The 144,179-nt window shown below is 42.9% G+C and overlaps 2 protein-coding genes across 3 annotated transcripts; both read right to left on the bottom strand.

Annotated features, from left to right (window-relative positions):
- Window positions 1–66,917: 66,917 nt before the first annotated feature.
- Window positions 66,918–137,586, bottom strand: LOC147617399 (cytochrome c oxidase subunit 12, mitochondrial-like). 2 transcript variants are annotated; one of them, XM_086775653.1, is made up of 6 exons: window positions 137,451–137,586; window positions 137,088–137,231; window positions 136,896–137,006; window positions 136,666–136,757; window positions 67,508–67,589; window positions 66,918–67,369 (listed from the first exon to the last, which is right to left on the bottom strand). In XM_086775653.1, the coding sequence occupies exons 1-6, from the start codon at window positions 137,451–137,453 to the stop codon at window positions 67,316–67,318; spliced, it is 486 nt and encodes a 161-aa protein (XP_086631779.1). In that variant the 5' UTR covers window positions 137,454–137,586; the 3' UTR covers window positions 66,918–67,315. The 2 variants fall into 2 exon arrangements, with proteins under 2 accessions (XP_086631779.1, XP_086631780.1); XM_086775654.1 differs by lacking the exons at window positions 66,918–67,369; window positions 67,508–67,589 and adding an exon at window positions 67,694–67,760.
- On the bottom strand, window positions 84,788–87,218 carry LOC147617400 (uncharacterized). The gene is made up of 2 exons (XM_086775399.1): window positions 86,267–87,218; window positions 84,788–86,161 (listed from the first exon to the last, which is right to left on the bottom strand). Exons 1-2 carry the CDS (start codon window positions 86,646–86,648, stop codon window positions 85,626–85,628), a joined length of 918 nt encoding a protein of 305 aa, XP_086631525.1. The 5' UTR covers window positions 86,649–87,218; the 3' UTR covers window positions 84,788–85,625.
- Window positions 137,587–144,179: the final 6,593 nt, after the last annotated feature.

Here is a 144,179-nt window from a genome sequence, read left to right as displayed (position 1 = left end):
CTCGTGTCCAAGATCTTACCCAAGAAGAACCTCTCCAAACATCTCTCCCTTCCAAGGATGATCCTACCCCTATGAAACCCCAAAGTGATCAAGATAGGAGTGTCCCATTTTCCAACAAGCATGGAGAAACCAATAGATGTCGAGGAGTATGATCTCGTCAAAGATGTAGATACTTTCCAACATAAGATCTCTTTCAGGCAACTCTTGGTGTTATCTCTCGCATGTAGGAAGAGGACCAAATCCCTTCTCCCCAAATTGAGAGGCTTAAGATCATCCATGACCTCACTTTCATAGACACCTTCACAAGTGGTGGCCAAGGTACTTCATAAAGTTGATGCCTTCATTGACGAAGGCACTCCAAAGTGGGAGTATGGATTGCAGGATGTTATATTCTAGATGCCCTGGTAGATGGAGGGTTAGAGATGAAGATAATGTTAGATGAGACATTGATGTTTGAAAGGATTGCAACCAATCATTTGGCTTATTTAAATGGCTATCCAAAGCAGAGTAAAGTCCTTGGGTATCCTACCCAATGTAAAGATAACCATGCCAGAAAAGGATTATCGGCTGGCATACTTACTGGTTTCTCCAATATCATATGCGGTGGTTTCTACCCTCTCCTTTTGGGAATCCTTTTGTAAAGGCTATGGTTTTTCCAAGCGAGAGAAAGAACAAACTATTATACCCTTGGGAAAGGAGTAGAAAGAGTGGTCTTAAAACTCTATAGAGGATACAGAGGAAAAGGTTCCACATCCTTGTAAGATTCAATAGATGTTGACCAAGATGTCACCCCAAGTGACACTTCTAATAAAGATCAAAGAGTAAGAGACGACGGAATCTTATTTGATTCGGAGATCCAAATCAAGTCCCCCTTCTAGGGGAGTACCTTGCCCCTATGGAAGCAATGAAGCCTTTGAAGTAGCATTGGGCTAGGACATTCACGAGTGGATGAATTCTAAATCTTCTTATGTCACATTCTTGGAAGAAATCTCCACAAAAAGGTAACTCCTCTCTTATCATAAGTTCGAAATACATAATAATTCCTTCGGAAGGACCTAGAGGTCTTATGGAGACTTGAAACAAATATCTCCAGAAATGTGCTGACACCACATTGACTTGGAGCCAAATACCAAGACAATAGGGCTATCCACACTTTCATCATTCTAATGCATCCACTTGTCATCCATTATCTCCACATCCTCATGGAAGATATGCCCATCACATGATGTAAAGGTTCTAGCATGATCTTCACTTACATAATCTTCACATGATGTAGACACATGGCATTCCATCCTATCCTCGAGATTCTGAAATTTGTGCAACATAAAATCCCCAAGAGTCCAAACCTTTGGCTCTTTTGCATCAACACCACAATCAATGTCATCATATTCATCCTCCCAATGTCCATAAGCAAATAGGTCACCGACATTTAATGACCACCAATGGCAATGTGAAAATCTATGGTGTATAGACTTGATAGAAATCTTGGAATTTGGCCACCAAGGATTAGGAGGTGGGGGTTTTTTTAAATATTAAAATTAAGTTTTTTTCATTTTTAAAAACTCTACTCTCTCTCTCTCTCTCTCTCTCTCTCTCTCTCTCTCTCTCTCTCTCTCTCTCTCTCTCTCTCTCTCTCTCTCTCTCTCTCCCCCCTCAAAGTAAACTGGAAAAGAAAAGACAAAAAGTGAAAACAAAGACCCCATTCTCCCTCTAGTTTATCACTTGGGGCAGGGAGGCGAGGTTTTTTTTGTTCTTTTTATTTTATTTTATTTTCTCACATCTCTCTCTCTCTCTTCTCTCTCTCTCTCTCTCTCTCTCTCTCTCTCTCTCTCTCTCTCTCTCTCTCTCTCTCTCTCTCTCTCTCTTATTTATTTAAAAAATTAAAAGAGGGAAATTAAATAGAAAAAAACCCAGCTTCCCCATTCCAAGAAGCGAGCTTGCCACTTGGGGTGGGGGAGGTGGGTTTTTTTCCTTTAATTTATTTATTTTTAAATTCACCTCTCCCCCTCTCTCACAGTGATTTGGAAAAACAAAATTCAAAAGAAAAAAATTGGAAACAAAATCCCACCTAAGTGGCAAGCTCCTGCCATTTGGGGTGAGGCGGTGGGAGTTTACTTATTTAAATCTCTCTCTCTCTCTCTCTCTCTCTCTCTCTCTCTCTCTCTCTCTCTCTCTAAGTAATTTGGAAAAAAAATGAAAAAGAAAACCCCATCTCCCCCATCCCAAGTGGTGAGCTCGCCACTTCGGATTGGGGAGGTGGGGGTATTTTCAATTTCAAAAATAAGTTTTTTTTCCACAATTTTTAAAACTCATCTCCTTCTCTCTCTCTCTCTCTCTCTCTCTCTCTCTCTCTCTCTCTCTCTCTCTCTCTCTCTCTCTCTCTCTAAGTAATGTCAAAAATAAAAAATAATAAAGAACGGGAAAAAAATCCCCCCCACCCCCCACCTCCCACGTCACTTGGGGTGGGGGAGGTGGGGGTTTTTATTTTTTTATTTTATCTTTTTAAACTCTCTCTCTCTCTCTCTCTCTCTCTCTCTCTCTCCCCCCCACCCCCCGGGTCCAATTTGGATGTGGGAGAGGGCAAAAGGAAGAGGGTTGAGAGAGAGAGAGAGAGAGAGAGAGAGAGAGAGGGATCTTGAGAGAGAAAGTGATAGAGAGAGTGGGGGAGAGAAAAGAGAGAGGTAAGCTTTTTTTTCAGTAAAAAAAATTAAATAGACACTCCCACCACCCCCATACAGCTCGCCACATGGGATTGGGGAGGTGGGAATTAAAAAAAAACTCACCTCTCTCTCTCTCTCTCTCTCTCTCTCTCTCTCTCTCTCTCTAATATATATATATATATATATATATATATATATATATATATATATATATATATATATAAAACTCACCTATCTCTCTCTCTCTCTCTCTCTCCCCCTCTCTATTTGTCTCTCTCTCTCTCTCTCTCTCTCTCTCTCTCTCTCTCTCTCTCTTCCCCCCCTCTATCTCTCCCTCTAAGTAATGTAAAAAATAAAATAAAAAGGGAAAATTTTGGAGTCTCCATCTTTTGTCCTCTCTCCTGACCCTCTCCCTTTCACCCCTGTCTCGCTTTCGCTCTCTCACTTTCGCCCTCCCCCTTTTCTCTCCTATGTTCCCTCTCCCAACCCCGGTCTCTCGCGTTCTCATTGTCTCCCTTTCTCTCTTCAGGTTCTCTCTCCTAGCCTTCTCCCTTTCTCTCTTCAGGTTCTCTCTCCTAGCCTTCTCCCTTTCTCTCTCTCACGTTCTTAGAATGTAGAACATGCAATTAACACTAAATGATGGGCACTTGAAGTTTAAAAAGAAATTCCTAAGGTGCATTAGAAATAAATTATAATGTGCACAAAAGACCTTAGCCTAAGGGCCCCTGTTTTCAGAAAATTTTGGATTAAGGTCCAAACAAAGGTTTGACAGGCCAATGAGATTAATCCAAATGTAGGGAGGAGATAAATTGAAGAATAAAAGAAAACCCCCCCCAAAAATGAGTAAATGCTCACATAAGATGAAGAGTGGACTAACGACCAAAGAAAAAAATTAAAAAACTGAATTTTGACACCTCAGTGTGGGGATCTCCCCTCATGAAGTAGGTGCCTTTTTCTCATCACTACCCCCAATTTTTAATCAATAAAATGAGATATTTTCATCTCTCCTCTCTCCTGTTTCAAATCTAGATCCAAAAAGTAAGCTGAACTGGCCCAAAAATGGTCAAAAATTAACCAAACTGATCTTGAAAATTCTAGAATCAAATTGCTTGGTTAGAGGCTCACTTTTTCCTATAAATAGAAGCCTCCCCCTTTGTAAAAGCTTAATGGTGTTTATGCACTGTTACTCTACTCTTGTCCTAAGCCATCTACATTGAATTTTTTAATAATTCAATTGTTTTTGGCCTAATCCTCTCCAAAGTGAATTGGTGCCCATTATTGCTTCAAATAAGAGTAGAACCCTCAATCCCTCAAGCCAAAGGAGAGCTTACAAGCTCCATGTAAGCTAATTTTCTTACTTTGTTTATGAATTTTAAAGAAAACTCTATGGTCTTCTTGATTTTTATGTTTTGCAAATGATTGAATTAAATTCAAATGCTATTCCTTTGATGAAAAGGCCACCCCCTTCTCTTCTTTACATTTTCCAACCTTTCTTAATCCTAGAAAGATTAACTCAGTGATTGACTAAACTCTTCTTATTGTTTACTCTCTTGAATTTAGAAAATTGTGTAGATTAGAGTTCTATAATTCTAAATTGGGTTAATTAAGTTAAATAAAGAAAGATAAAAATGAGAAATGGTCAACCATACAAAGGAGGTTATGGCAAAATTTTCCAAAATTCTGTGAAAAAGAAAGTTTATTTTTATGTTATTCCAAAAGAGTAATTCCCACCATTTTTGCACCTAAAAGAAATATTCTAATTACTCCATGTACATATTCACCTATGAATATGCATGGATATCACTGATATTAACTATTAAATTTGATTTCTATGCATAGAAAGATGCATAAAGGAATTTTTTAATTATAAAAGTGTTATTCTTATTAAATTCGATTTCTATGCATAGAAAGATGCATAAAGGAATTTTTTTATTATAAAAGTGTTATTCTTATTAAATTTGATTTCTATGCATAGAAAGATGCATAAAGGAAATTTTCTTATTACAAAAGTGTTATTCTTATTAAATTTGATTTCTATGCATAGAAAGATGCATAAAGGAAATTTTTTTATTATAAAAGTGTTATTCTTATTAAATTTGATTTCTATGCATAGAAAGATGCATAAAGGAATTTTTTTTATTATAAAAGTGTTATTCTTATAAAAATGATTTTTATGCATAAATAGATGCATAAAGAAATTCTTTTTATTTTAAAAGTGTTATTCCTATTAAATTTATTTTTATGCATAAATAGATGCATAAAAGGATTTTTTTTAATATAAAAGTGTTATTCCCATTGAAGTTGATTTTTATGCATAAATGGATGCATAAAGAATTTTTATATCAAAATTAGAATTCTCTTAAATTCTATGTTTAAATTCTGAGTATTTGATAAATAAATAATTAAATACTCTAAGAGAGAAATTTCTATCATTTTATATTCACACAGATTGTTAAAAAAAAAATTCAAGAAATCTATCGAGATCGAAATATTCAGATAAATGATTAATTTATTCCTCATTGGAATTCGTAACTAATTTAGAAACCAGTTAAGTGAATATTCAAAGAAAGAAATTCAGTAAAATAGTAACTGAATTACCAAACCTTTTCGAGAAAGATAGTTTAAGAAAAATCTTATCCGACTGGAACCTTGAATCAAACTATGATGCTTTCGTCAATTTCGAGGAAAGAAGGTGCGACCAGTTTAGAAAAATACACTCAAAACTCTCGCCAAATTTGAAACTAAGTTTGAGACCTTTGAAATTGATCTGTGGATCAGGGTTATTGAATTCGAGGAATTCTAGTATGAAATTCAGAATTACGATCAAGAAGTTTTGGGGATACTGATTCAAGAAATACTCCTTGTATTCAAAAGAAAATCAAATTGAAAACTTGCTTAGAAACCATGTTTTCTTAAAGGATTGTCTTACGCCAGAATGCTCGAGGGAGTATTTGGTATATGTTTTTCTAAGGGAAGTTCGGTTGTGCAACAGTTGGCGGGGAGTGTTCAAAGGACAGCTCACGTGGCAAAGCCTTCCCACGTCTTGACCAGCCTCGGTATGGTTGAAAAATGGTACGCTTCTGGTACGATAGGCGAGGGACGATGAAGCGGTCCCTAAGTGAAGTGCCAAGACACCTAAGGAGGGTCTTGGAGGGTTCTGACCAGGAGATGCATGGGCTCACGGTGCCCTATGACACCCATGCGTATGTCGTGGAAGATATGTATGATGGACGAAATGATTATTGTAATCTGTTACTGGATCTCGTTTGCTGACCAGTTGGTCTCAAAACGGAGAGTCCAGAGTGGTACTGTTTTTTGAGAAACAAGGGACTGGATGCAATTTTTGAGTTATGACATCTGTAACCAATAACTGTTTGTCAATGGATTATTTTATATGTTAAAGTTTTAAAGAGGAGTGTGTGCATATCTGTATTCGAAAGCAAAAGTTAAGAAAGGCATTCGATTATGGGTGGGTGAGTAATTGTCTGGTTCTACCGATTCCAGTGGTTGGTGTGGTGGGCTAACCCATGGGCCGGATGGGGTTAGGCTAGAATCAGTGGAGTTTTAATAATTAAATTGAAATAATAGGAATACGCTTAGAATTCGAGTAGTTAAATAAAAACCTGAAGAATTTCTCAATTGAGTAGATCAATGGTTGTGCCTGACTTCAGTTAGGAAAAAAGCGTTGATTTCCTCAAATGATTAGATCAACGGCTGTGCCTGATTTCGGTTAGGAAAAAAGCATTGATTTCTTCAAACTAAGTCAGTGATAGTTTTCCTTCTATCTGGTTTATTCAGGTGAAGGATAGTTTAGTCTCTTGAACCCGTTAGAAAATTCGTTAAGAAAATAAAAAAGGTAGAATCGTCCCCATTTTTTGGGCAAGGAAAATTTTCTCGATTTCGGTTTCGGAATGACCACCAGATTAGTCTCGTGTCTGGATATTCGAGGGCGAGGCCCCGAGTGGGAAACCCTGCCCCTCACCCAAGAGGAAGCTACTTCCATTGTGCTAGCAACCGGGAATCCGATGCAAGGAGGAGGCGGAGGGGTCTCATAGGATGTGACAGTTGCTAGCGCAAATCCAGGATCGTCCAAGAAGCATCTCCTCTTCCATGGTTCCTACAGGCATAACAAACACCTTCCCGACCAAGGGATTATTTTTTATTGAGATGTTTATATTCAAAAGTCCTATTGTTTGTGTAACAAATGGATGTACACTCCGAATTTGTGAATTAGTTGCCTCTAGGGGGGGTTTGTTTAAGGCGACCCATGTCTCATAGGACATCAAGTTATGACTTGACCCGCGTATCAATTAATGTGATGCTTGTCGTGTGACCACCCTTTGTAGAGACTTTTACACTGAGTCATGCACGTTCAATATCCAAGTCATCCTTGTCAAGCGATGTGAGTGAAGCCATGTTTACGTGTAGCGTTCTCCATTGGTGTCTTTGTTTTGCTTTGGCTTCCCTTGCCTTGGATTCTTCTTGAGCTTGTTTAATCTTTTCCTTGACTAGCACTTTCTTTTATTTTAGGAGATGCTCTTGTATGAGTATTTCTTGGGTCAGGGCTCCATAAAATTTCTTGAGTTTTCTTCTATTGATATACCCTTCCATTTCCACCCCTTTGAGAGTTTCAATTCGGACTGACCCTTAAGGCGTGATTTTGGACACTCTAAAAGGCCCTAACCCTTTGTATTTTAGTTTCTTGTCTTGGTGCTTGCCACACCATACATGAGGATGAGATCCCTTGTTTCTAGTTCTTTGTGTTTAAGGTAATGGTCAAACTAGTGTTTTCTTCCTAGTTTTTCAACCATAAGCCCATGCAATGCAATCAACTGGGTTTCATCGAGTTTCTCCAAGTCATTCAACCTCTCGGCTAATGCATTTTCAGTGAGTCTTTCCTTTATACAGCAATTTGTAGGCTTGGAACTAAAAAATCCATAGGAATTACCGCATCAATGCCATAAGCTAGACAAAACGGAGTGTATCCCATTGCTACCTTATATGATTTATGATAGGCCCATAGTGTTGCAGTCAGTTTGTGCTCCCAATCCGTGAGACTGGCTTCTAAGGTTTTAGTCAGGATAGCACATAAAATCTTGTTTGTGCTCTCTACTTGGCTATTTTCTTGTGGGTAATGAGGTGGTGCTTTGTGATGGACTACAAGGAATCCTGTAAGTAATTGTTCAATCACCTCATTAATGAAATGTGAACCCCGGTCACTGACTAATTCTAGTCAACAGCCAAATCTAGAAATGATCTATTCATATAGGAACTTGAGCATCATCTCATTTAGAGGCTATCGCCTCTACCCACTTTTAGTGAAATAATCTGTAGCCATGATCACATAACAGGCTTGTGAGACGGATGCGCTGCTAGACTAATGGGTCCAACAAAATCAATACCCCATTTCTCAAAGGGTTGTATCACAATCACAGGGGTGATTTGGCATCCTATCCTTTTGTTGTGGAATAGCAAATCGTTGACATTCCTCGCATCTCTTTATAAATTCTATGGCATCCTTGAATAACATAGGCCACCACAGTCCCGCTTGAAGCACCATGCGAGCTATAACTTCTCCAACAAAATGTCCTCCAGCTATTCCTGAGTGTGCTTCTTCTAATATCGTGACAAACTCATCTTCTCGCACACATCTCCTGAAGATATCTTCCTTGCCTAACTTATATAATTCTCCAGCACAACCAATCAATTGATAAGGTGTGGCTAACTTAAAAAGTTGACGCATCTTATCTTTGTTTAAAGGTCAATCTTGTGGGCACCCATGAGCTAGATAGTCGGATATTTCCTCACTCCACTCACACACCATGCCAAGTTTGAACAAACAAGCATCTAGGAAGTCATCGTCAATGCCAGTACAGGTTCTCCATTTGGAATTCTAGACATATGGTCCGCCAAAACATGTGTTCCTTTTCTCACCCGACCATAAAGTTGAAGGCTTATTCACTAGATATAATAGGGCGGTCTGATGGTCCACAAAGAATACAAATTTATTGGCTACTAGTAAGTAATGTCGGTATTTCTTTATAACCCTTCACCCTTAGTGGTGGTGTAGTTTATATATGCATCATTCAGTTGACGACCGACTGGTGGCAAAGCAAATTGGGTAATCTAATTTGAATTCCCCAAGTTGCACCAATATGCATCCTATAGCGAAGAAGTTTGATGCATCGATGTGCACGTGGAATATAAGATCCCAGTTGGGTGGTCTCAAAATTGGTGCACTAGCCAATGCACATTCCTTCAGCTTATCATACGCCTCTTGGCATTCCTCCGTCCATTCAAATACAATGAGTAGTCTATACATTGGCCTGGCAATTTCAACATAGAATATAATGAAGCGTCGATAATACCCAACGTGTCCCATAAACCGATGTATGCCTTTGTAGTTTGTTGGTGGAGGTAGTTCCAAAATCAATTTTATTTTTCTCTCATTAGTGGAAATACCATTCTTAGACACAATGTGCCAAAAGATTACACCGTGCTTGACCCAAAATTGAAACTTTAAAGGGTTTAAAGATATACGATATAATCGGCATCTCTCAAACACCTTCCTCAAGCAAGCCTAGTTCTCGGTCTAGCATGAGTGTGCACACAAATCATCAGTGGTGGATACCTCTAGCCACTTTTGCAAGTAGTCCTTGAAGGCCATGCACATCAGTCTCATTGGAAATTTGTTAGGGTATTAGTGGGGCCAAAAGGCATAACCTTATAATAAGCATATGTACCCACGTTGTTGTATTGAAGGTCATCTTGTATTGTTCTTCTGATGGTATGGACATCTGATTATAGCCTAAAAACCCATCTAAGAAGTTGTAGGCTTCTTCACTTGCCACCCATTCTAATACATGTTCCGTATATGGCAATGGGTAGTGGTATCTCCTGGTGGCTACATTGACCATTTTGAGATCAGCACAAACTCTCAATTTTCCATTCTTCTTTGGCACAATCACGATTGCTGAAAGCCAATCCGTGTGCTCAATTTCATAGATGAAATCCAAAGCAATGCGATGAGCGCGCTGCATATTTTGGATTCATATGTGGTATGGTTATTTCCTAGATGGTTTTGATCCTTCCATGATCGGAATAGTGTGTTGAACCACCATGGGTGGTACACCCTTTATTTTCGTATATTTCAAGCAAAATAGTCTTCGAATTCTTTTAAAAGAGCAATGGGCTCTTCTTCTTTATTCGTAGTTAAATCTTTAGCAATGTAGATAGGCTTGGTATCCTCCCCTAGCTTTGAAATGTCTACCTCCTTAACTTCCGGTGGTCCATTGTAAGACGTGGATTGGCCATTTTCCTTCACTCCTTTGGCCGCCAATTGGACCACCTTTCGTTCATCAGTGGTGTAGGTTTTGAAATGGTCCGACATTGAGAGTAGGTTTGGCTTGTCGTCCTCCTCATCTTTTGTCTAAGCCATCACCTTCTTTGCCTCATGCTCAGCTTCATCCAGAGCCTTATTTTGTTTTCTACGTCTTGCCATAGTGAGTTTAGGCATATCCCGCTCTTGTGGCAGACTTCTCCTCTTATTTTCCTTGCAGGGTTATCCTCCTCAACTCTTTACCCCAATTCTTAGAAAACTCCTCGTGCACCTTAGTGACCTCAAGATATCTTAGCCACTGGGCATCCATGGGTTTACTTCGTAATAGGGCATTTTGTTGAGTGATATACCTCTTTTGTTTACGCCATCTCCTGAGGCATTGGATGCTGTTGCAGCCTTGCGATCGAGACCCTTTTGTACTGGAGGCTTCATCCTCTGTTTCCTCTTCATTAGGTTGCACATCTATCATGCGCCATTGAGGTGGTAAGAATGTTTCCTAATTCAATGTACTGGGCTCCTCTAGGGGAAAACACATCTATAGTGGCAAGCATGTGCATCCAGTTTTCACTAAAATTCAGAGGTGGAAGCAATGCGTACATTTTGGCCTCTTCTTCTTCCCGTGAATTTTCCTTAACTGGTTGGAAAACTTGTAAGGATGTTGTTCATTCTGTGGTGACCGAATAATTTCCAATCAATTACCCTTCCCTGGGATGTGCCTTCCACATATGTAGATTAATTTTTAGAATGTGTGAATCCTTTCGAATGTACACTTGATCTAACACCCAATCATGCACCAATTTGGCTTCCCTCATGAAGGGTCTTCCCAAGATAATGTCATATGAATCTGGTTGGCATAAAAAATCCATTACAACAAATGTATGATGGTAGCAAAATGAAAAGACCTTAAGCCTAACGTTTTTCAACAGTTCCATTTGTCTTGAGGATGTTCCATCGGCCATCTTGATGATTAGATCTGCCCTTTCCAGCTTTGGTTTTCCCCTGTTTTTCCAACATTGTTTGGTAATAATGCTCACACCCGCACCTCCATCTAGGATAGCCAGTGCTGCTTGGTACCCGTTATGGTAGATTAGAATTGTGGCATTCGTATCATCACTCTCATAATATTGGCCCAATTGGTTGACAGGTATTTTGACAAATTTGGGTGTTCCTTCTTCCTCATGCACTAGGTTTTTCTCTACTAGAGATGATTGGCTCTCCTCTATAGTGGATTTTGGGTTCAATCTTCCTTCTACCCAGTCCTTGACATCTGTGGCATTTTGACAATTGTGAATAGTATGGCTGCGAGACTGCTCATGTCTCTGGGTTCCCTAGCAACAAAGTGAGGGCTCCTTACACGTGTTTGTGCATATTTAATCCTAGGGAATGAATGGATTGACAAATATTGATTCGCTTCCTCAAACATTGTTTCCATGAGGTCACTATGAGTCCCTTCCTTGGACTCTTTTGGAATTGGAGTAGGCACGTCCAATTTCCTTTCCTTTAACAGCTCAGTTCTTGGATACACTGTATCCCTAGCCCAGTTAGCCCTCAATTTGGCTTTGTGATTGCGTTGAGACTCCTCAACTGGGGTCTTAGCGTCTTCAAGCTTCCTTATTTCTTCTTTAGCATTTGGATATTCTCCGATCCCCTTAGGGGTTGTTGGTCTCTCCCTTGCAGTTTCTTGGGCATGCCGATCCTGTTTCGGCACTTGGTCACCTTCTTCCTTTGATTGGGTGGATCCAGTGTCAATGGTATCTTCTTCGGATCCATCTTGAATTACGACCATGATATCGTCCTTGCCCACCTTTTTCACTCTTCTCCTTCTCCTAGTCTTAGAGGTTGTAACACCTCTTGGGTTTTTCCCTTTGTCCACTTGTCTCACTTGCGCTCGTGTCAAGACATTCCCAAGCTGCACACTTATAGTCCTAATCATGGCACGGCTAGAGGTAGAAGCAAAACCACTGGCGCGATATGGGAAGTCTTTGATCAAACGATCAACACCACACCTAACACGTGAAAGTGTAGACATGGTGCTAGTCTAGGTTGCCACTGGCTGGGTTGCCGCCTGGGTTTGTCTAGAATTAACTATATTATTTAGAGGACACTCCACCACTCGCGCTGAGGTCCATTAGAATGAAAACACTGTATGGGTCCCCTTCCCATAGTTGAGTTTATGTCTTTTTCTTTCCATTGTATCGTGATTTGAAACACTGGTACTAGCGTGCTATTTTGTAAGACATAATATTCCGGTGTGATCTCCGTGGGATCCTTGTAGTAGTCATTATTGACTTCTACCTCCTGCATGATTTCTCCTTCATCCAAGGGCTCCTCAATTAACACCTTGTTGATTTTGTCCTATGGTGGTTGTGGTAGTAGAATAGGTGGCAAAAAAAAGCAACATGTCCTACATTCAAAACATCCCTCTTGGTACGTAGGATGGATTTTGTCCTATGGTGGTTGTGGTAGTAGAATAGGTGGCAGAAAAAGCAACATGTCCTACATTCAAAACATCCCTCTTGGTACATTCAAAACATCCCTCTTGGTACGTAGGATGGATTTGGCTACCATGAAGTCACATTGGTTTTCACTAGTGGTGCTGGTAAGGCTAGAGCAACACTCTGGGTGTGCTGTAAGTTATGCTAAGTCCCTCAGATATCTGCACATGGTAGTGTCACGGTTTCCCAATCTCTGACAGTGAGCATAATAGAGTAATTTCCTTGGTCTTAAGTGAGGGAATTCGGTGCTCATGTGATTTTGTATGCAAATTGAGTACCAAATCAATTCTCTCTGGGGGCTGGGGGGTAGAGATGAGCATTCCTTGATGCTTCTCTCCCATCCCTTACTTTTAATTTCTCTAAGATGGCATTACTGAGTTCTTCCACTATCATATTTCCAACTTGCTTGCTCTTTGCTCCTATGTCCTAAAATGACTAGAGACTCGCGAGTTGCCACTACTGAAGCTGCCTTGGCATCTTTTGGTTGTGACAACTCAAGCATATTGTCCTCATGTTCAATTGCTAGCTTACAGCAAGTATATAGAGTAGCCAGTCGAGCTAACACTAGATAATCATGCATCTTAAGATCTCACACTCCTCTCTAGATGTAAGGAAATAACTAATTAGCCTTTCTCTCAACTTGCATCTTGAATTCAAGTGCTTGAGCCACCCGCATGGACTCATTTTCCTTTTGCTTGATATTGTGGAGCTGAGCCACAGGGCTCCATCTGTCACCACTTCGAGCAAAGCTCGATATGAACACATTTTTAAGCTGAGTGAAGTTGAATTTACCCTCTGGCTTTAAGGTTCTCTATACCACTAGTGATCCTTTCCGTCTAGGGTCATGGTTACATCGCTCACTAGCCCACAAGTTTCACAAGTGGACTCCAAGACCTCTACATGTTGGATCGGGTCCCCATCTCGCGAGAGAATTTTTGCACAAGATTTGAAATGATATGTGGCTTCATCTGGGATGGTCTGGATTCCGGGAAGTACCTAGTTCCCTAACCATACCTCGACCCATTTTCGCAACCATATTCAACAGATCCACCCTTGTGATTGCGTTAGATCTGTGTCGGGATCAACAATTGGCCTCTGAGGAGCTACCCCCTACCTAGACCACATCCTCTTCCTAGATAGGTTCTTCTATTCAATTCGGGTCTATGGCTGGGTCTGGGTAATTCCTCATTTTTTGGCTCATTATTAGCGGCCTCAGCCCCCCGCCTTTGTTGGATTAGGAGTTCCATGCTTTCTTGTATATCCTCTCTCTTGTATAGAGATGATCCTCACCCTCTACAGGTGCCCTAGATAGATTGTCCTTCTCTTCTTGTGTTTCAAGGCTTTCATCAGCCTTTGATTCCCTTTGATTCCTCATTGATGGGTTCTAGAGTTGGTATTCTTCCTCTATTATTTCCATCCACATGCTATCAGTGGCATTTCGAGATGTTTCTAGTTCTTTGCCATGTGGTCGAAACGGGTTCAAATTCTCCATTTTCCTTTGTTCCGCCCTCGTTCTTCACATATCAAGCTCTTCTTCTCTTAAGCTCAATAGCCATAATTTTTTCTCTGCCTTAGCTCTCTTCAAGCCCGTTTCCATTTCCTCTGATGTGGGGAAAAAGACTTGACATGTCCTAGCAGCGCTTTCCTTATCAGATCTAACCCTTGGGGTCATCCCACTAATGTCACTATATTAGCATTCCTAGGGCCAGATAGTTGGGTTAGTAAATCCGGTCTTAGATTGTGTCCCACACTTGTTGTTGATAGGCCCATGCCCGCAGATTGTGCTTCATCTTCCACGCTGTGCTAGAGACCAAAAAATCCCCTAGCCATATCAAAGATTCCGCTGTGGATCTCGCAGGAGAAGAGGATCTCGCAGGAGAAGAGGATTTTTCTTCCTCTCCAAAGCCAAAGAATCTTAGCCCTTCCTCCATGGATTCTATGTGTTAAGATGTTAAGCTTAATATGAGCTAACACTCACGAGGTGCTTGCATGACCGTTTGACATTTATATCACTAGCGGGTTTGGTAGCTGGCATCAACATATCTTCGCTCCAGAGATTCGACAGGTAGACTACACTGACTAGTCCACATCTACTCACTCCTCTTAGCGTGTTCACATTATGGACCGCTTGTATATACTATATTATGTGTGTTAGTCACTTTATCTTCTTTGTAGACCTCTTTTGTGTTAAATACAAGCAAAGTGATGAGCTATGGCGGATCAAATGCAAGAATCAACATCATTAACAAAGAGATTAGATGATGATTAAGATGAGATTAGTGAGCAATTAATTGATAGCTTAATGTAGGCATGGATACTCAAAAACCAGCAAATTCTCATTATGCCAATGCCTCAATTTATAGAGTTTACATTCACAAGATGCCAAGCATCTAATCCCACTGATCTCTCCTTGATTCACTCCACCTCTTTTGCGTGATTCTCTCCACCTCTTCACTTTTCCCAGAATATCTCCACACATCCTAAATCTTCTCATGCTTCCCTTTATTCTCCCCCAATAGATACCTCTTACCTTTTCACCTGCTTCTCACTCATTTACAGATTCTCTTTTATAGCCTCTTACCTACTAAGGGCTTGTTTCCACACACACCCATTCACTTGTATATTTCAACACCTCCCCCCTCAAGTGAATAATCCTAGCACACCTGAACCCTATACCAAGTTTCCCTCTGGTAGCCCGCAACCAATGCCTCAAGTCCCTAACTCATAGTCCTTGACACTCTCTCTCTCTCTATCTGTCCAAGGCTTACTACAAGTGCCCGTGATCCCTTGACTAAAGTGCTCACACATACATCTACCACATCGCCTACATCATTGGTGGCTTAGCAGAGGTGGTTTTACTCTGTTGGAGTAGGTTACATTGGGTTGTGGGGTTTCTCTCTCTCTCTCTCTCTCTCTCTCTCTCTCTCTCTCTCTCTCTCTCTCTCTCTCTCTCAGAAAAGATGATCTGACTCCACTTCCTTAGGAGTCTCCATGAAGTTTGCCAATGTCATTCCTTCTCCACTAGGTTTGCTGTAGCAATCTCTTGCCATGTGTCCTGGCTTCCCACAGTTGTGGCAAGTGAAGGTCCTTCCTCCTCCTCTGCCTCTTCCTTGTCCTCATCCTTGTGAGAATCCTCCTTAGGTGAAGAATGCTTTTTCCTCTCCAGCTGTTGAGTCCACCCATTTCTTCTCTTTAACCTTGGTCTCTTGCTCTAGTAGAGCTCCTTCTATCTCATGTAGTTTCAATTCAGGTACATTCTTTAAGGTTGCCACAATGTTTTCATATTCTCCTTTGTCCACACTCTTTAGAAGCATTGCTAGTGCCTCATCATCCTCTACCTTCTTACCAATGGCTGCCAGTTGTTGCTTAATGCTTTTGTATTTGTTCAAGTGTGTGATTAAAGGTTCACTTTTCTTCATATCAAGTTTGTAGAATTGCATTAGCAGATTTATCTTTGAATTTTTTGCTTGAGTGCCAAATAATTTATTGAGTTCATCCCATGCATCTTTTGCCCATTGTATCCCTGTGTGATGTGGTGAATGGTTTCATCATTTAAACTGAGTGTGATGAGTCCTAATGCTTTCTCATTCCTGCTCTTCCACTCATTTTCCCTAATCACCTCTAGGCATTCATCTCTTCCCTCAACTAGCCCCCACAAATTTTTTCTCAATCATGAGCAAATACATGGTTTTTGTTTGCCATGTATAAAACTGCTCCCCATTAAATTTAGCTATCTCTTGTGTCGTGCTCATGATGATGTGAAGGGGGTCTTACCTCTTGATCCAATTCAAGATTCAAGGGTAGTATCTACCCTTTACAACTCAATCTAGTGTTTAGGTGATGATTACAATAGATTTATCAATATAAATTCACCAAAAATTATATAAAGCCAAGGGTAACAAATCTGTACTGAATGGTTGGAGCATCAAACCATCTCTAAATTATAATCTGAAGTGATAGGGATGTGTATCAGATACCCAATGGTAAATTTGAACCCTCAATTGCACCAAAATATAGTGATTAGTATTGATTAATCACTGATTAGCAAAATAATCCCTTGTTTTGTGTGCAAAAAACAGAGTGTGTGTGGGGAGGCCAGTTCTAGGGCCTTAGAATTCAAATGAGCTCAACTCCTTTTCAAAGCCATCAATAGCAGTTAGTCTAGTAGAGTATCAAGCCAAGAAACAAAAGATTTGACCAAACATTGAATGCTTAATCTCTGTTTTACCAAAGTCACTTGCAAATTTGATGTAGAGCTTGATTCCACTTTTCCTTGAAGAATTTCTAGATTCTGAGGCGACTAGCATGCTTAGAGCATCCAAAAACCCCTTGGGCTAGCTCCTTTGCTTCCAATTCCAAGTAGTGAGGACAATTTTGTAGCTTTACTCTCATAAAAAAGCACTGGCAATTTCGCGGATTTCTGCAGGTCCCGATGGCAATTTGAAGATATGAGTAGATGAGCTGATGCGTGGGAGGGTTAAGAGTCTATTGCCTAATGTTAAGCCTGGAGGGATATCATGGAGGGAGATCAAGCCCTTCCACCAACTGGGGGTGCAGAGAACTTGTTGAAAATTGACTAAAAATTTGATTATCTCCTAATCTTAATTAAGAAGATGATTAGCAAGATAATAAGCTCATAAATTGGATGGATCCTAAGCTAGGCTCTGATACCATGTTAAAATACAAGCAAAGTGATGAGTTATGGTGGATCAAATGCAAGAATCAATATCATTAACAAAGAGATTAGATGATGATTAAGATGAGATTAGTGAGAAATTAATTGATAGCTTAATGTAGGCATGGATACTCAAAAACCAAGAAATTCTCATTAGGCCAATGCCTCAATTTATAGAGTTTACATCCACAAGATGCCAAGCATCTAATCCCACTGATCTCTCCTTAATTCACTCCACCTCTTTTGCTTGATTCACTCCACCTCTTTTGCTTGATTCTCTCCACCTCTTCACTTTTCCTAGAATATCTCCACACATCCTAAATCTTCTCATGCTACCCTTTATTCTCTCCCACTAGATACCTCTCACCTTTTCACTGCTTCTCACTCATTTATAGATTCTCTTTTACAGCCTCTTGCTAAGGGCTTGTTCCCGCACACACCCATTCACTTGTATATTTCAACATTTTGTTGTGTGAAGAAGAAGAAGAATTTTCAGCCCCTCACCTTGTGTGTTCTCTTTTAAGTTTTGTGTGAGTGTGTATGTCCCATTGCAAGAGCTCAAGCTCTCTTCTCCCCTGCATCTTTTCATGGTATCAGAGCCTGGTTCATGCTAAGGGCTGAGTAGACAAGAGAAGCATAAGAAGCGGTACGAGGGTAAGAGCTTCATCTACTCTTCTCCCTTTATATTGGCTACTACACCCTTGTCGCGAGCTCTTCGGGAGGCACCGGCAAACAAACTCCGATTGAGGAGCTATACTATTCGTTTTTAGATGGATTTTTTAGGCCAAAAATACGTTTTGGCGTTCTGGACCTTCGTTTTTTGGTTCACAGGCGTTCACCAGCACTACGGGTAAGTTTCGATGCTCTGCAGAACTCTATTTTTGAAACTATAGGAAGGGCGATTTGTTGTGCAGACACTGTGTGTATACTGCAAAGAGGTCTCAAAGTTGCCATTGGGTGTATGTATACAAATTGAGGTCACTGGTTGTGACAGTTTGGATGCAGTATAGTACTGCTGGAGAATACAATAGTTTGTGCAGGTTAAACAAGAGTACTGCTTTTGGTAAAATTGTGTTGTAGAGACAAGAAGTCAAATGATGGAATAAATCAAATTGTTGCAGAGAAGCTTGACAAGAACAACTTCCATGCTTGGAGGTTTAGATTGTTGCAGAGAAGCTTGACAAGAACAATTTCCATGCTTGGAGGTTTAAATTGACCAATTTCTTGATGGGAAAAGGTTACTGGGACTACATTGAAGGTGAACATGATGAGGAGGCACCAGAGATACCAAAGCTTAATCCAATGGTTACAGATATGAAAGAGTTCAAGGATTGGAATCAAGGAGCAAGGAAAGTAATGTATTGGCTTTCTAGGACTACCCCCTATATACTATACAATATGTCTTCGCAAAGCATGGTAAAGATGTATCGGTAGTAGAGATTCCTACATGGAGGCATCATACACATTGGCCTAGCGTTCGGCTAACTAGTAGGTATGATAGCTACCCAAAAAAAACTTGTACTATAAAATGCATATGAATCCTCCTATGAATTCTTGCAAGAGACGATTGGTGGCTTCGTGCCTAATTTCCTAATTTTTATCACTTTTCTAAGATTTTTCAAACAAAATTTGGGTTTACCCGCTTATTTGGGTCTATATTTTGCCACGTGATTCTCAGTGGTGTATCCAATTTCTACTTTTACCAGATCCATTAGGTATAACCTAGACCCCATCCAATCCTTGTATGAGGCATTGTTAATCCCGTTTTGGATTAAGATGCTCCTCCCATCAACAAGGACAGTAATAAGTGTTATGTAATAGCACTATAAAGGTTGTAGATTATGAGTTATTGGCTAGCCAAGGCTTTAGTTAGTAAGTTTTGGGCACCCAAGTCTGAATAAGAGCCAGTTGTATATAAGGCAATTTCTCATAATAATGAAAAGACACAATCCCCCTTTGTGCTATGAGAGCTCTTGTCTTGTCTTTGAGAGAGACAGAGAGTGTACTCTAGTGCATGTGTGGCTTCTATGCTTGGGTGTGGGAGAGTGAGAGGACGATTGCCTTCTTGCATTGTGGTGTAAGCAACTCCACGCTGTGACAGAGTGGAGGTGGATATTGGAGGATTGGAGCTTCTACAAGCAAGCTTAGAGAGCCTTCAAGGGACATGAGCTTGGAACTTGCTAAGTACCCTATGACGGTTGTTGTCTACTACTTGTTCCATTGGTGAATGTGTGGAGTTCTCTTGGAAGGTGTAGTAGGCCATAACATTTTTGGTGCTGCTGCCAAGGAAACCACCATTATTTCTTCCATCTTCTAAGAGCTCCAGCTCCCACTATGCAAGATTCATTGTTACCTTTGCATTCTGGAAGTGCATTGTGAAGTACTGTGTGGATAAGGTTTGTGTCAAAGAGAAGAAATTAGGTTAGTTGTGGAAATTTTTGTGTGTTGGAAGTGTGTGTGAGTACTTGGTAATGCTTGGAGGAAAGAAACACTTTGGTTTTCTTTTGATTTTGTTGTTTTTATCACCAATTTTGCTATCGTGAGTTAGAAGTTGGTGATTCTCCTTTTTCTGTTCTCTCAAAAAATCACAAAAATAAGGAGCCATTGGTTGTGTTTGTTACTTGCATTACATTCCTTTTGTTAGACACGGCCATTCTAGATTCATTGGTAAAGAAATCAAACTCCAAATTACTTTTTTATCATTATGTTGGCTCAACTGACAAACGCATGAAAGTGCAAGAAAGCATTTCACAGCGTGAGATGTAATTTCATTTCACAGCATGAGATCCTACCCGCCTTAGCACCAAAAATCTCAGGATTGCCTTACTAAAGTTAGTGCATCTTATCCTGACATGACTGACACACAAGGAAACTGAAAAAATCTTATCTCATGAAACGGGTACATTTCACGACGCGAAACACATTTCTATCTCACAACATGAGATAGAACTACCATTTCACGATGTGAGATAGGTCAAGTTCATGGATTGAAGGATTGTCAGATCATAGGCAAGAGAGAGTCATAAGTACACTATAGTAATCTCCCCGACTCAAATTAATGCAATTCTATCCTAAAATTTCAAGGCATGAAACACAAGCTATTCACAACATGAATACATCTCACAATGTGAGAATTAATTCATGATGTTAACCCATTTCACGACGTGAAACGTCAGTCTAATGACAGATAACCAATCATAAAAATTAGAGTAGTGAGTTGGCTACCTGAACTGTATTCTCATGAACTTGAGGTTAGGAAAACTTATTGGAGATGACCCTACCCCTGATGACAGTGCATCTAATTACCCTCTAGGATCCTTCTACTAGAAAAGTGTTGGTTCAGGTCGTTAGAGCAAGAGCACTCAATTGAGTATTGTAGCTTGGAGAAATCTGACCACTGTAGAAACCAGTAGAGCAAAGAATCCATGGAAGAAGGACTAAGGTTCTCCAGACTTGGAGAGAAAGGGAAACCCGCTTCTTCTCCTATGAAATCCAATGGAATATTTGATATAGTAGCTAGGGGATTCTTTGGTCTTCAATCAGGAACAGAAGATAAAGCTCAATCTACAAACAAGGGTCTGTCCAATGAGCACGAGACACGGTCCAAAATCAAGCTTAACAACACCAACTTTTGGCCGCAAAATCACTAACACCTTGAGACTTAGTGGAAAGACTCCTAGGGTTAAGCGAGATAAGGAAAATGCTATCAAGACGGGTCAAATCTTGTTCCCCACATCTGAGGAATTGGAGGTTGACATTAAGATGGTTGAAGCAAAGCATCAAATGCTGCTTCTGAGCTTAAAAAGGCAAGAGATCGATACGTGTAGAATGATGGTGGAACAGAGGAAAATTGATCATTTTCTTTTGTTATACGGCCATGTGGCAAGGAAACACAAACATCTAGAGATGCCATGGATAATATGGGGGTGGGAGTGATAGAAGGAGGGATACCCGCCCTAGAACCCATAAATGAGGAAGACCTCAAAATGCAAGAAGTAGTGGACAATCGACCTAGGCCATCTGCAGGAGAAGATGGATGGCTCTACATAAGGGAGGATAAGGGAGGAGATAAATGAAATGATCAATAATCCCACATTCTTGCAGATTATGGAACTCTTAATTCAACAAAGGCGGGCCAAGGCCGCTAAATGAAGAGCTAGGTGATGAGGAATTTCTTGAATCGAACTGTAGACCCGGATTGGATAGAAGGACCTACGGAGGTAGAGGACAAGGTCTAGGTGGGGGGGATAGCTTCTCGGAGGCCAATAGTGGATCTCCACACAGATCTAAATACGGCCACAAGGGCGGATTTGTTGAATATGGCCACGAAAATGGGCACAGGCATAGTTAGGAAACTAGGCACTGCCCTTAAATCTAAACCATCTCCGATGAAGCCGCACATCATTTTGAAACTCATGCAAAAAATCTTAGGAGATGGGGACCCAATCCAACACCTAGAGATCTTTGAGTCAACGTGTGAAACCTATGGGCTGGTGAACGATGTGACCATGATATATGCCTTTTCTCTAACTATAGAAGGGAAGGCCCACCAATGGTATCAAACCTTAAAGCCTGAGGACAAAGTCAATTTCACTCGGCTTAAGAATGTGTTCATACCAAGCTTCGCTCAAAGTGGTGATAGATGAAGTGGCCAGCTCCATAACATCAAGTAGAAAGAAAATGAATCCATGAGGGATTATGTTTCTCAACTCAAGCACCTAAACTCAAGATGCAAATTGAGGGAAAGGCTAACTGATGATCAATTATTGAACTATTTCCAAAGAGGAGTACGAGATCGTAAGATGCATGCTAGCCCAACTGACTACTCTGGATACTTTCTGTAAGTAGGCTACCGAGTATGAAGATAACATGCTTGAATTGCACAACTAGAAGATGCCAAGATAGCTTCGCTAGTAGCAACATCATGAGTCTCTAGTCATTAGGACGCGAGACCTAAAAACAAGCAAGTTGGAAAAATGATAGTTGAAGAATTCAGTACTGCCATCTTGGGATGGAAGGGAAGCATCAAAGAATGCCTATCTCTACCCCCGAAGAGATTTATTTTGTTGCTCAATCTGTAAACAAAATCATATGAGCACTGAATGTCCTCACCTAAGACCGAGGCAGTTACTATATTGTGCTCATTGTCAAAGACTAAGGAACCTCGATATTGCCATGTGCAAATACTCAAGGATCCAACACTTTAGCACAATTGCCAACACCACCCAGAGTGCCATTAGCTTTACCAGCACCACGAATGCAACCCAATATGGTCGTAGGGCAGCCAAATGCATCCTATTTACCAAGAGAAATGTTTAGGATGCATGATATGATGCCATTACCAGGTGTTGATAGAAGAACCCTTGGAAGAGGGAAAAGCTATGCATGAGTAGAAGTAAATAATGACTACTATGAGGAACTACCTGATATCACACCAGAGTATTATGTCCTACAAAATAGCATGCCAGTACCAGTGTTTCAGACCATGGTATAGTGGAAGGGAAAAGACATAAACAACTATGAGAAGGGGACCCATACAATGTTTACATTTTGATGGACCTCATCGAGTAGCAGAGTGTCCTTTGAAAAATGTAGCTAATGCTGGTCAACCTCATTCGATAACAGCATAGACCAACACCATGCCAACTCTTTCCTCCCTGTGTCAAGTGTGGTGTTGATCATCTGATCAAGGACTACCCTTATCGCACCAATGGTAAATATTCTACATGTAACCATGCCACCATTAGTACTATAAGTTTGCCGCCTGGAAATATCACGCCAGCAAATGTCTTGATGTGAAAAAACAGGTGAAAAACCCAGAAGGTATTACAACTTCTAAGGCTAGGAGAAGGAGGAGAGCAAAAAAGGTGGCCAAGGGTGACACCTTGGTTGTAATTCAGGATGGATCCAAGGAAGATACCATTGACATCGGCTCCACCCAATCAAAGGAAGGAGGAAATCTATTGCCAAGACTGGATGAGCACGAGCACAGGGAACCGCAAAAGAGATACCAACAAACCAAGGGTGTTCGAGAATATGCGAATGCGGAGGAGGAAATAAGACAGCTTGAAGAAGCTAAGACCCATGTAGAGAAGTGTCAACACAACCATGGGCTAACAAGGCTAGGGATACATTGTATCCACGGGATGAGTTGCTAAGAGAAAGGAAGTTAGTGTGCCAACTCCAATTCTAAAAGAGTCCAAGGAAGGCACAAATAGTGATCTGATGGTAAGGATGTTTGCAGAGGTAGATCAAGAACTGTCGACCCATTCATTCCCTAGGATTGAGTATGAGGCGAATACATGGAATGAGACTTCACTTGCCAGAGAACCCAAAGATATAGGCAGTCTCTCAGAACAGTATTGTCTGCAATTGTAAAAATGCTGCTTGGACCATTGCTACGCAACACGCCGGCATTTTTGGTAGATGTCAAGGATTGGGTAGAAGGAAGAATGAATCCAACGACCAGTACAAAGGAGAGCCAGACAAAAAACCTAGTGCTTGAGAAAAGGGAAGCACCTAGATTCATCCAAATACCCATCAACCAATTGGGAAGCTATTATGAGGGTGATGACAAGAATGCCACAATCCCAATCCACCATAACAGTGGGTACCAAACAAGCACTTTATATCCTAGATGGAGATGCGAGCAGCATGAGCATTATCATCAAGCAATGTTGGGAAAATTAAGGAAAATCGAAGTTAGAAAGAGCGGACCTAGTTGCTAAGATGGTAGATGGAACATCCTCATGGCCAATGGGGTTATTGAAAAACCTTAAGCTTAAGGTCTTTTTGTTTCGGTACCATCATGCATTTGTTGTAATGGACTTTCTACACCAACCAGATTCATATGATATTATCTTGGTGGGTAGACCCTTCATAAGGGAAGCCAAGGTAGACATTATTGAGCCAGGGGAGGATCCCAAACCTGTCTACATTTGCTAATGACTTGACTACTTGTTGTTGCTAAAGAAAAGGAGCTCATTTCTCTCTTGAAAGAGTTCATGGATTGTTTTGCTTGGAAGTATACTGAAATGAAGGGTGGTGTACAACCCAAGGTGGTTCAACACACTATTCCAATCTGAACCACACTATTCCAATCATAGAGGGATCGAGACCATCGAGGCAAAAACCTTACCAGATAAATCCTAAATATGTAGCTATTGTAAAGAAGGAAATTGATTAACTCATAGCTGTGGATTTCATCTACAAGATTGAGCACACACATTAGCTATTACCAATCATGATCGTTCCAAAAAATAATGGGAAGCTCGAAGTGTATGTTGATATCAAAAAGGTCAATGCAACTACCAAGAAAGACCACTACCCATTACCATATACAAAGCATGTATTAAAATGGGTAGGAGCAGGTGACAAAGCCTATAGCTTCTTAGACGGTTTTTTGGGATACAACCAAGTGTCCATTGACCAGAGGACCAACATAAGATGGCCTTTAACACAATGTGAGGGACCTATATGCTTATAAGGTTATGCCGTTTGGCCTCACTAATGCCCTTACAACTTTCCAACAATTGATGTGCACAGCTTTGAAGGACTACTTGCAAAAGTTGCTTGAGGAATTCATTGACGATCTCTGTGCACACTCACGATAGACTGAACATCTAGCTTGCTTAAAGGTGTTTGAGAGATGTCAATTGTATTGCATATCCTTAACCCTTTAAAATGCCAATTTTAAAGTCAAACACGGTGTTATATTAAGACACACTGTGTCTAAGAATGGTATTTCTACCAATGAGAGCAAAGTGAAGTTGATTCTAGAATTACCTCCACCAACAAACTACAAGGGTGTACAATGCTTTATGGGACATGTTGGGTACTATCAAAGATTCATCATATTCTATGTTGAAATTGCCAGACCATTGTATAGACTACTCATAGTCTTTAAATGGACTAAAGAGTGCCAACAAGCATGTGATCAGTTGAAGAAAGTACTAGCTAGTGCACCAATTTGGAGACCACCCTATTGGGACCTTGTATTCCATTTGCACATCAATGCATCAATTTTTTCTATAGGGTGTGTATTGGCACAACCTAGGGAATTCAAATTAGATTACCCGGTTTGCTTTTGCTGCCAGTCAATAATTAATTGATGTAGAAATCAACTATTCCACAACTGAATATGAAGGGTTGACCATAGTATATGCTGTTAAGAAATATAGACATTACTTGTTGGCCAATAAATTTGTATTTTTTGTGGATCATCAAGCCTTATTGTATCTAGTGAGCACGCTATGCAGGATCACATGATGGTTACTCTTACTCTTGGAATTCGACTTTACGGTCATAGTAAGGAAAGGATAACATGTTTTGGCAGACCATATGTCAAGGATTCCAAACGAAGAACCTCCAAAACTGGTGTGGACGCTGACCTTCTAGATGCATGTCTATTCAAGATTCATATGGTGCCTGAGTGGAGTGAGGAAATATCTGAGTACCTACTAGCTTATGGTTTTCCACAGGATCGGCCCTTGAACAAGAATAAGATGCATTGGCTTATTAAGCTGGCCACACCCTATCAATTAATTGTAGGAAAACTATATAAGCTGGGTAAAGATGATATCCTGAGAAGACGTGTGCGAGAAGATGAATTCGTTTCAGTATTAGAAGAAGCACACTCAAGAATAGCCGAAGGACATTTTGCTATAGAAGTTATAGCTTGCAAGGTTCTTCAAGCAGGACTATGGTGGCCTACATTGTTCAGTGATGCCATAGAATTTGTAAAGAGATGTGAAGAATGTCAACAATTTTCCATTTTGCAATAAAAAGATAGGATGCCACTTACCCCTATAATTGTGAGACAACCTTTTGAAAAATGGGGCATTGATTTTGTTAGACCCATTAGTCTAGCAGCACATCCATCACAAGCTCGATTGTGATCATGGCCACAGATTATTTCACCAAGTGGGTAGAGGCAAGAGCCTCTAAAAAGCCTGATGCTCTGACTACGGCTAAGTTCTTGTATGAACAAATCATTTTCAAATTTGGCTGCCCGCTAGAATTAGTCAGTGAGACCATGGTTTGCATTTCATCAATGAGGCGAGATTGAACATTTACTCAATGAGACGATTGAATATTTACTCACGGGATTCCTTGTAGTACATCGTAAATCATTACCTTACTATCCACAGCTAAGAGAATTAACAAGATTCTATGTACTATCTTGACCAAGACCTTGGAGGCCAGTCGAACAGATTGGGAGCACAAGTTGACTATAGAATTATGGGCCTATCATACGTCATATAAGGTACTCCCTTTCGTCTAATTTATGGCATCGATGTGATAATGTCTATGGAGTTCTTAGTTCCAAGCCTACGTATTGTGGTACAAGAAAGGCTTACAGAGAATGCGTTAGCCAAGAGGTTGATTGACTTCTTGGAGAAACTTGATGAAACACGGCTGATTGCATCACATGGACTTATGGTGGTCAAGAAACTACGAAGTATTGGTTTGACCATAACCTCAAATACAAAGAACTTGAAAAAGGGGACCTTGTCCTAGTGTATGGTGATGGAAGCACTAGGAAAAAGAAATTAAAATACTAAGGGTTAGGACCCTTTAGAGTGTCCGAGATCACCCTGCAAGGGTCAATCAAAATCGAGAGACTGTCAATGGCCCAGGGGTAGAAATGGAGAGTTATATCAACATAAGCAAGCTGAAATGGAGGGTTATATCAACATAAGCAAGCTAAAAAAGTTTTACGGACCCCTAACCCAAGAAATGCTAGCACAAGAGCATCTTTTGAAACAAAAGAAACAGCTAGAAAAAGAAAAAATTAGAAAAGCTCAAGTGGAAACCAAGGCTAGGGAAGCCAAAACAAAATAGAGACTTCAGGAAGAACTCTACATGTAAAAATGGCATCCCTCACATTGCTCGAAGATGATAACCTAGAAATTGAACATGCATGCCTAAGTGTACATGTCTCTACAAAAGGTAGTTAAGTAAAAAGTATCTCATTGATTGATACAGGGTCAAGTCACAACCTGATTTTGGACCTATGAAACTTGGGTAGCATTGGACAAACCATACCTAGATGCAACTAATGCCCATGTTCGTAGTGTGCATCTATCCGTTACGTAAACCATGGGTTTTTTAAATGTTAACATCTCCATCAAAAATAATCCCTTGGTTGGGAAGGTTTCTGTTATGCCTGAAGGTATAATGGAAGGGGAAATGATACTAGGAAGGTCCTGGATTTATGCCACCAACTGTAACATCCAATGGGAGGAAAGGAAAGTGCAACTCAACCATGGAAATGAACCCCTAACCATCCCATTATGGAGTCCCCTGAATAAATGAAAGCAAGCAATTGAATGTGACATGGATACGCCACCAGTAATAAGCAAATCAGGAGAATCCATGGAAAAGGCATCGACCTCTAACAAACCTCACCACTCTCAAGAGGACTGCCGCAAAAGCACTATATGTATCTAGTGAAAGAGTGCATTCCCAAAGCCCAGCTTAAATCCCAAGGTTATTATGATAATATCAATACCTCAAGGGTGTCAAGATAGCACAATAGGGATACAGGCAAGGGCCAAGGGAACCAAACCATCGAGAGAAAGCAGTAACCTAGACAAGCCCGAGTACCGTTCAAAAGAGGTGGGTAAGAAAGGACATACTAGCCACCCAAGGATACTATCAAGGAGCCTTGCAAGTATGGTTACCAAGGGACAATAAAAAATCCAATGCAAGGTCTACCTCAAAAAAAAAAAAAAAGAGAAACAAGGGCACAAGAAGAATCAAGACCTGGTTATATCATGTGTCAAGGTAGCACCAAAATTAGTATGGAGGAAGAAAACCATGAACCCAATCAGACAAGAGAGTGCAACACCACCGACATCACCCAACAAAGAGCTCAAGCAAGGCCAAGATCTACACAAAGAGCTCAAGCAAGGCCAAGATCTACACAAAGGTAACACGAAAGTGGACCCACATGCACAAGACAAACAACAAGATTCTGTTGATGTTCTCCTCCATTGGATGGAAGGAAAACTAAGGAGTTCTCATTCCAAACTAAGGCGTCTACACTTGATTCCCCTGGAAATAAGGTAAGGAGACGAGTATGTAGATACCAAGGAAATGACTTCAATTTTCAATGGGTACAAGGTAAAGGGTTAAGCATTTCACGCCGTGAAATGTTCCCACTGAAAGTCTCAAACTTTACTGCTTGACCTCCTTCTTTGTAATCCTTTTGCACCTTTTCTGCATCAGTCCTTACTGCTCTTTGTCCACTAGGTTGAGGAAATTCAGCCACACTGACAGGTGCTGCGGGCCCCAAAGCTGGACTAAAATAAGTTTGAAATCCGGGCTGCACACCTATATTGGCATAAAGAGGGTTCACAGCTTCCATAGGCATCATTCCTGGTGACCCTCTTGACATCAGTCCTGGTAAAACTGTGGGCGGCCTAGCCATGGCCTGGAAAACAGACCCACCACCAAAATAGCCAGGCTGGTCGGCATGACCCTTTGCACATTACTTTCCTGGCCATTAAATGCATGTACCTGTGCCTGTGTAACATGTTGCACTGGATCAGCTAGTATCACAGGTGCCTGCTCAACATGCTCTACCCTCATTTGCAACTGTTCTTGTGCCCTCTCTACTGCATGCTGGGATGCAGGACAAATTGAAAGCGCTGACTTTCATTCAGCAGTTTGATGCAGCATACACTGGGGGTAACTTTACAGAGTCTTCTAAGGTGCGGAAGGCTGCTACTTTCTTGAAAGGTAATGCATTGCAGTGGTGGACCTCACTGTTGATGCTGGCACCTGCTACATGGGTCCAATTTAAGCAGCAGTTCTCTTTTGCATGGCTGACAAACACCTTCGAAGTGGATGTGATGACAGCATGGCACAAACTGGATGTAGCTAATTGTGCAAATCTGGAAGAGTACAATAAGAAGTTTTGGGATGCACTCTTGCCAGTAACTTCTTACAGGACAGTGCCATTGTCAGAGCAAATAGAGAAGTATTGCTGTGGTTTGCCCAAAGAAATCAGGGATTATTGCATTAAGACCAATGTTTCTAATATGACTCAGCTCATTGAGAATGCAAACATGGCTAATGCATTGCTACAGGGAGGTTCACGTGGCTTTAAGAGCACAGTGAAGAAGGAACCTCAAGACAAAGGACAGAAGAGGCCACTGTATAGCAAGTCATTTGAAGAGAGAAAGGCATTGATGCAAGCTGGGAAATGTTTCATCTGTGAACAGAAAGGGCATATGGCTGCAAAATGTCCACAACAGCCAGCAAAAGATGCAGAGGATAAACAAGGGCCACCCAAGAAGAAGACAATGCCGAGTGCAGGATTGATACCTGACATGGTTGGTGACCAGCCATGTGATGATGCGACAAAATTGTGCAGAGCATGGGGTAAAATCAGAGATGCTACAGTGCTGATTTTCTTTGACCCTGGTGCTCGAGCCAACTTTATTTCACCGGCATTGGCAGCCAAGTTGGGAATTCGTGCTGAAGAGATGGGACCAGTTGGACAGGCTGATTTGGCATGCCCTGGGCATTCAGTTCCTGTCACTCCTATACTTGGCAAACTTGGCATGCATATACAGAGTTATGTCGACACAGAGGAGTTTCTTATCATGCCCTTGGAAGGATGTGATGTCCTATTGGGAATTCCATGGTGTCATAGGAAACATGCAGTGTTGGATGCTTTCAACAGGAAAATCACAATTATACATAAGGACAAGACTCATGTTCTGGATGTGAAGCTGAAAGGAGAGTCTGTCCCAGTTATTTCTACTTTTTGAACCTGAATTTTGAATGACCTGTACATTTGTATTATATGTTTGGCAATGTACAGTTTTGACGTTTGTTGTCAATGACTTAATCAATGAATGAACTTTCAGTGCTTTGAAGTTGTATCTGTTACGCTTCAAATGAATGATTTACATGTTGTGACACTAATAGTACAAGATATATGCTATCGCCCTGTGTTGCATCCGGAAACATGTATTTGAAAGGCTTGAACCTGCGATGGCACAAATGGTAGTGGGGAATCCCTATCATCGCCCCGTGTCATCCGTTGGAGCAGGAGATACATGCGATGACACTAATCACCTGCGGAGTCTTGTGATCGTCCTGTGTCATCCGTTTGCATGTGGACTTGCAATCGAGGTCGCTTGCTTCTTTCAAGAGGGGGGTATGTCACCAGGAGGTGAAACTTTTTGCAGTTGTTTTCTTTATTTACATTTCTTTATAAATATATATTTTTCTTTTCTTTCTCTTTGGTTGCTGTTGTTTTCCCCCGGGATCTCTTGGAAGGGCTTGGGCTATTGCAATGTCAGAATGGGTCAGCCAGTGGGACTTTGGACCAATGGTTGGCTAAGCCTGAGAACTGCACTGAAAGATGAATGACAGTGTCCAGGACATAGCCACTGAATGAGGGCATAGGCCGGTTTACACTAGTAAGTGGCCGCCACCGAAATGTGAATGTATCTTGAATTCTAAGCAAATTCTGAAGTGACCATAGTGGTCAAAGATGGTCAGGAGACCAAAAGGAATGCAGATGACATCATCCCTAAAATCTAGGGAATTGCTATTTTTGGCAATGTCGGAATTGAAAAGTGTTCACGTCAGTTTGTGCGGAATGTTAAGGGGACCAAAAGCTGACAAAGGACTGTTGTGAGAATGTGAACCAGTCAGGAGATTTTTAGCCTGGAAGATTGCATGTGGAAAAGGCTTAAAAATGTGCCAAGTGTCAAATTTTGGTGCATTTTCCTCATTGAGAAGAGGGAAGCGTGGGAATTTGGGAAAAGGAGGCTCATTTGCAGCCATCGTGTGGTTTTGTTGCAGGAAAAACAGCTATGGTGGTGCACTCCCTTGCCCTACAACTCATGAATTGAGGGTTGAGCTTGCTCCCCACAGCCTCTCTCTCTCTTTCTCTCTCTTGCAGACTATGGAAATGCTCTCATCAGATAAAATCAGGTACAGTTGTGTGAATTTCATGCTTATATGCAAAGGTTAGTTGCCTCCTTGAACAGGAACAGGTGTAGTTGGTTCCTACACCAAAGCAGGGACGGAAGAGGGTGATAAACTCGTCAATACAATGCTGTTTCAGCACTGTTTAGGTGCTGTTTTTGGGCTGTTATGTTGCCCGGTTGATGCCAAAATGCAGTAGGACTTTGCTAAAGTCCTCCAGGACAGTACAAGGGTTATTTTGGACTGAAAACAGAGCTGAAAACAGGTCTGTGCAGAAAATTACAGCAAGCTGAATTGTGATGTTTTGGACTCCATTGGGTAACCTGATGCCTATGGAAGTGAGCCTGTCAGTTGGGACTCATTCTGAGATGTTATGGAACAGTTTTAGTGCAGTTATGCTGGCAAATTTCTCCCAGAATTTGTAAAACTCAGCTGATGCAAGTAGAGTGCTTTGTTGCACTTGTGCTTTGTAATTTCCAACCTTTTAACAATAAAGAAATACCGCAAGGGGGCGCCGGACTTCGGGGCCAATGTGTTGTTGAGCGAGGGAGCGAGGATTCTGTGATTGTGTGTCTGAGTAAGTCCAGGTTATTTGTGAATGAATTACCGCTTTATGTGTCCATAGACCGGTTTCATAAATGGAGTATTTTATTACCCAAGGAGAATAATATCATGTACAAGCTTTGAGGGCCTTACTCTCCCCACGGGAGATGCCGGATTATCCATATACAAATGCCATAACACAGCCCAACACAAGGCAACCAAGCCGGAACATAGGCTGTAGAAATGCCGAGCCAACAATATAATCCATATACCTCCGTGAGGGTACTGATTCTTCCCCAAAAACCACGGCGGGTCTTCATGCAATAGAGCTAGTATAGTAAGTACAACTCTCCATTCAGCCGGTACAGCAGGTACAGTGGCTGGTACAGCAGGTACAGTGGCTGGTACAGTCGGTACGGTGGTTGGTACAGCCGGTACGGTGGCTGGTACAACAGGTACAGCAAGTACAGAAGCTGGTACAGCAAGTACAGTGGCTGGTACAGTCGGTACGATGGCTGGTACAGCAAGCATAGGCTTTCTTGGAAGCGGAGGCTTCCTTCTATCAATAAGGAAGAGAAAAGATCTCAAGTGGGGACCACACTTACCATCATTGCTGTAAAGCATGGCCAGCCGCTTCATAGCTTATGAAGCAAGAGCATGAGCAGTAGACAGCATGTTGATCTAAGGATTTATGAATTCACAGAATTTTATCGTGGAAGTGTGAAGTTGGCTTTATGTGCACACGTTTAGCACTCTTTCCATATGGATATTGTGGATTATATTATCAAGCTTACAGGCAAGCTATATGGAGATACTCAGGATATCTTAAGGATATGGCAGATATTTCTTTTGGCTTCATGACCAACCTGGCAAAGAAAAGCTAAGTATACTTTGAGTTTGCAAAGTTAGTGCTTTTGCTATGAAGTATTTTTGATGTTCACTAACCCTTGTATAGCTATGCAAGGAGAAAGGTGTTGTTGTTTGCCTTGAGATGGTTTCAGGGAAACATTGTTTATGGCTCCCTTTAATGGGATGAATTCTTTTCATGGCTCCCTTTATTGGGATGGAATATATCTATGGAGATTTCTTTCTTGGACGAGATTTATATAGATATTGGGCTTCACAAGCAATTTCTATGGACGAATCTGTCCAAGTTTATAGAGAAGAAATCTTTGGATATCTCATGGATATGATGCTTTTATGGATAAAGTCCACCTCTACTCCAAGGTGTGTGGTTAGCACAGAGTATGTGGTAAGAGTTATGGTATACAGGTCTATGGATTCCTGGACTTCTTTTCTAGGGATTTGGATCCATCCTCAGGTTTATGGATTATTCTTTTTGGCTCCCTTTATTTGGGATGCATTGGACTTATGAAACTCATGGTTCACATACCTTGTGTAGTGTTCTCTTGTCCTACGTGCTCTCTTGAAGATTGTTTCTACCATGTGTGGGTGGAACAATAGAGAGCAGATGGAAGGGAACATGGGCACTTGAGAGGGTAGTGTGAGTTGGTGGCCGAAATGCCTATAAACTATGTGTAGCAGAAATGCGTATGGAACACCAGGTTATCTATGCCTGCCGAGTGATTGTTTTCAGGACTCCTTGTTTAGCCGCCCTGTGTAGTATTTCTCTTGTCCTAAGTGCTCTTCAAGATGTTGCTACCTTGCTTAGTAGAACATAGAGCCAATGGTAGAGAATATGGGCACTGAAGTCGGGCCGGGCATCAAGGCAGCTCCTTGGTGATCTACATCGACATACCATTGTTTTCTAAATGCTGAATTTCATATGCATTGGCATGGAGGATTTGGCAATGGATGCCCGTGAAGCTATGCATTGAATTTCTCCAATAGTAATACAATTTACTCAAGGGAGGGGTCGGCCGTTCCGGCTCATTGTGTGTCTCTTGTAAGCCCACCTCTCATCCAAGGTGTGTGGTCAGAGTACCAACACGGAGTGCAAGTGGTAAAGTGGACATGATACTTGGTTGGCATGGGACTTATGTCTATGCCAAGGGTCATGTGGACCGATGCCTTATTGGCAGGATACTTATTTTGTCTCGCCCATTTACTTGGGACATGGATTATGATATCTGGACTTATGGGACTGATTTGTCTCACCCATTTACTTGGGACATGGATTATGCTATCTGGACTTATGGGACTGTTTTGTCTCACCCATTTATCTTGGGACATGGATTATGCTATCTGGACTTATGGGACTGTTTTGTCTCACCCATTTATCTTGGGACATGATTTTGATATTGGTATTATGGAGACTTATTTAGTCTCGCCCATTTCTTTGGGACATGGATTCTTCAGTTATATTGGATTTTTTGAGACTGTCTCGTCTCGCCCAATCGATGGGACATGATTATATCTTGAATATATGGCTTGAAGCTTAAAGTTGCGGACAACTTTTAAGAAGTTGGGGAGGATGTCACCAGCCTGGACATTTCCCAGTCTGAAAGGAGTCTGGTGGACTCCAGGATGTTTAAATATTTGGAAAGTACAAGCTTTGGGAATGGGGGATTATCCTAGAATACAAAGGACCACACTCCTAAAATTTAGGAGAGTTGTTATTTTTGGCATGACTCCGATGGAAATTCTGTTCGCGTCATTACATCTGGAATTGAGCAGATACCAAGAGTTGGCAAAGTGCCTATGACAGAATGTCTACCAGTTGGGATATTTTTAGAGGTAAAGATTATGGAAGGACCCATCTCTTAGATTGGGACATGTGGCAAGAAAGTGGACCAAAGTGAGACAAGTGGCCTGACACTTGTTATAAAGTGGATCAAAGTGCGACAAGTGGCCTCACACTTGTCACTTCAGCTATTGTGTGGCTCTCCACTTGTCATTGTAGCCTTCTCTTGCCATTTTAGCTCATGGGAGGCCTAAATCTATAAATTGGAGCCCTCTCTCTTCATTAATGGAGGCTCTCTCTTCATTAATGGAGGCTCTCTTGCTACACACTAGCCTCTACCACCGTTGAAGGCTTCTCTAATGATGGCTACTCTCTTTCTCTCTCACTTTAAGGCTGCCCATGAAGAATACCGGCTGTATGGGACTGTTTTGGAGGCTTCCATCGCGAAGAAATACTGAAGGCAAGGGTATTCAATCATTTATTATGATTTCTAGCCATTGTATGTGTTGTACTAGCATTTGTACTTGCTGTACCTGCTGTACCAGCCACCATACCGACTGTACCAGCCATTGTACTTACTGTACCAGCTTCTGTACTTGATGTACCTGTTGTACCAGCCACCGTACCGACTGTACCAGCCACTGTACCTGTTGTACCAGCCACTGTACCGGCTGTACCAGCCATTGTACCTACTGTACCGGCTGAATGGAGAGTTGTACTTGCTGTACCCTTTCTATTGCATGAAGACCCGTGGTTTTTGGGGAAGAATCAGTACCCACACGGAGGTATATGGATTATATTGTTGGCTCGGCATTTCTACAGCCTATGTTCCGGCTTGGTTGCCTCGTGTTGGGCTGTGTTATGGCATTTGTATATGGATAATCCGGCATCTCCCGTGGGGAGAGTAAGGCCCTCAAAGCTTGTACATGATATTGTTCTCCTTGGGTAATAAAATACTCCAAGGGGGGGGTCGGCCCATTCCGGCCTCTATGCGGTGTCACACGTGCAAGCTCCATTTTCAGCATTTGTGGATGTTTTGTCCAGCTTTATGTTTTATTCAAAGTGATGATGGATATGTGTTAAGGCTGTGGCCATGTTTAAGTGTTTTAATATGCATTGATGGTATCAACAAGTGTGTCAAAGGCCCTAGTCCCCCGGGCACCCGTCGCATTTCCCACCATGAAACAGGTTCATACGTTTCACGAGCTCAGATTCTATTCCTCTACATACATATTTTTTGGACTTGGGCTGTTGAATGAGCATATAGGACCATCTAGGGTATCACCAATTGCATGAATAAGGGAAAGTTACCATTTCAGGACGTGAAAACCTCTACTTGGTAGCATTTCCCGCCGTGAAAAGTTGTAGACTATTTCACGTCATGAAGAGCTAGGAGTTTTGACGTCATGAAACGGCCCCAGTAAGATCTAGGGAATCACATTTCACCATGTGGCATCCCCAATTAATATGGTCGCCATGCCGATGGACCATAAAAACGAATACCTTTCCCTTTTCTTGCACTTCGCTCTTATTGATCTTTGAAAATCTGCATCTTGCTCTGCCGATTGCGTCCACCATAACGTGCGCTTCATCAGCCTAGAATTTCGCCACTTCCATTCCTCAGGTAGGAGCTCATACGCTCTCACATGCTAATGCTTCAATCGATTCTCATCATGCTTCCGTGCATGTTAAAGATTCATCAATCATGCTTGTAACCCTGCTAAATGTTTAATCAATTCTCCTTATGCTTGCAATTGATTCTCCTTTTTTTTTAAAATCAATTCTCCTCTTATAATGTCTTGCACTCGATTGCCTGACCTATTTGCAATTGCTTAAGATCACAATCACTAATGACAAATAGATCTGAAGTTGTGAAATAGCAGACTAATGACAAATAGATCTGAAGTCGTGAAATAGCAGACTATTTCACGGCGTGAGATCTAAACCCTGCTATTTCACAGCCAAGCACCATTTCATGCCATGAAATGGTTATAAACATTTTATGACTCCATTTTATGTTAGAACTTGCTCTTATCTATGTTCTAGATCAAAGATAATAGTTAACAAAGATAACCACTGACTGCCTACCCATTTCACGTTGTGAAATCCTAACTCTTCTATTTCACAGAAGTGAAGCACCATTTCACGCAATGAAATCCTGACTCTGCTATTTCATGGTGGTGAAGCACCATTTCACACCATGAAATCCTAACTCTGCTATTTCATGGTCAAGCACCGATTCCCGACCTCACTGCACATCTGTTTGCTGCTCACCATACTAACCCACTTTCCATCATGCATACACCCTTAGAGCATTACATATTCTATTCAAAATTCACATCTTCAAACCCTGCCATTTTGCATAGTGAATCAGGCCACATTTCACATCGTGAAATGCCTTGAAAGGCCTGTAAAACACCTAGCCGAATGTGAAACTCTAACTTTTAGATGCCAGTTTCAAGATTTTGCCCTCCCCATGGCATAACACACATGTACCAAGCGATCTTGAACTCCTACCAGCAGCAGCCAGTAGAGGTTAACGCTCTCGTGATTTTATTTTAGATGGCTGCCAGATCCACAAAAGGAGACTCCGACCCTAAGTATGAAGAGACCCCTATGGCCACTCAAGAAAGCGCCACCGGATCTCCTACAGGCAAGGAAGAAAAGGAGGAAAAAACATGATCTTCCACTAGAGTCAGCGGCGGTAGGAAAGAAGAAAGGGCATCGAGACATAAAACTTACTTATCTTGGCCCCTATGCCAAGGACCTCAACGCGGCGATTATACACCAGACAAAGCAAGGGAACCTCCTCTTCCACTATCACAACCCAAAATGTCTCAAGATTTTGGAGTACATAGATGTGTAGTACAAGCTGGAGAAAGTGGGCTTGGGAAGGATGGCTAAGGTACTCCCCAGAACATTCAACCAAACCCTATATGCAAAGTATCTAAAGACATACGACCAACTAGGTGCAGTAGAGGCCACACACAAGGAAGCTATTGTTAGAAGTTTAAAGACTGCAGAGGACCAAGAAGCAAAGATAACAGCATTAGAAGAGCATAACACGCTATTGAGCAAGACAATTGTCAAGAGGCACAAGGAGAATGAGACACTCAACACGCAGATCAAACAAGCTAAAGAACAGCTCCAAAAAGAAGTGGAACATAGCAAAGAGAAGGAAGCTAAAGAAGTGGAACATAACAAGCTAAAGAACAACTCCAGAAAGAAGTGGAACATAGCAAAGAGAAGGAAGTGCAACACAAACACCAACTAAAGCAAGCTCATGCCACCTTCCAAGCTAAAGAAGAGGGGTTTACTAGATAGATAAGCAAGCTCATAGAAGAAAAGGCTATCGCTCAATAGAAAGTGACGAGCATGCAAACCGAGCGTAAACTGCTCAACAAAGCACATGCAGAGAAGATAAGGGAGCTATATGAGGCTGTTAGTGCAAATACCAAGGCAATGGAGCAGATGCTAGAAAGTCACCAGCAAGTTCTCGAATATGTCAACCAACAGCTCAATCATTGGCATAAGATCGCCACAAGCAAGTAGAGGAGACTCAGGCCCAAGTAACCACCCATAGAACTACAAGAGAAGAAACAAAGAGAAGGTACACAGAGCTCAAGCTACTCAAAATGCTAGAGAAGTTGTAGAGGATCACCACAAGCAGCTAAACAATAGTCACTGGCACAAGATCGCCACACAAGCAGCTAGAGGAGGCTCAAGCCCAAGTAACCACCCACCAGAACTGCACAAGAGAAGAAATAGAGAGAATGTACATAGAGCTCACAGCTACTCGGAATGCCAGAGAAGCTGCAATTTTCATGCTCCTCAATGCCAAAGGTAGAACGATCCAGGAATTGGAGCAGCAGCTAGTCCTCAAAGAACGCCCTCAAAGAAGTGAGAAAACGGACGAGTTACGACAACTTATCAATTTAACTCTAATACATCAGAACACGAAGAGGGATGCTGACCCCACCGTAGTATGGGAATACTTAGTTAGAGGCAATGTGACGCTTACTAACCCCGCTGACATTTTCTTTTTCCAACTACATCCCATAATGCTCAACCTTTAGAGTTGGTGTTGGGTGTTGCAACAATCTGCCATCCTACCAAAACCTTTCTGAATCTACCTTATATCACCCCTTGGGTATCATACAAGTATATAGAAAAATACATATAACATATGGAGGCTATGCTAAGTAATGTCCTTTATGATTTTGATCATAACCAAATAGAATATCCAAATGTAGCCCTAGAAGAAATCACAGAACTCCATAAGTTTATGAAGACTGTTAAACCTCCCCAACCTCCACCCAGTTCAGGAGAAGGGCGAGAAGAAACCCCTGGGTCCTCCACCTCTGTAACTTATCCCGTGTTTACTTCCCTATCTAGTAAGCTTCTAAATCCTCATCCTAGTGTATCTCCTACTAATAACAAAACTAAGGCAAAGTGTATATTTTCACGTTACTCTGTACCCCCCAAATAATTTCCCACTAACACTCTCGACCCCAAGGAGTTGTGGGAAACGAATGTATCTCCACACAAGCAGCTCGATGAGGTGCATACTCTACACCCTCGAGATGACATAACACCATTTATTGATCAAAATGTATTGGAATCCTTGTCAACTCAGAGTACAAAGGCCTAATACAACTAGAGAATCCACTTTTAAAGCCAAAATTGATGTTCCAAATACTCATTCAAATCACCTCTTTTCAGCCAACACGCACGATCCTGCCGGAAGCCTACTCTACAATAGGGTCGAGGTGGTAATTGTATGTTCTGTACCCTCTATGAGCCCCAATGGAATAATTGATGCTGATGGGCAAAGATGGAACTTTGTGGGAGAATGTGGCACGGCACACCAAGCTAGTGAATCCACACCTAGCCGATCTGCTGAAAATTAGAGTGGTAACATTTATCATAAGTTATTGTTTCACAGGTGGCAAAATCAAAATCTAGTGAATACAAGAGGTGGGTATTATGCAATAGAAATAGATGGTCACAACCCCTACCTGGAAGATCTTGGCATACAGCTTGACTAGCACAAGGAGTACCTCACCAAGCTATAATACGGTTGGGAATACCAAATCTCCCCACCAACCAAAAGAGTCAACCCACTATACATGCCAATCAAGCGGAGACTCGCACCTTAACAAAGCAAAACACAAGAACTCACATGCATGCTACAACTTTCCAAAGTTCTCACCCTCAGAGTTTTTGGATATATCCAGTCAAAGGAATCAGATGCTCACATGGATTCGATCATGGCGTAGAATCCTAGATCCGGGCATAGTGGCTACAGTTTGATTTCTGAAGCTGATTGTGGTTCTAATTGACCAGCCACCAAAAGAAAGATATCATGGACATGATGCAGAGCAACTTTACTTTGACATGAACAGAGGCCCAGAGGAATGAGGGATGATGCTCTACTACCATTGCCTCATGTGCCTACCGATACATGCACGTCACATTCGAAGGTATGATAGACATTGGGTTCTGGACTTCCCACTCGGCATTCAAAAAAAACCCTCAAAAATCTTCAGTCATTCACACCGAAACTTCTATAGACATGAGTTCGGCGAGACTAGGTCTTTCAACCTAGGTAAGAGGTTCTGAGAACAAAACCTACATTCGATAGGTGGGGATGTTAATCCCATTTTGGATTAGCAAAGATGTTCCTCCCATTAAGGAAATTGATAAGTGTTATATAACGGCACTAAAAAGGTTGTACATTATGAGATACTGGGGCCAACCACGGCTTTAGTTAGTAAGTTTTGGGCGCCCAAGTCTGAATAAGGCCCAATTGTATATAAGGCAATTTCTCATAATGGAAAGACACAATCCCCCTTTGTTCTATGAGAGCTCTTGTCTTGTCTTGTGTATGTGTGTGTGTGTGAGAGAGAGAGAGAGAGTACTCTAGTGCATGTGTCTCTTCTATGCTTGGGTGTGGGAGGGTGAGAGGATGATTGCCTTGCATTGTGGTGTGAGCAACTCCACAATGATAGAGTGGAGGTGGATATTGGAGGATTGGAGCTTCTACAAGCAAGCTTGGAGAGCCTCAAAGGATGTGAGCTCGAAACTTAGTAAGTACCCTACAATAGTTGTTGTCTACTACTACTTGTTCCATTGGTGAATGTGTGGACTTCTCTTGGGAGGTGCAGTAGGCCATAACATGCATCATATCTCCTAGCACCACGTCCGTGATCCTCATACTAAGAGGATATGAACTACGGAGCCCGAACACTATGGCGTTCATGAAGAGCCCATAAGTCTTAACCCAGATTGTGCAATCGTGTGTGCAATCGTGTAAAGATCTCTGGAGCTACTTTTGATAGCCATACCACACCCAAGGCAAGAATTTTCTAGCACATAGGAGAACATAAATGACCAACCACTAGGGTCCCAATCCACTAGATACTCATTGCTTAGTACAACAGGACCTTCCTCTTGTCCATTGCAAAAGGCGTAGCAGGAGCACACCCAGGGTCAAGGTATCAAATGACCGTCTTTGCATGACTGGATTCTCCACTCAAACGACATCCACCCGGCACAACAAAAATATGTGTGGTACCTCCATAGACTTCCGCATCAAATAGTATTCTATCAAAAAGTGTCCAAACAATATAACAACAGTCATGATCAAGAAATAATGCATTGTGAATAGGGTAAACTATTGCAAGCTCCGATGAGACAATCTCGGGTCCTCCACCGAATCTCTAAACGCATTTTTCTTAAACAGACAAGTTGGTGCTCAACCTTTCTTTGTTCTTTGGATAAACCTCTGGATTTTCAAGTCTATTTTTTCCTTGAGCCATACTAGTAGGTCTCTACTAAGGATCATATTTGCTTAGAATCCTTAGTAAATTTCAATCATTTTAATAAGTTCATATAAGTCATTTCAAGCTACAATAATGAGGTACATTAAACTCTCTTTTTTCTCAATGTTATAAATTTAAGGGATAAAGTCCACTAAAAGGCCTCACACCTTTGTACATACCAAATATTATTTTAGACTTTTGGTAGGCCCAAGACTTTTTAATTGTAGCTTGCTATATTTTTGTAGAGATTTTATGCTCAAAACTCAAAAGCACTTGTGCTTTGTTTTTGGAAGTTACCTTTTTGAAAAGCAAGATTTTTCTAATACATGTAAATATGGGTAAGTGGTACAAGGGCCACACTTATGCAAGGGAGATTCAACCCAATCTTGTGCCGATGGTTATATTTGTCTTATTCTCTAGCTCTTCTATTTATTTAATTTGGTTTATTAAGGTTTATTCTTTTAATTTGTGCAAGTATATGATATGCTTTAATTTTTGTGATTGAGAATTAGAGTTTCTTCTCCAAGTGTCAGAAAGGTCTTGACAGTGGTATCAAATCTTTGGGTGTGCCACTCAAGAAGACGGATTTTTGAAGAAAAATTCAAAAGCAAGGTTTATGCAATTATTTGAAGAAAAAGAAGGCCAAAGATGTGATTTTTTGTGATTGAGAATTAGAGTTTCTTCTCCAAGTGTCATAAAGGTCTTGACAATGGTATCAGAGCTTTAGGGACCACTTAAGGAGACGGATTTTTTTAGAAAAATTCAAAAGCAAGGTTTATGCAATTATTTGAAGAAAAAGAAGGCCAAAGATTTGATTTTGGTAAATATTAAAGCTTCATATAAATAAAGAATACTTGCACAAGAAGGCCAAAGAATTGAGACAGTGTAAAGAAATTTATTATGAAGGATAGAAGTACTTTGGAGAAAAGAAGAAGCTCACATAAAAATCCAAGGTATAAAGAAGGCAAGGGTATAAAAACTTTAGGCAAAGGATAGAAGTACTTTGGAGAAAAGAAGAAGCTCACATAAAAATCCAAGGTATAAAGAAGGCAAGGGTATAAAAACTTTAGGCAAAGGATTGAGTGGTTTGTTCGCTTTTTGTGAACCATTGGATGAAGATTTAGATCAAGGGCTACAGATCTTTGTCACCTTTTTACCAAAAAACCACCCTTTTTCCAAGAAAACCACCTTTTGGTTTCTTCACCCTCTCCAAAATCCAACAGTATGGATGGAGTAAGCAAGTTCTCATCTTCATCTCCTAATTTCAGAATCTCAAAAGCTTCTCAATATAATTAACCTTTTTTGGATGGGTAAGGGAATATTTCTTCAAGAAAATTTTTAAAAAACAAAGAAGAAGAGAAGTTTGTTTCATGTGTTGCTCTCGCTGGCCTCTCTCTTTGCCGCTTGAATTCTCCCTTCTCCTTGCGCCACTTTCTTTTTCTCTCTCCTCTTTTGTTGCTGAGTGGCATTCCCTTTTCTCTCTCCTTGCCCAAGAGCCACTTCACAAGCCACACTATTATTATGCAGCCCATGGTATTAAGCCTTGTAATTAGACCTTTATCCTGTAAAGGTGTATTAGTAAGCTCATATTATAAAAGCTTATAATTTAAATCTTTTTAACGTAAAGAGCCTCAAGTACTTTAAAGTCTAAAAGCCCTTTCTTTTTTCCCAAATGCCTTAAAGCTGTACTATTAAAAGCTTCAAAAAGCTTACAAAACACCCTTTATCACACATAACCCTTTCAAAAGCTTTCTATCCTAAAGCCCATTAAAGCCAAAGCCCACAAAGAAAAGTATAATAAAAAGGATAAATTTTTCAAATACAACAAAAGTGCATGAAGCAAAGGAGCATTTCAAAGGGTGTTCACAAAACACCCTTTATCACACATAACCCTTTCAAAAGCTTTCTATCCTAAAGCCCATTAAAGCCAAAGCCCACAAAGAAAAGTATAATAAAAAGGATAAATTTTTCAAATACAACAAAAGTGCATGAAGCAAAGGAGCATTTCAAAGGGTGTTCTCTTTTTCAAACATTTGGTTAAAGGGAATCATTTAAGGCTTTTCAAAGACAATTTTGGGAAATAAGCAATCCCATACATCAGGCTTCTTCGATGTCTACACCTCAAAGTTTTACACCACTTGTGAACCTTGTGACATTTGAAGTTGGGATTCTTGCTGCACAAAAATTGGGACGACATACACCTTTAACAAATTCAAAGCGAGGACCGTAAGAACTACTCCTCACATATTGTTTATTTGCTTATCTTAGTTACTATCAAATTTTTGCAATTTTACTTTTGTTTCTCAATTCCTCATCAAACCCATAATCTCCTTCTATTTTCAAGTAACTTCTATCTCTTCAAGCTCAATTAAATGAAGAACGAACTAAATGGATAGAATTGGAAGAACTAATCTCTAACAGAAAACGATCTAGAAGTGTTGAATTTGACTTTGATATTAGACGTACCATCAAAGAAACTTTCGTGGATCAAGAGCAATAAAAAAAGAAAATCAATCTCGTAAAGCTTTTACATTTCAAAATTTTGATGGTAAAAAGAACGCAAAAATGGTGTTGTCTCTAGCCATATTTAGTAGTAATGTGTGTGAACACAATAGGACCATTCATGGCACTTTTTTCCTCTTTAAGAGGTTTTTTCCCCAGTGGTGCTAGTATACACCCATCTTGGGGTATCCTTATCATCTTCGTACAACACATATTCATTATCTATCTATCATCTCATTGTGTGCTCCCTTGAGCTTCTCCACTCTGTGTGTGTGTGTGTGTGTGTGTGTGTGTGTGTGTGTGTGTGCGCGTGTGCGCGTGCATTCCTGTAACCCTATTTCCAACATTTGGTATCAAAGCATATGCTCCTTGCCCCTGTGCTTCTCGTTACCCTTCACCTCGAGTCATATGTCTTCTTAAATCGGATCAAGTATCCCTTGTAGGAGAAGAAAGAGGACCATGAAGTGTGTAGTGAGTACTTTGTATTAACATTTTTTCATCTGATTTTTGTTCTAGGCATGTTTTGGGAGCCGTTCACGTGGTTTTTGGTTTTCTACAGACATTTTCAGAGATCAAATTTAGAAGCAAAACCTTGATACGGTAATGCATTCAAGACAATAGGCACCAATGAACTATCATGATATACTTCATCAACACTATCTAAATACTCCTTAAAATCCTTTATTTTTGTAAGGAAACTATCCATGGAGTTTCTCTCATCCATATACTTTGACTCTAATTGCTTGCGTATATAAGCAACACGTGCTTCATTACATGCCTAGGATAATGATGCAAGTGCATCCCAAACATATTTAGCAGTCCTGCATGTGAGGAATGATACTCCTCTTGAATGACAAAGCAAGCAATTCATGTGCCTGCACATCTCTTCCATCCCACTTTGTTTGTTCCTACTTACGCTATGTTATGGTAATGCACCATGTGAAACTGAGTCTGTGTTTGCAAATGTGCCTTCTACATCATGTTCATCAGAGGAACTAGGATATTTCTTAGTACAACCACAACATTACATAGCCCTTTAGCTACCAATACATGTCGTATCATATAAGACCATAACAGGTAGTTAGTCCTGTCAAGCTTATTCTCAGTAGATAACATCCGAAATACATTACTATTTGCCATTTTTGATAATACCCAAGCAAGTAATCGCACAACCTGCATGGCTTTTAATAAAACCTATGTAGACCTACAAGGTGTATGAAAGAAATGCAGAGTAAAGTGAGTAGAAATTTTACTCGTAAGATGTAGAGATCAGTGTCACTGAAGTGTAGCTCTCAAAGAACAAGATTCGGCTGTTACATATGTACATCAATCTTGGCATGGCATCTAATGAAGTGACATTCCCTGTCATTAATAATGAGGTGGCATGCTAAGTCATCAATGATGAGGTGACATGCCATGTCATCACTCAATGTTGAGGTGGCATAGTGAAGTGGCACATTGAGGTGGAATGAATACCATGTGTAGGTGATATGTCAAACACATGGCCACATGCATAGCCATCTTAGCGGTGTCCACCTAGGTTTGGTACATTACCTAACCTACTTTACCAAGCTTAGTTAGACTTGGGTTTAGGCTTGGAAGTGAAGAAACTACTCAAGTAGAGCTATTTTCACATAAAATAGATGAAACTAAACCTTTTCTTACTCAAATTAATCCATGTGACATGGCATCTAATGAGGTGGCATTCCACATCACTAAAATAATAATGAGGTGGCATGCCAAGCCATCAATGATGAGGTGGCATGCCATGTCGTCAATGTTGAGGTGGAATGAATACCATGTGTAGGTGACAAGTCAAACACGTGGCCACATGCATGGCCATCTTAGGGGTCTCCACCTAGGTCTGATACATTATCTAACCTACTTTACCAAGCCTAGTTAGACTTGGGTTTAGGCTTGGAAGGGAAGAAACTACTCAAGTAGAGCTATTTTCACATAAAATAGATGAAAACAGACCTTTTCTCAAATTAAACCAAATTTCTTTCTATAAATTCACCTTGATTAGCACTACTTTCTCATATTAAATTATTACATAATCACATAAAAATGAATTTTTATAATTAATTTACTATTTATGTTCAAGTGCTCTAAGACTTTGAAGTAAATTTCCACTAGAGATCTCAGAAAATCTAACCCGTTAAGAATGAAATTTGACCATATGGGTACATTGTCCTCATAATTGTCTATCCTTGGATCATCAAGCAAGCATTCAAGCAAGTAAAAATAGATAACTTTTGGTATAAACATGTGCACAACTTTATACCAAAAGTTATGTATTTTTACTTGCTCAAATGATCCAAGGATAGACAATTATGAGGATAATGTGCCTAGATGGTCAAATTTCATTCTTAACGGCGGTTAGATTTTTCGAGATCTCCAGTGGAAATTTACTTCAAAGTCAGAGTACCTGAACATAATTAGTAAATTAATTATAAAAATTCATTTTTATGTGATTATGCAATAATTTAATATGAGCAAGTAGTGCCAATCAAGGTGAATCTATAAAAAGAAATTCAGCTTAATTTGAGTAAGAAAAGGTCTATTTTCATCTATTTTATGTGAAAATAGCTCTACTTGAAAAGTTTCTTCCCTTCTAAGCCTAAACCCAAGTCTAATTAGGCTTGGTAAAGTAGGTTAGGTAATGTATCAAACCTAGGTGGATACCCCTAAGGTGACCATGCATGTGGCCACGTGTCCGACATGTCACCTACACCTGGCATTCATTCCACCTCAACATTGATAACGTGGCATGCCACCTCACTATGGCACCTCATTATTAATCACACGGAATGCCACCTCATTGGATGCCATGTCACATGGATTAACACAAGTCTTTTGAGATATCGGATCTTGGACTGCTGCACCATTATTTGGGCATTGAGTTTTGGCAGCATAATGATGGCATTATTATGCTGTAGAGGAAATATATAGATGCATTTTTGAAGAGGTTAAATATATGTGGTTGCCTTAATGAAGAACACCATGTGGCGCTGCGCTTGATTGGCCCGTGAGAAGTTACTGTTTCATGACGTGAACGTTTTTTTTTTTGAAATTTTCACGACATGAACCTCTGTGATTTTGTTCACAGTGTGAACGTTTTTAAATTTGTTCACGGCGTGAATGTTTGTGAATTTGGTCCACGGTGTGAATGTGAATTTGTTCACGACGTGAATGTTTCTGAAGTTTGAATGCATAAGATCGATACCTTCTCATTTTTTTCTTTATGCTCAAGCAGTCAAACATGCACATGATGATGATTGAATGATACCTTGCTTACCGTACCCATTGTGCAACCATTGGACACCCTTGTGTTTTATTGCCACGCAAACCAAGGAGTCACCTGGGCACTTTTGGGCATTTGTTGATGCAGTTGTTTTAGCTCTATGTGGGAGCAAGCTTTGTGGGACGGATGCTGGTTCTGTTTTCTGAGGTGTTGCCACTGCACTCATTGTTTGTTCATAATTTATTATGATGTGTTTCCCGCTGTTTCTCAAGCTCCATAAGGGTATGTACATGACCTTGTCGTCCGTACTTTTTAACAATGATGTCCTTTCTTCCCACTGGATATTGCATTAACTTGCACAGATCCAGGATCGTCCTAGAATCATTTCTTCTTCCATGGAGCCTGCAGGCATGACAAACACCTTTCCGACCAAGGAATTATTTCTGATGGAAATGTTAACATTTAAAAATCCCTCAACTTTCATGGTTATCAAGTGAACACTACGTACTTGCGCATCAATGGGTTCAAGGTGTGGTCTATCTATATGAAGCGGCGATAATACCCCACATGACCCATAAATCTTTGAACACCCTTGTAATTTGTGGGCAGTGGAAGCTCCAATATCAGCTTAACCTTGCTATCATCCGACCGTGGATATACCATTCTTTGGGACAATGTGTCCCAATATCACACCATGCTTGACCCAAAACTGACACTTTAAAGGGTTCAGGGATATGCGATATAATCGACATCGCTCGAACACATTCCTCAAGTAGGCAAGATGGTCTGCCCATCGAGATTGCGCACACAGATCGTCAATGAATACCTCCAACCACTTTTGTAAGTAATCCTTGAAGGCTGTGCACATCAACCACTGCCGTTGAAATGTTGCTAGCGCATTAGTGAGGCCGAAGGGCATAACTTTGCATGCAAATGTCCCCCACATTGTATTGAAAGCTGTTTTGTGTTGGTCTTCTAGTGCTATGGACACCTGATTGTAACCGGAGAATCCATCCAAGAAGCTGTAAGCTTCTTCCCCAACCACTCTTTCCAAAACATGTTCCGTGTAGGGCAGTGGATAATGGTCTTTCCTAGTGGCTGCGTTGACCTTTTTAATATCAACACTACCCTAAGTTTTTCTTTTAGAGGATAATAGAAAATATCATTATTTCAGTATAATACTCGCATGGTATAGTTCTCATATTTTTTTACAAAGAGCTAAGGATCTATTTATAGGTGAGGGAGACCTCTAACCAAGTCCAACTAGTTTCTAGAATTTTCCAGGTTTAGTTTGGCTGAATTTGGACCTAGTTTAGCTCCCTTTTGATTTGGTTTGATCTAGGAGAGAGGAGAGATAAAAATATCATAATGTTTTTGAGTTTAAAACTCCACCACACAAGTGAAATAGGCACCTCCTTGAAGAGCTCCCTTCTCCTTACCAAGGTGTCAAAATTGAATCATTATACCCAAAATATCTCTTTTTTTTAGTAATACTCATAGTTTTTTACTAATAAACCTTGTCCTTAGTCAACTCTTCATCTTATGTGAGCATTTACTCATTTTTGGGGGTTTTTCTTCTATAAATTGTATTTATCTCCTCCCCACACTTGGATTGATTCTATTGGCCCATAGGAACCTTAATTGAACCATAATCCAAAAATTTCTGAAAATCTAGACCCTTAGGCTAAGGTCCTTTATACTTCTTTTCAATTAATTCTAAATGCACATTGGAAAGTTCTTTTTGAATTTCTGTTTCAGGGGAAACCATTTTAGACACTAGGAGGATTTTCATATCAAAAAATATCTCAATTTTGGATTACCTCTCTATAGACATTTTCTCTCTCTACACTAAAATAGGGTAAAACATAATCTTTCTTTTATTTCAAAAAGGGGAATAATTACAAGATCAGAAGGGGAGGCTCTTACACTTGCACACCTTAAAAGCTGGAGGGAGGAATCTTACATAAAGATTGGTACTGGGGAGAAGGTCGTGGTGGTGGCACGTTGTGGGAGTAGTTAGTTTGGGGTGGGGCCACCAGTAAGGCTTGGGCCCCGGGAGGAGAGGAAGGTAATGTTACAAATGAGCTTTGGGTTGTCATTGGCGCGGTGACAAATTGCGTGGAATAGCTTTCTCGCATGTTGTCATATCGAGAAAGATCGTCCATTTGCAGGCTTAATCAAAGCTGGAGAGGTCCTTGACTAACATGTGGTCATAAAGGCTTGGATTGTGCAAGCCCAAGAGGAAATTGTCCATTAAGTGCTTGTCACTCAATTTTTTCCTCTCTTCTCAATGCGAATCAAGACACTTAATGTGTGCCATGTAGTCATGTAATGCTTCCTCGGGTTTTTGTTTCAATTGGAATAGTTGGGTGATGGGGCTCCATTTGGGCTCGTAGTAGGGAGAAAAGCGAAGTATGAAAGCCTCTCTCACTGCTTTGAAAGCGCCTTTGGGCTAAGGGTCCAAGGATTGGAACCATTGCACCACCTTGCCTTCAAGGTTAACTCCAAGGAGATGGAGTTAACCTTGCCTTCAAGGTTAACTCCAAGGAGATGGAGTTTGGTTGCATCGTCAAAAATTTCAAGTGGTTGACAAATTTAGTTAAAGACCTCGATGTGGTATACAGGGTCTCCACTCCATGGAATTCAGGCAAAAGTTTAAAATTTTTTCCCACATAGGTTTTGTATGTGATGTTTGTGGGTGCCAGTGTTGTGACACGCCCCTTCCTAGAGCTTCTGCTGAGCTCGAAATGTCAAGTTGTGGCACAAGGGGAGTTGGTGCAAGGGTGGGGAGTGGGAATAGATCCAAGGTGGATAGAGAAGGAGGTACGTGAGTGTGCGTGGGGTGTCTATCCACATTGAGGTGCATGTATGGAGGAGCCCCACTAGATGAGGGACCTTCAAAAATTGGTTCGCCATCACGGCCAAACGCGTGTAGCGTGGCGACTACATGTGAATGTGTAATGGAACCGTGATGTCATCGAATGAAATAGAGGCATTGGGGGTATGCAACCATGACCGAAAAAGGTGTCCATGGTGTGCGAGGAAGCTTAGAAAAGCTTCAACGGTGCACGCGTGGTCCTGAAATAGAAGTTTTGGCTCTCTTTTGCCTCGTGCGTGAATGCATCCTTAAGGTTAAAAATGGTCTTTTATGGCATTTTATGCCTGTAAAAATGACCCTAGTGAGTCGGGGAGGTAGACAATAAGCACCTCTAAAGATTTGGAAATTTTAGAAATTTTGATCATCTCGCGAAAATGGTACATTCATACGCTTAGGTTAGTACGGGTGTACGCTTAGGCTGGTATATCGTGGCTAGGATTGGTACGGGCGTACACTTAGGAAGGTACGGCCATGGTTTAAAAAAATATTTTTCTTTTCTTTTTTTTGAGACTGGTACATCCATACACTTAGGTTGGTACGAGCATACACTTATGTCGGTATGGGCATATGCTTAGATTGGTACGCTGTGGCTAAGGTTGGTACAGGTGTATGCTTAGCAAGATACGACCGTGGCAAAAAAAAATTCCCAGGTTCGTACGACCGTACGTTTAGCCTTAGGTGTAAACGACCGTGCAAGTTTGAATTTTGAATTTCAAATTTGGAGGAAAGTGAGTGGGAGATAACTAAGACCCTCTCATTAATGCAAGGTAGGTGGGAAAAGGCTAAAGTTTTAGGCTACCTCTAAATTAGTTGATTTTAACTAATTTAGAGGCACTCTAACTTAACTAATGATTAATCTTCTTAAATCCATTGTTAATCACCTTTTAATCGCCTTCTTTACTCTCTAATTACTCCTAATTGGTGAGGAGCTTAAGGATGGAGATTTGATAGGTGGATTAGCAATTTAGGCTAAATAAAAGATGTGATTATCCCTAAATAATCTCACTAATTAAGTCACAAATTAACCCACTCAAAAGAAGAAAAATTAGGCAAATGAGACCTAATTAGTGCTAATTCTTGCGCCTAATGAGAGTGGACTAAACATGGATTTGGGTCAAGGCAAGTGTTTAGAACACTAATTCTACTCCAATTAGTCTAATTACAAGCAATTAGGCTCAATTTTTTTGTTTTTTTCTCTCTGTAAGTCTACTAATCACACTAACCAGTAGATTAGTGATAATTAGTAAAATTTAAGAGATAGTTTATGGTTTTTTAGATTTTTTGGTGGATTAGGGTTATGTCTAACAATGCTAACCTACTTATGCTAAGGAATTAAGATAAAGAAACAACATTAAGTTGAAAATTAAGAAAAATAGTCTAAGTTTAAGTAAAAAAACTCTCTTGATTAGGCTCTCTAATCACCCAAATCTCAAGTTTTTTTACTCAAACTATTAGTAATCCTACTCTAAATACAAAGCCATACATGAATCACAACAAAAATATCAAAAAAAAATCGTTCAAAACATCAAAATACATCAAAAAATCAAAAAATTGCATGCCAAAGAGCTCACCTGGCACCGGGCTATGGAGACTCCGTTGGATTCAAATCAAAGATAGCTTTAACAAGTAGCATTTTAATGCTTCCCAGTAGCGGTGCCAAAGATGTTAAGGAAACCCTCCCTAACGTATCGTGGTGGAAAGTTGCCTATCTGTCAAGCTCGAGCAAGGCTCAAGAGCTCCACCGTAGCCACTCATCACGCCATCCTCCCGCACTCATTTTGTCACCCCGAGGTGGTTGCTCTAATCTAATGCGTGATGCAACCTCTATCGCGAAGATCGTGTGGGATCTCCATAGAAGACGATCACATTGGTAGCCTAATCACTCAAGCAAGAGGGAGAGAAGAAGCAAGATGGAACAAGTGATTAGCACTAATCACTCCCAAACCCTAATCCTAAGCACACCACACATGCTAGATTAGAGTTACAAGAGAGAGAACACTCCACTTCTATTGCACAAATGGGAGAATCCATTACAAACAAGAGAAATTGGCTTTTATAGTTCCAAGCCTTTTCCCACTAGGCCGCTCAGAAGTAAGTGACCCAGGGTACCCAAAACATAGTTACAAGGCTTTTCTCTATGGTTTGGCCAACTAACCAAGATCCTCTTGTCTATCCTTTGAAGCTCCATACGTGGGAGCATCTTTAGAGGGCGTTTCCTCATCAAATGACGAGATTTACAATATATAGTGCTGGCACGCATTACATAAGTGTGCGGACATAGTTGTCACATAGGAATGTGTTGACAAGATATGTAGTTACCAGCCAGGTGGCAGTGGGTATCACAAAAGTTGACCCTTCTATAGAGGAGTCATTGCTATAGATACATCAGTAGATTAAAATCATTGTTGGCTCCCAAAGGTCATGTTGTACACTAAACATGAACAAGGATGTGATTTATGTCTCATCTAGTCATGTAAAACTTGTTCCAAGCTTTTATGAAAGAGTGTCCATGGTTGCCAAGACATGGACCCAATCCTCAGAGTTATCAGGCTCTTGGAGAGGTCGATAGTCCTGGCTCCCATATTGACTATCCAATAACTTGTTGTTGGAACATTTACACATGTTGACCAAAGTGGTTTGGACAATTGTGTTAGACTCATTGGACAATTGTGTTAAAATCATTGGAGAATGCCTCGTCCCATGGGATGAGTCTTCCGTGTCTTGAGGTTTACCTTCAAGGATTGGCTACCTTTGCATATATAACTGTGATTGGTTTTCCCAATCATAAACTAACCTTACTTCTCTCATGTAAGGCCTTTTGATCATCGAGTATGACCCTCTTCTATGAAAATTCATCACCACAAATGTGTAGTGGAAACTTAGTCCAAAGGTCTTGACTTTTGTATCTTGGAGGATGCCTAAAGGTTTGGATATGTTTGTGGAAAGCAAGCTTCACTACAAGGCTTGTGCTTATGTGTGGCAAGCTTCCCCAAGTCTCCTAGGAATCCTTGTTTTTCTAGCACCAGTACCACCATCTAAGATCGTGGAGACCATAAGTCCCTTCTACATGATGACAAGTAACAAAGTGTTCATTTCATTGCTTTAAAAATAGTGTCCCATCTTGTGCATGGGTACTTTTGGTTTTGATTATGGAGAGGGAGGGTGCTTTCTAGGGCATGGTTGTAGAGATAAGGACTCTTGAATTGGTTCTATTTGTAGCCAATTGTTAATGGGTCTATCTGAGGCCTTGGGTAAACTCTCAGCAGGTGCCCTCACTAGTTTTATGATTAGTTTTAGGATAGGGTATGGGATACACTTAGGCGGGGTTAGTGGTTTGTACTTGACCACTTTCTCATTAGCTCTAGTTTAGCAGGTACCTTCCTCGTAAGCTCTTGGACTTGTTTCATTATCTTTCTTCAACACTGGATTGTGGTACTCCTTGAGTTTCTTTAGAAATTTTTCTAGTCTATGGGTTTTTTTTCCTTGAGAAGAGTGTGTTTGAGTGGGAGATCATTGTTTGTCTTCAGAAGGGAGGAACCTTTTGAGATCTCATCTGAACCACTTTCAATGGTCACACGACATCCTTGCCCTTAATAACTAATTGTGTGTTACACGTTTGTGTGTGATCTTTGAGGTCTTTGTTTTTTGAGCCTCTGCTTATGGTTTGTTGGCCTTTTTAGGAACTCCAACCTTTAAGGCTTGTATCTCAATCTCTTTGGCTACTTACTTCAAAATTGAAGCCTGGGCTTTCTTCTTATTGGATGCCTTGGATGTTCCTTTGGTTGTCGCCCTCATCTTGCTTTGAAGTTGGAAGCCTGCGGCTTTCCACTTATTAGATGCCTTTGATGTTGCTTTAGCTACCAGTAGATGTAGCTCTCACCTTATCCCCCATTTGGGAGCTATTATGGCCCACAACAGTCTATTGAGTATCCAAAAACTATTCTTTTTCTTGATAGTCACATAGAAACAATGCACACTATTGAGCATTGCCATGTTGGCTCTCCTCTCTCTTCAACCTCTAATACCACAAAAAGCACCCTACATTGCGCCATGTTTAGATGCTCACTCAAAAAAAGCAGAGAGCATAGACGTCTATGTTGCTAAATCTTGGAGATCGCATGGGCACACCGAGGTGCTAATGCTTTTTTATAGTTCTTTTCTATCCACACTATTGGTGCCTGGAAGAGAAAGAGAGAATCCTTGTGGATTAGAAAGGGGGGAGGGGGTGGAGGAGGAGGAGGAGGAGGATGTGGTTCATGTGGATTATCTAAACTAAGGGATAAGGGAGGAGAAGAAGGCAAAGGGGGCTTATTAGGAGTTTCTAATAAAGAAGCTGGATGAAGAGGAAGATGAGCGCGAGGGCTTGGCTCTCATCAATGGCACTTGTTGCTTGTTGGTATGCTGCTCCACACTCTTTCTTTCACTCATCAACTATCCTCTCATCCTCGAGAGAGCCTCTTGGGGACAAGGCTAAGTCTAGTCCTATCACATTTTTAATTCCTATGACTTTGAGAACCAATTCTCAAGGAAACTATGATGTAAAAATGTAAGAGAGCTTGAAACTAAGCTATGGGTTGATGAGATAGTCCTATAACGATGTGTATGTAGTAAGGAAAACAACTTATCCACTTAACATTTAATTGGATGCAAGATTACCTCCTATCTCAATAGCAGTATTCAATTGAATATATGATTAAGATAAATTTATAGATAATCTTACTCTTTATAGCTATTATATTAATTATGGTATATTATTTAAACATTATGATATAATATCTATAATAGCTATTATAATAATTATAATGATATATTATTTAAATATTTAGAAACAACTAGATATATATTATATTTAAAATTTTCATTTATTATCTTTTCTGCAAGTGTGTGTGTGTGTGTGTGTGTGTATGTGTGTGTGTGTGTATGTATGTATGTATTCCTCTCGAAGAATGTAAACACACTATTTTAAATTCATATGAACTTAATAATGTATAATATTTTTTAATGTTAAAATTCAAAGGTTCTTTATCTACTTAAATAGTTTTAATTCTAAAATTTGACTTTAGACTATGAACTAAATTTTTGACTTTATGTAGTATTAGTATTTTAATAAATATTAGTATTTGACTTTATGTAGTATTAGTATTTTAATAAATATTAAAATTTATATTTTTATTAAAAAATTAAACTATTAAAAAGTAGATTTCATATTTATATTTTTTAATCTCATATTTATATTTTCATGTATTTATATTCCTCATGTATAATGTTATCAAAAGCATTGAATTATTTATTCACGTTATTAAATTATCATTTAAAAATTTAAAAATTATACTTTTAATGGATATCTACATGTATAGAGCCATGAGAGGGAGAGATGATGATGTGGTATCATGCCTAGCCACATGGCATCCCAGGAGGTGATGTGACATGTCCACATGTGCTACATGGGTTAACATGTGGGGAGGTATAGATTTCATATTTTATACTTTTTTTTTAATCTCATATTTATATTTTCATGTATTTATATTCCTCATGGATAATGTCATTTAAGGTATTAAATTATCATTTCAAAATTTAAAAATTATCATTGTTAATGGGGCTGTATGCATGTATGGAGTCATGAGAGGGAGGTGTGATAATGTGGCATCATGGCATCCCGAGAGGTGATGTGACATGTCCACATGTGCTACATGGGTTGACAAGTGAGGAGGCATGATGTGGAGTGTGCAAGACATGGTATCACATGATGTGGCATGCCATGTCTTGTGTGAGGTGGCATGTAAAGGTGATCGCATGACATGGCATTGATAATGGTGATGATGAGGATGATGAGGTGGGAAGTCAACTAGGTTGAGCATGCTCACATGGATGGTGGAGGTGGCAAGATGAGGTGGCATGGTGCTTACGTGGATCCTCCTCGAGTTGATGTGGACATAAGATGGCATGTATATGTATGAGGTGCACCCACCACAAAGACTCACATGTGGCATGATCTTCAGGCTTGGTAGATTACCAAGCCTAGATTTCCAAGGCTAAATAATCTTGGATTTAGACTTGTTAAGGGAACACAAAGAGTGGGCATAAAATTATTTTTAATCAAGGAATGAGGATTTTTAATTAGGATGGTTGAAAATGGACCTTCCCTTACTCAATTTAAGCTAATTTGATTTTCATAGATTCATGGTAACAATTATATTAATAAATTCATGGACCTTCCCTTACTCAATTTTGAGCTAATTTTATTAATCCCTGTAGTTTTTAGACATAAAGGTTCAATATTTAATTTAGTAGAACTAAATAAAAATAAATTTACTGTGTGTGGCAAATGAGCCAAGCTGATTTCCCCTACAGAGCATCTCTCCCTGTGTGTGGCAAATCAGCATCTCTCCCTGACATAATGATAGTGCACCTCAATGTGCTTTGTGTGCGAGCAGCATGAAAAATTGGATTCCTCACTTTGACTATCGATGAAGATGGTAGTGGGGCTGAGGACTCGCCAATACCCAAATTAGCAATAATAAGGTGCCTAAGCTAAACACACTCAACTGTAGCTATAAACACTGCCCTATACTCAGCTTCAGAGCTAGAAGTGGTCATAGTGGGTTGCTTTTTGTTGAACCATGATATACATGAATCACTAAGGTGAAAGCAAAAACCAATAGTGGACACTTGTGTGTCATAGCAGCCCGCCCAATCTAATTCTTTAAATGCATGCAGCTATGATTTACCCCCCTTGGAATAAAATAACCCAAAGTGCTTAGTACCCTTTAGGTAACAAAACATTGTTTGAGACTGCCAATGCTTTATGCCTGGCCTATGCATAAATTTGCTCAGTATTGATACCACATATATTGAATGTCAAGCCTAGTGTTACACAAAAAGATAAGGCATCCAATAGCTTCTTGATATAAGCCACATCAAAAGAGTCACCTCTTGCATCTTCAAGACTTAGTCGTAAACCTGGCTCCATAGGTGTAGCCATAGGTTTACAGTCTTCAAGATTGAACCTCTTCTCAACAATGCATCTATGTATTTCCTCTGTAGCATAACAACGCCATCATTATGCTACCAAACTCAATGCCCAACTAATAGTGCAATGGTCCAAGATCTGACATCTCAAAAGAATTCTCTAAATTAGCTATAAAAGCTAAAATATGATCATCATCAGAACCTTTGTGAGCAGCGTGTCATCACTTGCAACAAGCCTAGCTTTGTATCAACACTGCCAATTGCTCTACGTTTGAGCTTGTAAACCCATTTCGTACCAATGGCCTTCTTCCCAAGAGACAAGTCTACCAAATCCCATACATCATTTTTGAGTATTGAATCATACTTAGATTGCATAGCACTCATCCAATTTTCAAATTCCTTTGCTTCATCAAAGGAGACAGGTTCCTCTTTATCACATAAACTAGCAATAAGAGCATAACATGCATCAATATAAGATGCATGATGAGAACCTGCATATGTTCTACGAGTAGGCAAAGGAGTGGCCAATTTGTTGCCATGTAGTGTTTGTAGTACCAACCATTTTGGCATACTTTTTGACTCCACAATTTTCCTTCTTTCCTCATCAATTGCATCATCCACATTTTCCTCATCAATAGGCTAATCTGTGGGCTGAAAAACATTTTGATTTGTAACCTGTATGGGCTGATTTTTAGCTTTCCTTGGATTACCCAAATGCTATTTATCAATGTGTCGTGCATTGAACAATGGAAGAAGAGTGTTGAATATGTCCTTTCCTCATTAATAGGCTAATCTGTGGGCTGAAAAACATGTTGATTTGTAACCTGTACGGGCTTATTTTTAGCTTTCCTTGGATTATCTAAATGTTATTTATCAATGTGTTGTGCATTGAACAATGGAAGGAGAGTGTTGAATATGTCCTGCGAACATGCATTTTGCTATATTTTACATGTAAGCAATCATTGTCCACAAATACAACACAAGAATCCGCTTGATAGCAGGATGATACAGATGCTAATCCTTGCTTTTCGAGAGGTATCCCATGAAAATGCATTTAACAGCCTTATCATCAAGCTTTCTACAAATTTTCTTAGGCACAAGTGTATGAGCAAGACAACCAAAAATGTATAAGTGAGCCACAGAGGGCTTTCTGCCATTTGAAAGCTTCAAAAGGCATGATTGTATGCAAGGCCTTTGTAGGACACCTATTCAAAACATATGTTACACACATGATTGCTTCTAGCCACAAACCATGAGGTAACTCCAGACTTTTGACCATACAATGTGCCATCTCCATGAGAGACCTATTTTTATGTTCAGCCACACCGTTTTTGTCACGTAGGCTGTAATGCCTGTGACCGACGGCAGACCGGATGGCCATATCCGGGGTTCAGTGGGAGAGGACGCCCATGCGGAGTCATGGGCGGCCAGGCTAGTGTGGACGGCAGGCCACACACTATATAGCTTGGGGGATGAGGGGCAATCCTCATTCTTCCTCTATGGCTGGGTGGTGAGCCAGAGGCCGTCCCCTCTTGTGGTAATGCCCGTAGCGGCGTTACGGGAATGTAACACTGGTATCAGAGCTGCTAATTAAATTAAGATCCTCGAGTGAAAGATACTCTAGATCAACATTTTAAATTACCGAACCACAATCCATGAGTATCGGATACTCATAAATATGTTGAAGTTGCTCAAATCGAGGGACCGATTTGTTCGATGGTATGGAATAAGCAAGAGAATGGAGTAACTTAAAGTTACACATCACTAGTCCTAGTGAGTTGTCGAGGTCATCCGTAGTTTGATGATCCCCTCTACCTTCAGATAACATTCAATTTTGAAAGCCCTGGAATTTAATCCGTAGTGATTATGAGTTGGGTATGAGATATGGTTATGAAGTTCTTACAAAAGTACTCGTTTATTTGCTTGTCATTGGTTATAGCTTGGTAGAGATTGCCACCTGTGTGATGGGTAGGTAGCTTTGCCGCTATAATGAGGAGGCAGCAAATAATGTTCTCATAGTTATACTTCATACCAACACCGAACAGGGATAGGATGAAATTCCTAAGTTCATCATCACGAAGTACTGTGATGTTTGCATTTATATTGAATGTATGATGTAATGAGACATTGAATTGTGTAATTACCATCAATTATCTAGCAACCTATGGCTTCGCAGCATGCTCAGTCATTATCTGTGGATTGATAATGTGGTTATTAGTAGTTTGGAATTTTTCTTGATAGATGGTACAACCCACCCAAATGATTCATAAGTGTGGAACCGCTCATGAAGGGTAATAATATGCAACAATGAAGCACTTTGTTACAAGTGTGAAACCACTGATCTGTTGCAAAGCATTTTATCAATAGTACCACCATATGTGCGTAGACACTATACCACATCTTCGTTGCAAGATGTTTAAGAGTTTCTTAGAAGGACTCAAGAATATAACATATGATATTAAACATGGTCTAGATTTGTTCTTGGACCTATGACACTAGCGCGTAGTCGCTTGAGAGTAGATTTTTTGAGGACAAAAACCTTTCTTGAGCGAAAGGAGAGATATCCTCAAATATCACATAAACTCGAATAGTTGTGTGAGTCCAGACAATACTTGAAGGGATGTGTCTGGTAATAACAACAAAGAGTTGTAAGTGAATGGATATAATTCCAGACACCCGTAGTGGTGCAAGAATCTTTATCAAACATCTCCACATACTATATGGTCTGCCCGCATATATAGTATGGCATAAGAGATAGGAAGTTTGATTGTTATATTTGAACGAAAATCTTCAAAAAGTTACAATTACTTCTGAGTTAGAGTGGAGTTTAACCATCCGTAGATTGATGGTAGTTAGAAACTCAACAAAATTCTAGAGCATATGCTTGTGCAAAGATGTTACTCTAAGAGAAAGGTGTCTCTCAACTTTGGAACTAATCCTTGTGATGCATGATTAGATTGGCCGTAGAGCTTTCCAAGGAGAAGTTTTAACAAGTTGGTGATGCAACATGGTAGCGTAGTTTACAAATATCTAGTAGCAAAGACTGAGAACTTGCGCTACTAGAGTGCTCTCTAGTACATTAGCTTCTGTGCTAATGACATGATGCAAAATAAGGCATGAAATTTGCCTTAAGATTTTGGTTGAAATACCAAATCGGCTTGTGTGAGCATGATCCTGTCTTTACAGAGGTCTGGCGTGCTGTACGCGTACGCACTTTATCACAGCCGCGCCCACCTTCCTCGCCGGCACGTAATGCTAGTCCGGAGAGACTGGCCGTAGGTGCGGCGAGTAGCGAGGCGAGAGTTAGTCCGGAGAGGCTAGCCGAGCCTTCGGGGTATAGTTTTGATAGTCCAAGTGCGGGTCACCCTGTGATTCAGAAGACCTATGCACTAGTAAAAAGACAGTTTTATTGGCCTAGTTTGTTTAAGAACGTCCAAACTTATGTGCTGAAATGCAGTAAGTGCCAGGTCAATAAACAAAAGGTCTTAAGTTGGAGGACTACTCCATCCGCTGGAGATTCCTCAAGGGAAATGGGAAAGCATTTCCATGGATTTCATTACCCGAGTCGAGGGAATGACTCGTATGAATGGTAGTGGACAGGTTACTAAACTGGCAAAGTTTATTACCACGAGAAAACTGGCAAAGTTTATTACCACGAAGAAAACTGTAAAAACGCCAGAGTTGGCAAAACTCTTTATTGAACATCTCTACAAGCTATATGGCCTGCCCGCAGATATAGTGTCCGGATAGAGATAGAAAGTTCAACAGTCATTTTTGGAGGGAAGTCTTCAAAAAGTTGGATACTACTCTGAGTATGAGTACGGCAGATCATCCGGAGTCTGATGGTCAAACTGAAAGAGTTAACCAAATTCTAGAGGATATGTTGCGTTCTTATGTTAGTAAGAAGCAATCTAATTGGGAAAAGTACTTGCCCTTATTGGAGTTTGCCTATAACAGCTCCAAACACTCAGCGACTGAATTTACACCATTCATGTTAATGTATAAATTCCAGCCGAGATCTCCGATGGCTGTAGGCCTAGAAAAGGAGAAGATTCAATTTGTCAAGGATTCCCTTGAAGATATGAATGATATGCTCAGAGCCGCACGAGAGAGCATTCGTAGCGCTCAGGATCGCGCTAAAACTTATGCGGATAAAGGACGTAGAAAGGTGACCTTTGTAGAAGGTGACTTTGTATTCCTCAAGGTTCCTACGCAGTCAGAAACCATGAAAACGGGAAAGTGTAATAAACTTTCTCCGAGATATTGTGGTCCTTAAGAAGATTGGGGACGTAGCCTACAAACTTGAGTTACTGGAGAGTTCTCAAGTCCATCCTGTCTTCCATGTCAGTAAACTGAAGAAATCAGTTCACGGGTTAGAGAACGCAGTTTCTCCAGAGATTTTGGTGGACTTGATAGAGCCACCAAAGATACCACATGAATCGGAAAGGATTCTTGGGTATCGAGACAAACAAACCCGACATAGAGTGTACCAGGAGGTACTTGTTAATGGACAGATAGGGATGAGGAAGTGGCAACCTGGGAACGCCGTAGTGCAATTTCCAAAAGGTTTCCCCAGTTTGTTTTCGAGGACGAAAACTCTTCTTAAGGGGGGGGTAATGTCACGTAGGCTGTAATGCCTGTGACCGACGGCAGACCGGATGGCCATATCCGGGGTTCAGTGGGAGAGGACGCCCATGCGGAGTCATGGGCGGCCAGGCTAGTGTGGACGGCAGGCCACACACTATATAGCTTGGGGGATGAGGGGCAATCCTCATTCTTCCTCTATGGCTGGGTGGTGAGCCAGAGGCCGTCCCCTCTTGTGGTAATGCCCGTAGCGGCGTTACGGGAATGTAACAGTTTTGCTGAGGTGTATAGGGTACTATACATTGGTGTTATCCCATGATCAGCCATGTGTATATGAAACTCCTTAGACATATACTCCCCCCCTCGTATGCAGAGTGGAGAAGCTAAAGAGAGCACACAATGAGATGATAGATAGATATTAAGTGTGTTCTGTACAAAGAAATTCATTCAGTACCTATTGCTTTTACCTGAAACTATATCTTCCTTGAGATTGATGTGATGCTAATAAAACTAAGGATCCAACCCCTTCATATCTTTGCAACTCATTGCAAACACATCCACATAAGATCATTACAAATCATGCTGGTAAAACTGAGGATCCAACCCCTTCATATCTTTGCAACTCATTGCAAACACATCCACATAAGATAATGACAAATCATGCAGCTTCTTTCATAATTTTGGGTGCAGCTTTGTACTTAGCCATACCACCATCCTTGGATCTTTCTCCCATACTCGTATCTTCCATATCATCTTCTTTCATTGTGCAAGTGTGCTTCATTTCTCTATCATCATGCACCTCTTCATCTCTACTGCTAAGGCTTTAATATTTTCTGCCACACTTGCTTGATCTAGTAGATTGGATTGCTGATGTTATATGCGAGTTAGGTAGTGGGGTGTATCTAGTCCACATCTACCACAAACAATGATACTAGATCCGGATTTTGCTTTTGAGGATCTCTTCCTTCTCATCTATATCCACCCCGTCTAACTAATTCAATCCTTCAAGGCCGGCGCAAATCGAGCAGCGCAAATCGAGCATTGAAAATGATTAGTTCTCTCAATGTGTGTCTATGTGTTAAGGATCTTCTTATATGGATGGTGGTCATAGCATACTCATGAAGGAGGAATGTGCTAAAGTTGCTTTACCATGAATGTTCCTTAGAAACACTCCTTTCATTAGGATCAATAGCCCTTGCAAGATTTTAGTTCTGATAAGAGGATTACAAAGGGAGGATGTGAAACAACATAACTTAGACCTCCATATGAACACATTACATATCCTTATCATGCCTTCACTTAATCTAAATTTTAGCATTATATATTTAATAAAAATTAGGTTGAGAGTCTATGTACATGTACAAGAGTCATGACTTCTTATCCATAAATCTCTAAATTATAAATGATTCTTTGAATGCCAATGCATTTTTAACCATTGATCGTAAATTAGTAATGTAGCTATGGACATCGTATCAACTTGCATGTTTTAAATGTATCTTTCTCACATTTAAAAAAAGACATAATATCACCTTGCATGTACTTTTGATGATTGTAAATCAATGCCAATGTGATTAAAAATCGGCTTAATAATGTAGCTATGGACACGATATCACCTTGCATGTTTTAAATGTACCTTTATCACATTTAAAAAAAGATGTATTATCACCTTGCATGTACTTTTGATGTTTCTTTAAAAAAACACATTGTTGAAGTTCCTGTTTTTTTTAGAAAAATATTTCGTAGAAATTTTTTAAGCATATGTATGTAGTTGTTAACCACTCCATTGGTTAACTTGATTTCACTCACCCCGTGTTGACCTACCGTAAGGGGCTCTGCCATCTTACTTGCGTAAAGGACACTTATCCTTTGTAAAAAGATGTTGAAACATATAGAGCAACCTACCTTTTCTGCGAGAAAATCATCGCAAAGGACCATCCCTTCTTGCCTACATCTAGGCATTGAGAGATCTACCTTCACTCTATTGGCACAAAGAAGTGAGAGGAGAATTCTGGTGTGACAACGGAGTGAGGACGTCGAACATACGATTAGAAGTGATTAAAGCATGTTATATGCCATAATGTTTCAAACGTTTGGTGTCGATCCCAAGAAGCTGGGTTTATCCCAAGCAGACCATGATCGACAAGCAACCCCACAACTGTGGTCACAAAAAATGGAACATGTCCCTTTTGTTGAACCACCAAGGACGTTACAAATTTCAAGGAAAATTCTTGTCCTTCACAATTATTGGGAAATTAAAGAGTGGGAGTGTGACTATGAACCTTAAGGTTCACCCCAATCAGAAGTGAATAAACCATGTTATATGCTATAATGTTAAATGTTATGTGTGGAGATCCTATTCACTACCTAGAGAAGTTCGATCAAATCTGTAAGCCCATGGGATAGATTCATGATTCCACCAAGAGCTGCTCATTCGGACTTTACTTTGAAGGTAAAGCATGCCACCACTTGAAAAGCTAGCTATACGAGGTCTTGAGACACACCTTCATTATGGGATTCTCACCAAGTGGAGCCAGATAGAGCCCCATTGCATAGATCTATAGCCTTAAGTAGGAGGAGGGAGAAACAATGGGGTATTACATTACTAGAACTACAAACCTCCATATGAGATGCAACACCCCATAAAAAGCTAGATGATATATCTCTCATAGATCAATTTATGATCGGCCTTAAAAGCAAGAGGCTTCATGACCATCTCTACACTACATGTCTAGGCACTACATCTTTGACGAGTGCTACTGCGACACATTAGGCATGGTAGATAATCTATAAGACAAGGATGCAAAAGTTTTCCACCCAAACTAAGAGAGAATGGGCTGCATCATCTATAAGATAAGGGTGCAAAAGTTGTCCACCCAAACTAACAGACACCGGTTGCATCATCCAACACCTCAGGGCCAAGGGTGCCCAACCAGAGTCCTAGTTAAGGACACGAGCATGGATGCATTGGCATAGAATTTGCTTAACCATTTAGGCAAGTAGTGGTAGGACCAGCAGCCCAAGGGCAATCTTAACGCAGGTTCTCTCTCACCTCTAAAGATAGATGTTTAAATGTTGCCACCTATTTTTTAGGTCACTCTCTCTCGTATAAATGTATGAATGCTTTCACCCATTGTGTCTTGAGGTGACCCAAACATGTCAAATTCCCTGACATGCACTATGTATCTACCCAAGGCACTATGCATTCATTGTGTCTTGAGGCAACCCAAACATATTAAATTCCTTCACATGCACTATGTATCTCCCCAAGGCAACCCTTGACACTGTACTTATATACTAAAAGTTATTGTGTTCCCCACCAAGTTAATGGGAGAGAGATTAAGGAAACCATTATAGTTGCCTACCTCGTAAAGAAGAAGCCATGTTTGCATTGAGAAACTCACACATGTGACTCTAGCACCTAGGGAAGCAAGTAGCTACTTATCAAGATGATGCAAAATTCATGGTTGCACTCGAGCAATATCATCTTGCATCCTTGATTGTGGCCCAAAGTAAGGTAGTGCTCATGGAACTAAAGTAGGTCCAACTTCTCTTCTATCTAGACCTAGTGTCGCTCCTCCTAGTAATATAATCTTTCGGACGTACCTCCTAATCCGTTCACACTCTAAGAGATAGTATGCATGGCTAGGGGAAGGGGTCTATTAGAGCACCATGTGAAACTTCCACGAGAGATTTGTACAAGGAGTAATGATTATGTCACATGCAATTCTTGGCATACTAATCAATTGTGTGCTAGTTTTGGGTTATTAATGCGCAATGTGCCCCATTATGATCCCTAGTCTAAGGATACACCATGCCAATCACCATCATGATAGCCTTGGTGGATCCAGACAGCCTTCATGCATGAACCCCACACAATTTTGTAACCCACTTGGAATGATGTATGTACAAATGTTTGGCATCTCTTATTAGGCCAAGTGTTGGGCACCAGAAATTAGCAAGATCAAGTCAAATCAAGTATTAGTCAAGATGCCACTATTTTAACCAATTTTGCGCAACCTAAGCATGTGTAGACTAGCATGGCCAAGGGGCCAAGAATTTGGCACTTTTTGGGCCCAATTTGAACATGGTAAGTATTTTTACGACGCTTGTACAAGATCTTAACCACTTTGATGAACATCCTTATAGAGTTTTTAACAAGATGCTCATTGTAATGATCTTTCTTGATATATCACTTTCTTGTAATGCACATCGCATCATAAGCAAGTATACTTCCAAACAAGATGCTCATCGTAATGATCTTTTTTGATATCTCACTTTCTTGTAATGTGCATCGCAACATAAGCATGTATACTTCCAAACAAGATGCTCATTGTAATGATCTTTTTTATATCACTTTCTTGTAATGTGCATCTCATCATAAGCATGTATACATTCAAACATGAGCTTAATTGAGGATGGGGAAGTCAATTGACTTCTTTTGTAACATTACAAATGAGCTAGGGTAGACAACCAAGAAATATTTTTAAGTCTTGGCCAAGTAAATGTGAACAACTCTATGTATATATTTCGATGAAACACTCTCCCCATTCTTATTCAAGCTATCTTCTCTCCTCTACTCTCATCTTCTCTACTTTTTACTCTCCTATTTGCTTGGATAAATGTATGCTTATGCTTCACGGGAAGTGAGCATGTATGTGCGTATCGAAGCCTACTAGAGTGCTCTTGGAACCTTCTCTTTCCTCCCTTGAGTAGCTTGTGTATCATAAATTAGAGAAATCTCTTTCAACTGCCGTGTGTATATCGCTCTCTCTTTCTCCTTCCTTTGTGAACTTGGAGCCTATGAAGAAACTCGCTCCCGCCAATATGGTTGTTTTGCAAACAATGAGGCCTTTCAATGAAATCCCCGCGACACATTCAACTTCTTTGCAAGGCAAGGTAAGAAATTCAATTATAACATCTTTGGTGCCATTGCCGAGGCTTAATCTTGTGGCTTAGTCTTTCTTTAGTTACTATTTCAAGTTCTTGGAGATTATCCAAATGGCTAATGTAGAAGAGTAGCTTGCCATAAAATCCTTTGTTTGAAAATTTGTGTTTGTGTTCATGTATTTTTATTAAGAAATCACTAGTTAAGACAAGAATCCAAGGTTTTGATAGTCTTCTATTGGAGCACTGTGTTAATTGGGTAGTGTGTTAGTTGATAGCCTGTGGTTATAATATTCTATAAATGAGCAATGGGTTTTAATAGACAAGGGCAAAGAGCATTGCAATTATTCAAGATAAGAAGTGCACGACAACATTGAGGAAAGCCACTCAAAATGGTGCATTTGTTGGTGGTGGCCACCATCAGACCCAGTGCACAATGATTGCTCATTGCTACAAGGGCACCACTTGCACCTTTGTTTGTGCACTTCCATCTTTGTTTCTGGGCACAAGTTGAAATTACAATTGGGTTGAAACAAACACAACGCAATAGGGATTGAACCCGATACCTCCACAATCCCAAGATGTGACAACTCACGCAGGGCCCACTCTGGCAACTAGAATGTGCTTGTCAATTGCTTCAAATACACACTTGGAACAAACCCTCTTGTATGAAAAACTTGAGATTGAGAAGCCATGACTTGCAAAAAAAAAGAAACAACCATGGCTAAAAGTTAATCATGGATTCTTCATGTTTACACAAAGGTGAGATCTGGCTGCAAAATTTAAGTCAAGATAGCTCCACAAGATCTAATTCATAAGTGGTGTGCAGTCTTGAATTTCATCTCAAACGGGACACGCCTTTTAATCTCCTCTCTACACACTTTAACATGAATCAAAACTAGAAGCTACATCACTTGAGCCCTAGATAGCTTTTGCAGGTGTTGAATAATAGCATGAGAAGCATGTTGCACCACAACTTTACTGTGGCTCCTTGACTTTATTCCTTGAAGGTCTTGTGAGAACATTGAAATCAAAAAGTCTCAACAGTAAATCAATAGATCTCAGACGCATCATACAGCCTGAGTGTACGAGAAACTTGGCCACGTCTTGCATCTTCACTTCTACAAGGGTCCAGGAAAAGTACCGTTTTCCCTCTGCTCATTCCATCGGTCAATCTGTATCATTAACACACCAATCCTTCATCAGTCCTTGACCAGGAGAAAACCATGGCAAATTTCGTTAGGAAGGTAAAGGTTCGAAATAAAAATCAAGTCCTCAAGAAACTTGTGATCTCTATGGCAGAAGAAACGCACCCATTCCCCTGGGCACAAAGAACGATAGTATCTTGCATATTTGTCACAATCAGGACTACCCTCGCCCTTAGCACGTACACATCTGCATGCAGCTTCCACAAGAGCAATCAGCACACATGAAATTTACATCATAGATGCAAAAACTCTCTCTCTCTCTCTCTCTCTATATATATATATATATATGCCTGTCACGTGCTGCATTTAGGGTTTGGCATAGTATCTTGCATATTGTCACAATCAGGATCGTACACATCTGCATGCAGCTTCCACAAAGAGCAATCAGCACATGAGGTTTACACCATAGATGCTAAAACTCTCTCTCTCTATCTCTCTCTCTCTCTGCCCGTATGTGCTGCGTTTAGGGTTTGGCATGTTTAGAGCTTTTGTGAGCCACCCATCATGTACTCCTGTAAACCTATACACTGCTCACCCAACCCGGCACCCTGCCCTATTGCTTCCCATAACCCTTGTGCGCTGCTCGTAACTCTAAATGCAGCCCACCCGCCCTTATGTGCTGCTCGCTTTCAGCCCATCACTTCTGTGCGCCGCTCTGCATGGCCAGCAAGCTATACGAGCGACGCACATATAGCATGCTCTCCTGAACCAAAAAAACAGCCATAATGGCTAAAGTACAAACTCAGCTCCATAAAGGGGAGCGAGAATGAAGAAAACTGAAAAGAGGAAGGATGCTCTTCTCCCAGCTGGCCGCTCTGGGAGGAGAAGGCTATCTCATACAACCGGGGGGGGGGGGGGGGGGGGGGGGGGGGGGGTGGGGGGGGAACCACATAGGTGGTCTATAGTGCCAAGTGGATTCACGACCACTGCCAGTGAGTAAACGACCGTGACACCAAATCCTCACAAGGCCTCGCAGTGCTTCCACATGCGATCGGAGCAACCCCGAAGCTTCCCCCATTGTCCACGAAGGGTATGAATGATTGATATGCTCCGAATGGACTATGCTGGCGGGGTGAGAGTGCCCTCCAAGACCACGCTATAACGAGCTCTCCAAATGTGCCACGTAGCAATCCAAGGGGAAAAACCACATGGGAAAAAGTACCCTTGGTTAAGTCCTGTTTGAACTACCATAAGTGTGCATTTGCCTTCAATGAGGTCACTGGCACTATCCGAGAGGAAGGGGCAATTCTGCCAGATGCGTAGGAAGGCCTCTCAACATCTCCGCATGCGATCCGAATCTCGCTATAGCTTCCACCACTGGCCGTGGAGAGTATGAATGATATATGTCCTTATGGCACAGATGGACTCCGTGTGTGTGTGTGTGTGTGTGTGTTTGTGTTTTTTTGTTGGGTGGGGGGTATGCCGTCAATGGCCTTGCTACACCATGCCCGCCACATGTGCCATGCCGCAATTCTGCTGATGATCTCCCAGCCCACCTTTGACAAGTGCCGGAAGTGCTGGGGACCAGGTCTCTACTGAAGAGTCGGGGGTGGGGATAGACTCTATCCTACAATAGGTGAGCCTGAGGGCCTAACCATTAGCTTTCTCCTCCAAGTGGACCGAACTTTGTCATCCACGCAACTTCCCCCAAGTGATGATGCGAGAATAAGTCCGAGAGGTGGTGAATAGTCAAAGGATCCTCAGCCAAACCTGTTGCCAAAGCAATGTCGTTGCACCTCATGCGCTGTGTTGGACGACCACCAATGGCCAGCCACGTGCCAACTGCTAAACTCTTGTGAGCTACCTGCCAAGGAAAAGAGTGACCTATCACCGTAAATTGGGGACCCCGAGCGATAGACAGACACTTCAAATACTGGACAAAGCTTTGAAAATACATTGGAAGAACCATAAACAATATAAAAACACCGCACTGATCCGGGACAACCGGCCCCCCATAGGAACTTCTTTATCTAGAAAGAAGCTTTTTACAAGAATCCAAGATGTGGGTGTAGACTTGCACCGGATTTTCCACAAAGTGTCAGCAAAACTCTTGCCCAAGACACTGTCAAGAGCCAAGATACAAACAACACCAAAGACTGTCCAAAACTGTCCCAAAACAGTTGCATACCCAGCCCCAATCACCGCCCATTGTATGGCCAGATCTAGGAGTAAAACAGCAACTGAGAAAACACGGGCAGTTGTCACACGTGTGGCTGCTGTACGACCAGTTTTAAGACCAGCAAAAGGCGGCTCATGAAGAAGAAATACCAACAGCTGCCGCATGTGCTCTCTAGCGCACAAGAGAAAGAAAACCCAGCTGCTGTCGGCCAGTACCTGTGCGGCCGGCACTGAAGAGAGAGAGAGAGAACAACGGATCAGCAGCAGCCCACCTGTATGACCAGCGCATGATAGCCAAGAGAAGAAGGCAACTGCTGTACGGCCAGCGCTGAGAGGAGCAAGAGAGAGAACACAGCTGCAGTCGGCTGAAAGTATATGCGCATGATGATGCAAAAGAGAAGCCCCACTCAACTTTTAATAAAGCCGACCAGCCTATATTTGAAGTGCTTTTCCCCTTTTTCCTGAAAGTAGCTGGGCTGGCCCAATATATCCACTTTATGCTTTTCCCAAGCTTGTTGCCCAAGTTTCATGTAGGCGCCTCCTTCTGTCCACCTTTCCATGTCCCAATGTAATAATATGTCTAGCCTTTCATTTATGATGTGCGAACACACTGACTTACAAGCATTATAAGTCACTTCGATAAATAAAATCCCATACTACCCATGCTCTGTAGCCATCTTTCAAGCCAAACTTTGCCAGTAAATGCTTCAGCTTTCTTCTATGGAAAATCCCCATTCACACCTTGAACTCTGCTCGGTGTGTGAAACACTGGTCAAGACTGGTGAAGGGACCAAATGGTGACATCCCTCTGTCTTATAAAGCAGTTGTCCACAATTGTATAAGCCTAATACCAGTGAAATATCCTTCAAGTATAGCAGATGCACTGCCAATCAGTAGTATTTTATAATTCCGACATTAAAGCCATAAATCCAGATCCATGATCCGAAGCCAGATACGGGCACAAGAACCAACCGTATCGAGAAACAAACTTTAATCATATCCCGAGTTAACAACTCTGATAATAATTAGGCACAGGCACAAGAGCCAACTGTGTCCGAAATATCCATAAATCCATATATAGCTTTAAGTACCTGCAAAAATAAAGTAAGCAGAATACATAGCCACAAAACATCTTGCCATTCCATTAGACTACATAAGAGCACCACTCCTATGATCCATACGCATGCCCAAGCCAAACATGCTTCACATGTCCATATGGTTCACTAGGGCAATGACCCTTCCATGAAACCATTCCAAGGTTGCATCCGTACGTACGTACCTTATGATAAGCTATGTTTTAGTGTACGGCACGATACTATACCGCACGGTACGGATCTGTACGTGGACCCCCCTCCCAAAACTAGTCTTTGAGATCCTCCCATAGTTACCAATTTTTCACTGCCCGTAAGCACTTATTCATCCACCCGTAGACGATTCCTCTGAGGAAGCACCAAGGAGGGTTTTGAACCCAGGACCTCTTGGTTCTAGGCAAACACCTTCACCACTTGAGCCATCATCTCATTGGCCATAAGTGGCAGTTTTTAAAAACATTTTGGGCCATGAAAAACCCTAGGCCGGCCACCTCGTCGCCGATTTTAGCCGTCTCCACATGGGAACACCCACGCAGGTGAGGATACATGCACTTTCTTATTTAACTTATGTGTGTGTTTTATCCCACGATACACATACTTTTGGTACTAACAACTTAGCAACGAGAGATGATAATGATGTGGTGCCAGCCGCTGCGGTCATCGCCATTGCAAAGCCAGAGTATGATAGGGAAGGAAATGTGTGGGAGAAACAGGAAGAATTAGGGTTAGGTTAATGTGGGAGACATACACAGAGAAGAACAAGAGAGAGAGAGAGAGAGTTGTGGGGATAAGTCAACTCATCAATAGCATGAGTGTGTGACTCCCCTATCACACATGTATATTGCACTAGTACACATAGTGCACTTAGTACATTAAAAGTACTAAGTGTACTATGTACTATAACTTATGGGCTTGTACACACTATAAGGGTGGGCATAGTGCCTTTACCCCAACAACCTCCCACTTAAAGGCAAAGTGCCCTTAAGTAAAGGAAAAGAAAAAATCAGCATGTACATGATAATATACAAGGCCATATCAAGGATGAAAATGGCCTCATCCAATGCCCATCAAGTGTCTGCAATGAGCAAACCGCTCCGGAGGCAAACTCTTTGTCAACAGATCAGCCGGGTTGTCATCCGTATGAATTTTAACAAGCTGAATTTGCTTGTTCTCTATCACCTCTCTGATGAAGTGATACTTCACATCCACATGCTTCGTCTTTGCATGAAAGACAGGGTTCTTTGCCAACTGGATGGCACTCTGACTGTCACAATGCAACAATGGAATATCCCCTGTATAGCCCAAATCAACCACTAACCGAGATAGCCATAATGCCTCCTTGCAAGCCTCTGTGGCTGCAATATACTCGGCCTCTGTAGTAGATAAGGCAGTGCACTTCTGCATCCTGGATATCCATGACACAGCACCTCCTGTGAATGTAAACACATAACCGGTAGTAGACTTCCGGTTATCTGGATGACCGGCATAATCCGAATCCGTGTAACCATGCATTAATGCATCCTGTTTGCCAAAGCAAATGCACATATCCTGTGTGCCCTTCAGGTATCTCATGACACCTTTCACTGCTTCCCAATGCTTCTTGCCAGGGTTGGCCATGTATCTAGAAACCACTCCCACTGCAAATGCAATGTCCGGCCTAGTAGCAACCATGGCATACATGAGACTGCCACAAGCTGAAGCATGCGGAATCTTGGCCATATCAGCCCTGTCTCTATCTGACTGTGGGCTGTCCATAGCACTGAGTTTCACATATGGAGGCAAAGGAGTACTAGTCTTCTTTCCCCCGTCCATATTGAACCTCTGCAAAACTTTGCCAATGTATTCCTTCTGAGACAAATACAACACATGCTGATTTCTGTCCCGAAGTATCCGCATACCCAAGATGTGATTTGCATCACCCAAATCCTTCATATCAAAGGTTTGATGCAGCCTCTGCTTCAAGGTATCCATCTCCTTACGAGATTTCCCGGCAATCAACATATCATCAACATACAAAATGAGGATCAATAGACTGCCATCCAAGGCTTTCTTGGTGTACAAGCAGTGATCTATGTCACTTCTCCTGAATTTCTGGGATTTCATGAATGTATCAAATTTATGATACCATTCTCTTGGTGCCTGTTTGAGCCCATAAAGACTCTTTTTCAGCTTGCATACAAGCTTCTCCTTTCCACTCACTGCATAACTCTCTGGCTGCTGCATATATATCTCCTCATGGAGATCACCGTGAAGAAAAGCAGTCTTCACATCCATCTGAATCAATTCCAGATCATCATGTGCAACCAAAGCTAACACAGCTCTAAGTGTGGTCATTTTGACCACTGGAGAGAAGATCTCATCAAAGTCCACACCATATTCCTGCTTGAAGCCCTTAGCCACTAATCTGGCTTTGTATCTTGGCGTTGCATCTGATGCAACTTTGAGCCTGTATACCCATTTGCATGGCAAAACCTTCTTGCCTGCAGGCAAATGCACCAACTTCCAAGTTCCATTTTTGTGCAGAGAATCCATCTCTGACTTCATGGCACGCTCCCAAAGAGCCTTGTCTGCCCTCTGTAAAGCCTCCTTATAACATGAGGGCTCCCCACAGTCAGTAAGCATCAAGTAGTCAACCCCTGGAACAAACCTGTCAGGGGCTCTGGAGGGTCTAGTGGACCTCCGTACCCAATGACCATCATTTGCAGGTTGCTGTCCAGCCTGCATATCACCCATTGGTGGCTCCTGTTCCATGCCATAAGGCTGAAATATCATGCCCGGTATCTCCTCTAACTGTGGTATATCCATAGGGATATCTTCTGCCATCTCTGGCTGTCCATTTGGACCATTTTCAGCACCATTTAAGGGCTGGTTTTCCTGCTGTAATGGCTGATTTACAGCCCTTGGTTGTTGTCCATGATGTCCATCATCATCAAAGATGACTCTGCCAAGCTCCTGTTGCCTTGCAGGCTCCTTATACATGCATGTTTCATCAAAAATGACATCATTGCTGCGTATAATCTTTCTATTTATGGGATCCCAAAGTCTATACCCCATTTCACCTGTGTCACCATATCCTAGGAATATGCATTTGTGAGACTTAGGATCAAGTTTGGTGCGCATTTCCCTGCGTATGTGCACGTACGCAACGCAACCAAACACTCTCAAGTGCTTGTATGACGGAGGCTTCCCTGTCCATACTTCTTCTGGCACTTTCCCACCAAGCCTCGTGTTAGGTGACCTGTTTATAAGGTGAACGGCTGTCATAACAGCTTCAGCCCAAAAACCATGAGGTAAGGCAGCATGTGACAACATAGAACGGACCTTCTCCTGTATGGTCCTGTTCATCCTCTCTGCTGTCCCGTTTTGTGGAGGATCATAAGGAGTAGAGAGCTCCCTCTTGATGCCTTTAGCATCACAAAAGTCCTGAAACTGTTTGGACATGTACTCTCCACCATTGTCGGAACGCAAAGCTTTCAGTGTTTTGCCAGTTTGATTCTCAACAAGAGCAACAAACTTCTCAAACACTGAGAATGTATCACTCTTCAAACGAAGAGGATAAACCCACACCTTGCGTGTGGCATCATCTATAAAAGACACAAAGTATTTTGCTCCTCCCAAAGAAAGCTGAGGCATCTCACATACATCTGTATGCACAAGCTCTAACTGAGCATCTTTCTGTCCAAGAGCTTTCTTGTGGGGGCACTGTAGTTGCCTACCATATATACAATGCTCACAAAACTGAAAACTTGAAAACTTTAGAGAAGGCAAGTAACCCAAACGAGACAATTGCTCCATTCCTTTGACACTCATGTGTCCCAACCGGCTATGCCACATAGAGATTTCCGGCAGCTCGGTTGCATTTACATTAGCATGGTGACAAACACCTGCATGCATGAAATAAAGAGTGTCCACCTTAGAGCCTCTAGCAACAACCAGTGAGCCCTTACTAATTTTCCACTTTCCACGACCAAATGTGGTAACATAATCAGCATCATCAAGCTGTCCAGTAGAAAGCAGATTCTTCTTGATCTCAGGCACATGCCTGACATCATGGAGCATAAGCTGTGAGCCATCTGAAAACACAAGCCTCACATCACCTCTGCCAAGAATCTTGCATGCATGGTTATCACCCAAATAAACCACTCCTTCATTGCCAGCAGTATACCTGACAAACAAGTCTCTGCAACCTGTGACATGAAAGGAGGCACCTGAATCAATGATCCATGAGTGCATACCATGACCACCTGTAAGAAGTGAATGGGCATCAAGTGAAGACGTAAATAGGACCTCATCCTCACTGCCACCTGCATGTGACACATTGATTTCTTCAATCTTGACTCCACTTTTGCCCTTTGGCTTTACATCTTTGGCTTCATCTTTCTCTTTGTCTTTGCCTTTCCCCTTTTCTTTTTGATCATTTTTCCATTTGTAGCATTGCTTTTTAATGTGTCCCTTCTTGCCACAATAATGGCATTCCAAATCCTTTTTGGAGCGAGACTTGCTCCTTCCCCTTTCTTGGCTTTTCCCCCTTTGCTGGGATCTCCCACGTGCATTCATTGCATTGGACTTTCCAACAGAGTTGTTTTTCCTGTTCATCTCTTCTTGAAGAAGAGCACCCTCAACATCTGCATATGACAGCATAGCATGCGAATTGCTAGTGGCTGTCCTGAATGTGTCCCAACTCTCTGGCAAAGTGCATAACAGAAAAGTGGCTTTGAACTCATCGTCCATTGCCAACTTTTGATTAATGACCTGGCTGACAATACCATTAAACTCATTTAGATGGGCTGTCATAGACGCCCCTTCCTTCATCTGAAGACCTATGAGTTTCTTCAACCAATACACTTTGCTTGAGGCACTTTGTTGGGCATACAAGTCCTGCAATCTCTGCCACATTCCCCAAGCTGTCTTCTCTTCACGAATGCTGAAAAGTAAAGAGTCTGACACAGACAACATGATAGTAGATCTTGCCAGCTCATCCATATCTTCCCACTCTTCAGCAGTAAGAGAAGCGGGCATTACACCCCTTTCTTTGATAGGCTTGTGCTGCTTCTTCTGGAGCAACACATTATAGCACTGGGTTTGCCAAATATCATAATTATGCGAGCCTTCAAGCTTCTTGATGTGAAGCAAGGAAGAGCTCTCACCTGTGGTTGCCATAGCAATATGCAACCTGTCAATGCCTGACTCCCTGCAAAATGTGCAAACACTGCACCAAAAGCACACAAAGTGCTCACAGTTTTTCTCCCAAGCTTTATCTCCCACTGCGGAAGCACGAATGCAACTTTTCTCCCACTTTATGTGATGAAATCACCAAAATCTGGTTGCTGCAGATTTTGGACAGCACCTTAAATGTGCTCTGTTGCCCTTCCAAAGTACTGTACAGCAGTACCAAGTGCTCACCAATGATGTACCAAACCTGTACCGGCAAGTACAGCAGCTGAAATTGAGCCTTTTGGTCACTCAAAACACAGTACAGCCATGCCAAAACTTGCACAAAGCTGTGCCAAATCTGTACCAGCAGGTACAGTAGCAATAAATGCTATCCTGGCTGTCCAAAAGAGTGAAAATCAGACTTTTACAGTCCCGAACACTGCATACAACAGTTCCGAACAGAAATTGGGCAAAAGCCCCTTGACTACAAGCTGATTTTTGAGGATTCAAGGCATAAATGTCTTGCCTGCTGCTTTGCCAAGCTCAACAAGCATACAAACTTGAAAAGCCCCTTGATTTAAGATCAATTTTTGATCATACATGGTACATTGACGCACATGAAGGCATCCAGAGTGTTCACGATGCTTCCCCCTGGCCACATATACATCCAATACATGAAAGCCCCTTGATTTACAGGCACATTGAGTGCTTGCAAGGCATCAACACATTATCCACAGCATCAAATGCGATCGCCTGCATGCAAATCAACCAAATCGGCACAAAAGCCCCTTGATTTGCACTGCAATTTGCTACAATTTTGCCCAAATGTGCGATTTTTCACATCATACAGCATGTATGAGTGCTTAATTGCACAATTACATCAAAAGCCCCAAATTTCGACATCCAATTTCCTGCAAATTGATCCTGATTATGACCAATTTCCTGCAAATTGATCCTGATTGTGACCAATTTCCTGCAAATTGATCCTGATTGTGACCAATGTCACCCAATTTTGCCAATTTTGCTCAAAAATTGAGCAATTTGGCACCTGTACCTGCTCAATTAATGATTGCACCTGCTCAATTGCAAGTCCCAAAAAAAAATTGAAGCAAGATACCTTGTAATTTCTGATTTTTTGTTGCAGAAAAAAAAAATTGATGAATTTGGTGCTGCTATTGATGCTGATGCTGATGCTCCTGCAGCTGTAGAGCTGATGCACAGGCTTCCGTTGAATGTGCTGTTGACGGGCACCGGGGTTCTGCTCGCACTGAGCTTCTGCTTGCGGGTGGCTAATCACTTGATGGAGCTGCTCCTTTTTCACACCAAGCAGAGGCGGCGAAGGGGAGCGTGCATTCATTCGTGCCCAGCCAGCAGCGCAAGCTAGCTACTAGGCGCCCTCCTTCGCACGGCGCCCAACTTTTTTTTAAAAAAAAACAACGCTGACGTGTTTTCGTTTGTTGACGCCGCCTTGTGGTTCGCTACGATGCGCTGACACGCTTGCCCACGTTCGCCTGCCGTGCGCTGGAACTCCACGCTTACACGCATTCGCATAGCACAGGTCGCTTCGCCTAGCGCAGGTAGCCAGGAACTCCACGCACAGCAGCCAGCCTGTCCAACGCTTACGTATTGCTGCCTTATGGTTCGCTTCTGGCCTCTTCACCGAGTAGCAGCGCTACAGCATCTGTGCAAGCAAATTGGGCGCCCACTACCTCATTCTGCCTCAGCAGTAAGTGCTGTCTCCGTTTCTCACAGGATCGGCCTCACTCACTCACTCCACGCCTTACAGAAATCTGATACAGAAAAGGGGAGGGAGGCGCTTCTTGCTCTGATACCAGTTGTGTGGGAGAAACAGGAAGAATTAGGGTTAGATTAATGTGGGAGACATACACAGAGAAGAACAAGAGAGAGAGAGAGAGAGTTGTGGGGATAAGTCAACTCATCAATAGCATGAGTGTGTGACTCCCCTATCACACATGTATATTGCACTAGTACACATAGTGCACTTAGTACATTAAAAGTACTAAGTGTACTATGTACTATAACTTATGGGCTTGTACACACTATAAGGGTGGGCATAGTGCCTTTACCCCAACAGGAAACATGTTGACAGATGGAGATCTTGAATCTTCATCATCTGATGGTGATGAAGGGGATTGATCATTGAGTGCTCTGCAATGTGCAGTGATAGTGACACTACTGACTAGAACTATTATTTTTTGGCTTCTCTAGGTAGTGAACTGTCTTTTAACTTTTAAATTTTGATTGATTGCTTATAGTATGTAAACCATGGCATTTGAGTCATGGATACTGAACGTGAAACCTATTTATGCTATTGTTTCGTGAAACCTATTTATGCTTTTGTTTACTGATAGCTCTGATTTTGGTAATTGTGTTATTGTCCAGAGATGAATTGTTTTTCAAATTTAAAGTTTGTAATTTTTTATTCATTTTTCTATATATATATAGTATATTCTTTATGTTTTTACGTACCTTACGTATTTGACGTACCTCAAAATCTCAACGCGTACCTGAATGGATACCTTACGTACTTGATTCATACTGTACCTTACGTACCTTTCCACCTTCGACCATTCATGCTCACCAACAAGACTTTACTCAGCAGGGCAACGACCCTTCGATGAGTACTTATCGTTAGGATTTCCCCTTCCACGAGATTTCACTCACCAAGACTACCACCCTTCCATGAGTGAATCGAAGATAAGATCCACAGTTGACGCTGACACAATCCCTCCCTACGAGATGTTAGATCACATGACCCTTGGCGTAGACATAAGTCTCCTGTCAACAAGGCATCATGTCCACTCTACCACATGCACTTCGTGTCGGTACTCACAACATATTGGAAACATGGATCCTCCCACTTCTCGGGAGGTCACCCATCCCAGTTGTGTTCCTGCGCAAGCGCGCTTAACTGAGGTGTTCCACAGATTGGTCTAGCCATCCAGACCCCAAAACCTTATCCAATTTGTAGAAACCTCAACTTGCCAAGATTCAAACCCAGTCTCACCATGTGAGCTGGTTCTCTCTAGAAGTGTGGATTGCATCTCCAACACCTCCCCTCAAGCCACACTTTGGTTGAGGTCTTAGCTTCCAACATCACAACTTGGGCTCTGATACCATGTTGGAAACATGGATCCTCCCACTTCTCGGTCACCCATCCCAATTGTGTTCCTATGCAAGCGCGCTTAACTGAGTTGTTCTATAAATTAGTCTAGCCATCCAGACCCCAAAACCTTAAGGTGTTAGGTGACCTCCGATTATCCAATTTGTAGAAACCTCAACTTGCCAAGATTCAAACCCAGTCTCACCACGTGAGCTGGTTCTCTCTAGAAGTGTGGATTGCATCTCCAGCAGAGCATACACTTTGAAGGAGAGATGGACTCAAGTTCACTCTACCACATGCACTCCGGGTTGGTACTTTGACCACACGTTGGAGAAGAGGTGGGCTCAAGTTTACTCTACCACGTGCACTCCATGGTAGTATTTTGATCATAGACCTGAAAGGAGAGATGGGCTCAAGTGTAGAACATAAGAAGGTGAGAATGAGTCACAAGCATAAATATCCTGGTGCTCCACGAACATTTCTGTTGCATATAGTTTTACAAGCATTTCGGCCGCCAATAGAATTCCATAGAAAAATCCTCGATCCATAAGGTATCCAGAAATCCACTACATCCCAAATAAAAGGGAGCCAAAAAAAACATACTCCATCCCAGTAAAGGGAGCCATAGAATTGTATATAAAACCCAAGAATCATCAAGCCAATAATAACCATATAGATGCATCAAACCATCATATATGTATAAATCCTCGAGCAAAGATATGCTAAAAACTTAATCCATAAACGTTGAACATATCCGTATGAAATACCATATAAACCAAGCTTTTCAACCATTATGTTTACCTGAAACAGTTCAAGGCAAACAACACACAATTCTCCTTGTAAAGACATACAACGGTTAAGTGTCCAAAAACACTTACAATAAATTGCGAAACACATCAACACAAAGTATACTTAGCTTTTCTTTGCCAAGTTCGTCAAGAAGCCAAAAGAAATATCTCCTTAGCATACGCATAAGATATCTCGAGATATAGCTCCATAGAACTTGCTTGTAAACTTGATTTATAATCCACAATAATCCATATGGAAAGAGTGCTAAACACGGACACATAAAACCAACTCCATACTTCGAGGATAAATTTTGTGAATTTATAAATCCTTAGACCAAAGCTATCTATTGTTCATGCTCTTGACACATGACTGCTTCCAAAAACTCAATAGCAAGATTGTTGGTCAGTGTGGTCCCCACTTCTGATCTTTTCTCTTTCTCATTGTTGGAAGAAAACCTCTTGCTTCCAAGAAAGCCTAAGCTCTCTTACTACTCTCACCGTAAATCCACGACCCGAAGCGATAGAAAGATACTTCAAATACCAGACAGAGCTTTGAAAACACAACGGAAGAACCATTAACAATATACAAACACCGCACTGAGCCGGAACGGCCAACCCCCCATAGAATCTTCTTTGTTTCGACAAAAGCTTTTTACAAGAATCCAAGATGTGGGTGCAGACTTGCACCGGATTTTCCACAAAGTGTCAGCAAAACTCTTGCCCAGAACTCTGTCCAAAGCCAAGATACAAACAACACAAAAGGCTGTCCAAAACTGTCCCAAAACAGTCACATATCCAGCCCCAATCACGGCCCGTTGTACGGCCAGATCTACGAGTAAAACAGCAATTGAGAAAACACGAGCAGTTGTCACACGTGTGGCTGCTGTACGACCAGTTTTAAGACCAGCAGAAGGCCGCTCATGAAGAAGAAATACCAACGCTGCTGCATGTGCTCTCTAGCGCATAAGAGAGAAAATCCAGCTGTTGTTAGCCAGTACCCGTGCGGCCAGCACTGAAGAGAGAGAGAGAGAGAGAGAGAGAGAGAGAGAGAGAGAGAGAGTGAACAATGGATCAGCAGCAGCCCACCTGTACGACCAGCGCATGATAGCCAAGAGAAGAAGGCAACTGCTGTACGGCCAGCGCTGAGGGGAGCAAGAGAGAGCAGCTGCAGCCTGCAGTCGGCTGAAAGTAGCCCCACTCAGCTTTTAATAAAGCTGACCAGCCTATATTTGAAGTGCTTTTCCCCTTTTTGCTAAAAGTAGTTGGGCTGGCCCAAAATATCCACTTTATGCTTTTCCCAAAATTGTTGCCCAAGTTTCATGTAGGCGCCTCCTTCTGTCCACCTTTCCATGCCCAAAAATAATATAATGTCTTGCCCTTCATTTATGATGTGTGAACACATTGACTTATTAGCATTATAAGTCACTTCAATAAATAAAATCCCATGCTGCTCATGCTCTATAGCTATCTTTCAAGCATTTTGCCAATAAATGCTTCAGCTTTCTTCTGTGGAAAATCCCCATTCACACCTTGGCTCTGTTCAGTGTGTGAAACACTAGTCAAGACTGGTGAAAGGACCAAATGGTGACACCTTCTAAGGTCGGAAGTAGTCCCAGAGTCGCTTCTAGTAGTCCCTGAGGAAGCTAGGTGAGATGTCCTAGGAGGACCAACGCTCTGCTGAAGCAGGAGTACCATTAATCTCATACATCTGAATCTGGCAGTGAAAAAAAGGGGTGGTAAGGCTTTATGGGCTAAAGGGGTCTGTCCACTTCCACTCGCCAAGATCCCACTAAATCCACGTCAAAATCAACCCTCCCATAGCAAAAGTCTCCAGGACCTGTCTCCAGCTACTTGCATCCGAGGGGGGAGCGTTCCTCGTGAAAGCCGATGATCCAGACCCTCTAAAGTGAGCCAACCCTGAAGTCCTCTACTAGGGAGAGGATCGGACGTCCATGGCATCCGACTGAGAAAATAAGAGTTGGTCCCCGTCTTATCCTGGTACCACTAAAGGGATGTCGTGGCATGTGAAAGCTCCCAACCACTGGAGAGAGGGGACCTAGAGAGGGGTCTATCAATCCAGGGGGATGGCTGAGTGGGATGGTTGAGTCAATGACAAGGACTATCTGCTCTCTACTTCGGATCTTACTGAGGCATTTGTCTTCAGCGTCTTGAGGAAGCCGCCTCAAACTAGTCCACTCGCCAAGAGACTGGGCTAGGCTAGGCCAAAGTTGAGGGGGGCCCAAGCTATGTGAGAACAAGTGCCCAGAGAGTGACTATTGTACTCGAAGCTATGGAGGCTTGAAGACAAACATGGCTATGTCATTGATGTACAAAGAAGTAAGGAGAGAGAGAGAGAGAGAGAGAGAGAGAGAGAGAGAGAGAGATATTAAGCATCTACTAAAGACCCAATGGGCCTATGAGACCAAAGTGATATAATAATGTCCATGGCATATCTCATCATGGAATGGAAAACAAAACAGAAAGAAAACATAAACATAGCTATCTCACTTGGGTGATACAAAACTGTCCATGGAAACTCATCATGGAAATACTAAGAACACACAAACATGAGAGCAACATCAGCTCCGAGTAGATGGTATACCACTCTCCAAAATATCAAACATGGGGCTAATGAGTATGGCCGAGAGGTCTCCCTCAGCTATTGCACATGGAAAGGTAGCGAGAGCGAGAGAGAGAGAGAGAGACAGAGAGACAGAGAGAGAGAGAGAATGCTTCAAAGAGAGCTAAATTGCACGATACAGTGATGTGACTTATAATACTTCATTCAAGTACAACGCTTTTATGGGCTTAGAGCCTCTCTTCTATGACATCATTGCTTAGGTCATTACAAGTATACTATCTAGATATTTTAGTGAACCACTCTAAGAGTGGGTTCAAGGACACACACACAAGTAACCCTTTTTAGAGGCTGTTCACACACTTTTATCTTTTTGTACTTGGATAAGGCTTATTCTCGAACACTCTCCCACAAGTGTTATCAATGTACACGCTTCATTTGGATAAATCTATTGTTGGGTAGGAGGCCCTGTACCTGCACAACCACACACACATACACAGAGAACACTGAGAGCAAGATGGGGGTGTGCTGGAAAAACTCACATAATAGAATAATAAAGTGAGTACAAGTGAGTGTACTAAAGTACACTAATCCCAAGGCTAAAAAGCCCAACACACAAGAGTGTGTTCACACGGGAAAAAACCCCTGCCAACACAAGGTAAAAAGTGCCCATGTGTAAGACTATTCACACCAAGACTTTCCAGAGACCAAAGGCTAACAAACCCCCCTGAAGTCAATGGTGTGAATGTATAGGGTGTGACTGATCACCCTGAAATGGTAGTAAGCCTAAAGCTTTGCGAAAAGATTCAAACTTCTTCCTGGAAAGGGGCTTGGTAAACCCATTTGCCACATTGCCCTTTGCAAGCACGTAAGTCAAGGCTATCTCCTGCATGGAGCCTCTCCCTAACATGATGTGTAAACGGAAGGGCAACTGAACACGAAAAATCTAATTAATCATGAAATCTGAAAATACACATAAGCATGCCAGATAAAACAAGATGACAAATCTGCACAGTACACCACACTAGGGGCCAGAAGATGGGCTGACCCCCCCCCCCCCCCCCCGAAACCGGCCTCTCATAGAAACCAGAGTGCGGCAGACTAGCAGTCACCCGTCCACTTGTAGTCTAAATAAGAAAACAGAAAAGATTGGGGCTAGAGTGCCCAAATCTGAAAACAAGGCGACACCTGTTGGCCCCAAAGCTTGGCGCCCCTTGCAGTATTTCTTTATTCAATTCCAAAAATATGAATGGCTGAGTACAACCAAAAATCAGCCAAGAGATTACACCTGTATGTCCAATCTGACGGCCCACAATACCTCTTAGCACAAAGGATCTATGCACACAGATCTGTGTCTCAAAATAACACACTGTGCCTCCCTCTGATCAGTCAAGACCACTAAGCAGGGCAGCCATGAGCATACATCTGGCATAACTCAAGTACATGATTCAACATCTCAACTCATACATACATGTACTGTCCAAACTCTGTCTCAACCCTTGTCAATCTGCCATACCCCTCCTCTCACAAGGGGCCAGATAACTCCAATCTGCAACAGACATCAAGCAGTAGAAAGAGAGATAGATGAACAGATGCGGAGCTTACCAAAATCAGCCCGTGTATTTGCACTGGAGGAAGCAACGGTACCAATCTGTACTTGCAGGCACTTGTTTTCACAACCCTGCTTCACACGCATGTACGTACTTGTCTGTACCCTCCTCCTTGTGTTCACTTTTATGCTGTCTTCGATTGTACAGTCCTGAAAAACAGCCCCGTACCCGTCTGTACTACCTCGGGAAACGTGCCAAGAGTTATCCTTGTATAAGTCGCCTGCAGCCAACACTTGTACTCGCCTGAACCTGCGCAGCCAGACCTGTCCAGCGCCCCCAACAGCAATTCAGTCCAGCGCCGCCAACAATACGGCTGTACCTGAACTGTCCGTACACTGTACGGCAGTCGTACAGTGCTGTACCAGCAACTACAGCCTGTCCAGAGCTTGTGCGCAGCCTGTCCAACAGAGAAATAGGCCCGCAACAGCTCCTGTGCGTAGCCTATACCAGGAGAGAACCTGCAGCCTGTTCGTACAAGGCTGTACGGCTGGTTTGCACAGAGAAAACAGCAGCAACCAGAGAATTTTCAGTCGACTTGCTCCCTTCCTTGCTTTTCCACGCATGAGCACAAGCGCATCAATCCTCCACGACTCTTTTTCCCAAAAAGAAGAGAGAGAGGGAGGAGAGAGAAGCACACACTCCAAAAGTGGAGTGGCCCCCCGGGCCCCTCCCCATAATAATCCTAGGGCCCCAAACTTTAAAAGTCCCTAGGGGCCACTAAGGCCTAGGGGCAACTTTAATAAACATTAAAAGTTTAATGTTCTAGTTCCCCCCCTTCACACATAGGGATGTCCACACATCATTAACTCTGTCCGGGCACCCCCCATGTGAATCATTCAATATTCTGACTCAGCAATCACCATGCCCACACTTGTGCTGTTCCATTTTCACAGGGCCATGACACCCCCCCCCCCCCCTTTATGGTTAGATTACCAAAAAGGAGTCTGCTTCCAATACAACTTTGCGGGTGCCCAGGGTTCACCACTGGCTGCACCTGTTTCTTCCAATACAATATGAAAACAAGAAAACATAACATAAACTGAATTTGCTGACAATTCTCAGCACAAGTGAGCATTCCCGGCATCAAGCCATGCAGGACAACTATGGACAGCCCATAGCACTCCCACATCAGCCCGGGACAACTCAACATCATCGTCTTCTTCCTATCTGGCTCATAGAGCAAGTCGACCAGCCCTCAAAGGCTGTTTTCAGCAGTCAACCAGCCCTCAGTAGCCTCAGAAGAAAGCGACCAGCAGTTGTATGCCCTGCAAGCCCCCAGTCAAAAGGAAAACTGTCTAGATGCCCACGACCAGCTCTTCCTCTCTGTTTTGAACCTCTGTCCAGCCTCTGTTCAAGCTGTAAATCAGCCGGCCAGCAGTGGAGAATATGCAGAAGGAGTCGGCCAGCCATAGTTACCACGGAACGGGAACGTTCCGGGAACGTCGGATGCTGGAAAAGGAGCGGGAACGGGAACGGGAGCGGATCGGGGGGGACGCCATGTCATATGACATGTCAGCATATGACATAAAATGACAAAACATTTAAAATATCCAAGATTAAACTTTAAAGTCTTAAACATTAAAAATTTAAAGAGTCCAGACTCCAAATAGAAACTGAAAAGAAAGTACATCGCATGAGGATATATAATAGCTGAAAAAGCTGAGTACAATGTACATATGAGTCATGACAAAAGTATCAAGTATGACAAGTACAAAACTAGCCTCAAGGACCAAGGTAACTGGTGAGTCAAAGACTAGTCATCAGCAAAGTGGGATCTCATCCTCCTGTCCAGGCTGTCCCTCAATCTGCTCATCCTCATGCTGCTCCACATCATCCTCTCCCTCTGGCTGATCCTCACCATCATTGTCATCATGATCAAGGCAAAATCCAATAAATGGCTCTGGAGTACACTCAGCCCTGAACTTGTTAAGCAAACGCAAGTTCGCATTAACAAATACAAGGTCATTTGCCTTCTGGACACCAAGCCTATTCCTCTTCTTGCTTGCAATGTTCCCAAAACTGCTCCATAAGCGCTCACATGGCGAGGAGCTAGCACCCTGGCTAAGCACTTGAATGGCCAGCAATGGTGTATCTGCCCCATAATCCTCCCACCACCGTGCACTGGATATCTTGAACCTATCATTTTGTGCATCCTGCAAAGCGAAGAGGCCTCTCTTTTGTCGATAGAAGGAAAGGTCTTCACGAACCCTCCTCCTATCATCTGCATTGGGTACAAGCTTCCTCAAGATATCCTCCCAACCCTGCACAACCTCTGCATCTGTCTCTTGTCCTTTACCTTGAAATTCTAGATCCACCACAAATGCAGCAGCCTCTAATGCAGAGTGATACTCTGTCACCTGCCTGTCGCAAGACGAGATAGCTCCTGTCTCCTGTCCTTTACCTTGAAATTCTGGATCCACCACAAATGCAGCAGCCTCTAATGCAGAGTGATACTCTGTCCACCTGCCTGTCGCAAGACGAGATAGCTCCTGTCTCCTACCCCCATCCAAAGTCTGTAGAGATAGGATTCTCTCAATCATCCTGTCCATCCCCTCGTACACCTTGCCAATGCAAGGCGCATCTCCATCAAGAAGCCTCAGCATAAGAATGATTGGCCGCACAACCTGCAACAATACCTCAACAGTGTCCCAAAAAGTGTCATCAAGAACTATGGACCTGCATCGAATACCTGCCACTGAGATACGCTCTCGCCATGCATCCCACTCCTCACAAACTACAAGCTGCCTCAAATGATTCTTCACTTCAAAAAGACGCTTTAGCATAATGAAATTATATGCAAAGCGTGTATCTGACTACTTTAAGAGATCCTTTGGGGATCTCTGTCGAAATACAGCCAAAATGTAGTGGTGGCGAGTGATAAATGAAACAATGTGATTGCCCATTTCAATAAAAGGCTCCACCCACTGCATCTTACCAATATCTTTGAGGAGATTGTTGAGCCCATGTGACATGCAAGGAGTGAAGCAAATATGTGGGTACCTATCCTCAATGATCCTCCCTGCTGCCCTGTTTGAGTTCTCTCCATCAGAAACAAACTAGATGACATTATTGGGACCCACGTAATCAATGGCTTCACTCCAAATATTTGCCAATCTCTCTGCAGTTTTGCCCGCCTCTGAATTGTCAATAGCTTTAATAAAAAAGCTACATCCTCTGGAGTACGCAAGGATACCCTGAATGGAGCGGCTCCTAGTGTCACTCCAACCATCACCCATGATAGTGACGCCACATCTACGCCATACATCCTGAATGGGTCCCAAGGCATCCTCTATGGCCGTCCTCTCTGTGGCTAGAAGTGTAGTGCGCAATGCCTCGGATGAGGGTGGAGCATAGCTAGGTCCGAAAGAAGCAATCTCCTTCACCATATCTGCAAAGTATGGGTTGCGGGCCTTTACCAAAGGAACATCTGCAGCATAAAAAAACCGTGCCACTGCTGCATCTACTTGTGCCCTCCTCCCAGGGTGCCATGATGCCACAAGACTAGCCTGCACTGGACCTCGTGAAGCCTGGGTCTGGGAAGCATTTGTTCCATGTGCGGATGGCTGTGGAGCAGCCCCAAATAATGGGGTAGATGCACTCGCTGAAGATGCCGCGCTTGTAGGTGTAGCTGATGATGATGTACCTCGAGGATCAAGAACAGAGGGCCGACTCCCTGCTGCATCAAGTCTATCTACAAGTGCCTGCAATCGTATGATATCTGCTCCTGACACTGTAGGGCAAACAAATATGCCTTTGCCTCTAACCCCCAACAAATGGGCTCGCACACGATCCGTGCCTCCAGTCTTAATGGATCCACAAAAGTGGCACTTCCACTTGCGTGACCCTCCTCCTCTTGCACTATCATATCTGGACACAAGATCCACCTCATTCCACCAAGGGGATCTGTTTTCTGCATCTATGCCATGAGGAGGTGCCATTGAAATTGATAAATGGCTGAAAATTAAAAAAACATGCAAAATGCCCTTGCATGAGACATAAGTAAAGTGTCCAAAAAGTGGAAAAAAATGCAGCAAACTAGAATCTCCAAATTCCAATGTTCATTGCGTCAAATTTTAAATTTTACCTGCTCAAGACTCAAGCGCCAACCGAGCAAGAGAAGGGGCCAAGGCCCAAGAGGAGGGGCCAAGAGGAGGTAGGGAGAGTGTGGGGCAGCCAAGAGGAAGGGTGGAGTAGTAGGTGGAACGGAGAGTGTGGGGCAGCCAAGGGGGCAGCCAAGAGGAAGGTGGAGTGGTAGGGAGAGCACTCAAGCAGCAGGCTCAGCCAAAAAAACAAACGCAGCAGAGCAAATGGGCAAACAAACAGACCGAACAGCAAATAAACCCGCCGTCGTGCATATGCACACATGCCGGAACGCCCGTTCCGCCCTACGTTCCGGGCGCCGTTCCGACACGTTCCGGTGTAAGTCACGTTCCGCCTGTCGTTTCTGCGTTCCAGGCACCCGTTGAGCTCTAGACCGGCGTTCCGGCGTTCCAGGAAGGCGGAACGCCGTTCCGCGGTAACTATGCGGCCAGCACCTCCCATGCACCAGTTAGGTATTCGTCTCGCAATAGAAGGCTGTAAACAGCTTGGAGAAGCAGTCGACCAGCTCCCATGCACCTAGAAAAGCAGGCGCCTACCTCCAAACTGGAGTTTTCTCCCATAATAGGACTTCCCTGCTGAAAATAGGCCACAGTGTGCTTTTCTGGTCCAAAAAGGGGAGCGCCTACATGAAGGAGGTCCAAATAATGTCCAATGCCTAGTTTTTGGCCGCCACGTGTATTAAATAAGTCCTACTCAATGTGTACTCACTTATAAGTTGTCCGGCCACTTATAAGTGAGTGTGAACCTGCATCAATAATTATTAGCATGTAAACTCATAAAGCTGTAAATTGAGTTTTTGGGAATACTTACCACCTGCAAAACACATGTAGACCACCTCTCAGTCCCAAACAAGTGTGCACATACACGTCCACAGGGTGCCCAGGCATCCCCGGCCGCATGGACAACACAGGCAGAAATGTCAGGCATTGTCCAGGAAAACAAGCCAAGTCATCCAAAGATAAAATCAAAGTCATGCACACACATGAGTGCAATTATATTGGAAGAAACACCCATCCGCTCAGTTGTATCCGATAAAATGTCTAGGGCTCATGATCCTTTCGGAACCTTCCCAAAACATAAATACAAAAGATCTCCAAGATAGCTAGTCCCAGAGAATTTCATCATGTCAAGCTCCATGGGCCATACATATACATCACATTAGGCCCCACAAGCCACACATGTACTATCATATCAAGCTACACCAACCATACATGTACTATCATGTTAGGCTCCATATGCCACACAGACACACCATGTCAAGCTACACCAACCATACATGTAGGTCATGTCAAGCTCCACATGCCACACATGAACAGTAGAAAAATAGAACTTGTAAGGAATTTTGTGACATTCCCCCTAGCTTCTAAGCAGTTGACCGCAACTGAAAAGCTTCCAAGTACGCCTTCAGAAGTTCCGGATAATCCGCAAAATAATCCTCGTCCATCCATTTTGCATCCATAGCCGAATAGTTTTTAAACTTCACAAGATACCTGCGTACTAGCTTGCCACCTCCATGCTTGCACTCTTTATAAAAAACTATCTGCTCAGGTTGAAATACCTCCTCAAGTTCATCCACTTCTGTGGATCTTCCAAAACTGGTTCCATAGGAGGTGGTCCCACATAAGACCTTAGCAAACTGACACGAAAGGCAGTGTGGATTCTCCAGTGATCGGGTGATACCAATCTATATGCCACTTCATTTATTTTCTACAAAATTTGTAATGGCCCATAATACCTGTTTGAAAGCTTAGGAAACCGGCCTTCCTTACCTGGCCGCTTCCGAAGACATGCTTTCTCAAACTTAAGTAATACCCAATCACCTTCCTTGAAAACCACCTCTCGCCTGTGTTTGTCAACTGCCTTTTTCTGCTTAGCTTGAGACCTTTCTATGGCTATCCGAACCTGTGCAAACGCAGTATCCAAATCATGGACATACTCATCTGCTGCAAAGATTTTATCTTTTGTTCGTAAGATAGGTGGAAGCACCACCTTACCATAGACCATCTCAAATGGAGCCTTATTAGTTGAAGAATGCACTGTGTTATATATGCAAACTCAACCAATGGCAAATACTTTCCCCAATCTCACTTCTGCTCAGATACATAACACTTGAGCAAGTCAAGCACATCTGAATTTGCAATTTCACTCTGACTATCCGTCTAAGGATGATAGGCTGATGAAAAAACTCAACTTTGTGCCCATATTATCAAACAATGCCCGCCGAAATAAATTGGTAGTCCAAGGATCTCTATCCCCCGCATGCCATGATGTTTGAAAATCTGAGCTAAGAACAACTTTGCCATGTGCTCTGGCTTGATTGTTTTCCTCACAGGAATAAAGTGTGCATGTTTGCTAAAACGATCTATAATAGTCCATATAGCATCATTTCCATGTGCCGATTTCGGAAAATCCATAATGAAATCCATAGCAATGCTTTCCCATGGTTCCTGTGGAATGGGTAAGGACAGAAGCAAACCAAGTGTCTTGTGTTTGTCAAACTTGACTTTCTGACACACTATGCACTCTCGCACATAAGCTTCAATATCCCTGCGTAGAACTGGCCAAAATAAATATCTTTCCAAAGCCTGTGTAGTAGCCAAAATACCAGACTTTGATTCTATGACCCTCTATACATCAAGATCTCTTTGCAAAGCACGGAGCTCTTCAAGCTCATTCATCAAGGCATCAATATCCTACTGATCCTCATCCCTGGCAGACAACGGTGGATCGTTATCCGCCAAAGCCCCAATATGATCCCTGTCTCTATCTTCTTCCAGCATGCGGCGAGTACAAGTGATAGAGTCCTCCACAGAATGATCTGATTGACTGGCCATAATGTATCTTTCAGCTTTTCAGAAAGAAAAGAATTTTCCGTGCCCTGGAATCGCTCTCTACCAGTTCCCCAAGTATGATACCGAATAGACTACAAGGGTGCAACAGTGCCCTTACACAGGCAGGAGGGCCACGAAGTCTTTCCACACGCTCACTGCCGCTTAAGCCAAAGGTAACCTCTTTCGAGGCGCGACAATAAGACGAGGGCTACCTCAAAATCCCAACCTTCTCTCACGGATAATGACTCCTTACAGCCATATCCAGCATCATATTAGGCACAACTATGTAGAAAGCTAGGCTCTGATACCAATGTAAACAGAAGGGCAATTGAACACGGAAAATCTAATCAATCATGAAATCTGAAAATACACATAAGCATGCCAGATAAAACAAGATGACAAATCTGCACAGTACAGCACACTAGGGGCCAGAAGATGGGCTGACACCCCCCCCCCTTTTATGGTTAGATTACCAAAAAGGAGTCTGCTTCCAATACAACTTTGCAGGTGCCCAGGGTTCACCACTGGCTGCACCTGTTTCTTCCAATACAATATGAAAACAAGAAAACATAGCATAAACTGAATTTGCTGACAATTCTCAGCACAAGTGAGCATTCCCGGCATCAAGCACATGCAGGACAACTATGGACAGCCCATAGCACTCCCACATCATCCCGAGACAACTCAATATCATCGTCTTCTTCCTGTCTGGCTCATAGAGCAAGTCCACCAGCCCTCAAAGGCTGTTTTCAGCAGTCAACCAGCCCTCAGTAGCCTCAAAAAAAAGCGACCAGCAGTTGTACACAAGCCTGCAAGCCCCCGGTCAGAAGGAAAACTGTCTAGATGCCCACGACCAGCTCTTCCTCTCTGTTTTGAACCTCTGTCCAGCCTCTGTTCAAGCTGTAAATCAGCTGGACAGCAGTGGAGAACATGTAGAAGGAGTCGGCTAGCACCTCCCATGCACCTGCTAGGTATTCGTCGCAATAGAAGGCTGTAAACAGCTTGGAGACGCAGTCGACCAGCTCCCATGCACCCGGACGCCTACCTCCAGCATTAGCAACCGTAACGGATGTCAGCCCAATCTGAAGGAGAATATGCAGAAGCTTCATAAAATTACTACAAACTGGAGTTTTCTCCCATAATAGGGCGTCCCTGCTGAAAATAGCCCACAAGTGTGCTTTTCTGGTCCAAAAAGGGGACACCTACATGAAGGAGGTCCAAATAATGTCCAGTGCCCAGTTTTTGGCCACCACGTGTATTAAATAAGTCCTGCTCAATGTGTACTCACTTATAAGTTGTCCGGCCACTTATAAGTGAGTGTGAACCTGCATCAATAATTATTAGCATGTAAACTCATAAAGCTGTAAATTGAGTTTTTGGGAATATTTACCACCTGCAAAACACATGTAGACCACCTGTCAGTCCCAAACAGGTGTGCACATACACGTCCACAGGGTGCCCAGGCGTCCCCGGCCCCATGGACAACACAGGCAAAAATCTCAAGCATTGTCGAGGCAAACAAGACAAGTCATCCAAAGATAAAATCAAAGTCATGCACACACATGAGTGCAATTATATTGGAAGAAACACCCATCTGCTCAGTTGTATCCGATAAAATGTCTAGGGCTCATGATCCTTTCGGAACCTTCCCAGAACATAAATACAAAAGATCTCCAAGATAGCTAGTCCTAGAGAATTTCATCATGTCAAGCTCCATGGGCCATACATATACATCATGTCAGGCCCCACAAGCCACACATGTACTATCATGTCAAGCTACACCAGAAATACATGTACTGTCATGTCAGGCTCCATATGCCACACAGACACACCATGTCAGGCTACACTAGCCATACATGTATGTCATGTTAGGCTCCACATGCCACACATGAACAGTAGAAAAATAGAAGTTGTAAGGAATTTTGTGACATAATGATAATGCACCTCAATGTGCTTTGTCCACGCATGAAAAACCGGATTCTGCGCCACAACCAATGCACTCTAGCTGTTAGTGAAAATGGTGGTCACTGCTTGCCATTGCCTAGTACCAAGGCAATACATAAATCTGCTCAACTGTGACACTGCATACTGAATATCAAGACGGGTAGTGCATAAGTAATTAAGGCATCCCACAGCTTGCTGATAAGTGGCAACATCAAATGGCTCAAAAAAGTCCTCAAGTGATACTCCTAATCTTGGTTCCATAGGAGTAGAAACACGTTTGCAATTTGCCATTCGGAACCTTTCTAAGAGTTGTTCAATATATCTCCGCTGAGATAGCATGATGCCTCCCTCAATTGGTATAAATTGAATACCCAAATAGTAATGCAAAAGCCCCACTTCTGTAACATCAAATGCATGCTGTAATTCAACTATGAAAGCTGAAATTTGCCCCTTATCAGGGCCAATTACGAGTAAATCATCCACATAAAGGTTCAGGATTATGAAATTGTCCCCTTGTCTACAAACATAGAGGGTACTCTCAGTAGGACTATTCTGAAAAATATGAGAGATCAAGAACGCATGAATCTTTTGAGACCAAGCACGAGGGGCTTGTTTAAGGCCATAAAGTGCTTTACGCAATCTACACACTTTATGCTCTGCACCTTTCTGAACAAAGCCAGGAGGATGTGATACATAAACCTCCTCCTGTAAATCACCATTCAGAAAAGCAATTTTGACATCCAACTGATGCACATTCCAACCTTTATACACAACCAATGCGACAATAATGTGTATGGCAATCACACATGAAGTAGGTGCAAAAGTCTCCTCATGGTCAATGCCCTCTCGTTGGGCATACCCTTTGGCGACTAAACAAGCCTTATAGTGATCAATCGAGCTATCAGGCTCGCGTTTCAATTTATACACCCACTTTGTGCCTATAGCACGCTTGCCTTCGGACAAGTCACATAACTCCCATGTAGCATTCTTTTCAATGGAGGCCAACTCCGAGGGCATGGCTGTAACCCAATCATCACTCTCCAATGCATCAAAATGAGAAAGTGGCTCCTCATTACATGCGCTAGCAACAAGGGCTGTGTCAACAAAATGAGATGTGCATGTCAAGAGGCAGTGCGTGTACGACCTAGCATAAGTGTAGGCAACTTGCAAGTTGCTATCACGCAAGGTGTCAATGAGCCAACAGGAATGTGAGTCACGACTTGGTGCATCCTCTTCAACCAATGCATCACCCATCGCATCCTGATGAAAGTGTGGCAAATCTAGAGCAATATGGGGAATGTTTGGCTGCTGATTTTCAGCAACAACAGGGGGCTGATTTGGAGCCAAAGCAGGCTCGACAGGTTCAGCACCTGTACCAAATAATGGCAGCAATGTATCAAAGACATCTAGGGCATCAATTGATGGCTGTAGCCTACATGAAAGAATGGGCTAAGATGCATATTCATCAAAGATTACATCTCTAGCAAAATAATCTTCCTGGTGGAAGGTACATAAAGCCTGTATCCCTTGCTCTCACTGCTATACCCCACAAAAATACATTTCAATGCTTATGTTTTTGTCTCTGTTATGCTGGTACATGCATGTAAGCGCCAAACACCCAAAAACACACATGAGTAATTACAGGAATTCTGTCATTCCAAGCCTCATAAGCTGTCATAGACTTCAAAGCTTTAATGGGACAGTGATTCAGTACATAGCTAGCACAAATGACGGCCTCAAGCCAAAATCTAGATGGCAAATCCTTGCTTTTAAGCATACATCTGGCCATTTCCATAAGTGTACAAGCCACACCATTCTGTTGTGGTGTTTAAGAAGTAGTACACTGATGAGAAATACCACGGGACTACATAGAAGCTGTAAACTCATGTGACAGATATTTCCCCCCTCGATCTGCATGCAATGCCATGAGCTTATGGCTACAAGCATTTTCAGCCATAGGGAGAAACTATTGGACGTAGCTCGCACAATGCCATCCTTTGGAAAGGACTGACGACACATCTTTCCCATTATGCATCCCTCGCATACATGCTTGCGTGGGAGCTGCATAGGTGGCAACTCATGAACCATAGACTCACGCTATAAACGCATAAGAGAAGGGAAATTAAGGTGATCAAACCGAGCATGCCATAGCTCAGTGTCACGCACAACCTAAGAGGTGGAAGCAACCATAGCATCATCATGAGAATCACTACTCCTGTCATACATGTCAAGCCTGTAAAGGCCATTGCTCAATGTACCGGAGAGCATAAGCATATCAAAATCTGTTATGTCATAAATGGAGCAACGATGATCAGAAAACTAGATTTCGAGACCAGCTTTTGCAAGTGCTGAGACAAAAATAAGATTCTTGCGAATCCCAGGTACATACAAAGTATCTGCAAGAGTAAATGTGTCCCCACTACATGATGTCACCTCCACATTGCCAATGCCTTTAATGGCATATGATGCATTATTAGCACATAGAACCGTACCACTTGATGGGGCATCTCTCAAGGTAGCAAACAGCTTCTTACAAGAGGTAATGTGTTTTGTAGCACCATTATCAAAGTACCAATAAGCTTAAGATAAAGACAAGCATGAAGAAGGCATAGAAATAGCACTGCATGTGACTGTCAATGCATAGCCATCATGTGCAAAGTTTGCCTCTTCATTGGTGTCACCTGCAGTTGCAACAAGACCTTGCTGCTGCTTCTTTTTCTCACTCTCTTTACGCTTCCTGCATTCCTTAATTACATGGCCAGGTTTCTAACAACAGTTGCATCTCTTCTTCTTCTCAGTCTTCTCCTCTTTAGACTTAGGAGAATCTGAATGGGCTTGTGCTTTGCCCTTAGGCTTAACACTAGAACCAACCCAGATTTTCCTTTGACACTGCATATTGTCACCATTTGGCCACCCAAGTGATCCACCTGTGCTTTCTCATCATGTATGTACATTGACTGGTCACTAGTGTCCATGGTAGTTGTATATGCCGGGGATTGATGCCACTCATGTGATACTGTGGACTTGGCTTTCCGTTGGGACTTGTGCCTCCGTGTACATGCCCGGAAATGCTTGGTGGATTGGTGTTCCATTGGGTCTGGTACCTCGTGTACTTGCCTGGAGCACGTCTATTTTGGTATAGTCTCATGAACGGGGATTGTCCATACCAATGCTGTATTGCATAGCATCTTTATGTGCTTGCTTGCAATTGAAATTGCATGTTGTTTTCATGCTTACTTGACCAATGTGTAGTTCCGGGTAAGAGGACGCCCGCCCGCGAACCGTGCGTGTGAAACTGTCTGCTGAAATGGTTATGTGGCATGTGACAAGTGGTAAGTATTGGTCATAAACCTAGCCTTAGGAGTTAGCACTAATTTATAAGTAAGTGTATCCACACTTCATTAAGTTTTGGGCGACCAAAACTCACTTATAAATTATGACCAGCCCGTTGTTCACACACACTGATGTCCCGTGGTGGACATAACCCAATGCCCACCGCCCAGACCTTATCCCCTTTGTACAAAGGGAGTAACCAGCCATGTGTCCACTCTAACTTGCTCCACAAAGCACCTGCCGCCACCTACACTGGACAACTCACCCCTCACTCCTCCTCTCTCTAGAGATTGGCGCCTCCTTCATGAGGGCTGTTGGGCTGCATTTTCTGCACTTTTTCCTTCCCAACTCCATTTCCAAGCTTGCTAAGGTGTTTCTCAAGCTTCCAAGAGTGTTTCCAGATGCTAATCACTCTCCTACACACTCCCAATGACTGAAATTCAACAAAACAGCTCTCTTTATTGCTATAATTTCTGGTCTATTTGCTGAAAAACCTAATTTCAGCCCCCCTTTCTCAAGTTGAACCATAGGGGAAGCTTTCCCAAGGTTCCCTTCATCCTCTGGAAGACTTTTGTAGTGAAGAAATGCGACAAATCAAAGATCTCATCACTCCAAGGACTTCCATCGCAAAGACTTCGGCTGTCATCGACTCTACTTGCAATTGGTAAGCTTTTATGCTTAAATATGGAAGCAAGTAGCAGAAGGGAGGAACCGGATTACAAGATCACATACCCTGTGTAGTGTTCTCTTGTCCTACGTGCTCTCTTGCAGATTGTTGCTACCATGTGTTGATGGAACAATAGAGACCAGATGGTAGGGAACATGGGCACTTGAGAGGGTAGTGTGGGTTGCAAGTCTACATCGACAACCACTTGTTTGCAATACTGTATTCATATGCATTGGTATGGAAATCTGGTCATAAATGCCTATGACACTATGTACTTGATTCTCCCAAGATCAAGATACTTTATTGGAGGGAGGGGTCGGCCGTTCCAACTCATTGTATGTCTCTTGTCAATTCAGCAAATTACTTCTTGTATTTGAGCAAGTGTCTATCAAATCTTAGTGTATTTAAGTGTATTGATTAGCATTGTGTTCAACCAAGTTACATTGGTATCAAAGCATACGGTTCTCTTTCACTTCTATCGTGAGAGACAATCACTGTGAACACTATCTATCTCTACACTTAGAACATTATGGACAGCCATACAATGAATGTTGGAGATGCTAACACAAGAGGCAAGGACAATGAAATGCATGCCTCCAATGCTTTATAGGATGAGCAAACTCATGTGGTGCACAATAGGGAACATGAATCTGTGGGACAGCCGTCCCGTGGCAAAGAGAAGATGCAGGAAGAAGAGTCCATAGACTTGAGGGCTGAACTTACTCGTATGCAGGCTCTTCTCCATGCACAGCAAGAAGAATTAAATCTCTACCGCCACGAGGATCCATTCGTACATGACCGTTTGAATGCCAAGAAAGCTGAATCTTCTATGGATCATGCAATGGCAATGATTGCTCAAGAGTTGTACATGCAACCGAGGGATGCAGCACGTGCATACATGGCTCGTACCAAGGATGCCTATGCAGAAAAGGCAACCATCCCACATGTCTTGGAATCCCCACAGGTGCCCGAACAAGAACTTATGTCTAAGAGGATGAATCTTCATGCTATGGAAGAGGAACAATCAGTGACTTCATGCCATAGTTGTCACGGTACGAAAATACGATACCGTACGGTACGATACCGTACTTGAATATTCGGTACGATATGAAATTTTGGGATACGGTACGATAAAATACGGTTTTTATTTTTTACACTTACAAGCTATGGAGCTTCAAGCTTGAATGTGAGGGAAGGTTGGGAGGGGAGGAGTCTACAGTGCTTGAGAAACCAATACATGGATATGTGTCTCTCCCGATTGGATCTCCCGATTGTCTCCAAAAAAGAACCTGGATGGGTAATGCAATACCAAAGGTCTCCCAGTGTAGCTTATATGACTAAGGGACCGTCCTTGCACAAATACGAGGAGTGCATCTAGGGTGATAAGTTTAGGGACTCCTCTCTAGATCAAAATGGCCATGTCCAAATGTTCTCCCTTGTGCATAACTTGAGAATCTAATTGTCTAGCCTACCTATACCAGGGATCCCCAAGTGATGTAGCAAGATTCTCTTATCCTACCAATCAAGTGTACACTACCAGTCTACCTCGCCAGATTTTTTAGGTCTCTTCACAACCCCATATGGAATACTGAGTGGACACGAAAGTTGCGAAGTATTGTGAGCATTTGGGATCTTCGTAAAGCAGGGTTTCTATTTTTTTTTTAGCATTTGGAATTTTTTTTTCAAGGAAAAAAAAATTTTGGGGGAAAAAAAAAAAAACCTAACTCGTACCGTACGATATCGTACGAATTCGTACGGTATCGTACCGTACGACTCGTACGTACGAATAGGTTCGTACGCGTACGAGAAACAACTATGCTTCACGCCATGCAGGAATACCTTATGTAGCCCGTGAAGGATACAATGTTTATGGTAGTGGTCAAAATGTATGTCAAATGCCATTGCCGGCTAAATATGTGCATGCACAACACATGCAACATGGGCTGCAATTTTCTGTTGGTGCACGTATTCCACATATCTCTCATGCCACTCATGCCTTCGAGTGTGCTCGTGAGGGAGAAGCTATGGCTGAAAATGTATCAATGAATGTTGAGGGGCCAGCCATGCCTCATGCTTACAGGGCACATGTATCTATGCCTTATGCATCACCTTTTGGTCCTAAAATGATGCCAGTCACAAGGGCTGTCCCAATGGACAAACATGGGGGAAAACATGTTGAGATGCAGGCACATGCATCGAAGTTTCGTGACTTCAAAGCTAGAGACAAATCTGTGAAGTTTGACGCATATCATGGGGAATATGATGAATCAAAGGCACTTGCTTTTATTGCCCAGTTTGATACTGCTTTCAGTAATGAGAATTTCACTCACAAATCCATGATCCGGCATATAAGCATGTTCATGAAAGGCACTACTGCTCATTGGTGGCTCACGGAGAAATTTGCATTATCGCCTAATGTCCATATGGTTCTAGATGTACATGGCAACACTTCACATGATAGCAAAGACAAGATTGTATGTAAAACTTGGGGACAGCTTAAGGATCAGCCCGCTTTGTTTATGTTTGATGATTGTGCATCTGAGAATTTCATATCTACACAGATGGCAGCTGCTTCGGGTATTGAAGTGGAGGACATGGGTCCTCAAATTGAAGCAGGGGTTGCCTTTGTTGGTAGAGAAGTGCAGGTCATGCCTATTATTAGCAAGTTGCGCATACACATTCAAGGCTGTGTGGATCATGAGGATTTTCTTGTGGCACCTTTGAATGGCTGTGATGTATTGCTTGGAAAGCCTTGGCATACACGTATTGATCCATGCAAGGCTTACAAGACCAACAAGATCACCTTCATGCATAAAGGCCGAGAGCATGTAATTGATGCTGGTGAAGAGGGTGATACCATTCTCCTTGTATCTCATATACGAATTAAGAAAGTAATGAAAAAGAGTGTTTTTACGTACTTGATTTTTATACGAGATCATGTTGAGGAAAATAGTGTACATGTAAACACTCTTAATAATGATAGGCTGAAATTCTTGCAAGAGCACGATGATTGTTTTGTTGATGAGTTACCAAATGAGTTGCCACCCGTACGACCAAAAGATCATCGCATTGATCTTGTGCCGGGTAGCTCACCACCTAATAGGCCAGCCTACCAAGCAGGTGAATGAGCTTCTTGAGAAGGGTTTGGTTCAACCAAGCTCTTCCCCATATTGTTCACCCGTCCTCTTGGTTCAAAAGAAGGATGGATCCTTTCGTATGTGTGTGGATTATAGAGCTTTGAATAAGCTTACCATCAAGAATCGGTTTCCGATTCCACGTCTTCTCGAAGACTGAAGAAGAGCATAGAGCTCATTGGGCCATTGTTTTTAAAGAACTCCGTAAGCATAAACTCTTCATAAATGCAAAGAAGATTGAGTTCTTCTTGTCAGAGATACATTATCTTAGGCATATTGTGTCCAAAGATGGAGTGCGGATGCATCCTGCAAAGATTAATGCAATTCGGAATTGGCCCGAATTGAGTTCGGTGCATGAGATCCGTAGTTTTCTTGAATTATGCTCTTACTACCGCAGGTTCATTCGGCACTTTGCATGGATTGCTTCTCCTTTGCATGATTTGACAAAGAAGGCGGCCACATTCAAATGGACTAATGTAGAGAGGGATGCATTTCTCAAATTGAAAGATGCAACTACTCATGGTCCAGTGTTGATCATTCCGGATTTGCAAAAGCCTTTTAGTGTGAAATGTGATGCATTTGGAAATTGCATAGGAGTTGTCCTTAATCAAGAGGGACATGCCGTGGCTTATGAGCTGTAGATTGCATGATGCAAAGCGATCTCTTGGAATTTATGAGAAAGAGCTCTTGGCTGTAATTCATGCACTTACTATATAGAAACATTACCTTCTTGGGGCTGATTTCACTGTAAAGACAGGACACCAGAGTTTTGAGGTATTTTCTTACCCAAACTAAGTTGTCAGACAAGCATATGAGGATGGCCAATTTCCTCTCTATGTTTCATTTTCAAATCTTGCACACCCCAGTAAAGAAGAATGTAGTGGCAGATGCATTGTCACAAAAGCCGTATGTAGCAGCTATCTCGGTTGCCTCTCATGGGGACTTGTCTGCCATGCATGATTTGTATCATACCGATGCTGATGTTGCCACTATTTGCACTAATTTGATGGCTGGTCATGCACATGCCTCATATGTGATCAAAGAGGGTTATCTCATGAAAGATAATTGCCTGTGTGTGGTATCTGACATGAGACAAAAAGTTTTGGATGAGTGCCATGCTCCTCCATATGCTGGTCATAGAGGCATAATGCCTACTACGCACATGATTGAACGGTATGTCTTTTGGCCAGGTATGCGGAAGGACATAGAGACACATGTACGTGCATGTATCACCTATCAAAAGGTGAAATTTGATAGGCAAAAGGCACCAGGTTTGCTTCAGCCATTGCCTATTCCCACGCAGCCATGGGAAAGTCAATGGATTTCATTATGGACTTCCCACGGACCCAACAGGGTAATGATGCAATTTGGACAATTGTGGACAAGTTTAGCAAGCAAGCTCACTTCTTGCCGGTCAAAAAGTCAAAGCTGAGCATATGGTTAAAATATATCTTGCACAAGTATTCAAGCATCATGGAATGCCGAAGTCCATTGTGGGGGATAGAGATCCCAGGACAACAAGTCTCTTTTGGTTGGCCTTATTTGATAATATGGGCACTAAATTGGACTTCTCATCAACTTATCACCCTCAAACGAATGGGCAAAGTGAGGTTGCAAATTCAGCCGTGTTGGATCTCTTGAAATGTTATGTGGCGGATCAGAAGTCTTCTTGGGAGAAGTACTTACCACTTGTGGAATTTGCATACAACAACACGGTGCATGCATCTACGGGACAGGCCCCATTTGAGATTGTTTATGGTAAGGTGGTTTTGCCACCCATCCTTCGCACAAAGGATGAGATATTTGCAGCCGATGAGTATGTAAGAGACTTGGATATTGCTTTTACTCAGGTGCGGACAGCCATTGCAAGGTCACAAGACAAGCATAAAAAGGCTGCTGACAAGCATAGAAGGCAATTGGATGTTAAAGAGAATGATTGGATATTGCTGAAATTTGAGAAAGCAAGACTTGCAAAGAGGCCTGGCAAAATTTCCCATGGCTGCGTGGGAATAGGATTTCATTATGGACTTGCCACGGACCCAACAGGGTAATGAAGCAATTTGGACAATTGTGGACAGGTTTAGCAAGCAAGCTCACTTCTTGCCGATCAAAAAGACCATCAAAGCTGGGCATATGGTTAAAATATATCTTGCACAAGTGTTCAAGCATCATGGAATGGCTAAGTCCATTGTGGGATATAGAGATCCCAAGACAACAAGTCTCTTTTGGCGGGCCTTATTTGATAATATGGGCACTAAATTGAACTTCTCATCAGCTTATCACCCTCAAACGGATGGGCAAAGTGAGGCTGCAAATTCAGCCGTGTTGGATCTCTTGAAATGTTATGTGGCGGATCAGAAGTCTTCTTGGGAGAAATACTTACCGCTTGTGAAATTTGCATACAACAACACGGTGCATGCATCTACGGGAAAGGCCCCGTTTGAGATTGTTTATGGTAAGGTGGTTTTGCCACCCATCCTTCGCACAAAGGATGAGATATTTACAGCCAATGAGTATGTAAGAGACTTGGATATTGCTTTTGCTCTGGTGCGGACAGCCATTGCAAGGTCACAAGACAAGCATAAAAAGGCTACCGACAAGCATAGAAGGCAATTGGATGTTAAAGAGAATGATTGGGTATTGCTGAATTTGAGAAAGCAAGACTTGCAAAGAGGCCTAGCAAAATTTCCCATGGCTGCCTGGGAATAGGATTTCATTATGGACTTGCCACAGATCCAACAGGGTAATGATGCAATTTGGACAATTGTGGACAGGTTTAGCAAGCAAGCTCACTTCTTGCCGGTCAACAAGACCATCAAAGCTGAGCATATGGTTAAAATATATCTTGCACAAGTGTTCAAGCATCATGGAATGCCGAAGTCCATTGTGGGGGATAGAGATCCCAAGACAACAAGTCTCTTTTGGCGGGCCTTATGTGATAATATGGGCACTAAATTGGACTTCTCATCAGCTTATCACCCTCAAACGGATGGGCAAAGTGAGGCTGCAAATTCAGCCGTGTTGGATCTCTTGAAATGTTATGTGGCAGATCAAAAGTCTTCTTGGGAGAAGTACTTACCGCTTGTGGAATTTGCATACAACAACACAGTGCATGCATCTAGGGAAAAGCCGTTTGAGATTATTTATGGTAAGGTGGTTTTGCCACCCATCCTTCGCACAAAGGATGAGATATTTGCAGCCGATGAGTATGTAAGAGACTTGGATATTGCTTTTGCTCAGGTGCGGACAGCCATTGCAAGGTCATAAGACAAGCATAAAAAGGTTGCCGACAAGCATAGAAGGCAATTGGATGTTAAAGAGAATGATTGGGTATTGCTGAAATTTGAGAAAGCAAGACTTGCAAAGAGGCCTGGCAAAGAGGGTGCATATCCTAAGCTTGCAACCAGATACTATGGGCCTTTTCGAGTGATCGAGAAGATCAATGAAGTGGCTTTCAGATTGGCATTACCTAGTCATTAGCACATACACAATGCTTTTCATGTGAATCTCCTTCGCAAGTATTTGGGCCGGAGCCCAGTGAAACGGTCATTGAGAATCCACCAGAAGTGGATGAGCTTGAGGAGATCTTGCAGCCACAGCAGATTGTGTATCACAAGGAACGCAAGCTTGCTACAGGCAAAGTTGTCAAGCGTTACCTTGTGAAGTTTAAGAACCATCTTCCCATTGATGCTAAATGGGTAGATGAAGAGTTCTTCAGAGATTGCCCGCATGTGCTTCAGACATATTCTCAGTTGCGGACAACTGTTTCAAAGCCGGGAGGAATGTCACCATTTGCCCACCCAATTGGTCCACCCGTGCTTTCTCATCATGTATGTACATTGGACTAGTTTCCATGGCAGTTGTATATGCCGGGGATTAATGCCACTCATGTGATACTATGGACTTGGCTTTCCGTTGGGACTTGTGCCTCCGTGTACATGCTCGGAAATGCTTGGTGGATTGCCTGAAGCACGTCTATTTTGGTATAGTCTCATAAACGGGGATTGTCCATACCAATGCTTCATTGCGTAGCATCTTTATGTGCTTGCTTGCAATTGAAATTGCATGCTGTTTTCATGCTTGCTTAACCAATGTGTAGTTCCAGGTAAGGGGACGCCCGCCCGCGAACCATGCGTGTGAAATTGTCTGCTGACATGGTTATGTGGCATGTGACAAGTGGTAAGTATTGGTCATAAACCTAGCCTTAGGAGTTAGCACTAATTTATAAGTGAGTGTGTACACACTTCATTAAGTTTTGGGCAACCAAAACTCACTTATAAATTATGACCAGCCCGGTGTTCACACACACTGATGTCTCATGGTGGACATAACCCAATGTCCACCGCCCAAACCTTATCTCCTTTGTACAAAGGGAGTAACCACCCATGTGTCCACTCTAACGTGCTCCACAAAGCACCTGCCCGCCACCTACACTCGACAACTCACCACCTCACTCCTCCTCCTCTCTCTAGAGATTGGCGCCTCCTTCATGAGGACTGTTGGGCTGCATTTTCTACACTTTTTCCTTCCCAACTCCATTTCCAAGCTTGTTGAGGTGTTTCTCAAGCTTCCAAGAGTGTTTTCGGATGCTAATCACTCTCCTAACACTCCCAATGACTGAAATTCAACAAAACAGCTCTCTTTATTGCCGTAATTTCTGGTCTTTTTGCTGAAAAACCTAATTTCAGCCCTCCTTTCTCAAGTTGAACCATAGGGGAAGCTTTCCCAAGGTTTCCTTCATCCTCTCGAAGACTTTTGTAGTAATGAAATGCGACAAATCGAAGATCTCATCACTCCAAGGACTTCAATCGCGCAGACTTTCGCTGTCATCGACTCTACTTGCAATTGGTAAGCTTTTATGCTTAAATATGGAATCAAGTAGCAGAAGGGAGGAACCGGATTACAAGATTACATACCCTGTGTAGTGTTCTCTTGTCCTACGTGCTCTCTTGCAAATTGTTCCTACCATGTGTTGGTGGAACAATAGAGACCAGATGGTAGGGAACACGGGCACTTGAGAGGGTAGTGTGGGTTGCCAAGTCTACATCGACAACCACTTGTTTGCAATACTGCATTCATATGCATTGGTATGGAAATCTGGTTAGAAATGCCCATGACACTATGTACTTGATTCTCCCAAGATCAATATAGTTTATTTGAGGGAGAGGTCGACCGTTCTGGCTCATTGTATGTCTCTTGTCAATTCAGCAAATTACTTCTTGTATTTGAGCAAGTGTCCATCAAATCTTAGTGTATTTAAGTGTATTGATTAGCATTGTGTTCAACCAAGTTACACAAACCCTCAATGTCCACTAGAAGGCAGGCTTCTGTGATGCCCAATGATGCACTAATGACAAGGACCTGCAAATGTATTGAGATGACAAGGACCTGCAAATGTATTGAGATGACAAAGTGTAGGGATAGAAAAGTTATCTGAATAGAGGCTTGATGACCAAAATTATTGCATGCGCGGAAGTCTTGCTGTACTGATCCACAGCCCTAAGCATACTTAAGAACATTGATGCTAATTAACTTAGATTAAGACACAGAGGAGAGAGAAGAAGAGAGATTAGGTGTCACGTTTTCTTTATTCATATGGTACAAAAAGGTAATTGATGCTTGTACATGATTCAGCCTTGTGGTCAGCCTATGGGCTGACCCTTACCCTTCTACTTATGCTCCACTACTGCCATGGATGAATGATGGCTGAATAAATCACTTGTTCTATGCTGAAAACGATCCAATGTTTATATGTGTGAATATGATACCAATCGGCCTGCTGAACCTCTGTCGGCCTACTGCTTGGACATTGATGATTGGCTGACTAAGCATTTAATAATTTTATCTGCTGCGCTTTATGGTATGCTGCCCCAAACCATGCTGCCCTTCCTGTAGCCCATGGACGACTGCTGCACAAGGCCCCTGCAGCCAGCCGACAGGATGTTTGCTGCCAGCCAACAGCACCCTGTGCACTCCCATGCGATGGGTGATGATGCATACACAGCACCGACAGCCTTCTTGTGTGGCGTCGGTTTCTGCAGATCTAGTTCAGCAGCAAAGCAGGGTGACCACAACCAGTAGTAAGGCGACAAACGGGCGGTGCACCAGCTGTGGACTGCTGCTGGCGACCAGATCTGCAAGGTGACCAACTCGTGTGGCGACTAGCAAACGTGGGGCAACGTACCAACTCTGATATCAATGTTGGGTCGGAGGCCCTGCACCTGCACAACCACACACACATACGCAAAGAACACTAACAGCAAGATGGGGGTGTGCTGGAAAAACTCACATAATAGAATAATAAAGTGAGTACAATTTGCTAGGTGATGAGGTTCCCATAAAGCTCTTCCGCAATGGACATTATGAGTTCTGCAAGGGCCACATCATCTTCAACTTGTACCTTAAGACCTGCAAGTTGGTTCATTAAGGACTTCATCTTGTTCACATGAGCATCAACGCTCTCATGTGGTTGCATCATAAGACTATAGAACTCTTATCTGCAAAGAAACTTTGAAGTTCTTTGCTTGAGCCCTAAAAGGCTTGTCCAACTTCTCATAGGTTCGTTGGAGGTTGGGAGATCTGCAACATGGTGTATAAAATTATGAGAGAGACCAAGGACTATGAGGCCAAAGGCTCTTTGATCTCTAAGCTTTCATGCTTTTCGAGCTGCATCTTCATTCTCGGACATCTTTTCTTCCCCTTCAACAAAAGTTGCCAAAGGCCCTCCCTCATGAATCTCGGAAGATCTTAATAGAGGATAGTTTCGCTTTGTCTGCCAAGTGTGGAAACTTTCCCCATTGAACTTTTCACTAAACATGTGGGTAGCCATGATATGCTATGAATCATGGAAGGTCTTAATAGAGGAGAGTTTCCAATGCTAGTGTCTAATCTCTTACAAAGAATGCCTTGAAAAAATTAGGATTGCCAAAAATTAGGGTTTTCAAAAACTAGGGTTTCCAAATAAGGAGGTTTACATTAATAACGCTTTCGCATGCTATAGAAACACTTCAATGCTAGGTCCAAATCACATTTACTTTCTTGAGATTGCTCGTCGGGATGCATGCATAGATTGCGCAATCTTATAGTTGTTAACAGAATATGATGTGATGCCAAGAGAGGTTCTATGCAAGTAAAATTCCCAGTTTGAGATTGGTTCCACAAAACCCCTTTTTCCTTAATTTTTCAATTTCATAATGAGAATCCTTGACCTCTCATCAGGGTAATCTACCCATCATTTGACTGATTGTCCAACTAGATTCTGGGTGATTTTGGTCAAAGAGGAAAACTAGATTCTGGGTGATGGAGATAACAATCTTAAGACTCTTTATCGTCTTTTGCAAGCTAGTAAAACAAAGAAATTGGAAATTAAATCCCCCTGTGTCCTATGGAGGACAACGGAAGTATACACTTGAATAATGGCTTTACAAACTTCACCTATATTATGATTTGATGGTCCTTACCGACGCCAAGAAGATTACATTTGCCACATCCTTACTTAAGGATACTACCTTACTTTGGTGGTAACGACAACATGTTGGGAAAACGGTTACGACGTGGGAAAATTTTGAGCAGGTCATTCGTAAGCAGGTCATTCGTAAGCAGTTTATCCCTACCAATGCAGATTTTCAAGCCCGAACTCATTTACGCCACTTGGACCAAACTGGTTCTCTGGCTTCTTATATCTCGCAATTCACTAATCTAATACTGGAGATTGATTCTCTGCCCCCAGCGAACGAGCTTCATGTCTTCATTGAAGGTTTAAACCCTACACTTAGTACCGATTTGCAAAAGTACAACCCTGTCGACCTTGCTACCGCCATTCATTACGCCAAGCGTGTTGCGGATCTGAATCCAAATTCTCAAACATCGACCTCTCAACGTCGCTATGGCAACAGTTCACATATGGCTCGCGAAGGTTATCAACAATCCTCATTAGGCAACTTTCAATTCTGACCCAATTTCCCTTGGCAACATCACAACCTCGCCAACAAGAGGAAAGGCCATCTCTTCTCATCATTCTGAGCGTCAACAGTTCTGTCAACCACGTGCATCTGATCGTGGATTGGACTTTGGACATGAGTAGCCTCACAATCCTCGCCCTACAACAGCCTAATCTTCCCGTGGACAACAAAAGATAGGATTGTATACAATTTGTAACAGCAACCATAGATGGTTTGAATGCATTATGCCCTAAACAACCCAATGCTCCTCAAAACCGTAATGTGGAACCTTCAACTTCAGAAGACTACTCCGATATAGGAAAACATGCAATAGCTCATGCACTTCATGGTAGTGCTAACCTTGACACATCTATGGCAAACTTTATTGAGTCACTTGATGATAACATGGAGGATTCTTGCAGCATGACTTCAGAAGAACAAGAAGAAGATATTGAAGAGGCTTTGAATTCTTTATCTCAACATGATGTGTTACATGCACTAAGGTTGATCGTGGTAACGCACAACACAGCCTTCTTTATACCTTTATCTAGAGAGATCTTTAGCATCCATTCACAGAGTAGAAAGAGAGAGAGAAGAGAATAGAAGAGAAAGTAAACGACACAGTAGTGGGGTCCCAATTACCCACTAAAGCCCCGTCCCACCGTCCCCCCAAAAGCAAGAGTACTTGCTTATATTACTTCTTTGGAGAATTGTTGTACAATGCTTGAGAACAAGCAATATGACTGCCCAACGCAATGACAAGGAAGACCGTACGTCGACTGAGTATCCACCAATCCAAGAGCACTGTAGAAGACTCTTTGGGGCCACTTATGCAAATCCAAGATAGTTGTAGCTTGTAGGACTACACGTATGCTGGCTGAAAGTGGAAGAGAAGCTTTGATGTTTGCCTGGAGAGGATGACGACTGAATGCTGACTAAATAATGCTTGATGGACTGAATTATGCTTGATAGACTTTGCTGATGTTGAATGATTTTATGCTGAATATATGCGCCTTGTTTTATCGGCTCGTGGCTGCTGGTCGGCTAGTACATAAGCCAGATACATCCTACAATGCTAGACCTACATATTGCTTCAACCGAGAAACATGAAAGACATTGTGCATAGTATGATTTAGGAACGTCAAAAGCCAATTGATTATGTATTTCTGTTTGGCCATCTGTTTGTAGATAGAATGCACTGGACAACTGGCATGTGCAAGACATGTGCTGGCTAATCCCAAGGCTAATCTCTGAAGGGCAACAGATAAAGAACCAGACTAGAAGACAAATTAGGAGCTTGTGCTGCTAGGTTTGGGGCAGGAGAACCTTATGGAAGAGCACAAGAGGTTGTCGGCCAGGTGTGGAAGGAGCTTCTTTTGTTGGCTGCAATATATACATGAATATTTGTCCAGGACATGTGCTGGCTAATCTCTTAAGGGCAACAAATAAAGAACCAGACTAGAAGACAGATTAGGAGCTTGTGCTACTAGGTTTGGGGCAGGAGAACCTTATGGAAGAGGACAAGAGGTTGTCGGCCAAGTGTGGAAGGAGCTTCTTCTGTCGAATGCAGTATCTACATGAATATTTGTCCTGGAGCTGGCCGACAACAGGTCGGCCAGTCCATGAAGGCAATTCAGCCCTATAAAAGGGCACACTTGCTCAGTGATAGGCATTCAATCCCTCCTTGGGATTGGGTCTTAGATTTAGGACTAGACTAGGATTTCTACCTTTTCATGAAGGCAGCCTATGGCTGTAAGATTTGTACCACCTTTTTGTACATTATGAGTATACTAAATACTCAGCTATCTCTCTCTCTCTCTGAATCAGCCAATCCAAGAAGAGTGCACCCTTGGCCATAGAAGATGCCAAAGTCCAAAGTACCACGCAAGTACCGAAGAACCCTGAGAGCACACCGCCAATGCTGTTGACGGGGTTTGGATGTGAAAGAACTAGCCAAGATGCTACCAATCTCAGTATCACAAATAATAATCTCATAACGAGAGAAGATCGCCTCCGCACCCTGAGCTGTAAGAGCACTCACTGACAAAAGGTTAAATGCCAAATTTGGAATGTAGAGAACGTCAGAGAAGTACCTCTTGTCCTCGGAGGAGCGGAAGATGGGAATGGTGCCATGTCCATGAACTGGCACGGAAGAAGAATCACCCAAAGTGATATCACCTGTCCTGGCAATAAAGTCCTTGAACCAATCCCAATGAGGTGTCATGTGAGCAGTAGCACCGCTATTAATAATCTAAGACCGCGACTGAGAAGTCACAAGAGCAAGTACACGACGAGTACATGCTATAATAGAAGACTACCATCATCCTTCTTGGTCTGAGACACCGCTGTAGAGGTAGAGTCCTTTGCTTCTTCATCCTGCTTCTTCTTGTGACATTGGAGCGATTTATGACCCTTCTTGGCACAGTAGTGACACTCAATGTCCTTGTTTTTAGAAGATTTGTTTTTGTCTTTGTCTTTATCCTTGGAGTTCTTGTCAGAACCCCCTTTCCCTTTCTTATGTCGATTCTTCCCTTTATCTCGTGCAACAAAAACTCCATCAGAACCACCAGACGTGCCAGTCCACTCCTCAAAGCGAGACTCAATCTGCATAATGGAGGGGAGAACTTCCTCCCAAGTAACTGGAACATGACGAGGAGAAGAAACAAGAGACTGAAAGTAAGCATCAAACCTCTTTGGAAGCTTGGAGAGAAGCCGAATAGCCATATCCTCTGTAGAGATATCCTTGCCAGACAGCAAGCTCGTCTCGGAGATCTTTCATCTTTGAGATGAACGCAAATAAAAATGGAAAGGTAGAAACTGATAAATTCATAACCTACTTTTCCAAATTCAAAATCCGACCCGGAGACTTAATCTCGTAAAGATCTGCAAATGCCTTCCAAACTTCATGCAGCATCTACTACACGCACATGAGAGAGAACAGAATCTTGACAATTCAACATCAGAAAAGAGAAAACACAACGATCATTTGCCTACCAAATATCCATATGTGCCTGAGTCACACCAACGGTAGCAAGGGTGGGAGGGGTGGCATTGGCAACTAAATCAGAACACCAACAACTGCAAGAAACACCTATAGAGGAAAAAACACAGCACATTTAGTGCTGCTGCCCTGAAACAAAGCAGCCGACAAGTGTACAAGGGGTCTCAGGGGTCAAAACCGGTGATGGATGACCACAAGCTTCAGTGCAGAAGTGCCGGGAAGAGGCCAGCCAACCAGCAGCAAAGCTGAGAAGAAAAACGCAGAGATGAAGGTCTGAAAACTGAGGAGAAACTCGGCCAGCAGAGTCACTCTGAACCTAGAGCGATGATACCATGAAAGAGTGCACAGAGCTGAAGCATACAAGCGCTAGAGGGTGCTGAGAGAGAGAGAGAGAGAGAGAGAGAGAGAGAAATATGAAGCAACTATGCTGAATATACTGCAATGAAACAATCCTGAGCAAGAGACATAAAAGGTCTCATCAGTGAGGGATACAAATCAAGACTACAAGATGAAAAGTGAGGAGGCAAGCCCGCCTATAAATAGGGCATGAATGGGGCTGGCCGACTGGAGAAAAGAACCTGGCTGATTGGGAACATGAAGCTGGCCGACTGGATATCAGTCACCCGACTTGGGAAAAATGCTAGAAAAATATGGAAAAATTAGGGGTGGCCAGTCCACAACCAAGGGCCATAAAAGGGACCAAAAGGGAACTCCAAACATGGGCAGAAAGTGGGGATGAATGTACTAACACCCCCCTCTCCCTTTTTCCGGCCATCTACCCCCCCTCTGTCCTGCCCGCCACACACACCCCCCCCCCCTCGTTTCTTCCTTTCATCCCCACTTCTTTGCTCCCGTCAGCGTTTTCCCCCCACCCCCACCCCCCACGGCTCGTGCCTCTTGTCTTGTCGCCTCCCCTTCTTCCATCATCGTCGGCAGCGCCCTCAGCTTGTGGGCTTTTCTTTATTTTCGGCCTCTTCTGATCTTTGCCCCCAGGAGGACTCCATGGCAGCCGCTCCGTCTCCCCTGACCGAGGCCGCCATTACCTGCCTTACGGTTTTTGAAGTGGACCTACAGCTTCTCGCTACGACTGTCACATCCCTAGAGGCCTCCACTTTGGTATGCAAGATTGTCGGTAGCCGCCCCACGCATGGCCAACTCAGAGATGATCTTCGGGCTAGCCTCCTAGGTGCACCTGCAAAGATCGCAAATATTCATCCTTTGGGGCATGGCTACTACCAGGTTGGGTTCGACTCACCAACAGAGTCTGATCTTGTCATGCTGCTGAGCCGTTGCATTGCGTACAGCCCAGGCCTTCTTTGCATGGTGGTAGCACGGCTTCGACCCGGCATCCGACCCGCTAGCTGGAGGAGTTTCAGGCTTTCCCATGACAATCTGCTTTCCAGGCCTCAGGAAGGAATACCTTCCTCTTCTCTCGGTGATTGTTGGTGCCATCGGGAGAGTGATGGAATTCCCCTCCAGCACTGCCTTGGCCCTTGCACGAGCAGCCAGGATTCCATCTCTCCGCATCTGCGTTGCCTCGCCGGATTCTGTGCCTCACATGATATCTATTCCCAGCCTTCGGGGCGACCCCATTATGCAACGAGTGGAGTATTCCGACCTTCCAGGCCAATGTTTCATTTGCAGACAGATGGGTCATTTGGCCAGAGCTTGCCCTCGGTGTCAGTCTAGGAGAACAACCCCCCCCCCCCCCCCCCCCCCCCCCCCCAAGATTCGATCTGCACTGGAGGAGCAGGTTCCCAGGCAACGAAGCACCAAGTACCGACCATGGATGACCCACAAGCCGGAGAGTGGCGGATGGTTGGCCCCCACCCAGGTCGCCAGCCAAGCACCAAAGTTGAGCATTGCCACCGTCCATGCCAGGCTGGCAGCATGTAGGAGGATTCGGTTCTATTAAAGAACCATTACGAGCACTTATCTTAGCACCCACACGCAGACGGCGGGCCCCCCAGGATTTTGGGGCAGCCTATGGATTATAGTTTCTTCCGGTGTCTTCCGACGAAAGGGATAGCCATGTTTGAGGAGACTGTAGCCCCTATTCGGATCTGTGTGGTCTTCCACCACTCCAGACCCTCTACGCCAGAGAATGGTGCAATGGTCTTCTCTTTCCCCTTGAGCACAGCCTCGGGGACAGAGTGGGATCCAAAGTCGGTGGCCGCTGCCATTCAAGGCCAGGCAATTGAGCTATCGCAGCATCTTAATGATCTCCGCATCACCGATGTACTTACTCATCTATGGCCTCTGGCCAGGATGGAGCTCGGTGGATCAGCCCACAGAGACCAAGAAGGGGAGATGGTGACCTCCAGCCTGGAGGTGCTCCTTTTTGTGTTCATGCATACCTCTATCGCAGTTAACCCCCCCCCCCCCCCCCCCCTTCCCCCTTCTTACGGGTATCTTCATTGTGATCGATGGAGCACTAAGAATGCATACTCTCGCACTCGGAAAGAGTGGTAGCACATGGAGGGCAAGATCCACGCCCACTTAGCGTGACTTCGCACCAGGACAGATTGTGACTATTCCCCGTCTAAACCTGCGCCCAAGTTATTTTGTCCCTCGAGGACCCATGGAGGCATGACAGGCATGCGAGCTCCAGGATACCAGACAGCCTCATTCAGGACCCCGAGATCTGTAGCCGGATCGAGCAAATAAGGGCGGGACTGGACTTTTCCTCAAGCTTTGCAGCATGCACTTTGGATGGTGGCCTGGGGGAGATCAGTGTTTTCTTATAGGAGGCACCCTAGAGTAGATTGGAGGGATTTCAGGTGCAGGAGAGGAGTTTGAGGAGGGGCCTAGCCTCTTTACAGCATCTTCAGGAGAGTTCCCCAGACAACCCGTAGATAGAGAGCTAGCTTGCTGCCGCCGGCACGGAGATACGGCCCATTGAGGAGAGGAGGGTGGAATAGAGATACCATGCCAGGGCTTCATTCTAGACTCAAGCTGATGATAGAGTTACAAGAGATTATTTTGAGATAGCTGGCCCCCGCACGAGGAGAAACGGTATTCGCAGGCTATGTGGCCAGAATGGAGCTATTGTTTCTGATCCCCCACATGTGAGAGCCATCGCCACGGACTTCTTCCGATCTCTTCTCACGGCTGTCCCATTATCCCCCCAAGTGATGGACGCGCACGAGAGAGTCTAGCGGCACACGAGAGAGGTGGTGCCCCCCTCCCTTCAATCTTTCTTATCGACCCCTTTGACTTCAGAGGAGCTGGGGAAAGCGGTGACAGCACTACACAAGGGCAAATGCCCGAGGGCGGACGGGCTACCTATCTCTTTCTTTCTTCGCCATTGGGACCTCATGGCAGGTGGCCTTCACGCTGCCTTCAATGAGATTATGCACACAAGTGCCATGCCAGAGAGGCTCTCAGAGCGCTTGATACATTTGATTCCCAAGGAGGGTGGTGATAGATTGGAGATCCGGTAGTGGCGACCAAGGACACCCTATAATATCCTGGCCAAGGCCATCAGCAAGCGACTTCAGCCCTCTCTCCCAGACTTGATCCACAACACTCAGTCTGGCTTTGTTCACGATCGGAGCATTCTGGACAACATCTTTACCTTTTGGGAGGCGACAGCTTCGGCCAAGATGCGGCAACAGGACCTCATGGTGCTACTCCTAGACTTTGAGAAAGCTTATGACAAGGTGGATTGGAGCTTTCTGGAGGGCACAATGAGCCAGATGGGATTCCCCATGGAGTGGATTTGTGGAGTCTCGGGACTTTACTCAACATCACACAGCCAGGTTCTTATTCAAGGAACCCGAGGTGATAGATTCCCCCTTTCTCGCTCGGTTTGACAGGGTTGTCCCCTAGCACCGTACCTCTTCCTATTTGTCACGGAGACCATGAGTAGCTTTCTCTCCACCCAAGAGACCGGACTTCAGGGATTGCGCCTTCCACTCCGCACGCAGGAGGAGCTGCTCGACTCATAGTTTGCAAACAACACAGCAGCTTACCTTGCAGGAGATGTTGGGAATCTCTAGAGATTCGCAAAGGCAATCCAGATTTTTTGCCGTGCATCAGGAGCGTAGATCAACTGGCACAAGTCGTGTGGTTTTTGGGTAGGGTCAACACCCGCCCCGACTTGGCGCCCAATTGAGGCTTTCCAGTGGATCCCGAGGGGCACTTTAGTCCGCTACCTCGATTGCCAGGTTGGCATTGATCTCTCTCCCGAGCACCAGCTCGCTCCGCTTCTTCTGAGTATTCGGAAGAAGCTTTTATATTGGAACTTGGCGAGGCTATCCCTAGCAAGCAGAGTGGTGGTGGCGAACCAGGTACTGCTAGCCAGCATGTGGTACATCACTTCGTGCTGTGACTTTTCTCGGACATGTATTGGCTAGGTACAACGCTTCATCTGAAACTTCTTGTGGGCTGGAAGTGATGGGAGGCCATCCGGGGCCAAGGTGGCATGGAGAGTGATCATTCAGCCACGTAGCAAAGGGGCGCTTGGACTCATCGATCCCACTATCCAGAGCCGTGCCCTACTAGGCAAGCTAATTGTCAGAGACTCCTACCCGCTGGTGAGCCTTGGAAGGATTTCCTCTTGGCCCGGATTTCAACATGCACTCCGAGCCTTGGGGGCCCGTGGCCACAGAGTACTAGATGGATCTTCACAGAGATGCGAGCCCGTGGTTTTAGCCCAGCTTTTGAGGACAGATTCGCAGCCACTTTACTTTGTGCTTGGGATCATCTCAGGCCAGAGCCTCAGACAGATTGTTCCAATTGCCTCAGAGGAGCACCTTTGGTAGCCTTTGGTCTAGAACCCCCTGATCCGTTTACCCATAGCCACATGCTAGGAGCCCAACCGCATGTATCTTGGGGCGCCTTGAGCATGGGACCAACCAGGTCTCTCGGAGATTGGATTGCACATAGGCGGTTACCTTAGGAGGAGCAGGAGAGAGGCCTAACAGGGATCCGGGGTAGAGACAGTCTCAGCATCAACATTGACTCAACTATTCCTCAAGAGTAGCCAACTCCTATTCCAAACCGACACCCCCCCCCCCCGCCCGGGTGTGGCTAGGCGTGTTTAACAAACACGATATCCTCGTGGCAGTCCATGGACAAGATGAGGACAGTGGTCTACTCACTTTTTCTATTGGATCCCATGGCAGACTAGAGAGATTTGGAGGATTTCAGAGGCTGCACCTTGCAAAGGGTGAGGGTGATTGGTTTTCGAGCATGGGAATGGCACATAGGTCCAGCACCGGCCAAGGTGGCCAGGGAGAGACTATGGCGGCTATGGATTTGGGAGTGCCGATCTCTCACGCGACTGCAGTGGGACCCAGGAGAGTGGACTTGGCATGATCCCGTGGAGGATCGGGAGGAGACTCTGGATGCCCCCTTCTTTGCATCTACGACACGGCTTGGCAGCAGGATCCAGATACCTGAGATAGATGGCACACCGACAGCAGCACACTAGCAGTCTCAGGGCCTATCACAGTGCTTCCTTTCACATTTCTAGAAGAGGCTTTGGGACAGCTTTCGGCCTAGGAAGATCACTCTCTTTCTTTGGCTGATGGCACACAGGAGTTTGGCGGTCGGTACTTGGCTAGCAATTGGAGGTCGGTCAACAGCTTGCCCACGGTGTGGCCACCCCCAGGAGTCTCAATGACATTCCCTTTGGAATTGCCCAAAGGCTCAGCATATTTGGCAGCGGATTCTCCACATCTTCGCTATGGACAGGGCATCGACCCGGATCATCACTTCAGGCACTATCGCTTGGGCCACCGAGGCAGGAGTGGTCAGGACTTATGAGGAGGACAGGGGAGGACTAGCCCTTTAGGTCTCCCATAGTAGTACCAATCACAGCCCCACCTACAGGTGACTAGCGGCCAAGCTCATGCCAAAGATGGGAGATTTGCAGTAGCACAGCAACCTGGCACATTTGGCGTGCTAGATGCAGCGAGGCCATCGAGGGTACCCACACTCCGCCGGTTGAGACCATCAGGAGCATATGGCTTGATATCATCCACGCGGTTAGTGGGGGAAGTTACACGGAGGTTCTGACCACATGCCGAAGCGGCAAGAAGCCTTCTTGAGACTTTGGAGGCCTAGTCCCTTCCTCACAGATAGAGGCAATAACCCTACATGGCATTACAAACCACCTGTGTGGTTGTTCCCCCCCCTCCCCTTGTATGAGATAGCCTTCTCCTCACAGAGCAGCCAGCCGAAGGAGAAGCGTCTTTTCCTTTAGATCATTTGATTCCCGCCCTTGAATGAGGCGAGTTTGTATTTAGCCCTTCGTGGTTGTATCTAGCCCTTGGTGGCTGTTTTTCTTTTAACTACTTGAGGGATCTTTTTCCCAGAAAAAAAAAAGGACTTGGCACTTTTCTTTGAGTACGCACGCAGTTCTTGAAAAACAACCAACCATCCTGTATAGTATAGTGGCTTGGTTCTAAACTGAGTCCCAAATCTCGATACTATGCCTTTATGCTTTTCAAGTCTTTGCCTTGAATTTCCAACACAATGGACTCCTGCAATGTTTGAATCGTGCCTTTACGTTTAAGAGCATTGGCAATGGGGTCATTCTTACCCCCAAACTATTGGAACAATTGACTCCATCTGGATTGCCTGTCACTCCACTGGGCACTAGGCATGGTTTACAACCATTTAAGTGTTGTAGCCATGCCACCTCCACGTCTGTCCCTTGCCGACTCTAACATGTTGAAATCCCCACCCATGCACCGGAAATTTTCCTGTGGGAGGGACTTGTTTCCTTCTGGATTTTGAGAAAGCCTATGACAGAGTAGACTAGGGCTTTCTGGAAGGGACAATGTGCTGGATGGGATTCCCATAGGAGTGGATCCGAGGTGTTTCTAGGCCCTACACAGCTTCACACAGCCAGGTTCTCATTCAGGGACCCAGAGGCGATAGATTTCTGCTTTCTCACTTGGTTCGGCAAGGCTGTCCACTAGCACATTATTTAGTTTTGTTTGTTTCCGAGACCATGAGTAGTTTTCTCTCCCTTCAGGAGACAAGGCTCCACGGGCTGTGTCTTCCCATCCGCACGCAGGAGCTGCTGCTTGATTCTCCAGTTCGGCATCTTGGATGCCAGGTGGGCATCGATATCACCTTGGAGTAAAAACTAGGCCTCTTCTTCTGAGCATTTGGAAGAAGCTATTATACTGGAGTCCAGCAAAGCTTTCCTTAGTTGGCCGGATCATAGTGGCAAACCACATTCTTCTCGCCACCACGTGGTACATCACCTCCTGCTAAGCCTTCAAGTCCATAACTTTCTTTGGGCTGACCCCGAGCCAAGGTGGCTTGAAGTGTGATCATTCCGCCGCAACGCAAGGGGAGCCTGGGCATCATCGACCCCTCCATTCAAAGTCGCCGCCTTTTGGGCAAGTTGTGACACGTGCACCCTGCACTGGGGTACACAGTGACAATGGCATGATCATCAGTGCAACATTTGTACAGAAGTAGCACCTTTTTATAGGAATATTGTCGTACATCGTGACCCCATTGTGAACCCTCAGTCCAAGGACAATCAGACACGAGCTACGTAGGTCAGTCTCTAAGTCTTAGAGGTCAATCAAATGTCAATCCTCTTAACCCACTTGGAGAATTTATCAATTAGTGCATGTAGAAGTCAGCGTTAGCATTAGGTCAGGCATTAGCAAGCATGTAGAAATCAATAGGATCATCCATGGGCTTTAGCTAGGCCTTGGAGGGGCCTAGGCAGCCAGTTGGCTGCCTCACTCGAGCCCTACCAGCAGTCGGCCAGCTTGGAAGGCTCCTCAGTATCAATCGAACAGCATCAAATGCTTAGAAGCATTGGTCGGCCAGCACACAGTATGCTCAGCATGCAGTCGGCTATATTACAGCAGTCGGGCAGCATTAAAAAGCCTTTTCCCATGCGCAAGACATTTTATGTAGCATTTAATGCTAAAAATGTCCATTTTGCTACTGTACGACAGCTAATGTTGGCCGACCAGCAGCATAGAGACATATATAAGCAGTGGTTCAGTCATCATTCATTTATTCAAGTATTCACCAAAGTGTAGAAGCAGATAGTCATCCAAACCGACTCTAGGCTATCCAAGAAGGACCTCTTCAACATTCAGCCAGCATATGTGCTGTCACAAACGGGCACGTGTATACGGAACTCTGTTCACTCCGTCCAAGCCCTGTTCTCAGCAAAGTAACACAAAAACAGTCCCAACAGCCATGTGCTGGCTTCTGGAAACAAATCTAACAGCCTGCAGCTCTGTAGATGCAGTCGGCCAGCCCTGTAATGAGAGAGAGAGAGAGAGAGAGAGAGAGAAATAGCAGCCAGCCAACCCTGAGACTCTTGCTCTTGGCATGTACTCCACCTGTAGCTCATGCGAAGTGAGTAAACTTGCTGTTTTTCCTGTCCAAAACAGCTCCTAACAGCCCACGTTTTTCAGATGAGTGCTCTACAAGTCAGGGCTTGCCCACTTTGGCCCTCCCACACCCAGAATAGCAACTCGTGGAGCTATTTGGGAGTGCCCGGGTGCCCATCTCTCATAATTGGCCTTGGTTCATTAAAAATAGTCCGGCCTGATGTGAACTCACTTATAAAATTAGAAGTGTATCTGCCCACACTTTAAGTGAATGTGAACCCTGGACCCAATAAACCTTAGTAACATGAAATAATGAATAAATTGGGTTAAGTGTGCACACTTACCACCTGCAAAACACATAAGGAAAACAATTGAGTCCCAAACATGTGTGCACACGCGTATCCACGGGTTGTCCAGGCAACCCCGGTGCCCGTGGACATTCACAGGCAAAATACCAAGCAATGTCCAAGCATCAAAAACAAGTCATCCATGCATGTGTAACGCACATACATATGCTGGTGCACAAACATAGTGGATGAAATCTCCCAACTTACATCTTGTACATCCAACTAGCCCGTTCACAGGCGCCGTCCATACAGGACCAAAAAGTACTCACCAAGGTAACCACCCTTCCATGAGTCCAAAGTCACTCACCAGGGTTACCACCCTTCCATGAGTTCATAAATCATGCCAGGAACACACACCAGGATACCAATCCTTCCATGGAGCCCTTCCACATGTATTCAATCATGACATCATTCCAAACGTATGCCAGAGAAGTGGTGACATCCCCCCCGGCTTCTAATCAGTTGCCCGCAGCTGAAAAGCTTCCAAGTAGGCGGCCTTTGAGGGGAGATTGGAGCCTCCAGCAGAGACTGTACGGGGGATTTCGCAGGAGTTGATCCACACCCTGCGAGGACAGTACGACCGCATCCAGGGAGACTCGGATGAGGCGATCTTACGGCGCCAGGCCTTTCACACCACTTGGCGCTGTGGCCCTTTCTACACCTTACACACGGGATCCCCCTGTTGGCACTACAGGCCACCTGTTTGGCTCTTCCCCCCCCTATTGTATGATTTAGTCTCTCAGTTCTTTGTACTGATGCTTGTATTTTGCAGCACCTAGGGAGAGTCTCCCGGGCTGCCATGCTGTATTCACTGCTCTGTCTCTCTTATGAGCAGGAGAGATCTCTTGTAGCCCTACGGGCGTTTTTTATATAACTAATGAAAGGATTTTTTCTCGAAAAAAAAAAAAAGCTTCCAAGTAGGCCGCAAGAAGATCTGGATAATCTTTAAAATATGCCTCGTCCATCCACTTCGCATCAAGTGCTGGATAGTTCCAGAACTTCACAAGGTACTTACAGACAAGCCTGCCTCTAGCAGCTTTCCGTTCCTTGTGAAAAACAATTTGCTCAGGCTGCAATACCTCTTCCAGCTCATCAACCTCAGGTTGATCTTCCATAACCGGCTCCACCGGCTCAAGACCAATATATCTCTTCAAGAGACTGACATGGAAAGCATTATGAATCCGCCAATGATCTGACAACACCAGCCTATAAGCTACCTCATTGATCTTTTCCAAGATTTGAAATGGTCCATAATACCTGCAAGATAGCTTCGGATAGTTACCATCTTTCCCAGTCTGCTTGCGAAAGTGAGCCTTTTGGAATTTTAATAAAACCCAATCTCCATCCTTCAAATCCAATTGCTTTCTATGCTTATCTGCAGCTTTCTTATGCTTATCCTGGGATCTCTGTATGGCTGTCCGGACCTGTGCAAAGGCCGTATCCAAATCCCTTACATACTCATCTGCTGCAAATATCTCATCCTTCGTGCGAAGGATACGTGGCAAAATAATCTTGCCATAAACAATCTCAAAGGGCACCTTGCATGTAGAAGTATGCACTGTATTGTTGTAAGCGAACTCTACCAGTGACAAATACTTCTCCCAATCTGATTTGCGATCAGCCACATAGCATTTCAAAAGATCAAGCACTGCTGAATTTGCAATCTCACTCTGTCCATCTGTCTCTGGATGATATGCAGAATAGAAATTCAGCTTCGTTCCCATGTTATCGAACAATGCTCGCCAAAAGAGACTTGTGGTGCGAGGATCACGATCCCCCACAATCATCTTTGGCATACCATGATGCTTGAAAACCTGTGCCATAAATATCTTTGCCATATGCTCTGGCTTTATGGTCGTCCGCACCGGAATAAAATGTGCATGCTTACTGAACCTATCCACAATAGTCCAGATGGCATCATTCCCTTGATGCGTCTTAGGAAGACCTGTGATAAAATCCATGGCAATACTCTCCCAAAGCTGATTCGGAATCGGCAACGGTTGAAGCAACCCCGGAGTCTTGTGCCTATCAAACTTAACTTTCTAGCAAACCATGCATTGGCGCACATAGTCATCTATGTCTTTACGCATTCCTGGCCAGAAAAAGTCTCTCTCCAAAGCCTGTGTAGTGGCAAGGATTCCTCTATGCCCTGCATAAGGCGGTGCATGGCATTCATCCATTACTTTCTGCCTGAAATCCTTATGTACATATAGGCGATTATGAAACATCAAATACCCATCACGTATGGAGTAATTCAAGGCTGTTATACCCTGCTGAAAACCAGCCCATATATGCTGAAAATCATCATCTCTATGATAAGAATTTCGCATATCTGATAAGTTGATAGGCTACTGTAATAGCACTTACTTGAGGCCTTCGGGATAGTGCATCGGCCACAACATTCTTCTTACCAAGAGTATGTAAAATCTGAAAATGAAACATACACAGGAAGTTTGCCCATCTCATATGTTTCTCAGATAGCTTAGTCTGTGTAAGAAAATACCGTAGACTCTGATGATCAGTCTTAACGGTAAATTCAGCTCCCAAAAGATAATGCTTCCACATCATGAGAGCATGAATCACTGCCAATAACTCTTTCTCGTAAACCCTTTGTATATGAGGCATCTTTCTACTCACTTTTATAAGGCTGTCCACCCTTTTTCTAGTCATAACCAGCCCGTCTCTTGCCCTTAAGTGAATCTGAATTTGACTTGTTTTTAACCCACTTCATATGCAAATTTTCAGCTATGAGTGCCGAGTTTATCAACTGCTGAAGAGTCTGATTTGGATACACCTATAAGCTCTCTTGAATGATGGGGTGCAAACCTGATTCAAACTTCCGTTTCTTCTCCCCATTAGAAAGAGACATAAAGGGAGTAACTTTCAGCAGTACCTTCCAGTACTTAGCTATGTATGTCTGCGCTGTCTCCCCTTCATCCTGCTTCAACCAATCCCACTCTTTGCATACATTCTTGGCAAAGTTTGGAGGCAAGAATTGAGCATAAAACTGAATTCTTCATTGCAAAAAGCAATTTCAAATTGTCTCACAAAAGCAAGCGCCTTCGTAGTATCCATCTTGCCATAGAAGTTCTCAAACTTCACATCTTTGTCTCCTGACTTGAACTCTCGGCTTTTCTTTTTAGAACGAGACCCGTCTCTAGCCTCATGTCTAGGCTTAGGAGACTCATGCCTGGGTCTCTTCCCACGTACTTGAGACACACTCCTGGAGTGGTGAGAATCTTCACATGATCTCATCTGAGCGTACCAACAATGAGTATCTCCATCCTATGCCAACTATATGGATGAGGTCAATGCCAATCGGGAGTACCTCTGCCAACTGTATGGATGAGGTCAATGCCAATCGGGAGTACCTCTACTGAGGGAGCTCCCATAGCCGCTGTAAAAAGGTAACTGCCTGGAATAGGGCCTCAGTTACTACTGGTGGGGCACCCAGCTCAGCCCGAACAATCTCATGTGGTACTGATGATTTGGTCCGAATCATGTGGGCAATCATCATAATCAGTGGTCTCTCCATTTGCCTCCATCCCTCATCTGTCCCTCTCTGAGATCTATGATGTATACTGGGCCCCCAAATTGGACCTCCGTACAGGAGGGTCGGTGTGACAAGCGTATCAAATAGCCACAATTTGGTGCATGGCTCCTGAAACTGTATGTGTGCACACTGCCTCTCAAGTGCCCCCAAGGCTGCATGCCCTCCAGCTAATCTAGCTGCTGCTGCCTCCTTCAAGGAGAAACGCGGTCTTGTGAAAGTAACTCCCAAGTAGACATATGACCTGATGTACTCTACCGGCTCCCCTCAGAAAGTGAACTGAGGCTCTGATCTCGTCACCCATGCCTATGTGGTGTTAAACACCATAACCTTGGTTTTCCCAAGGTTCACTGTCACATCTCTATCCGCACAGAAAGTCTGTAATGCATCCAGGTGTCTCTATAATCCCTCCGGAGAGTCTAAGATTAGAACAATATCATCAACATATAACAAGATGGGTATCAACACCCCTACTAGGCATGCCCCTGGGCCTCCCAATCTGTCTACATAATCAGAGACCGCATCAATGTACAGTCCAAAGAGGGTGGGCAATAGCGGGCATCCCTGCTTCACCCCTATCGTGCTGGTCACCCTATCAGATAGTCCGCCTGGAGCTCGGACTCTGCCTGTCTCACAGACTCATACAAAGCATATATCCCCCACTGCATATATCCTCGAGTACCTCAATGTCATGCAATCTATGCATAAGCCTGGCATGTGGTACGATATCGAAGGCTTTGCGGAAGTCCACAAAGCAACAGTATATCCTTCTCTTCTGTGCCCTACCCTCTTCAATAAGTGCCCGAAGTGTCAGTATGTGATCCAAGGTAGTAAATCCTCTCCTCTGAAGCCAGCCTGTCCATGTGCTCGATGACCATGCCTCTCTGCCCATCGGCTCAACTCCGACTCCAATATAGAGCCATATAATTTGGCCAAGTAATGACCAATCATGATCATCCTGTAGTTGCCTGGTACCATGGGGTCCCCACTCTTAAAGAGTGGTACAATGATATGCTCTGTCCAGCTTGTCGAGAAACCCTCACAAATGGCACGATTAAACACATGTACGATGAGCAAAGCCAAAGTGTCTCGTGCATATGAGAAGTGCTCTCCAACTAGCCCATCAAGATCCTGTGCCTTTCCATTCTATAACCTGTCTATCGCATCTAGCACCATCCGCATAGTAAAAAAGGTGCTACTAGCCGGTCTAGCTCCCAGTGGAGGGGGGGTGGGGGGCTGTCCTAGTGCATCATATAGCTCTCTAGCATAAGTATGCCATGCCTCAGGTGCAATAATCGGAGTACCAAGCTGTCTCTCCTGAAACATCTTCCATGCCCTCTTGCTGTCCTTCCCCAGGAAGAGTTGGTAGATCTCCTACTCTAGCTTAGCTAGATAGGCTCGTTTCTTCCTCCGCACAAGGCGCCGAAAGATCATCCTAGCCTGTCTATGCGTGTGAGACCCAATGGCAATCTCATGCTGTAGCTGTGCTCGTGTCTCACGACACTCACCATCATACCAACCGTTCTGTGGGGCAGTGCTGCGGGGGTGGGTGGAAGGGATCATAGTGCAGGGAAACGCATATGAGGCGGATGCATGTAGTACACCTGCCAATCCTCTCGTGATCTCGTCCAGAGGGCTATGCGGGTCTAAAGCGAACAAGCCATCAAATACTGCATCTCGATAATCCCCAACTGTCTCACGTGTAAACTGATATCTCGGGTACCTAGGTAGATGAGTGGCTGGCCCATCTCTCGGGGAGGGGGGGGAGGGGGGGGGGGAGAGAGAGAGAGAGAGAGAGAGAGAGAGAAGAAGAAGAAGAAGAAGAAGAAGAAGAAGAAGAATGTATTATCGTCCTCTGGGAGCCGATAACGGCCCATGGGACCTCCACGAAATTATTACAAAGTTGTAAGAAACAAAAAAACAAAGCCTCCTCCCTTCATTGGAGGGAAATACAAAGCCTTCTCCCTTCATGGGAGTGATATGGAGCTTGTCGTATGGTCGCATTGTGCTGTAAGGTAGCCATGATGTTTAAGAATCTTGGTGATATAAATGCCTACAGGAGCAAGCTTGGCATGTGTGAGCAGATCCACCAAGTCATGATATCCTTCTAGAATGGTACTAAAGTCCTTTCTTATGTGGTCATATTGTGGGCATGTTAAAAGGACATGTCCCTCCGTCTCCACTGCTCCCAAAGTGCGTACTTTGCATAGTCTTTTCTCTTTTGGGATATTGCTCCATGCTCCTTTTTCAATCTCGAGTGTGTGTGACCTAGTCCAGATAAGTGCAAGACCTCTCCTTGCATTGGCGGGAATAGGCATGCTTATGTATTTCTAAGCATTGTCTTCTTCACTTGAGTATGTGACCCAATAGTTTGGGTTGATGTGTGAGCCATAATATTCAAATTTAGCCCTTTTTTCTGATTATTGCCATTTATAGTGGAGAGAGAGAGAGAGAGAGAGAGAGAAAGATTTTATTAACGTCTTCCAAAAGACCGAACTCGGCCTATGAGACAAATCGGTGTACCTGTATGGGGTATCCTCTGTCATCCCAACAAAATGAAAAAGTACTGAACTAGAAAGCTGATTCTGGGTGTGCAATAAGTACAATGAGTGGTGAAGGGGATGGAGCTCTACTACTAGGAGAATGCAAAGCTATATGCATGGGGTATACAATCATGATATGAAACCTAGCTAGCTCCATCCTGTACCATACTGGGGGTATAAAATGGTATACATCAATGAAGGGGGTGTCCACAGCTCCCTGAAGAACATGCCTGGGTGTGCTCTGAAGCGAGCCAGTCGCTCCGCACCCTCTCTGTGAAACTGAGCTCTGATCTCTGTCATCTCTCTCTGGTATAGGCGTGGTGTCCGAGAGAGAGAGAGAGAGAGAGAGAGAGAGAGAGAGAGAGAGAGAAATAGCAGCCAGCCAACCCTGGGACTCTTGCTCTTGGCATGTACTCCACCTGTAGCTCATGCAAATTGAGTAAACTTGTTGTTTTTCCTGTCCAAAACAACTCCTAACAGCCCACGTTTTTCAGATGAGTGCTCTACAAGTCAAGGCTTGCCCACTTTGGCCCTCCCACACCCCGAATAGCAACTCGTGGAGCTATTTGGGAGTGCTCGGGTGCCCATCTCTCATAATTGGCCTTGGTTCATTAAAAATAGTCTAGCCTGATGTGAACTCACTTGTAAAATTATAAGTGTGTCCGCCCACACTTTAAGTGAATGTGAACCCTGCACCCAATAAACCTTAGTAACATGAAATAATGAATAAATTCGGTTAAGTGTGCACACTTACCACCTGCAAAACACATAAGGAAACCATATGAGTCCCAAACAGGTGTGCACACACGTATCCACGGGTTGTCCAAGCGTCCCCGGTGCCCGTGGACATTCACAGGCAAAATACCAAGCAATGTCCAGGCATCAAAAACAAGTTATCCATGCATGTGCAACTCACATACATAAGCTGGTGCACAAACATAGTGGATGAAATCTCCCAACTTACATCTTGTACATCCAACTAGCCCGTTCACAGGCGCCGTCCATACAGGACCAAAAAGTACTCACCAGGGTTAACCACCCTTCCATGAGTCCAGAGTCACTCACCAAGGTTACCACCCTTCCATGAGTTCATAAATCATGCCAAGAACTCACACCAGGATACCAATCCTTCCATGGAGCCCTTCCACATGTATTCAATCATGACATCATTCCAGACGTCTGCCAGAGAAGTGGTGACATGTGCAGTCCTACACCTATCTGGACTTGTATCAGTGGCCCAAAGAGTCATCAGCAGAGCCTTGGATTGGTGGATACTCAACCGACATACGGTCTTCCTCATCCTTGCTTTGGGCATTCATATTGCTTGTTTACTCAAGCATTGTACAGCATTCTCCAAAGAGTAATATAAGCAAATACTCCTGCTTGCAGGGGGGGGGCCCTTCAGTGGGTATTTGGGACCCAATTCTGTGTCATCTTCTTCATTCTCATTCTCTTCTCTCTCTACTCTCTAAATTGGATGCTAAAGATTCTCACCACATAAAGGTATAAAGAAGGCCCTGTTGTGCATTATCACGATGTTGTGCATTATCATGACCAAGCTCATTGCATGTAACAAGTTGATAGTTTGTGGCCTTCTTCCGGAAGGACTTCCTCCTCGGTGCTCACTAGGATCTCCGCCCGCACCCTGATTTTGGGAGCCCTTGGCCCTAGAGTACGAGATGGATCTCCACAGAGATGCGGGCTCGTAGCTTTAGCCCTGCATTTGAGGACGGATTCACAACCAACCTCTTTATCTCAAGCTGGCCCTTCAACAATCCGCTCCAACTACATCCAAGGAACGTCGCCACTAATCTAGAACCCCTTGGTCCGTTTGCCCAATGGTCACATGCTAGGGGCTCGTCCGCACGTATTGTGGGGAGCTTTGAGTATGGATCCAGCTCGGCCACTTGGAGATTGGCTTACTCTCAAACAGTTGCCCCTAGAGGCCAAGGAGAGGAGCCTAACAGGGATACAGGGTAGGGACAAACTTAGCCTCGACATCGACTCTTCCATCCCCCCAGAGTGGCTGGCCCTGATCCCAAGGCCGTAGTGGTTGGGAGTGTTCACCAAGCATGCTCCTGGGCATCCTAGGCATTCTAAATTCTATGGTGGCTGATTTCTGTATATTGTTGAATAAGGTGTTTAGCAATGGACACTCTTTGCCTTTCTTCCTGCAAATACCATATGCCATTATCCTGTATAACAGCTTGCATTCTGATTACAAAGCTATACCCAGGCCACATCCAAGTCCTTATGCATCTACATAGAAAATGGACGCAAAACATCTCTCACCATTTCCGTAGGCGATCTATGCATGAGATAGCTATTGTTGATAATCAACAATCTCGGATTCCTTAAGGAATAATCACGCGTTCATTCCAAAATACAATGCATGCATAATCTGAAAGCTGTAGTGAGTAATCCAGCCACATTTTGCAAGTGAATACATCATATTGTGCTGCTTCAAAAAGTACCAGCGATCTAAGCGTGCCCAATAATCAGTAATAGCATTATGATGGTACATATAGCCCTTATCATGCATCATAACTTGTGTCCAAAGATCACACGCATGTAAATACTAAATGCATTAAGGGTTTGGCCCATATCTGCCTTTTCAGACGCCATCATGTGAGAGCAATGTGAAGTATTGTCATCATATGCTGGTGAGTGATTAAAATCACCACAAATAAATGCATTAGACCACCAAGGATATCTCTAAAATGAGTGCCACATTTTTGTCCTTTGCACTGAATTCTGCGAGGCATACACATTGGCAAATTCATAAATTTCTCCATGAATTATACACTGAATTTCCATCCATTGTAAGCAAGTTGAGGATGAAGCTCATGCTTAATAAGCATGGTTGCCCCGGAGTGCTAACTGTCTCCAGCATAGAAAATATGATAACCAGCAAAGGAACCTTGCCTACCAGTTAAAAAGTGTTGATTATGCTCTTGTAAACATATAATATGCGGCTGCATTTTATATACATAACTCAAAAAAAGCCTCCATTTATTTATGTCACAAAAGCCTTGCACATTGTATGAAAGACATTTTAACGGTATATAAATATGGAACATGCGGATTTATTTACAATGAATCATATTTGCATCTCAGTCTCATGCATCGTAGATTCTGAATTCTGTGGCATGAGACACCTCACATTGTGTGAAAATGACATTTTTCCCAGCCCTAAAAGGGGTTTTCTGGTTTTATTTGGTTTTATTTTGGATTTTTTGGGTCTTGTGCTGCTGGCCAACAGCCCCTGTACTGGACCGACCAGCAGCCCACCCCATATATATAGCATCGCTTCATCACTACATCGTAGATACACTACCATCTGCTGCAGCTGCTGCTGCTGCTGCTGCTGGCGCCTGCTCTACATCAGCTTATCATCATCATTGACAGCTCCAACGTTTTCTTCTGCAACAGATCATACCTTGGGACAGCAGCCACTCTCTGCACTTCAGCGTTTTCTTCTTTAGCAGATCATACCTTGGGACAACAGCCCACTCTGCAATTCAGCATTTCTCTACTGCAGCACATCGTTGGGACAGCAGCCCTCTCTACTCATCATCATCATTTGACATCATGACAGCAGCCCTCTCTGCTCATTCAACATCCACTCGGGACGGCAGCCCGCTCTACTCAGGTGTTGCAGCACCCTCGTCACCAGAGCCTGCATCACTCGGGATGGCAGCCCTCTCTGCTCTTCATCACCCCTCAGGTACCGCGACACCCTTGTCGCAGAGCCTGCACTTCACCTTCCGCTACCCACTAGAGATATCTACCACCTCAGAGTGCCTCAGCATCCACCGACACGAGCCTTCGTCACCGACCACCTCTCGGAGTGCCTTCGGCTCACATTGATGCAAGCCTTCGCCACCAACCGTGCTTCAGCTCCAACCTCATCTTTGCTTCTTTGCCAGTCTACAACTCAGAGTCACTTCACATCAAAGGGCCTCTTGTACAAGATTTCATTCACCATCATACATACACTCATTCATCCATTTCATGCTGTGTTGATTTGCTTTCATCTCTCGTACATCTGGTCCTTTCGTCCTTTTGCCCTCACCTGGTATCAAAGCTATCATGAGCAAAGGGATTAAAGACCTCGAGAGCACACAGCATGGATCATCCACCCGCATTCCCGGAGGACCAATTTTTCTCACCAGAACTTGATTCTCCTTATGTAAATATTTGGTCCTCCTAGCACTACTTCACATGATGAAACCCATGCCCGGACACCAAACAGGTGGAAGAAGACATGGGGACAGGGTGACAAGTCCATAAGGTTTGATTAAGAAAGAGAACCATTCTTGGTCAAAAAGCAAGAAAAAGCAAAAAGTCAAACAAGATTGACCGCGAGCCAAGGGCACCATTGGAAAGAGGAGACTGAGCCGGACCAAAAAGCTAAAAGCTTCTTTTTCAAAAAGTAGCTCTAAGGCCAAAAAGCAAGGGCTTAAAGCTAGAAAAGCAAACGCTAAAGAACTTGAGTAATATTTTATTATTAAAGGTCAAAAAGACAAAAACAAAGTCAAAAAGATAAAAGCAAAGTGAAAAAGAGAAAAACAAAAGCTTAGCCAAGCTTTTTGGCAAAAAGCAGGACCTCCCTTGGGTATAAAAGAAGCATGAATCTCTCCCTTCTCAGAAAGAACAAGGCGTGGAGATCATCGTGGAAGCTTGGAGTCTATTATCGCCATACCTCCATCTTCACCAGTGGCTCTGCACACTGCCAGCTAACCATACAGCCACCTGGTCGCCATTGAACTATCATCGCCAACCAGCGCTTGTGCCACCCAGCGCCGTACAACTGCACCACCTACGCCAATAAAACCATTGTACAAGCTGCGCCGCCCACACCTAGCTGCTTGGCTGTTGTGTACAAAACCTGCGTAACTTTATTCGCTGCTGCTGCTACCCCCTGCCTCCGCTAGTACGGTTGCCACCTGCTTGTGTGGTGCCTGCACCGCCAGCCAGTACTTCTGCTGCCACCTACCAGCGTTGCTGCCACCTGATCCGCCACCAACTGCTGGACTGACTGCGCCATCAACACAATACTACCCCCGCTGCCAGCTGACCTGTCCAGAGTTGCCGCTTGCTGTAAAAGCCGCTGCCACTTGTTATCGCTGCCAACTACCATTGAGGCAGCTCCCATACTACTGAGCCATCTCAACCTGGCCGCTCCCATCAGATACATGTGCAATTCAACCACGTGGAATAACCCTGATTCATTCGCCTCTGTGCAAGCCTTTTTGAGGGTTGACTCTATTCCAATTTGGACAACAGAATCTACACTTGGTCAACATATTCTTTGTCATCTACACACTTCTCTTACGCACCTCGTGTACAAGCTGAAGCTTGGACATGGACATGGAACTTGGGACATAGAGCTTGGACATGGAACATAGAGTTTAGACATGGAACTTGGGACATAGAGCTTGGACATGGAACATAGAGTTTAGACATGGAACTTGGACATGAACATGGAGCTTGGACATAGAGCTTGGACATGGAACTTGGACATAAACATGGAGCTTGGACATGGAACATAGAGTTTAGGCATGGAACTTGGACATGAACATGACACTTGGATTTGATCTAGACTTGGATTGGAACTAGAACTTGGATTTGGATCTGGACTCGGATCATGGACTTGGAATTGATTTGGAACTTGGACTTGGATTCAATGGATTTGGATTTGGATTTAGATATTGGATTTGGTACTAGCCCAGTGAGAGATATTTGTGGGTCATCCCCGTGGTGTGCTCAGCATCAGAGATCTTGTGCCTCGAAATCAACATTGACATCAACTAGGATATCCTACATCAGCATATCTATTTGTTTATTCATTGATTGTATTGATCTTGGCTAGTGTGCCCATGGATTGTTCCTGAATAAATTCTTGAAAGGGGGCCAGGCCTGTTTCCCGCTCAGTGTGGTGTATTGTGCAAGATCCCCATTCCCTTTCCTCTCTCCCCTCTTTCTCTTTATATCTTTATCTCTTGGACACGTGGTTGAGTCCATCATTGCACGCCCCGCTAGGCTTACACCTTACTCTGATGTGGACCACACAAGGAATGGGACTTCTTACTCAATGGAGAGCCCCGTTCAAGATCTTACATTGGGAGACAATCAACCCACCTACATCTACTCACCCTCTACACCTTTGCCATCATGATCTCCCTCTCTGAACTTATCAGACTTTGCTTCCAGAGGGGGATATATTCCTTCTGCCAGTGTGTCAGTATAGGACCCTGGTATCCTTCATCTTCTCTCATGGTCCCCTTTTACGCCTGGGAGGGGGTGTGTGAAAATGACATTTTTCCCAGCCCTAAAAGGGGTTTTCTGGTTTTATTTGGTTTTATTTTGGGTTTTTTGGGTCTCGTGCTGCTGGCCAACAGTCCCTCTACTGGGCCGACCAACAGCCCACCCCATATATATAGCATCGCTTCATCACCACATCATAGATATACTACCATCTGCTCTGTTGCTGCTGCTGCTGGCGCCTGCTCTACATCAGCTTATCATCATCGTTGACAACTCCAACGTTTTCTTTTACAGCAGATCATACCTTGGGACAGCAACCCACTCTCTACACTTCAGTGTTTCTCTGCTACAGCACATCGTTGGGACAACAGCCCTCTCTGCTCATCACTATCATTTGACATCGAGACGGTAGCTCTCTCTGCTCATTCGACATCCACTCGCGACGGCAGCCCTCTCTACTCCTCACCACTACTCAGGTATTGCAGCACCCTCATCACTAGAGCCTGCACCACTCAGGACAATAGCCCTCTCTGCTCTTCTCACCCCTCGGGTACCGCTGCACCCTTGTCACCAGGGCCTGCACCACTTCACCTTCCACTGCCCACTACATATATCTACCACCTCAGAGGGCCTCTACATCCACCGACACAAGCCTTCGTCACCGACCACCTCTCGGAGTGCCTTCGCCTCACATCGATGCGAGCCTTCGTCGCCTACCGTGCTTCAGCTCCGACCTCATCTTTGCTTCTTCGCCAATCTATTGCTCAGAGTCACCTCACATCAGAGGGCCTCTTGTACAAGATTTCATTCACCAACATACATACACTCATTCATCTATTTCATGCTATGTTGATTTGCTCTAATCTCTCGTACATCTGGTCCTTTCGTCCTTTTGCCCTCACAATCCAATGTCATCATTCATAAACAGTATTCCACCCTTTCTACTTCAGCCCATTTTTTCCCAATTCCTTTGGCAGCTTCCGGAGTTACTGACTAACCCGTTAGTAGCTGATATGCTAACTAGTTACAAATTAAATTGGGCGTTGCCTTAATGACACCACTTCGCATGGTGTTTCAGTTTGCCATCCATCCTGACCAATTTTCTCTTTTAACTATCCCTATAGGCATCACATTCTGTTACAACACATTAGTCGCAACCTTTTGTTTTCCTTTATCCAAATGGGTTGGAAGAGAAGTCATGAGAGGGCCCCGAGGTTGAGGCACCTATATTGATGGTTGAGCTGTTGTCGGAGGAGGAACTGCTATCACAAGCGGCCTGTGGAGAACACTTGGGTATTTCATGCATGATACCCAAATTTATGACAATTGAAACACGCACCTGCAAAGACTCCCCATTTCAATTCAAAATGTTTCTCACCCATTTAAACATCATCAACCTCAATAGCAATGGATGGGGGGGTTGGTTTATCAGTATCCCATAAGATACAGAACCGATTGCGACTACCAATAGGTCTAAGAGGGCATATAACCTCCCCAAGGTTGCTACAATTCCTAGCAAATCAGCTCGCATATAGAGGTAAGTTCACCACTTCCACCCAAACAGGACAGTGATGCCTTATCAAACTTTGACGATCCTTGGCGGGTGACCAAGGGAGTACATGCACCATCCGAGTACCAAAGAATAATGGTGATTTTACAAGCATTTGGTCCTTGTACTGCATTTCAGTGAGTAGCACCTCATAAAATTCTTAAGCAGCATAATACACGCCTTCCACATAGCAACCACCAAGCAATGATTGAATCCATTGAGCAACATCATTGGCAGAGAGAGCATCTTACCGGGAAAGAAAATTATATTAGCATTTTGTGTATATTTATTGATAGGAGAGACAATATTCGGCAAACAATCTTGTATTTGAGAGTAGAAACAGGTTTATCCCATGTAGCTCTGTTGTCTTCGAAATCCTCATGCAAGGTGTCGAAGACATATTGTGCATCCAGAGACTGTCATGCTGAAAGTCTCTGAAAGGCCAAAGGGCTCAAGCCTCTACTTCATCTAGATCCTCAGCATCCTCTATGTCGTCATCACCCATCTCCTTGGATGGCTCTCGCTCAATATCAAAAGAAGGCAATTATGAGAGAGTGGGACATTGGTATCTTTTTCATGTCCTCTCATTCGGGACCCTATTGGCAGCACAGGGCTCCTGATTGGTTGAGATCTCCACCTTTTTGGTGTGAAATCTCCATTTTGTAAAAATTTTTCATACTTAATAGAAGTCTCCTTTCTGGAAAAAAAAAGCACTCACCATGCTCCCTGTAGACTAAAATTATGCTAGGAGCCTCCCTATACATGCAAGAGACCCGTCTCAGAGAAACCCATTTTGTAAAAAATTTTCATACTTAATAGAAGTCTCCTTTCTGGAAAAAAAAAGCACTCACCATGCTCCCTGTAGACTAAAATTGTGCTAGGAGCCTCCCTATACATGCAAGAGACCCGTCTCAGAGAAACCCATGCATGTCATCATGCCTTCCAAGAAGTCCTAATCCACTCTATTATAAGCTTTTTCAAAGTCTAGTAAGAGAATGGCAAGGTATTGTTGTCTAGATTTAGCCCAATCAATGGCTTCCTAGATTGAAAAAATATTATTAAAAATACTTTTCCTTGGAGGAGACCATTTTGTGTATCATGAAAAATCCTCTAAAGAACAGGCTGAAAGCCTCATACTCACCACCTTTGCTACAGCGATGCGTCAGAAAGATTAGGGTCTGATGATACTTGTCTTTGAGATGCCACACTCATACTAGCACCTACTGCCGATGCATATGATCGACCTTGTGCCATCATCTCCTCATAGAGCATGGCATGGATGTCATGCTTATCTTGAGGAATATTTGGAGACAACCTTCACTTTTTTGATGTCAATCTTGTCCATGTTTACCTCGCACGGGTGTATGGTATTGCCTCTCTCGTCAAATAACATAGAGGTTACAATGGCAAAATACCAACCATTCCAATTGAAAGTACAAGTGAAGTGACATGATAAGGTCACTTACACACTCACTCATTAAGAGTGTGTACACATGCTCATGAGAAAAAACCTCCTAAGGAGGGAAAAAGTGCCCCAACCCATTATTAGCCTACGTCCACACATCACTACCATATAAATGGCTACAAAGTTGTGTTAGTTTATACACAGTTAGCTAGGGCATTGCATACATGCGTCCACAAGATGCCCATGCGTCCCTAACCCCATGGACAATTCACAAGCATAAATACCAGGCAACGTCAACGCAACAAAAAAATTTCACACAAAAGGAAAATAATGTCCAAGCATCCAACAATCATGCACATGCACTTGCTAACTTGGAAAGTCCGTTGTCTTGTACATCATGGATACTGCCTAGCCATCACAGTACATCGTGTGTACATACGAACACTGCCCAAAGTCCATACACGTCCATAACATCCTGCCATGTCTTGGACTCCATATGGGCACCACCCATATGATCCATACGCATACCCACGCCAGGCATGTACCACGTGTCATGCCACTTTGAACTTTCATGCCAACTAGATGCCTCTTTGATGCTCTGCTGACCTGAAGGGCCTCTTTAAAGAGCTATATGCCCTTCTGTGGGCTGCCCGACCTGCCTGACCAGCTGCCCAAACTGCCCAGCCAGTTATTGCCTACACCTGCCCCGCTACTGTGTATGCCTTTTTGGCCTGTTAAACAGTGTCCCATTGGGCTGCCGGACTGCCTGATTTGGGCATCTTGCCTCCTGAATGATCGAAACTAATGTCTAATACATGATACTTGGCCTAAAAAGCTGCCAAACATCCATACACACCTCTAACTCTGATTGGATTACAAAGTGCAGGGTTCACACAATAGAAAACTACCTGGACTTACCAAGCATACCCTAATGGCGACTGACCCGACATGTCCCTCAAGTGGGGCTCACACAGGGGGTAGTGCTTATCGCTAACCCAAAACTAGCACATAATTAGGGTTTGTATGTCCGCATGGCATGCAAGTGCAGGGTGCACATGACGGATCAAACTGAAGCAACTTAGTAAGCAAAGCAATACTTATGTTCTCATCAGCACCCAAGCATAAGTTGCTCACCAGTCAAGGGATAAAACATTACACTTGAAAAGGAGCCGACCTAGCCCAAAGGGCTGAGCAACTTGGTAGCAATCCTGTGTTGCATAGGTTTAAGCACGGATCATGAAAGCCAGCTACACGATACTTGACAAAGGTCATTCAGAAAGGCTTCAATGAAGCAAGTTAGCAAGATAGAGAGCAACAGAGGCCTACAAAGCAATATACAAAGACACAAACACAAACTAGTGGACAACTATGAACCCATTTTTTTGTCCCAAAACAGGGGGGGAAAAAGGTTCCAGGTTCCAACTGTACAAATTGTGTTTGATTGCAACTACGATGGTCAGCTAGCTTTCCTTAGCAAAATGTCCCCCAGCTCGACCTCCTTCAAAGTTCACCCTTCACTAGGCATATGCCACCCTGCTTTCTAAGCTGCCTGGCACCTGGACTGCTACTTATGCCTCTTCTTCAACACCAGCCAGTTGCTCTTGCAGATCCAAGACCTCAACCATTAGAGAGTGAAGATCATGAAAAACATCTAAATCATGCATAATGCAAACATAACCAAAGGTCTAACTGAATTAAAATGGTTATATGTAAGGGTTCTTGATCTTAATGCTAATTTGAACCACCACATAGATAAGTGTGTCTCTCCAAGCTGCCTAATGCTTCCCAGACAGCCTATATAGCCATATAAACTGCTAGATAACAACAAATACTCAGAGATTTAGCTTTGCCAATCCCTTACTTGTGATACTCCACATAACGTGTGAAGCAGTGTCTTGCTTGATTAGTGGTAGGGAAACGGAAATCCATGGGTGCTGTCTTTATGTCATCAACCTGAAAGGTGCAGAAACAGACCAAAAAAGGAGCTATATTATTTGAATTGGAAAACAAAATGCTCCACACATTGCTAGTTAGTTTAATTGGGGGTACTAAAATGCAGCTACATTGTTGATGTTATTTTTAAGTACTTACGGTCAATTTGCGGGGTTTCTCGCTTTCATCCTCTTGTGTGGCTTCTTCTGCTTCTGCTACATCACCATCTTGTCCTCCGGCATCATCGGCTGCTGCTGGCTTCGTAGTGTCCTACATGAGAAATCATAGATTATCATGGAAAGCCAAAAATGATGATGGGTTGGGGCATAAACCGTCCCAGCAAAACACTACCTCCTGTATTGTCTGTGCCTCCACAACCTTGGACACCTCAGTGGGTTCCTCACTCTCAGCAATTTCCTCTTGAGCGTCACTTTCTTTCTGATCCTCTGGTTTCTGATCCTCTGGATCTGCACTCCTCTCGGCTTCTTCAGATGACTACAAGTATAGGAAGAAATTAGGATTTTCTCCACTGACAAAAAACGGAGGCCCACTATTCTACCTAGGGTTTCATTAATGCTGCAGTGGATACAGAACATTACGGAAATCTTTGAAGCTTAACCAGAAATGATGAGCTAAGAATTACACAAATATCAAGAAAAAGCTCTGAATATTTCAAGCAAACAGAGCTTGAATCGGTGAAAACGTGTGGCTTACCATGGTGTTAGAGCCCCTGGCGATGTAAGCAAAAATGGCGATGTAACCTGTAGTCTGGTTTAGAGTGGCAACCTTCAAGCCACCACCTCTTTAACCATCTTAACTTTAATAAATTAAATTGAAGTTGATTAAAGTGAGTGGATCATTATTTTGCAATAGCTCCTTTATTTTGAATGAATTAGCCTTTGTCTCTTGGGTAAAGGCCCAAAACAACTGCACCAAAGCTTTTTACAGCAGCAAACCAAATGATGGAGGGTTGAATTTGATCATTTTTGTGTTTTCTTTTTCATTATTGAGATGCTATAGCATCATATATATATCTCCAATTTTTTCATCTCATTAAAAATCAAAAAGTTGTAAATAATATTATCCCAATAAAAAGGCAAGTGAGGGAGGTGAAGAAATGCATGAGAGATCCAACATCATTACATAAAGAGAATGTGGATAAGAGAGAGAGCTTAAGTTCCTTGCAACACACATACACAAGAGAAAGCAAGACACAAGAGAGAGATGGATGGCTGTATCTTCTTCTCTTCTCTACAACCATTAACATAAAGAGATAAGAGTACATACTAATACTCCAAACCAGTTGTCGTCCACCACCAACTAGGCAACATATCAACTATAATCCCACCAACCATTCTAGTGACATAAGTGCGGATGTTATCACCCACGTGAGTTATCAATGTCCACAGCTCTAGTTGAATTCAATATCTCAACACTCCCCCTCGAGCTCAACTCCACACATTGTACTCCAAGTAAGCTCCTAAACGTACGAAGCTTTTCTATACCAAGTGCCTTCGTGAAGTTATCAGCCACATAATCCTCTGTGCTGACATATACTGGATCTACATCACCTGCTATGCTAGAACCTTCTCCCTCATAAAGTGATAGTGCACCTCAATATACTTCATCCTAGCGTGATAGACTAGGTTACTGGCCAATTGTATGCTACTCATATTGTCACAATAAATGGAAACTACCATATCCATGGGCTTACCCATATCACTAAGTAACTTCTGAAACCAAGCTACCTCACAAGCTACCATAGCAACACGCTCCTGTACTCTGCCTCTATACTCGACAAGGCAATTGTCGGTTGTTTCTTACTGTTCCAACTCACAGCAATACTTCTTCCAAAAGAAAACATAAAGCCCTTGGTAGATCTTCTGTCTGCAACACTACCAACCCAATCAGCATTTGTGTACCCATGTAGCAGCCTCATAGAAAGGTCCATATCAACTATGACCTTTATATACCTCCTGAGAATCTTTCTAGCCACATCTATGTGTGGCTTCCTGGGGGCCTACATAAAGTGACTCATAAGTTTAGTCGCATAGCTCAAATCTAGCCTACTAATGGTCATGTAGATCAAGTTACCCACTATGCACCTGTACATAGTGGGGGTCCTCCAAAAATTTACCTATATCTATGGAAAGCTTTGTATTCCAATGGCACTGCATTAGGCTTACAGCCTGTTATACCATACTTAGACAACATGTCCAAGCCATATTGTCTCTGTAATAATAAAATGCCGTGAGAGGTGATCTCACCACCTCTATACCACCCAAGAAATACAGTAGCTCATCTAAATCCTTCATCTCAAACTTCTACTTTAAAAGCATCTTAACATCATGTATGGCAGCATCACTATCACCAGTGATAATCAAACCAACCACATAAATCCTTCATCTCAAACTTCTACTTTAAAAGCATCTTAACATCATGTATGTCAGCATCACTATCACCAGTGATAATCAAACCAACCACATAAATGACTAATAGCATGATCCCTCTATCTGTCTTTTCACATAAAGTGAAAAATCTACATAAGTCTATGCATAACCCTTGGCAACCAATCTTAGCTTATACCTACTCATTGATTCATCTGAGTAATGCTTGATTTTATACACCCCCTTATATCCAATTACCTTATTTTCCTAAGACAAAGCGCTAGCTCCCGTGTTGCATTGACATCCAATGCTACTATCTTCCCATTTTTTATTTCCAAGTGCCTGCTCAAAACAAGTGGGCTCCAATTCCCGTATTACTTTAACCATGTAAGCATAGTGATGGACTGTATATCCATTATATCTCAATATGTCAATAGGGTATCTAACCCTTGTAGACCTGCATACACTTAGATCACTATCAGGTATCCTTGAAACAGCCCTGGTTCTCCTTGCACCAAAGCAACCATTGAACGGAATGCCGAGCTCCTCAACGACTCTACTCATAGCCACTAGAGTCACCATCCACATATGAGTGACCTGCTCTGACAAATTAGGCATAAAATATTTTGGGCCTGCATATTCAGTCATCTTGCTATATTCACATGATCAATGTGCTTATGTCATATGTTAATATCAATAATGACACATGTCCTATGTGCAAACATGGCTACTTTCACCTCAGGCATGTCAACATCCAAAGTAAACATCCTGCTGTTTCTATTACCCTTTACAACCAAGCGGCATTGATTTTTAAAGTCTTTCACAAAACACACTTGCAAACCTTGTTTAACCATGTGTCCAACAAAAACCAAGTTCTTTGTAATATTTGGAATATAAAGTACATCTGCCAAGTATTTCATTTGGCCACTTGTATTGACAATGACACTTTACCAACATGCACAATGGTTGTATTCCTTGCTAAGACCATTCAAGGTCACCAAAACCATATCATCATCATCTACTGGTGATCCAATAGAAGCAAGGACATCTGCAAGCCCTTTAATACTCAATCTGGTCACATTGTGCAGCTCTTGCTTTAGTTGTATCTTCTAAGCTTGGGTATTTGTGATGTACATCTTCACCAAGGTGTCCCAAGCCTCCTTAGGAATTTGTGTATCCTATATATCCACAATCATAGAATCTATTACACTGATAAACAACTAGTATAGCACCTTTATAGCTCTTCTATGCCATGCTTTATATGCCTACACTTACTAAGGGGTGAGATTTTCTTCACTAATCTCTAGCTACTTTTCTTCACTAATCTCTAGCTACTTTTCATCACATGTGATGAACTCCCAATATCCTTTTCCCATAAGGAAATTGGTCATCCTAAACTTCCATGCTTAGAAGTTATTCTTATCTAGCTTCTCGCTCATAATGTGTGATAGATTGTCAGAAATATTTACTTGTAGGCAACTTACCCAATAATGCTTGTAAAAAACCTTCTACACTTGCAACAAATCTACAACCTTAGAAGTTATTCTTGTCTAGCTTCTCACTCACAATATGTGATAGGTTCTTAGCTCTCACATGAACCCGAGTGCTCTGATACCATAAAGAGAATGCACGGGAGAGGGAGAGCTTGAGTTCCTCGTAAGCAAACACACATACACAAGATAGAGAAAGAAACTAGAGAACCCGAGCTCTAATACCATAAAGAGAAAGCAAGGGAGAGGGAGAGCTTGAGTTCCTTACAAACACATATACACAAGAGAGAGATGGATGACTGAATTTTCTTCTATCTTCTTCGCTTCTCTATAACCATTAACATAAAGAGATAAGAGTACATAATATAAGGGAAAGTACTCTCTTACTATGACTCACAAAGGTCGATCCATAGTGTGAACTCAACTACCTGAGTTAGCATTGTAACAATGCCATAACTCTAGTACTCTAAAGTGGTTATCACATAGCCTATTGTCCACTAGTAGCATATCAACCTTAATCTCACCAATCGTGCCAGTGACATAAGTGTGGATGCTATCACCCAAGCGGGTCCCATCAATGTTTGCATCATTAGTTGATCTCGATATCCCAACATAACACACCATTAACCAACTATTTCTAGACATCTCAACAATAATTGCCTCTCTTTTGTGCCTCTCTGAGATTATATTGTTGTTGTTTTGTGTAGTAGATTGGGAAGGCAATGGAAAAGGCATGAGGATGTGCCTTGCTAATTCCTTGTCCTTGGAAAGAGAGGTCTTAATGATATTGGACCACCCTTCCAAATATTATTGGGATTTCATTAGAAGCATGTTGTAAGGGAGGAAAAATAAAAAAGTTATAAATGATAGTATCCCAATAAAAAGGGAAGTGAGAGAGGTGAAGAGAAAAGCATGAGAGATCCAACATCATTACACACCAATAGCCGATCGTTCTAAAACATCTCAGCAACAATTGCCTCTCTTCTGGGACATCTAAGATTATATTGTTGTTGTTTTGTGTAATAGATTAGGGAGCAATGAAAATGGCACAAGGCGATGCCTTGCTGCTTTCTTCCTTGAGGTCTTAATAATAATGGACCACCATCACAAATGGCACGAGGAGGTGCCTTGTTGCTTTCTTGTCCTTGTAAAGAGAGGTCTTAATAATAATGGACCACCCTCATAAATATTCCTATGATTGCAGTAAGGAGGAAAAAACCAACAAAAGTGAACTCCTGTACTCCTATGATTGCATTGTAAGCATTGTAAGCATGTTGTAAGGAGGAAAAAACCAACAAAAGTGAACTCCTATACTCAAAATGACTCAGAGCAAGGTGATTGACACACACACCCTCTGCTCTCGCATACACATGCTATATCCCAGTCAGTAATATGACTCTTGAACTACTATTATATATAAATGAATGATGTTTATGAGTGTTAAGCACATAAAGGAAGGAATTCATGGCTTTATATAAACCTCTAGGGTTGCTTTTTAAGGGAGAGGCTCTACTATGAGAAGACTTCATAGGGGAGATGTGCTACTACTAGAAGACTTTAATGCATAATAAAAAATGATAGAATACCATCACAAGAATGCAAGTTAGTTCCAAAAGGGGGAGTTTCAAGTGTCAATAAAGGTTGTGTGATCAATTCTCCACCCTCATCATTTGTTGTAATGGTTCCCCTTTGTGATGAGTGTTGGAGTGGAGTCCAGGGTAGCAACACACACACACACACACACACATGCAACAAGTAAGCACAAATACAGAGAAGCACAACACTCAAAAGTAGATTGAGGATAATGAGTACATTATAAGTAAAGTGACATGATAAGGACACTTACACACTCACTCATAAGAGTGTATACGCAACACACACACACACACACATGCAACAAGCAAGCACAAATACAGAGAAGCACAACACTCAAAAGTAGATTGAGTATAATGAGTACATTATAAGTAAAGTGACATGATAAGGACACTTACACACTCACTCATAAGAGTGTATACGCACACTCGAGGAAAATAACCTTCTAAAAAGGAAAAAAGTGCCTCGCTCCGCCTATACACATCTCTACCATATAAATGGCTACAATATGAGTGAAGTACAACTGAGGATATGATTACATTTGCATTCTAACACCTCCTTATCACAGTGCTGATGATATGATCGCAATCACATTCAAACACCTCCTTTTATTGGATGAAACTAGATAAAGCTCATGTCAAACTAGGCAAGCACTACTATTCACTACTAATGGTTTATTAACCATTTCTTAATTAGTGCCTTGTGCCAACTAGGACCTTATATTTCCCTTGCAATAATAATGAACTATAAAGTAGTGGTCAATCTATTCTTCTTTGTTAATAAAGGATTATATATCTTGGTAGTATATTTCCCTTGCAATAATAATGAACTATAAAGTAGTGGTCAATCTATTCTTCTTTGTTAATAAATATGTTAAAGGATTATATATCTTGGTAGTATATTGGAATACTTGTTAGTCTTTGACTCTGGTGGATGTCTTGTTTGGTACTTTTGGAACTCTTTTTCCACCCCTTAAAAATAATCATTGTCCTAAATGATAGCTTAGTCCTCAACTTGATCAAACTTGGATGTACTCTCATTAGTCTATACAAGTTTAACTTGTACAAAACCTTAAGTTCCTTTTGAACCACTAGGGTACTCAACAAATGTGTCCCATACCACACTGTAAAGCACTGTAAAGAAATCCATGCACTCAAATGAACTTAAGTTAGTTGAGATGATGGCTATATTCACAAACCCAAGTGTTCATGTCAGCTTGACTAATTCTTGAACCCTTCTTACTTCTTGTTCTATGGTAGTCAAAAATCATGTAATTTCTAGTCCAAAAAGAGGATAGTGGACTTGGTAGACTAAGTTCTAATCCAAGCCATGACATTACACTACTTGTGGTCTAGATGATGACTATTATATTCTACTTGACTTCCTTTAGTATTAACAACTCATCTTATCATGCTTCTTAGATTCTCTTGATCTAAGTAATCTAACACATGGATTATTTAGACACTAGTTTGTTTAAACTATTGGAATACGCTTGTAGCATTTCCTATGGTGAAATTAATGCTATGAGCATATTCATATAGTCTAAACAAACTAGTGTCTAGACAATCCATGTGTTGGATTACTTAGATCAAGAGAATCTAAGTAGCATGCTAAGATGAGTTGTTAATACCCAAGGAAGTCAAGTAGAATTTGATAGTCATCATCTAGACCATAAGTGACTCTTATATGGATGACTGATACAAGTATTGTGAAAAATGGTAGTGTAATGTCATGGCTTGGAGTAGAACTTAGTCTACCAATCCCACTAACTCTTATATGGATGACTGATACAAGTGTGAAAAATGGTAGTGTAATGCCATGGCTTGGAGTAAAACTTAGTCTACGAAGTCCATTTTCCTCTTTTTGGACTAGAAATTATATGATTTTTGACTACCATATAACCAGAAGTAAGAATTAGTCAAGCTAATATGAACACTTGGGTTTATGAATATGAACGTCATCTCGATTAAGTT

This window comes from Cibotium barometz, chromosome 36, assembly GCF_041138505.1.
Source record: "Cibotium barometz isolate CiBa-2024 chromosome 36, ASM4113850v1, whole genome shotgun sequence".
Taxonomy (NCBI): Eukaryota; Viridiplantae; Streptophyta; class Polypodiopsida; order Cyatheales; family Cibotiaceae; genus Cibotium; species Cibotium barometz.
This window is presented reverse-complemented; position numbering and strand designations above follow the sequence as displayed.

Coding starts and splice junctions, on each gene's coding strand:
- LOC147617400 (XM_086775399.1), bottom strand. CDS start 86,648: ATGCTAAAGCGTCTTTTTGAAGTGAAGAATCATTTGAGGCAGCTTGTA. Junction 86,162..86,266: donor GGTGGATCCAGAATTTCAAG/GTAAAGGACAGG, acceptor TAGAATTTCAAG/GTAAAGGACAAGAGACAGAT.
- LOC147617399 (XM_086775653.1), bottom strand. Junction 137,007..137,087: donor AGGCACAGACAATACAGGAG/GTAGTGTTTTGC, acceptor TTTCTCATGTAG/GACACTACGAAGCCAGCAGC. Junction 67,590..136,665: donor CGTTATGTGGAGTATCACAA/GTAAGGGATTGG, acceptor AGCTGCATGCAG/ATGTGTACGTGCTAAGGGCG.